Source organism: Sceloporus occidentalis, unplaced genomic scaffold (assembly GCF_023333645.1).
Source record: "Sceloporus occidentalis isolate IW3139 unplaced genomic scaffold, rSceOcc1.0.p SCAF_87, whole genome shotgun sequence".
NCBI lineage: Eukaryota > Metazoa > Chordata > Lepidosauria > Squamata > Phrynosomatidae > Sceloporus > Sceloporus occidentalis.
The window spans coordinates 612310-756488 of NW_028317067.1; the positions used below are offsets into that span (position 1 = coordinate 612310).

A 144179-nucleotide genomic window follows, 5' to 3' on the forward strand; every position below is an offset into this window, starting at 1 on the left:
CTTTGTCTGTTAATGTGAGTGTTCGCGTATGTTAGTGTGTCTAGTTGTATTAGTCTGAGTACCTGCGTGAGTTAGTGTAACATCCCTTACCGCAATCAGTCACTGGATCTGCCAATTGTTACATCTGCCGTCGCCGACAGGCACTTACCGGGGGAATCTATTTTGCATTTAAAAACTCAAGCCTTTACAGACAAAGTAAGACGAGCACCCTCCTTACAGGGTTCTATCTGCACCTCTCCACCTGTCCGTGTCTCTTCAGGCTATGAGTGATAATTTCATGTAAGGTCTCTGGCCTCACCCTTCAAGTGACATTTTGTACTTGACTGTCTTGCGGTCTTAAGGGTATATAGTACTGAGCGCTATTTTCAGGAACCAGGACAGGTCTAAATCCACCTGTCTGGAAGCTTACTGGCTATCAGGTTCCTGCAACGCTGGTCCTCCAAATGTTACACTATACGTGTTTTTGTCTAGGTGTTTGTGGCCTGGTCTGTGTTAGTGTGAGTGTCTGTGTGTGTTAGTGTAACATCCCTTACCGCAATCAGTCACTGGATCTGCCAATTGTTACATCTGCCGTCGCCGACAGGCACTCACCGGGGGAATCTATTTTGCATTTAAAAACTCAAGCCTTCCTTACAGGGTTCTATCTGCACCTCTCCACCTGTCCGTGACTCTTCAGGCTATGAGTGATAATTTCATGTAAGGTCTCTGGCCTCACCCTTCAAGTGATTCTTTGTCTCCGACTATCCTGCGGTCCTAAGGGTATATAGTACTGAGCGCTATTATCAGGAACCACAACAGGTAGAAATCCACCTGTCTGGAAGCTTACTGGCTATCAGGTTCCTGCAACGCTGGTCCTCCAAATGTTACACTATACGTGTTTGTGTCTGTGTGTTTGTGGCTTGGTCTGTGTTAGTGTGAGTGTCTGTGTGTGTTAGTGTAACATCCCTTTCCGCAATCAGTCTCTGGATTTGCCAATTGTTATGTCTGCCGTCGCCGACAGGCACTCACCGGGGGAATCTATTTTGCATTTAAAAACTCAAGCCTTCCTTACAGGGTTCTATCTGCACCTCTCCACCTGTCCGTGACTCTTCAGGCTATGAGTGATAATTTCATGTAAGGTCTCTGGCCTCACCCTTCAAGTGACATTTTGTACTTGACTGTATTGCGGTCTTAAGGGTATATAGTACTGAGCGCTATTATCAGGAACCACAACAGGTCAAGATCCACCTGTCTGGAAGCTTACGGGCTATCAGGTTCCTGCAACGCTGGTCCTCCAAATGTTACACTATACGTGTTTGTGTCTGTGTGTTAGTGGCTTGTTTTGTGTTAACTGCCCCATCCGTGATCAGTCACTTAATTGCTTTATCCGTCAAAAGTGTTCCAGGCAAAAACATATTAAGTTTATAATTGTAAAGTTGGGAAATCTTTCCTTAAGATAGACCCTTCTATGTGCATGGGGAGAAAACACTTGTTGACCATGGAGAAGATGGTCTGCTGCAACTCTCTACCTAAACTGAAATCCATACTGAAAAGAAAAATTATTTGCATACAATTCCAGTAATTTTCATCATATATTTTTTAAGCTCTATATCTATACATATTTTTGCTAGGTTGTAATAAACACGTAAATCAAGAGCCTTCAATTAATGCTTAGCAAAACTCACTTATTCCCTAAAATTTACTACAATTTTTAGCTCTTTCTGAGAAGAAAACTAAAAATGCATGAAAAAGCTGATTAATGTGGATAAAAAGGCCCCCCTTTTTTTAAAAGAATAAAGTTTTGAGACAATAAGTGGATTTTTGGCCACATTAAGCTTTTTCCTTTTTTTGGACATTAATCAGAGTTTTATGGAATTTGGCATCCTACACAGCAAAACTAAAAAATTACATTTGCAAATTTCATAACAGAGCTTCCTATCCCTTAATCTGCCAACATGTATTCTTTACAACATAATTTAAACATCCTAAATCATGCATTATATACTGCATATATGTGCAGTATATGTGCTGCATATATGTGCAGAACAAAATAAAAGTATAAAAATGATTACTTACACAGACTTTCACCAAACAGTCAAGAAATGCATCCAATCGAGATGGCTCCATAAAATTAATCAATCCTGTATACATTGGATGTGTTGGATATATGTGTATGTATGTTGCTGATTTGCATGTATGTCTGTAGCTGATTTGCGTGTGTGTTTGCTGCTGTTCGTTACATATGTTGTAGCTGTTTGTTATTTTCCGGTGACGTGTTGAGAGTCTGCATTATGACATCACTGCCTAGCATCACAATTCTAGCAGGGAGGGGAAGCTAATATGTAAACTGATTAATGTGGAAAAAGGGCTACATTTTGTATACAAAATTAAATGTAATTTTGGACATATCAAAACTTTTTTGAAAAATTATTCTGTTTTATGTATTTCGGAGACTCACCATCGCAATAATTTAAGTGTAGCTTAACACTAAAATCAAACATATTTCATTCAAATATAAATTATCTCCTGAGTTTCCACAATGCAAGTTACCAACTCCCAGCACATTCACAAATTGTCCAGTGAAACACAAAGCTTTTCCCTTAAATCATTGTCCAATACAAGAAAACACTTAGTGTCCAAAAAAATCACAATAAATGTCTTAAAAAGTCAAATATATATATATATATATATAATAGAAACATAACAATATGAAGCAAGGGAACAAAAAAAACAATAAAAACAGAAAGTAGGGGAGGCAGAAAAGGCATAACATAGAAATACAGTTAAAAATAAACTATAGAGAATAGACAGATTATCTCTAAAAATGTGAGACTTCCTACCAGACTTTCACCAAACAGTCAAGAAACGCATCCAATCGAGATGGCTCCATAAAATGAATCAATCCTGTATACTTTGCATGGAGTGTATGTATCATATATATAAAGAGTTAATTAGATTAACAGCTCTATGTACCTACTACTGGAAAAAAACATGACTCCATTAGAATACAGAGCTATAGAAGGAACCTTTTTATTAACTCTGTACCCCTCTCTGTTAAGTCACATTCCACTACAAAACGTATGTCTCTAGGGATATTAGTATGTGTATGTATGTATGTCTTCCAGGGTATGTTAGTGTTTCTGGGTATGTTGGCATGTGTGTGGATATTTTAGCATGTGCTTGTGTCTGGATATCTATGTGTTAATGTAGCTGTCCCTTCCGCGATCAGTGCATGGATCTACCATTTGTCACCTCTACCCTCACAACAAACACTCCCCTGAGGAGCTCTTTTGCATTTTATGAACTCAAGCCTTTACAGACAATGTAAGATAAGCTTTCTCCTTACCTGGTTCTACCTGCATCTCTCCTCAGCAAGAATGTCGTGTAAGGTCTCATGCCTCACCATTTAGGTGACTTGGTGTTTCTGAGTGTCTTGCGGTGTATATTAGTGAGCACTTTTACCAGGTACCACGCCGCTCGAAATCCACCTGTCGGGAAACCTACTGTCTATCCGGTTCCTACAACTCTGGTCCTCCAAGTGTTACATTAAGGATCTGTGTCTAGATGTTTGTGTCAGTGGCTTTGTCTGTTAATGTGAGTGTTCGCGTATGTTAGTGTGTCTAGTTGTATTAGTCTGAGTACCTGCGTGAGTTAGTGTAACATCCCTTACCGCAATCAGTCACTGGATCTGCCAATTGTTACATCTGCCGTCGCCGACAGGCACTTACCGGGGGAATCTATTTTGCATTTAAAAACTCAAGCCTTTACAGACAAAGTAAGACGAGCACCCTCCTTACAGGGTTCTATCTGCACCTCTCCACCTGTCCGTGTCTCTTCAGGCTATGAGTGATAATTTCATGTAAGGTCTCTGGCCTCACCCTTCAAGTGACATTTTGTACTTGACTGTCTTGCGGTCTTAAGGGTATATAGTACTGAGCGCTATTTTCAGGAACCAGGACAGGTCTAAATCCACCTGTCTGGAAGCTTACTGGCTATCAGGTTCCTGCAACGCTGGTCCTCCAAATGTTACACTATACGTGTTTTTGTCTAGGTGTTTGTGGCCTGGTCTGTGTTAGTGTGAGTGTCTGTGTGTGTTAGTGTAACATCCCTTACCGCAATCAGTCACTGGATCTGCCAATTGTTACATCTGCCGTCGCCGACAGGCACTCACCGGGGGAATCTATTTTGCATTTAAAAACTCAAGCCTTTACAGACAACGTAGTATGAGCTCCCTCCTTACAGGGTTCTATCTGCACCTCTCCACCTGTCCGTGTCTCTTCAGGCTATGAGTGATAATTTCATGTAAGGTCTCTGGCCTCACCCTTCAAGTGATTCTTTGTCTCCGACTATCCTGCGGTCCTAAGGGTATATAGTACTGAGCGCTATTATCAGGAACCACAACAGGTAGAAATCCACCTGTCTGGAAGCTTACTGGCTATCAGGTTCCTGCAACGCTGGTCCTCCAAATGTTACACTATACGTGTTTGTGTCTGTGTGTTTGTGGCTTGGTCTGTGTTAGTGTGAGTGTCTGTGTGTGTTAGTGTAACATCCCTTTCCGCAATCAGTCTCTGGATTTGCCAATTGTTATGTCTGCCGTCGCCGACAGGCACTCACCGGGGGAATCTATTTTGCATTTAAAAACTCAAGCCTTCCTTACAGGGTTCTATCTGCACCTCTCCACCTGTCCGTGACTCTTCAGGCTATGAGTGATAATTTCATGTAAGGTCTCTGGCCTCACCCTTCAAGTGACATTTTGTACTTGACTGTATTGCGGTCTTAAGGGTATATAGTACTGAGCGCTATTATCAGGAACCACAACAGGTCAAGATCCACCTGTCTGGAAGCTTACGGGCTATCAGGTTCCTGCAACGCTGGTCCTCCAAATGTTACACTATACGTGTTTGTGTCTGTGTGTTAGTGGCTTGTTTTGTGTTAACTGCCCCATCCGTGATCAGTCACTTAATTGCTTTATCCGTCAAAAGTGTTCCAGGCAAAAACATATTAAGTTTATAATTGTAAAGTTGGGAAATCTTTCCTTAAGATAGACCCTTCTATGTGCATGGGGAGAAAACACTTGTTGACCATGGAGAAGATGGTCTGCTGCAACTCTCTAAATAAACTGAAATCCATACCGAAAAGAAAAATTATTTGCATACAATTCCAGTAATTTTCATCATATATTTTTTAAGCTCTATATCTATACATATTTTTGCTAGGTTGTAATAAACACGTAAATCAAGAGCCTTCAATTAATGCTTAGCAAAACTCACTTATTCCCTAAAATTTACTACAATTTTTAGCTCTTTCTGAGAAGAAAACTAAAAATGCATGAAAAAGCTGATTAATGTGGATAAAAAGGCCCCCCTTTTTTAAAAGAATAAAGTTTAGAGACAATAAGTAGATTTTTGGCCACATTAAGCTTTTTCCTTTGTTTGGACATTAATCAGAGTTTTATGGAATTTGGCATCCTACACAGCAAAACTAAAAAATTACATTTGCAAATTTCATAACAGAGCTTCCTATCCCTTAATCTGCCAACATGTATTCTTTACAACATAATTTAAACATCCTAAATCATGCATTATATACATTTAAATACAGCATCAAAGCATATAGCTAATTGTCTGCGGCCAGGGCCGGCCCAAGGCAAAATGCCGCCTGGGGCGAATTTTAAAATGCCGCCCCCCCCCCCTTATTTACCCTTCCTCGCCGCCCCCCCCCCATTATCTACCCTCCCCCCCCCCCCTTGTACTTACCTTTCAGCAGTCCTGCGGCGAGTCTCCCTGTTCGGTCTCGGTGCCGGCTTGTAATGCTGAGCGCCGGAAATCTAGTTGAATAAATACCATTGGTCATTAGCAAAAGCAAACATTTTAAATATAAGACATTTTCTTGCCCTAATGGAAGACTAGAACTTAAATGAGAAGCTTTCAGTGAATTTTATCTAAAATTTTTAATTTGGTCCTATTGTCAATACCAAAAATATAGAAATTAAGTTTTGGGGATTGGAGGTTGGTTAGAATGCAAAATTATGACCCTCTAAACTACGTCACTTAATTGATAACATATGCTCCTAGCACTCAAGTTGTATTCAGGCCTAAAATGTGCAGAACAAAATAAAAGTATAAAAATGATTACTTACACAGACTTTCACCAAACAGTCAAGAAATGCATCCAATCGAGATGGCTCCATAAAATTCATCAATCCTGTATACATTGGATGTGTTGGATATATGTGTATGTATGTTGCTGATTTGCATGTATGTCTGTAGCTGATTTGCGTGTGTGTTTGCTGCTGTTCGTTACATATGTTGTAGCTGTTTGTTATTTTCCGGTGACGTGTTGAGAGTCTGCATTATGACATCACTGCCTAGCATCACAATTCTAGCAGGGAGGGGAAGCTAATATGTAAACTGATTAATGTGGAAAAAGGGCTACATTTTGTATACAAAATTAAATGTAATTTTGGACATATCAAAACTTTTTTGAAAAATTATTCTGTTTTATGTATTTCGGAGACTCACCATCGCAATAATTTAAGTGTAGCTTAACACTAAAATCACACATATTTCATTCAAATATAAATTATCTCCTGAGTTTCCACAATGCAAGTTACCAACTCCCAGCACATTCACAAATTGTCCAGTGAAACACAAAGCTTTTCCCTTAAATCATTGTCCAATACAAGAAAACACTTAGTGTCCAAAAAAAATCACAATAAATGTGTTAAAAAGTCAAATATATATATATATATATAATAGAAACATAACAATATGAAGCAAGGGAACAAAAAAACAATAAAAACAGAAAGCAGGGGAGGCAGAAAAGGCATAACATAGAAATACAGTTAAAAATAAACTATATAGAATAGACAGATTATCTCTAAAAATGTGAGACTTCCTACCAGACTTTCACCAAACAGTCAAGAAACGCATCCAATTGAGATGGCTCCATAAAATTAATCAATCCTGTATACTTTGCATGGAGTGTATGTATCATATATACATGTATATATATTGCTGATTTGCATGTATGTATGTTGCTGATTTGCGTGTGTGCTCGCTGCTGTTCGTTGCATGGTGTGTGAGAGATTACTGCTAGCTTACTGTTATTGAGAGTCTGCATTATGACATCACTGCCTGGCATCACAACTCTAGTAGGGAGGGGGAGTTAATGTTGAAGCTGATAAATGTGTAATTCAATGAATGTATTTTGGACATATTTTTCTAACACTAATCGGGTTTTTATGGAATTTGGCAGCGTACGCTGCAAAACTAAAACAAAGAACATTAGAAAATACCTTAACAGAGCTTTCTATCACGTAATGCACCAAAATCAGTTTTAACAACAATACGTTTATTTAATAACAGTAAGTCTAGCTACTCTATCCTGAATATTTCATGGATTTTGTGGCTCACTCTTTCAATAACATAAATGCAGCTTAACACTAAAGGGACATGGCTGCTAAGCAGGGAGAGGACTGGCTCCAACGGACCGTCACATCCATGCTGAGGCTGTCTCCGCAGAGGAAAAAGTGTCAGCAGGTCAAAGGCAGAGATCGTCCAGCGGAACCCTTCTGATCCAGGATCTGGAACAAAGCGGATCCCTTCTGGGTTACAGCACTGGAATGAGGGATAAGTGATTTGGTATGAGGGCAGCCGTACCAACTTTGTATTAGTGGATCACAATTCGTGTTGGGTTAAGGTTTTCTTACAGGGTTCCTGGTGGGCCCCCTGACCCGACCCAAATTACCGACCCAACATTCCCATCTAGAAACCCAAAATAAGAGGGACCCATCGAAAAGATGGCTAAAGCGGATTTCTAAACTAAATCTAAAGATGAGATGTAGAGTCTGTGTAGCGATAGGGCAAAGTTGGCTTTGAGGAGACTCAAACAGCTATTTATATGAAAAGAAGCAAAGCCGATTCTCTCTTACCCAAGAGCTGAAGACAGCGCGGGGTTAACTTTCATATTGCTTATCTCGCAGCCTCTGGAACCATGAATCACCATGAATTTGTAGCAGACGAATTTCTTACTATTCTTCCCTTTACAATTTGCGTGAGTGATTTGCATTACACATCACTCCATGTCTAATAGAGCAAATACGTGTTATTTTATTCTATTTAAACCTTGTTGTTCCTGCTTTGATTATCAGGACAAGGCTTTCAGACTTTTTTCAGTCTCACTCAGTTGCATTTTTACAAAACGGCTTATATAATTAAATCTTACTGAAAAACATATTTTTGTAACTATAATCATAATGATATGAATATCATGGCTGTGTAAATTGTTGGAGAAATAATAATAATAATAATAATAATACATTAATTATATGTTTTTGCAGGTAGGCTTTTACATATGGCCCGGAGCAGATAGGCGGCTATACCATGACGTTCACCAAACAGAAGATTCACCAGTAGAAAGATGTCAAAGGCGAAGATGTCATGGCCAGCTTTGCTTTTCTACTGTATACAAAAAGATTTATGTCATATATACAGTAGCGAGATTGAAAAAAAAAGAATTACTGTTCTTTAGATACTATTTGGTTTACTCTGCATAAGATATCATTTATATGCTTTAACCATAAAACCAATACATTCATAAAAGCAACATTTTAGTATATCTATGATACGATTAGAAAATGTTCTTTGTTGTAGCAACTGCTAACTACCAGAAGGAGGCAGTGTCTTTTAAGTTTATCTCTTTCGGACTGTAAGGACCGTAGTATACTTACTATATTTTTTTTTGTTTAATATTTTATATAGTGCCATTAGATTTAGCAGCGCAGTACAAATGGTACACAGGACATAACAATTAGTATATATATCATAACAACATGACATACAGAAACAATAGGTGAGGAGGGCCGTGATCAAATGAGCTTACAATCTAGAGGTGATTAATTATAAGAGTAGACATATGGATATATTATATATATTCAAGATCACTATGATAATAATCACACCTAAAATAAACTGCGGCCTTTCAGTATAGAATAAAGGATACCTGGGTAAATATGTAAGATGCAGATGTGTGCCAAAGATCTGTGAGATCTGTGTCAAATTAAACGGTATTAAAGCAACGCAATCATAAATGAACATTAGTTACTTAATGTAACTTAGTCTTAATCAGTGTCTGAAGCAAAGTGTTCTATATGGAACAATTTACATTGGAAGTAAGAGCAAGGAAGAATTAATGAGAGTAACATTATTCTTCTTTTTTTATTGATTGATTTACATAGCGCCTTCATATTCTGTAATGCCGTACAATGGGTAAACACATCATAACAAGTGATACATGAGACAAACATTAGAGTTACAATCTAGAAGGAGGTAATGTAGCTTTTACAAACACAACACTGGTACATAAACAAAAAAAACCATTGGTTTTTCAATAAAGTAATATAGACAGTCCTAATATGTTGACCCAACATAACGCAATTCATTTTTGCCTCAATTTTAGACCTTATCTCAAGTTACATCATGAAGGCTCTGTTTTACATCCTATCGACTTCTCGTTATGGTGTTTGAACCCACGTGAGCAGCCTCATTTATGTCTATAAGCTATATGAAATATATAATCCTGCAACATGCAGCATGCTTTAGATAACTGTACATTGTGCAGTTTAGTGGACAGTGCCACCTTTTGTATTCATGGTCATTTCTATAACAAATCGGTGTATCCAACATTAAGCCAGGAATATAACCCAATTTACAGCATTTATTTCAATGTAAGAATCAGACTGGCTTCCATCATTGTAGCTTTTATCACCTTTTCTTGGAATGTAAGATGCCTGTATCAGGGAGAAGAAATCCTCCCAAGCAAGGGTTGGACTTCCAAGCCTTGAGAGGGACATTTGGCTAAATGTCCCATAGGCCCAATGGTTTCACAGTCCTCATTTTTGCAGGAGAGTCTCGATTTCTGGGCACTGTGCCACTGTCCTGGGCATCTGCCCCACTCTCCTGCTTTTGAGGTCAGTTATGAGAACGAGCCGGTTGCAGGTATTTTCTGATCTCCTCTGACCCAAATCAACAGAGATCGCTGCTCTCTTGGAACTCTTACTTTGCCTGCTTACAACGCTAGTGTTGTGAGATGGCTGTGCTTAGAAGGTTGATGGGTGGCCATGGCTCCTGTCCCACCGACTTCCAGAATCTGCCTTGCACCTGCTTGCCTCCTGCCACGCTTCCAAACATAGGTGCTTTGGGCACCTAAAAATGTTTGGGGTATATGTCCATGGTGTTCACGTAAGGACAGTTTGCCTAACCCAGTGAGATTGAACATGTCTTGTGCCCTCCTAGGGAATGTACTTCAACCATGTCTCAGAATAAAGAACCTACCTAATCAATGCTATAATAGTATTTATTGTTTCCGAGCCGAGGATTATAAGTCTGTCTGTTATTTTTGTTCCCTCTGTGTTTAGGGTTATCACGATCCCAGCGCCAGCAAAGATTTGCACCTTCTGCTCCTCAATCCCCCTACTCCCCCACTTACTCGCTGACATTCCTGAGCGCTAAGATCGATAGATTACATCACAGAGCTGTTGGAAGACATTGATGCATTTTTTGGTCTATGGATGTACATCTGGTTTCCTAACGGTTTCCATCTGGACAGTTACTCTAACAAAGAGTAGGAGAGGGATTCTAATGAGACAGCAGAGATGACGTTTAATGTAAGGAACGTGCAATCACCCACTTCTGCCTAAAGTAAATCTGTCGCTTTTCCCAAATCCTGCACTTTACTGACCCATTGAAACATCAGCAGTTTTAAAAAGAAGAATTCTATATGTGTTGGAAACTTGCCCTATGAATATTCTATGTAGCTATATGCACTAAAGTAGAGGCAATGGGCGGAAATTTAGTCTATGAAATTTATACTCGTATATATTTCGTTGTATGCTAGTTTTGCCAAGTCAAGGGTGAAGCGCGTGGGCCACTCCAGGATTTTCTTCCGGGGTGTGTGTGTAAAATATCACCCCCAAATTCAAGCTATGTCTAGCTAACCTACTCTAACCAGCCCCCAGGATGTGAATAAATTGGCCGGTAAGGAGGGAGGTTTTCCATCAGCCTCATTGAGCCAGATAGCCCCAACAGGAGCAGAAGCTGCATTTACCCCTTCCAGCAGTGCACCTCCTAACCTTTTATATAGCCGAAAAAGGGATGCCTGGGAGGTATATCATGGTCGTCGGCAAACTCTGCTAATATTTCAGGTTCTATGGCACCAGCTAAATGTAGACTACTATTTATATTTACATGTATGCCTATGATTCCATTTAAGACAAGGACCACGAGTGTCCCCGACACATGTGCAACTTTATGAGGCTTACTTTATACTCTTTAGGTGAAACATCACTTGCAAATCACACACCGACATGACACTCGGCGAGTCTAACCCAAGTCTTTTCCTTTAACTCTCAACACTTTGCCTTTATTCTCCTCATTGTCTAGTCCCTTGGGCTGATGCGGAATTTCCTGCCACGCATGAGTGAAACCATATGTAAAATTTAAGAAATCTAGTTTCCAAAGACATCAGCACGGGGACTAAAGTCAAGCAAACTAAATGTGTTTTTAAAATGTTTTATTTCAATTATTAAGTGTTTGGCTGCGAAGGGCCCTTGACTTTGGCTCTGATAGACAGCATTGCCTTTGAGCTTCTAGGATCGATCCAGAAGGTGGCGCTTCTAGAGTAACATAGTACATAGTTCATAAGGTTGAAAAAAGACCAAAGTCCATCAAGTTCAACCTATATACATATTGTGTCCCTACTGTGTTGATCCAGAGGAAGGCAAAAAACCCTTATGAAGCAGATGCCAATTGCCCCATACCAGGGGGAAAATTCCTTCCCGACTCCAAATATGGCAATCAGAATAAATCCCTGGATCAACGTTCTGTCCCTATTAATCTAATATCCATAACTTGTAATATTATTGCTTTCAAGAAACACGTCCAGGCTCCTTTTGAACTCTTTTATTGAGTTTACCATCACCACTTCCTCTGGCAGAGAGTTCCATAATCTCACCGCTCTTACTGTAAAGAACCCCCGTCTGTGCTGGTGTAGAAACCTTCTTTCCTCCAGCCGTAGAGGATGTCCCCTTGTTATAGATACAGTCCTGGGTATAAATAGGTCCTGGGAGTGATCTCTGTACTGTCCCCTTATATATTTATACATAGTTATTAAGTCCCCCCTAAGCCGTCTTTTTTCCAAACTAAATAACCCCAATTCTGATAATCTTTCTGGGTACTGTAGTCCTCCCATTCCCCTTATTACTCTGGTTGCCCGTCTTTGAACCCTCTCCAGCTCCACTATATCTTTCTTGTACACTGGTGCCCAGTACTGTACACAGTATTCCATGTGTGGTCTGACTAGTGACTTGTACAGGGGTAGAATTATTTCCTTGTCGTGGGCATCTATGCCCCTTTTGATGCACCCCATGATTTTATTTGCCTTAGCAGCAGCTGCCTGACACTGGTCGCTACAGGTAAATTTACTGTTAACTAAAACTCCTAAGTCCTTTTCCATGTCAGTCGTCCCCAGTGTTTTCCCATTTAATACATATTCCCAGCCTGGATTTTTCTTCCCCATGTGCATAACCTTACATTTATCTGTGTTGAACCTCATCTGCCACATCCCAGCCCAAGCCTCCAACCTATGCAGATCCATTTGTAATCGTGCGCTGTCCTCTATTGTGTTAACCACGTTACAGAGCTTAGTATCGTCTGCAAAGATTGATACTTTACTATGCAATCCCTCTACAAGGTCATTAATAAATATATTAAAAAGAATAGGACCCAAAACTGACCCCTGTGGTACCCCACTAGCAACAGTCACCCACTCAGAGTATGTACCATTAATAACCACCCTCTGTTTCCTATCACTGAGCCAGTTACTTACCCACATACACACATTCTCCCCCAGCCCAAGCATTCTCATTTTATGTACGACCCTTTTATGTGGCACCGTATCAAATGCTTTGGAAAAATCAAGATATACGACATCCAGCGATTCACCCCGATCCAGTCTTGAGCTCACCTCCTCATAAAAGCTGATCAGGTTAGTTTGACAGGACCGATCCCTTGTAAACCCATGCTGATATGGAGTCATACACTTATTTTCATTGAGATACTCCAAAATAGCATCTCTTAGGAAACCCTCAAACAGTTTACACACAACAGAAGTTAAACTAACAGGCCTATAATTCCCCGGGTCACTTTTTGTCCCCTTTTTGAATATTGGCACAACATTTGCTATGCGCCAGTCCTGGGGAACAGACCCTGTCACTATAGAGTCCTTGAATATTAGAAATAGGGGTCTGTCTATTACATTACTTAACTCCCTTAGAACGCGGGGGTGAATGCCATCTGGACCTGGTGATTTGTCTATTTTGATTTTTTTAGGCGGCACTGCACTTCTTCCTGGGTTAGACAGGCGACATGTACTGGGGCATTTATCTCATCCTGCTGTATATTACCTGGCATTTCATTTTCCTCTGTGAATACAGCAGAGAAGAATATATTTAATAGATTAGCTTTTTCCTGATCCCCGTCTATAACTTCTCCCTCATTACTTTTTAAGGGGCCAACGCTTTCATTGTTAACCTTTTTACTATTTATATAGTTAAAGAACATTTTGGGGTTTGTTTTACTCTCTTTGGCAATGAGTTTTTCTGTCTCCAATTTTGCTGCTTTTATCTGATTTTTACATATTTTATTTTTTTCCCGATAGCTTTTTAGTGCTTCCTCACTGCCTTCCTGTTTTAGTAGCTTAAATGCCTTTTTTTTGCCATTTATTGCCCCCTTTACATTTTTATTTATCCACATTGGTTTTCTCTTGTTCCTGACTCTTTTATTCCCATACGGTATGTACCTTTCACAGTGAGAATTTAAGATATTCTTAAAAATCTCCCATTGAGCGTCTGTACTCTTGTTTTTGAGGACATTTTCCCAATTTACAGTGTTAAGGGCTTCTCTTAGTTGATCAAACTTTGCCCTCCTAAAGTGCATAGTTCTTGTGGCTCCTCTAAGAGTTCCCTTATTGAAGGACAAGTTATAATGCATCATATTGTGATCACTATTTCCTAGATGTCCCCTGACCTGCACATTAGTTACTCTGTCAGGTCTGTTGGTTAATATTAAGTCCAGTAGGGCGCCCCCTCTGGTCGGGTCCTGTACCATTTGGGACAGATAATTATCCTTACTTATAGTCAGAAACCGGTTTCCTTTATGAGATTCACAGGTCTCGGTTTCCCAGTTTATGTCGGGATAGTTAAAGTCCCCCATAATAACCACCTCATTGTGATTTGCTGCCTTGTTTATTTGCTTTAATAATTGATCTTCTGCTGCTTCCATTATATTTGGTGGCTTATAGCAAACCCCGATCAGTATTTTATTATTTTTCTTTCCATATATTTCTACCCATAATGACTCCACATTATCATTTCCCTCACATATATTCTCCCGCAGTGTGGCCTTTAGGCTGGACTTTACATAAAGGCAAACTCCTCCCCCTTTTCGTTTTTTCCGATCCTTCCTGAATAGACTATACCCCTGTATGTTAACCGCCCAGTCATAGCTATCATCCAACCATGTCTCTGTTATACCCACTATGTCATAATTTTCTTCAGACATTATTAACTCCAGTTCGTCAGTTTTATTGGTCAGACTTCTGGCATTAGTAAGCATACAATTTAGAGGTGTATGGTTTTTTTCCCTATGAAGCCTATCCCTATTAACTATTCTAACCCCTCCCTCTGCTCCACCCCCAGGTACATTTATAAGCCCCAGCTCTCTATCTACACTATCTTCCCCTTCTATATTGTAGTTTCCCTCCCCCCCTTTCCCTAGTTTAAACACTCCTCCACCCTTCTGACCATCTTCTCCCCAAGCACAGCTGCACCCTCCCCATTGAGGTGCAGCCCGTCCCTACCGTAGAGCCTGTATCCGACAGAGAAGTCGGCCCAGTTCTCCATGAACCCAAACCCCTCCTTCCTACACCAGCTTCTGAGCCACTTGTTTAGCTCCCTAATCTCCCGCTGCCTCTCTGGTGTGGCACGTGGTACAGGTAATATTTCAGAAAATACTACCTTGGAGGTCCTTGCCTTAAGCTTGCTACCTAAGTCCCTGAAATCATTTTTAAGGACACTCCGCCTCCCTCTCACTTTGTCATTGGTGCCAATGTGCACCATGACTGCTGGGTCTTCTCCAGCCCCTCCCAGTAATCTGTCAACCCGATCCGCGATGTGCCGAACTCGAGCGCCAGGCAGACAACACACTGTTCGGCGATCCCGGTCTTTGTGACAGATCGCCCTGTCTGTCCCCCTAATAATTGAGTCCCCCACTACCAGCACCTGTCTGGCCTGCCCTGCGCTCCTCCTTCCCTCCTTACTGGAGCAGACACCCCTCTGGTGGTCAGAGGCAGTGACTTGCTGCAGTACTGCTAACTCTGAACTAACATCCCCCTCATCTGCCAACCGGGCAAACTTGTTGGGGTGTGCTAGATCAGGACTAGCCTCCCTGGCGCTTTTCCCCCTACCCCGCCTTCTAACTGTAACCCAGCTAGCTGCCTGACTGTCCTGTACCTCCATCCCACTATCCTCCCCCACCTCTACCTGCGAGAGAGCTTGCTCAGTGAGCAGCAGACTCCTCTCCAAGTTGTCAATAGATCTCAGTGTTGCCAGTTGCTCCTCTAGACTCAGGATTTGTGCTTCCAAATGAGCAACCCGCACACATCTCGCACAGCAATATGCACCCTCGAAGCGCTGCTCAAGGATTGCATACATTGAGCAAGATGTACACCTGACCGCATTGTCAAACATGGAGGACATCTTGGCAATGGGGATAGCTCCAATAACTGGCAAAAACAGACAGTAAGGCGCAAAATATATATAAATATATTATATGCAATCACAAGGATTTATACTTTACCCTCCTTCTTGCTTTTTAACTCCTTCTTTGCTTGTAACTCCTCACTTAGAGATGTCACTTAGGAGATTCACCCCAGCTCAAGATTCGCTTGTGTGTCCAAGCTAAATGCAACTGCAAAAGCCAAGCAGAACTCACAGAGAAGGTTACTTAATTAGCAACACACCTGAAATAGCCCTTACCCTTTTTTTTTGCTTTTTTCAACAAAACTTTACACTGAACACAACACAAACAAACACAGTGCTCCCCCTTGCAATAGTAATGAATATACTCTCCTTCTTTGCTTGTAACTCCTCACTTAGAGATGTCACTTAGGAGATTCGCCCCAGGTCACTTAGGAGATTCGCCCCAAGAGTGTTTTGGGGCATTGAAGAGGAAGGTATTCACTGTGAACTTGGCTTTCCACTCATCTGCTGAGCTCCCTGTGGGGCTGACAGGAGTGCTGGCTTGGGATCGGTTCTGCCCCAGGCTGGAAGAGAATAGAATTGTATGGAATACAATGGAATAGTGGTAGATGAATGTAGAACTGTCACATTTCAAGATTATACCAGATCCCCAGTTCTTACACCTTTGTACAACAAACTTTTTTTCCCCCCAACCCATAACTAAGCGGCAATAAAGGTACATAGGAGACACCACCAGGCGCTGACCCACCAGGTATTTGCCCAGTGTGCCCAAAGTATGTTACCTAACGGGGCAAACAGTAGGTTTCCAGAGGCAATATTAACCAGGCGATCATGGAAAACAAAGTAACATTCCCTGTTCTGTCATACGGGGATTAAGTCCATTTTACTGATTCTTCAAAGATGGTGTGCTCTTCGTGTTTTTTATTCGCCACGTGAGGATAGAAACGAGTTGGTTTCCAAACACACTCTCAGAAAAGTAAAAAAACTTTCATACGCTTTCTCAAATAGCTATGAGCATTCAGGTTGCCAAGCAACCTCATAGCAACCGATATGAAAAAGTGAAACATTGATAAAAAGCTGAAGGCAATAGAATGTAAATAAAAAAACATACATATTTTTCTTTCATTTATAATTTGAAGGAAGGTTTTTGCAATCATTGTTTTGTTTATGACATGATTTGTAGATACACGATATTTTAAGGGGTGATTTGCTACTTGAATCTCCATGATTGGTCGGTGGCTTTTGGGCAAAAGTTCTAATGGTCCCTCTCAGCCTCCGTCATATAGCAACTACCCCTCCTCCAATTTTTTGCCAACTCCCTGCTGTCTCAGGTTTCCCATACATTGGTGGAGGACCTTATGTCGTTGGAAGGTTAATGTTAATGGGCACCCTAACACAAGGGAGTCTTTTGGTTGCTGCTTTGGGCTTATGGGGGCTTGGTTTGACCACAGCAAGCAACAAAGGGTCCTTCATAGGTTGTTGGTTACTGTGTTATGTTCATTCGCTATGTGAGCATAAAAACAGGGCATGCGGCTGCACATATCCAGCTGTTGCCCGCATTTACATCATCTAAAAGTGCCAGGGCCCCCTCTTCATCGCCGGTCCTGCCTCTAGGGATAGGAAAACCAAAGAAGTTCCTTGGTCAGCTCCATGGGCCTCCCACTTCTTCTATATGAATTAGGAGTGATAGATGACTACCTGCTCCGAGGGCAAGACATGAAGTGGCCAAGATACCACTCCACCCCACCAAGTGTTGAACTGTTGCCCTGGAGGTATGGTCATAGCTGGTGTTCCTTCTTTTTTTATGTATTATTTTTTTCATCAAATTGAATACAATTAAAATTTAGTCATCCACATTTGATGACTAAACACACATTATCGTGCCTAACCCAGTGCCAATGGTCCACTCAGAAGAAAATACTTTACATAGAATGTAAATGTAACTATTCCATTAACTTAGAGCATATATCTAGGTTGGCAATGTTCTGGAAGACACCATGTAACAGTGCACGAATAGTACAGGTTCTGAATCACCTATTTTTGGGTAACCTAGCAACATAGCTAAAAAAAAAAAAAGGGGGTGTTAATAAATATATATGTTAATATGGATGGGTAATGCTTTTTATATCCCTTGAGCATACATAATAAGACATTAAATGCTCACTTAAATATTTATTTAACAATCTTCACGATAAGCCACAAATGAACATCTAATTGCTTATTAGTTTCAGTTGCATAATTGCCGTAGAAGGTAATGATAATATTTTTATTGCGCTATAATTTGCCTTGTCAGTGAGCTGGTATTTTCATTCTTAAATACAATCAACAATACGTCATGTTAACGATTTGTTCGGCATATTAGAGGTTGCCATGCACCGCTGCCATCTTGAGACCGATAGTCTCTTAGATACCTACATGTAGCCAATGGCAGACCAGCATGTTTTAAATATCATGTTACGTGGCCTGCTAACATGTTACTGAATGGCTGAACGAATAAATACAAATTAAAAAAAAAATTATTCTGTAATTACCCATACTTGGGAACCCTTCGGGTTTGCCGCTTCTCCGGACCATGCCATCGGTTGCTATGGTGATAAGACCACTTACCAATGGCCTTGCTCATTAAATCTTTATAAAAACACATAGAATGCTATGGGAATAATGAACCAGTCTTGCCTCTGACAACTCCCCCTTGGCAAAATCATCCCTCTTTCAACATTTTAAATGTTGGACATTAAATCAACCCAGCATTTATCACTAATTTAATCTGGGGATAAGACAATCTCTCTATCTCCCTTCATCTCCCGCTTTTCGGGACCTCCGGGTGAGTTTCTACGTTCTCAAGGAAGGGGAGTGGTGTTTGGCCACGCCCACTCCCCGACAACTTTCCCCCTGCTTCCTACGCAGTTCCCTCATACTAAAGACTGTCTGAGGCTAGCCACGCCCCTATAAGGCAGCTAACCCTGCCCCTTCATGAAAAACTCAGCTAAAAGGGGAGAGCTCTGGGTAACCTACCCCGAGAAGTTCCGGGGTATACTTCTTTTAAAACATTTAGAAGAAAACCAATATATTTATTAATACAATTTAATATTTGTTTGCGGTTTATATACAATATGCGGTTTTATGGTCCTAAAGTGCAACAACTCATAGGGTTGAGATACTACGTGAATTTAAATTGGGTATTTTCAATCTAATTTAACATACCAATTCCACTCACTATAATTTATCTTTGCCCCCTTATTCCTTCTCCTCTCTCCATCCAACTTTCTACCTTTCTTTCATCCTCTCCCCTTCCCGTCCTTGCATGTAGTTAGCAATAATTACAGTCTTGAAAGGTCAATGCCAAACCCCGGTGTGATTCTTGCGTGTCACAAGCCCATCTGCGGGCAGCCTTTAACCTCTAATGCCACGCTGCTTAGCATTTCCTCCTCGGGGGGGCTCTGCACCAGGAGATATTACATTATGAGCCGGTTTGAGTCATGCAGAGCACTGCTTAGGTCTGATGAGCACTGCTGCAGTGTGTCGGATAACTAATGTTCTGTTTGCATAGACACAGCATTAGCAATTCTAATGGTTTTTAAATCGAGCTTTATTATTAAAGATGCTGTTCCACCTACTCTGCTGAATTCAAGACTTTTCTAACAACATTAAAAACACCATCCTTAGTACTGTTGGATGTCCAGACCCTTCATAGAAATAATTTAATCAAGTAAAGTTTTTCCGCGTTTTTAAAGGGCCCTTTCTGAACAATTTTGAGGCGCCACAAGGAGACAGAAACAAGGGGTTGCAGGGGCTGCCTGGACCCCTTGGGAGACGGGCTTCGTCACAGTTGCGACCTCTGCCCCACTGAATAAAGAATCAAATATAGAGTTTCTTAAAAGGAAAAAAATGGACAGAATGAGAAACTGAATAGTTCTTTCCTGACACCACATTCCACATTGTCATTGGCACACTGATGACATCATTAAGAAGTCATGGTTTTCACTAGGGCCATTATCAGAACCACGTCATTGTTGTCTCTGCTAGTCGATAGAATCTTTACGACGGACTATAAAATGGTTAACATTTGAAGAATCTCATGGGTCTGCTCATTCCATCAAAGCCGTATCATGTTGGTCAAATGGGTTAAAAACCTCCAAATCAGAACCAGAAACAAAGAGGAAGCCCTAGGCACAGATCCAAAACCAAGGGCTCTATCAAGACTGGTGGTCTGTTGGTGTAATATTATAAACTGGATTGTTTTATCTGGGTTTGTTCAGAGCATCTCACAGATTTTACCTACATACTTACATACATGTTACATATATGTGAAGAAGAACCTCCTGAGGGTCTCCACGACTGGATTCCAATAGGTTTCTCTGTGGGCGCATCACAAAAGAGGCCTCCTAAATGTTCCTGTCTGATTCTTGAATTCTACGTGGATTTATCCAGTCCTGACACCTCAACTGTAGCGAAGACACAACTTTCCTGTCCCAGGTTAAAGAGCACAAAGTGTAAGGGGTCCCCTTTATGCATTCTTCACTCGTACAAACATCTATACGTCCACATGTAGGCAGAACACGCTATCCTGTATGTTCAGCTCATAGCGCAGAGGGACAATTAGCTGTGATTGCCCCCCCGGAAACAGAAAGAGTTAAAGAGACATTAAAGAGATGCTCGGAGCAGCTTTCCGCCAGCCTCTGTTTCTGTCAGCGTGTGGGTGGGTGTATTTTTTTCTTTTCTCACACCCCTCGGTCCCCCCCATCTGCAATCATGTAGGAGTTGGCACGTTGTATAGTGTGAGCTCTGTGCCTTCTCCTGGAGATTAGTGTAGTCTAAAGATTTAAAGATATTGGGTGGCAACAACATGGCCATGGGGGAGTTGAATGGGTCCAATGGAGACACGAAGCCTTCCAATAGAAGGGGGGATGGTGGGGATAGTCTATGTCCAAAAATAAATTTTTATTGTATCATTTTCTTCCATTCTTACAATCATTTTTGATTACACTCCAAAGGAAATATCGTCCATCCTTCCTATTGACCTATCTGCCCTCTCGTTTCAGATAACAAGTCCTGTGTCTTAGACCATTGTTGCCCAACATTTATTTGCATTAGAAGATACAATCCACATCCAGAATTCAGACTGGATGGACACAGAAAGAGGGTTGGTAAAGAAGTTGTTATCCTTAGGTAGGCTGCATGCCACTATTTGGGGTTTTTATAACTCAGGCCTTCTACTCTATTACTCCATCCTGAAGGACACTTTGAGGGTATGAGGTATGTTTTACTGGGAAAGTGACATTTCTCCTCTGGGAACGCATGTAGGCAAGAGCTTCAAGCCATGAATATAGATGACTATTGAGGGACGTAGAGCATGTTCGTGCTTCCTTTTGAATGAGATGGATCATCGGGGGGGGTGGTGCAGGCAGGTAATGTCAGGTCGGGTCCAGGTTAGGGATCACTGTCTAGTTTCCGAATGTTATGGCAGAGACGGTCTCTATGAAAAGTGTTTAGCGCCTTTCACAATCTACGCATCATTATCTACCAAGGAAGCTGCCAGAGAAAATGCAATGAAAGGTCCCTACCGATGATCAAAGATGAATGTCCCCACCAAATAAATATTAAAAGAGCAGATCTGCCCAAAAGTGGAACCCATACATTTCCCTTCTGTTGTAGAGCCTTAGTGCGCTACCATTAGAGAAAGCAATACCAGGGAGCTGAAGTCTCTGTTTCGAAAGACATACATCATATGGTTATGACATCTTAACAAGGTTCAAATATTCCTTGGGTATCATGCAATGTGTAGGAGATGAACAGTAGAGACCTTATTGACCTCCTACAAAAACAGGTAGGAATGATTCAATACACATAGGAAGCTTCTTACATACCAGCTCCTCAGGCAGTCAGTTTTAGTACAACAGAATGGCTGAGAATCATAGGAGTCATAATCCACCAGAGCTGACCTACCATAGGATACCAATCTATGAGCGCCTGCTGCATTCTTTAAAAAAAAAAATCATAACATTTTAGCTCGGAATATATGATTTTGTAACAGCAGTTAAATATGTTTCATATCAAAGCTAAAGTACTTTAGCAGGGTGGTATATTTCTACTGCTATATGTTGTTTTGTTTTTTTTAAATAATAAGAATTTTTTTTGCACATGATCCCTCCTGGGGCACAAATAAAATGGTACATTTTCCTTGATTAACACATGAATAGCACTGAAACGTATACTGTAACCTAACCCGCGTTTAATTGTTTGTTGCCAGAAGCTCGAGAAACGTAGAGGAAATTAATGCAGCTGTCATGTCTAATAAGCATCTACAACAACCGCGCTGCTCTCCAAAGAACATTTTTTTCTCCTTTGTGTATTTGGTGAGATGAGAGGAAGGGCCAGCGAGAGGCTAACCACCGTCCTGCGTCAGCACCCCCCGAAAAGCAAATGAGCGAGGGCAAAGGAACCCCATGATCACTGGAGTTATACACGTTGCCCTTCCCCCAGCGCTGCTGTTAGTTCGTTCTCTCCCCTGCTTTCTATGCTCATGAAACCGTTACTTAGAGTGCCGCTTTCTTAAGTGACTTTCCATGATCTATCGCCCTTGTTGGAAGACGTTTGTGTTATATAATATACATATTGCCTGTACGAGGACATCAGCGTACCTGGGAACTTCCTGTTTGACCCGGAGTCTCCAGGTGAAGCCCTCCTTTCCTGGATCTCCGGGTCAGTTTTACTATCCACCCCCTTTCCCTATTTCCCGCCCAGTTCCCTCCCACTAAAGGTTTTTATGGGGGGATAGCCCCACCCCTACATGAAGATAGCCCCACCTCTTACAAAGCCACTCCCCCAGAAGTGGGATTGCTCTGGGTAGCATACCCTGGGAAGATCCCAGGTATGGACATCAGTAGCCAGGACATTTTAATAGGAGTGACATCATCTAAGGCGAGTCCTACTGATATTATCGAAGGCATTAAAAATAATAGAATCTGTCTCTATACTGGGTGCATATGCATAATAAGGTAGAAGATACATGGAACATCCTTCCAGTAGAAGTGGTAGATGTTACTATAAGACTATTTAAATATAAGAAAAAACCAAGGAGTCTACCAGAGTCTAGTAGGAGCTTCTTACGCTGTCTTGATGTCATTAATGCTGTCTCTTTTTTGATTGACAGATTTATCTCTGATCCATTGACACATCTTTGTACATACTATTACGAAGCGGAAATTAAAGGCGTTAAAGCTTTTTATTAAGACCTCTCCCTGCGGGACCTCTCCATAGACCTCGGCGCTGCTTTCACGACAACAAATAGACCACTGATGCAAATTTGTTAAAATGTAAATGATCTCTCAATTATATTAACAAAGCATAAGCGACGCATATAGACGGCGTGACGTATAGACGCAACGACAATTCGACAAGAACGCGGATTTAAAAGGATGCTTATTGAAGCCTTATCCAGGCGAAACGCGTTGCGTGATACCTCCGTGATATCTGCCTTACTATTTTTTATTTTTTAACGGATTTATGTATTTTATTTTAGTTTTTTTATTTCCTTATTTAATTTTATGGATATCTGCAGCGAAAGTCTTGGAGGCTGCCTGCTGCTGTAATATACCATTTTTTTGCATAATAAATATTAATTTAGAAAACTTTGCTTCTAATATTCCTGAACGTATAAGGGAGAGAGATCTGCAATACCATTTCTTTTTAACAGTATGCAGTAAAGTACAGTATTTATTATTATGTATTTTTTATTCATTGTACCTCTGCACTATAAATATATATAGGGTATATATACTGTATATATATATATATATTTTATTTTTTTTTCTTTGTGGAATACATCGCTATTTATACGGTATACACACCGATCAGCCATAACATTGCCAGCGCTGACAGGTGAAGGGAATAACACTGATAATCTCGTTATCATGGCTGCTGTCACTATGTGGGATATATTAGGCAGCAAGTGAACATTTTGTCCTCAAAGTTGATGGGTTGGAAGCAGGAAAAATGGGCAGCGTAAGGATCTGAGCGACTTTGACACGGGCGAAATTGTGATGGCGGGGCAACTGGGTCAGAGCATCTCCAAAACTGCAGCTCTTGTGGGGCGTCCCCGGTCTGCAGGGGTCAGTATCAAAAGTGGTCCAAGGAAGGAAAAGCGGTGACAGGGTCATGGGTGGCCAAGGCTCATTGATGCACGTGGGGTGAAGGCTGGCTGTGTGGTCAGATCCAACAGACGAGCGGCTGTAGCTCAAACAAAAGGTGTCAGAACACAGAGTGCATCGCAGTTTGTTGCATATGGGACCTCCGTAGGCGCAGACCAGTGAGGGTGCCCACGCTGACCCCTGTCCACTACCGAAAGAGCCTACAATGGGGACGTAAGGATAAGAACTGGACCACGGTTGCCTGGTGAATCACGTTTTCTTTTACATCACGTGAATGGCCGGCTGGAAAACACACGGTACCAGATGCACCATGGGAAGAAGGCAAGCCGGCAGAGTCAGTGTGATGCTTTGGGCAATGTTCTGCTGGGAAACCTTGAGTCCGGCCATTCATGTGGATGTTACTTTGACGCGGACCACCTACCTAAGCATTGTTGCAGACCACGTACACGCTTCCATGTATTCCCTGATGACATTGGCCTCTTTCAGCAGGATAATGCGTTCTGCCACAATACAAAAATGGTTCAGGAATGGTTTGAGGAACGCAACAATGAGTTCAAGGTGTTGACTTGGCCTCCAAATTCCCCAGATCTCAACCCAATTGAGCATCTATGGGATGTTCTGGACAAACAAGCCCTAACCATGGGGGCCGCACCTCGCAATTTACAGGACTTAAAGGATACCACAGCTCACCTGCAGGGGTCTACTGGAGTCCGTGCCTTGACGGGTCAGGGCAAAAGGGGGACTACACGATAGATACAGACACATTTGTATTGAAATACTTCAATATATTTCTTTATTTTTATTTATATGTATGAATAATTAAGACAAGGTGGTTCTACCCGCAAATCGACCATGCATTACCCCATGCATTATTACCCCAATGCATCATTACCCCTATGCATTATTATCCCAATACATCATTACCCCCATGCATTATCACCCCCATGCATTATTATCCCAATACATCATTACCCACCATGCATCATTACCCCCATGCATTATTATCCCAATACATCATTACCCACCATGCATTATTACCCCAATGCATTACTATCCCAACGCATCATTTCTCGCCCATGCATTATTACCCCAATTCCTCATTACTCTCCCATGCATTATTGCCCAATGCATTCTTACCCCAATCTATCCTCACTTCCCCATGCATCCTTACACCCTAATTTATCATTACCCAAATATATCATTATTCCCCAGTGTATTATTACCCCTGATCTATCCTTACCTCCCCAAATGCATTTAATACCTCCACGCATCATTACCCCATACATTCTTACCCCAAATGCATTGTCCTCCCAACGCACTTAATACCCCAGTGCATCATTACCCCCATGCATTATTGCCTCCAAGGCAATAATTACCTCCCCCAATCATTACCCTCCAAGGATCTAATCTTACCTTTTATTGTTCCGAATCCAAAAAGCCGGTGCAGCGGCAGATTCTGTCTTGGGGTGTATTTGGCCATAGCCACATGTCTGGAAAGCGCACAGGTGCCACATTACTGTAAATTTAATATAAATGGGTTTCTGCTGTTTCTATACACATTACTGAGGCTTTTGGTGCTGTAGAGCCCTGTGGTAACATTATAGCCAGCAAAACATTCTGAGCTCCTAGAAAAGAGGGGCATCAGGGGAGGAAAAAGGACTGAGCATTTAGGGCCAGGAAGTGACTGTCCTTCCTAAAGTGGGACACTTGGAAAGTATGTGTCTGGGTTGCTGAGGGGTGCTATTTAGGCCAGTGACATGAATGTGCTGCCCGGTAATAGGCTGCAGGACTCAGCCATCCGCAAAGCTCTAGCCACGTGCAGCTCGCCCCTGTCTACTATTTATTTTCTTTTTTTCCCCCGTGGCACGCCATTCACAAAGCATCATGGGAGTTGTAGTCCACAGCCACCAACTCATTCTCTACCCCCGCTGGTGTCATCTTTTGACAGCTATTTGGGGGCGGAGTACGGCTCTCCGCCTCTTAGACTTATGATTGGTTATAGTCTCCCAAGGCTCCCCACCATTGCTCAGCGATTGGCTGGGTTTTGGTAAGGCAGTGCGCGCCCCCGTTGGCCCCGGCTCCTCCCGCCTGTCAGTACGCAGTGACTCTGCAGCAGTCGCCGCGGTAGCAGTGTGCGCTCCGCCCCCGGCACCATGCCCGGCCGCCCAGCCTGAGCTAACCCCGCAGCACCGCTCTGCCGCAAGCCCCCTTCCCTTCACGGCGATGGAAGGGGGTGCTGGCCCGGGTCCCAACCCCGGCGGTCAGGAGTCCCCGAACCGAGCCGTGGAGTACCTGCTGGAGCTCAACAACATCATTGAGAGCCAGCAGAAGCTCCTGGAGACGCAGCGGCGCCGCATCGAGGAGCTGGAAGTACAGCTGGACCGGGTCAGCCAAGAGAACCGGGAGCTGAGAGAGAACCAGGCAGTCCGAGGGGACCGAGATCAGCACCGGCCTGATTACCGGGAACCTAGCGGAGGAGGCTGTGGGGGCTACGGGCATCACCATCACCCCCAGCACCATCATCACCACCCAGCGCCTCAGCAGCATCATCACAGGGCCGAGAACCAGCAGGGCTACCACGTCCAGGCTTACTCGACCCCACCTCACCATCACCGGGCACGGGACACCCGGGAGCGCTCTAACCGGGGAACCTCTCGCAGCTCCAGCCCAGGGGCCGGAGGGGGCCACAGTGCTACCAACAGCCCGGCCACCACCCTGCAGAGGAAGTGAGTATGTTCTGAATGACATACAGGTGACATGTGGGCAGGGACACCTGAAGCTCTTTGGTTGTTATGTCGTGATATAAGGCGATCGAATGCGATGGAGTTCAGTTGGGATATACTCCAATAGCTAAAACAAAACCTCTGAAATGGGGATGTTTGTGCATACTGGGGGTCTGCGACCAGTCTGTACTGGAATGCCTGGTCCATGTTATGTTTATGGGATACCTCGCCTATACCGGGGCATTTAACGGTGTGACCGGTCTATGTTCCAGTGCTTGATGGGGGTCCATCCTGTGTATGAGATGATCTGTCCGTCGGGGTATTTGGGGAGCACACGCTCTATACTGGTTGATGGGGGTCCATCCTGTATAAACGATGACCTGTCGTTGGGGTATTTAGGGAGCACACGTTCTATGTTGACAGACCCAGGTGAGATCTGTCACAGCCCACACAGATTTTGGCAGATTTCACGTTCTTGGCACTTCTTAAAGCCTCATAGAGCCGGTTCTGCACTCTCTGGCTCGGTAGGGTTAAAGGCGACTCGTCGTTTTGTATTTTAGCACTTTTTTTTGTTTTTTTTTGTTTTTTTGGTTTTTTTTAACCAAAAACCTGATTGCGTAAAAATTAAAAGGATTTGTGAAACCGATCCCTGAGTGAACTGTGCAGTTTATGAGGCTAAAGAACACGTTTTTATGACCGGTGTTCATGATCTTTGTGGCATTGATCTAATCGTGTGTTTAGAATGGCGTGATAAAAGTTAAGAGGTTATGTTGCTTTCGCATACCATAGCGGGACATCACCCGCTTCTGCCATTGGTCCGCCCCGTCCCTGCGGCACTCCGTGTGTCTTTAACAGGGAATGCCACAAGGCTGGCCATAACCCTAATGATAATAATAAAAAATGCTTTACCCTGCCCGACGGTAAGAACATTAACCCATTGCTCTCTGAGGGGGGGGCTGCATTGCACACCGTGGCACTGAAAGGGTTAATCAATACGCATACTGACTTATATCCGCTATTTTGACGTCGCTGGTTCTCCATATTGAACCCCCCCCCCTGCATTTAGCGATCATTCATAGTGACAAATTCGCGTTGCTCTTTGGGAGGCGGCGAGGGTCGGGGAGGAACGCATTACTCATTGCTGCATGCGGTGACGATGTGATGACTCGCTGTAGCAGAGAGGCTCTTGTGCATGCGTTGCTGTCGCACACCGCGGTCCTGATGCTGCGCTCTATAGTGATGGGATATACCGGCTTCCATCACATTGTTTATATCGGTTATGGTTTTTTTTGTTCCCTTTAAGGGGGGATTCCATTTACCCCAAAACATAATGCCCTGCAGTGGAACCCCCAGCATGGAGAATACATTCAAAGCCACCCATTATTCTTCCTCCAGGCCATCAATTAAGTAACCGGCCGTCCTCCATGGCTGCCCAAAACCATTGAATGGATGGCAGATGGAATCCATCACTAGTGTTCGGCTGTATTTGGCGTTCCGGCTTCTGCATGATGTCGGATCGTTAAATTAATCGGTTACGTTTAGTATTTCAAGCCGGCCCGGGGCTGCGGAGCGCAGCTGGGGATGAAGCCATGCAGTGGATCAGACTTGCCTGCGCTCCTACGTGTACAGGCCATAGTGCATGACTTAGGTGACCCGCGCCTTTCATCGCTTCGGAGGGACGTGGGCTGCAGCCGGGGTGTGGCAGCTTTGTGTTTGGAGGGGTTTTATTTTTGAGGATCTTTGTGAAGTCGGTACTGCTCCTGGGCTGCTTTGAACAGTCTGGGCCACTACCGGAAGCCTTTTTGTATGTATTTTAATAATAAATCAACACAAAGTGACTTTATTGACAAGGATTTGATGAAGCATTTGATCATGTCTGGATCCTTTCTGTGTTCCCATTATAGGCCCCCTATTCTATGTGGCCTCATTTTTGTATTGTATCTCAAGTATACTCCAATCTGCTATGTTAACGGCCCACCTGGCTGAGTGTCCTCATGGGCCAGATGATGCCGGTCCTCCCCTGACTGGCATCCCAGCTGTCGTGGACTACAACCCCCAGAATCCTCAGAACTTCCATAGCTGGAATATGAGGGACTGTCGAGGGGAATGACATCAGCCGGGATTCCCATATTCCTGTTTCCTTCTTAACCTTGGGGCTTGCCGTTCCTCCCTTTTATAACTCCAACACGCAGTTAATGATGCGGGGTAGAATTAGGGTGACGCTTCTCTATTTTAATTTGTTTTTGCCCCGGTTTTGAGAGAATATAATTCCACCCGAACACCATGAGAGTCAATGTTCCCTAAACCAAGCTGACAATTTATGTCATTTCCAGCTTTCCCTGCTAGACAATTGAAATAACCTGAATTCAGTGTAATTACGGGTCACGCCCTATACATATAACTTAAAATACGTCATTTTCGTAATATTCATTAAAATCATTAGTCTGCTAATGTGCTTTATGTTACCGTAATGATGTCAGCGCCCAATGAATATACTTTTTGGCCTGTTTCTGACATTTTTCAACTTCCTGATATTGTTATACATTGTGCAGGGCAAGCCCCGCGGAGTTCTGCTGCAGGAAGGGCTGTGCTGGCCCCGTGTGATGCACCTATGTACCCTACCTGGGAACTCGCAGGGATTGATCCAGCGCCTCCGGGTGAAGCCCTGCTTCCCTGGGTCTCCGGGTCGGTTTACTCTTTTCAGGCTGGGTGGGGCAGTGTCTTGCCACGCCCATTCCCCACCCAGTTCCCTCCCCTTCTGCCCACCAAAGGCTGTCTGGGGCGTTGCTTCACAAAGCCACCCCCCACCCAGGTCAGGAGGCATTATAATATTAAGGAAGCCTTTGCACGGGGCAGACATCATAGTGTACAAGTCTTGAATATTTTACCATCACTGTGCATTAAAGCCTTTGGGTGCTTTGGCTTCCTACAGAAGATTTAGATAAAAAGCAGATTATGTCACACAGCTCTCCCTCCAGGATCTCCTATATTAAGCTTTATATTGGAATTTATCATAAACAGTGTTTTTGGGAGAGGGTGGTAGAAAAGTGGAACAGCCTCCCATCAGAGGTGGTAGCAGCTAATACAGTAAGGGACACACGCATGGGCTTCTGAATCTAAGACAAGACTAGATAGGGACGGAAAGTTCTGTGTTTCAATAAATGTGTTTGATGACTCTCTGGATATTAAAGGGTTAACGTAACAGGTCGGCTAAAGGTTGGCGTCCTCCAAATGTGCTCTGAGATGATATGGAGGCGCTTGGCTTGCTGTCTCTGTCTGCTTTATTGCTGTCACCTCTCTGGCGCTCCGCCGTCACATCTCACTGCCCAAGTGTCAGTCAATGCCGTCTTCCGTGCCGTGGCAGAGAGGGTCTGCGTTCATTCAGACTTCGCCGGCTGTTGCCTCCTCTGTGCCCGCGCTGGCAGCAGCCGTGCCGTGAAATCCCCCTCGGACCAGTATTAGGCTTGTCATTCGGAATGACAAGTGTCGGAATTCTTCTGGCTGGTCTTGATTCGGGACAACGTCGTCCTGCGGCTGGAATCCCGAGACTTTAAATGTGTTAATCCAGCCATTGTACTCTCCGGCAGATTAAACCAGCGCTTGTGGCCCCCACAGGGACGAGACACGGATGCTGAGACGTAGGCTTTCATATACTGCCGTTATTCATCACTAATCAATTATATTGGATAGTCGTCTCCTTCTAATACAGATCAATGGTCCATCAACTATTAATAAGTTGCAGAGGATCATGGGAGTCGTAGTTCATTGCCAGGTGGTTACCTTGATGACAAAACATCTCACAGATGGACTGTAGGAATGGTGTTTGCAGCAAAACCGCCTTCTTCCTCTATGAGCTGGCATTTCTTCGTGCTGATTGGCTGCTTGAAGCTGTCAATCAGTAGCAGGAAAGCGCTCCCACTTAGATCAACGGGAGGACTTTACACATATGCGCTGGAGCTGATTGGAGGGAGTTCATCACGTGCACGCATCTCGTGCGGGGCATTTAGCTGGTGGGCAGGGGAAGGGGCAAATATATTTGGGGAGATTCTGCAGAGTCACCCCCCCCCAATACATTAGTTAAAGGGACCACATGGCAATTTAAAGGTACCACGCACTTACATGCTTAAAAGTGCATAGGAAGCCTGGAACATCGCTTTAAAGCCATGGAAGCTTACAAGGCCTTCACTCAATCCGTACCACTTCTTATAATGTAGAGTTTATTTCTAATTTAGACCGCATTTTCTTGAACTCAGTCCTAACGGATCCGTACTGTGACATTAATGGCTGGAGTTGGGATTTTTATCGCTGCTTCTCGTGGCTTTTTTGGATCATTCACGTTTTTTTTTCAGGCCAGATAAATTGTCATTTGTAGTCACTTCGTTTCGTTAAAGCTGTCGGATTAAGATCGCCTTCGTCGGTCTCGAAATCATGGACCTAACATGATCTGTGTGTCATAGATAGTGTTTCTTATTCCTGCTTTAGCCTGTAAACGTCTGTCTTAGTGGGACTTCATCACAAGTACCCTACGCACTCGGTGGCCAACAAACCGCAGAAGCCTGCCGAGTCCTTACCAAGTGGGCAGAATTCTGGATACGGATCAGTCTATAAGTAACGTCGGTGCCCTTCCCCTGCCATTGTGCATACGGACCCCCCCCCCCTCTGTTTGTCCCTCTCCCCTTTTATTCCTTCACACCCCCACACGTGTCCCGTCAGCCCTAACCCATCACTAAATTCCCTCTCCATCCCACGCAGGCTTCTTTCACTCCGGAGAAGTACTCCCGCTAGCGAGAGATTCACAATTTGTGCCGACAGACCCAGCCGTCGCAGAGATCTCCAGGTGCTGTATAGAACTGTCATGGCAACTGGCAATGCGGGGATGGAGCTGGCAACCGGTTACTGATCAGCCCTTCGCAAAACGAGGGGGGGGGGGTAAAGCGTACGAGCACAGTAGGGGTTAAAGGGCTGAATACGGAGATAAGAAATCAGTAGCCCCCAATGGGCCATGAAATAAAAAAAAAAATGTCACATGGCCGGATCGCCTGAGAGAGGATTCTATGAATGACGGCAGATAAGAAGGCCATAATCTAAGACTGAAGGATCAGAGGTTTAGATATCGTTTAAATATGTTCTACTTTTATAGAGGGTGTGGTAGATAAGTGGAACAGCCTCCAATCAGAAGTGGTAGAGGGTAATACAGTGAGGGAGTGTAAACATGCATGGGATAGGCATGCGGCTCCTGAAACTAAGACGAGACCAGCGAATGATTAAGGTTTGAGTCTTTACAGCGGGAGAAACGGGGAACTAGACGGGGGGCCGAATGGGGCCGATCTGCGCGTTCTTCATGCTGTGAAGATGCGAACCTTCGTCAGATTGCGTTTATGGAAAGTCTGGAAACCTAAGCTTGCCGTTGATCTTGAGACTCTGTTGGTTCCCCCGCCAGGCTTGAAGTATGTCGGCTGGCTGTACGGCATCGGGGCTGATCTTTAACCCAGCGGGAGCTGCCATGCCCTGGCGTTTTATTTTTAAGGTGTCGCTGTTTGCAGTCGGTGGGGATCGTGCGATTTTTCGGCACAGACCCCAGTAGTAGCGGCTCCCACCTGGTGATGTGTTGAAGCTGACTACTGAAGAGGTAATGTAGGTGGCTGCCCCTGCCCTGCTGCCCCTGCCCCTCTGCCCCACTTTTAGGGTTACGCCGGTTGGTTGTTGCCGGGATATACGGCGCTGATTCACTATATAGCGCCGGGTTATGGACGGACATCGTCGTGCTGGAGATCTTTCCTCCGTTACGTGTGCCGACCCTGCAGGATACTTTATCGACCAGGAGCAGCGCATGCACTGCATACATACCATGCGTATTCATTATCATACCTCCCAAGTGTCCCTGTTGAAGAAAGACAGTCCCTGATTGGGAGAGCATCGCAGTGTTCGACAGTCCTAAATCCACAATAATGTGTATAGAAACCCACAAAATGAAATAAAGTAAAATACCTGATATATAACGTTTTATGCTTTATAATGGGCAGGGCTGGTTGGGGTCCCAGGTGTGGGGTAAATCTTATTGGCGTGGCTGGGAGCGGCCCTTTCCGGCTCCATTCACTCATTTATGATCGGTGAAGCGATCTTCATTTGTTCTACTAATCGCTGAAGAAAAAAAAGTTGTGACCGTCCTTCTGAATTTCTGGACTCCAGCCTTTAGAAAATAAAATGATCATGTGCGTTCTCCATGAAGGGGCCGTTTAGGGCTCCGTCGGGGGCTTTCTGATAATCTGTGTTTAGTGGATCGTGGCTGGGTATCCGCGTGCCCGGGGCTTGCACTCGGGGTCAGGATTGATCTGTTGGCCCTTGCCCTTAACACCATTTTATGGAAGTCTAAATCCGCCATGTTGGGGGAGTGGCTTAGGCTGTCGGTGTGTCGGCCAGCGGCATAATTGCACTTGGCCATATACCATACCTCCCAACAGTCCTGTTTTTTCACAAGACTGTCCCGATTTACATCATTGTCACATGGTAGCTACTTAGATAAGTAGGAGGGTGATACCTATGCCCTCCATCCAATCGATTTCTGTGGTCATCGGTGTCGACGAGGGCGTTTCAGAGAGGGTGGGGACATCAGAAAACGGGGAGAAGTTCTGAATCGTAGGGGTCTCGCTCGATTGTGTGTTTAAGTTGTGCAGCGTTGAGTACGCAGAGTCTTGTAAACCCGTTCTCGTTTATGATGCCGCTGCGTTCCGGGGAGATCACGCGGGGAAACCTCCTCGTACCGGCCGTCTGGTGGGCACCATCTGTTTGTCGTGTTGGTGTGATTAGGCCGTGGGCACGGTCTGTGATCCGCGTGTGCTCAGGTGTGCGGCACGAGCTCACGTGGCGCAGAGAGGCTGCCGTACGACAGACTGATTCACAGAAATGCACAGGGGCAGCTTTCCTCGTGTAACTAGACCCAGCGTACAGCTGCCGAGAAGCTAGGTGGCCGACAAATGACACAAAAAACGTACCTGCCAACTTACCGCACACCGATCGACCAGGCTGGAGCGGCAGCTTCTCCTAAAAGTATTATTTTTTTTACAAGTTTAAGAATTTGCTTCAAAGTTACGTAACGCGACAATCCTGATTGGATGAATAATTTAATAGAAGTAACGCGGCGTAATCAATAATGGTCCAGCCTCTGCTGATGCCGGAATATTCTAACGTGACGTTCTGCTCAATAATCCGTTTGCGGGATGTATATTTTTGGTGTGTGTGTCCATAGCGGTGGCTGCAGATGTTCACTAAAGTGGTCTAGTGGAGGACGAGTCCTGCTAACGGTGTAATATGTAATTTTGATATGTAATTTTAATTAAGAATGAATAAACATTAAATTATATCTACCAGATATTTGCTGGTCTGGTGCCGATCAGAGGGAGGTTCGAAAAAACATTCCGAGGTCCTAAAAACGTCGGGGGATGGAAGACGGACAGAGGGATTTGGGTGCTAAGGAGACTTTCTCTCTGTCTTGTGAGGGAATGGTTTTGGGAGCGGCTAGCCATGTAGTGGGTGGGGATATCGTTAAATACTTGAGGAGTGGGTGGGTACTGGGCGTGGCTAAATGCCATTGCCTGCCCAAGAGAAGGAGAAGAGTGACCCGGAGTGCCGGGGAAGCAATGCTTCCACCAGAGACTCCAAGCGAAACCTTGAGAGTTCCCAGTAAGGCTTTTTATCCCACTTTTGGGGGTGGAGGGGGCCACTCGCTAATCTAGCCACGCTGTCAACTCGGGTGTCTCAATTTTGGGGGGTCTCAAAGACACACGAGCCGCAGTAATATTGAAATGGTTTATGAGAGATTAACGTGTACTCTTGCTAGCGCTGTCGCTCCGCCGCTGTCTCGTTGAGATTTCCGGGTGGTCCGCAGTGGTCCTGTCGCACACGTACAGAAAACGCACAAACCGCGGCTAAAGGAAAAATAACCACGAGAAGCCTGTTATTTAACATGTTTACCGGCTCTTTAAAAGGAACTTGGACACGTGAACCCCTGCTATGCGTGTTATCCTACTCTCCAGGGAAAAAAAAAAGGAGAAAATCCTGGAGTTTGGTGAAATTCAGCACATTCCAGGGCTCTGACTCAAATCTCCTCCTGCTTATTTTTCTGAGATTATTTACATGTTTAGCGAGCTGATTTTAGGCTCAGACCTGCAATAATCCCCTATTTGGCCCGCAGGTTATTAATCCATTTCTAGATCTCCTGGCGGGAACGAGGTTAAAACGGGGGAAGGGGTTTAATGCTATTCTATTTGCGTAAAATCAGTACCGAGATTTTTCCCCTCGATTGATTTCGATGTAGGGAATGTCCTGGAACCAGCAGGGCAAATGCAGTTAAAGGGCCACTCCAGCCGTCCCTTTAAATTGCATGGAGGGGATTCCGCAGACCACCTACCCGCTATGTTCCGTGCAGGACATGTGATCGTCCCGGGGGGGCGGGGGTGTCTAACATTAACCCCCTGAGCATACGGTTTTTTGGTGTGTTTTTTTAGGGACATTATACCGTCTCTTTAAAGCGAGCTCCACCCCACCCCCACACACCCAGTGTGTTTTGAAGCAGGCCTCGGACATCCTGGTTTGATTGTTTTTCCTCCCCTCCATCCTGTTCCGAGTAAGAGGCCTTGCTGTTCTGTGACGGCGCCGGCGTAAGATCAGATCTGCTTTATCGATGGCGGGAGGGAACGTCGCACCTCTCCCGTACCCTGCAGACTGCCAAGTGGTAATGAGTGATATTCACAAGGCTGGCACGTTGAACGGCTCCTTGCATCGCCGGTCTGCGTTTCTCTGCAGCGTTAATAAACTCCCGAAGTAAACAGGTGTTCTTGGCAGACGCCGCTGCCGCCGATCACGCGCTCCCACGTATACCAATAAAACATTGGCACGGGACTTGTTCGACAGAATTAAGTCTCACGGCGTAACCCACACAGAACGACCAACGTTACAAAGGTTATTGACTCATGTCGTGTAATGGAATTATAATTTTGGGGCAGAATGGTTGAACTTTTTATTATTATTATTATTATTATTTAGTTGAGTGCTGTCATCCTGAAGGACCTGTCCTCTCCTGTACATCTGCCCTGGAGTTGTCATGCCATGCATAGACTCCATTTTTAAATAGATACTTGCTGATGGCCACTTGGCCAGATCTCGGTCACGTCCACGTTGTCCATCCATGGAGTTGCCTTTTGCTCCGTCACTGCAAGGAGACCATGACGGCTAACGTTATACTGATTAGGACCATCGTTCCCTGCATGCCCTCCCACAAAATCCTAAAGAAATATTTATTTCGAGATGGTGTTTCATTGGTCAGGGTCAACTCATCCGCAAGTTAAAATAGATTTCTAAGAATCGGGTATTTAAACATGGGCTGATAGAACCTCATCTCACAAAAAATAAGTGTCTGAATGAAGGAGATAAAGAGCACATTAGGAAGGGGCACAGTAATAAATCAGCGAGCGCTGTCAGGGTCTCAGGTGCTCCTCAGGTTTTGTAGCCAGGCATGTAAAGAAAATGAGTTTTTTTGTAGGAGGTTGAGTTTCTTTAATCTGCATTTTTTAAAAGCCGGGAGAATAAGTATATTGAGTGGGAGAGGTTTGATGGAGGGTTCTTTCATGTCTCGAGACGCCCTGTAGGTATGATCAGTGGAACACTGGAGGACTTGTGAATGAGAGATTATTGTTGGTTCTTGACCCTGAGAAGTTGTCTCAGATCCCAGGCTTTGCGTTGGCCCGTCCCCTCCATTAACCTCAGCTTGAAGATCAGGATCTGTTCTCACCGGGAGCCCCCAGTGCGTCTCCACCGGGTCCCTGTCTGTAAATTGATAACAATGGGCCAAAATATCTTCGAGCGTCTGAAAATCTTGTGTTGATTGCGGTTCTTGACTGTTTACGTTGCAGTTTTCCGCCTAAAAGCATTTCCTTAGGTTTATGGTTGGTTTTTATTGTGGCCATAACTCATTTTGCTTTTGTGTAATCAAGCTTACTTGGCTCTCGCACAAATAACTTAAGTAAACTTTGCTCTGCTTTTTGGAAGGGAATACTGGTTGCCAAGATTGACCAAACAGAACGTGTTCAGTAGAGGTGCTTCAGACCAGGACTCCTAAGAACATGCATCGTTAACGCAAAGGAATTTGCACTTCTTTGTCGCTGACATAAACCGGAAACTTTACTGTAAAGTATTTTTGATGTATACGTTTGCAGTCATTTTACTTCTAGAATGTTTAGATCAAAACAGTTTGCACCACCTGCCACGATCCTACCGTTTCCGAAGCCGGGGGGGGGGGGAGCCGGATCCAGCGTACACTTATTGTGACAATCGTTAAGTTGCAGTTAACATTAACGATGACTTCGATCGTTGGAGATTGCGCTCTAGAATATGTAAACTTGGGAGATTACAGCTGGCCACGTTAACTAATTCCTGCGGTCGTGTGCACATGTAATGTGGGAAACCGCCATGGATGTAGTTGAATCACACGTGGTTCTATGTGCCATGTAACTTGTCTTGTGTGCGTGGACACGTGTGTGCCGTATTCTAGATTCTGTTTGGTATTCTCCTAGCCCTTTTCAGAGTGTTTGCCGCTCAGACGCTCTTGATCTAGTGAAGCAAGCGGTGGTTCACTCATGTATCACTCTGTCTAATACTCTGGGATACCTTTGCGGTACTTGTGTGTTATCCGCACCTATAACTCCAGCTTCACAGGTTCTTTCTACAACCTCAAACATACCCACATTTACATACACACTACCGCTCAGGAGATAGGGGTCGCTTGGCTGTTTTCATGGGAAAGCAAGGACATTTCTGGCTGTAACAAAATTGCAAAAAGAGTTTGTAGCGATCAATTAGCCTTTTAAACTTAAACTCTTACATCGAATACAGCGAATACATTGCCATTGGAACACAGGAGTGATGGGAGTGATAAAGGGCCATTGGAACACAGGAGTGATGGGACTGATAAAGGGCCATTGGAACACAGGAGTGATGGGATTGATAAAGGGCCATTGGAACACGGGAGTGATGGGAGTGATAAAGGGCCATTTGGGACACGGGAGTGATAAAGGGCCATTGGGACACGGGAGTGATAAAGGGCCATTGGGACACGGGAGTGATAAAGGGCCATTGGGACACGGGAGTGATGGGAGTGATAAAGGGCCATTGGAACACAGGGGTGATGGGAGTGATAAAGGGCCATTGGAACACGGGAGTGATGGGAGTGATAAAGGGCCATTGGAACACGGGAGTGATGGGAGTGATAAAGGGCCATTGGGACACGGGAGTGATGGGAGTGATAAAGGGCCATTGGAACACAGGAGTGATGGGAGTGATAAAGGGCCATTGGAACACGGGAGTGATGGGAGTGATAAAGGGCCATTGGGACACGGGAGTGATAAAGGGCCATTGGGACACAGGAGTGATGGGAGTGATAAAGGGCCATTGGAACACAGGGGTGATGGGAGTGGTAAAGGGCCATTGGAACACGGGAGTGATGGGAGTGATAAAGGGCCATTGGGACACGGGAGTGATAAAGGGCCATTGGGAACAGGAGTGATGGGAGTGATAAAGGGCCATTGGGACACAGGAGTGATGGGAGTGATAAAGGGCCATTGGAACACAGGAGTGATGGGAGTGATAAAGGGCCATTGGAACACGGGAGTGATAAAGGGCCATTGGGACACGGGAGTGATAAAGGGCCATTGGGACACAGGAGTGATGGGAGTGATAAAGGGCTATTGGGACACAGGAGTGATGGGAGTGATAAAGGGCCATTGAAACACAGGAGTGATGGGAGCGATAAAGGGCCATTGGGACACAGGCGCCGACAGCCCAATTCCATCTTATTCCTCCGTATGACCCTGAGCTTCCTATGATAATCTGTTCTTTTATTTAGTGTACGATGGAATATTTTTATTTAGAGCAGTTCTGGCCTTATTACCATGGTGACGAATGGAATGTTCTGCTGATTGGACCCCTCATTTGTTGTCGTAGTAATAAGAACACTTTTCATACTTTGGGCCTGAACTGGTCCGGTATTTATTGCCCCCCTATATGTTAGATGCCCCACACCCCTAGACGTTATTTGATAAATGTGTGTTTTTCAGTAACACGCGTGGATTTGGCTGCTGCGTTGGTTCTGAGCAGGAGCCGCGCGGTTTCCGGAGACCCGAGAACGTGGCCTCATGGCTTCCAGACTCGGCGTATGTCCGTTCCAGAGAGAAATCTCTCCTCTTCCTGAGCCGTCATCGGCCAGAAATATAGCTCGCTGACCGATAACTGCTCGAGTTCCAGCGAGGTGGAGATAATGCGCATTCCTCGTGGGCTTCCATGGCTCGCTTGCCTCGTTTCTGTGCCCCCCGCCGGTACAAAATGTGTAAATTCTTGTTTTGCTTTAATTTGAACTTTTAGTATGCATTCTTTACCTGCAAGGGAAGAACGCTTACCTACGGAAGGCATTCGAGCCCCGTTGGAGCCCCATAAAATCAATGGGAGAGCCTTCTGCGCATGTACACTCGTCTAGACTCCCTGGAAATATCACGGAAGATGCACAGAATGAACATGAAATACTTTCAATTTGAATGCAGAACACGATAATATAAATATGCGTATGATGGCTGGGACTTTACCGGCTACCTGGAGCCTTCCCTTCCGGGACACGGCCAGGGCTGCACACTGACGTCGGTGGGCGGTCCCGATGACGGCAGCGGGAAACACCCCCATTTAAAGGAAAAAATGGGCGGGGAGCGGGGCGTGTCAAGACCCCGCTCCCGCGACCCAGAGAACCGGAGGAGCAGCGCTCACCCGGCAATCTCCGTGTCAAACCATAATTTATATGCCAGCGGTAAAATCTAAATAGCCGCAGGTCCCCTGTTTTGTTGCTGGGGCTGTTATCATCATGGCAACATCGTAACATACAATGTTTTCACAAAAAAAGTTAATAATTGTTAAATGATTTAAAAAAACATTTAAGTCGGGCCAGTTACTAATGTTTTCAGGAAGAAGCCCGCTCCGGCGGAAAAAAGCCCCTTGGTGGTAGACTCTTTTTTTTATATTTTTTTTATTATTTTTATATTTGCCGGACACGTATGAATCTTTATTTTGGGTATAATTTCCATTTAAGGGATTGCGCTGCACGGGGGAAGCTTATTTCAGCGCAGCTCGTTGGAACGTGAGAGCAGAAGGTCTGGGAGGAATATGGTAATGTTTACTGGGGTTAAAGTCACGGAACGTATTAGCGGAGAAGAGTATTTAATAATAAACGCTGAACGCTTTAATCCCAGAGCTGCGCTGCCGGTACCCTGTTCTCTGTACCTGCATCACACTGGGTTTAACCTTTGCTGAGGCATACCTCCCAAGTGTCCCTGTGTAGGAAGGACTGTTCCTCTTTTGAACCCTAGTCCTTCTGCGCTTCTTTATGTTCCCCTGATGAAATCCCGGGAGGGATGTAACTGCACCACGGCTTACGCTAATGAGCCGCCAAAATAATTATCCTCAAATTGTTGCGCATGCGTTGCAGTGCGGATGGTTATCTATGGCAGAGGACCGATGCTGTGGAATTTGTATGGGAATAAATAATACCCACCCTTTCCCGGCGTATCTTTCAAATCGGGATTTGCTAAATAGATGTTTTCACAGCTGAATTAATATTTGGCAACCTTTGGACGTCTTTCCAAAAGGATAGAATATTTTTTAAGGAAGGGGCCCTGTTAATTATTATAATCAAAAAAACATTGCGTCATCATTTATTCCCCCGTAGACTTCAATAGAATGAGAAGACCCTGCGTCCTTAAAGTGTAGAGTTTGGAAACTATAGTGGATTCGTTATCCTATAGAACTTTATACTTTGGCTGAGCATTGATGATCTCCTGATGATCTTCATGCTGACGCACCAGCAGGGCTGTATTCTATAAAACAACAAAAGTATGGCACCTATACATGACCCTGGACCTTACCAGCCCGTTCATAAGCATTGCAAAGACTTTATATGAATTTTGAAGGGTATAGGTTAACTTATTAGTTCCCTTCTTGACAAAATGGTAATGGTGCTTTGGTTTCTACCCACGATGAGTGTCGTTGGCATTGCCACCAAGCCTTATTTCTTTGTAGTCCGTGGTAGCAGCCTTGCTCTTTACATACGCTTTGTGATGCCCGCTTCTTTGATAACATCGGCATTCAATGGCAGGTAAGTATCCTGTGTTATGCCTGTAAACGTGAATAAAGGTGACTTTTTGTTCCCCAATGCGTTTGTCTGCTGTCAAGTAATGGTCTTCATCAGAACCGTCTGGTTGCCAGAATTAAGGGAGCAGTAGAATGTTTGTGATGGATAATTAAAGGGTAATATTTGAAGATCCTTTACAAAGTTCCCAAAGGTGATCTTTGTGATTTGGGGGGGAACCCACAACAAATACCCTTCTTCATCCTCAAGGCCTCAAATCGGTGAATATCGAGGCTCCTGCACCAAAATATTACTGTGTTCGTGTACATCTGTGTATATCTATATGTAAAACACAGTACGTGACTGCAAGATATTTAGATGTTGCATAGTAGGGACCCTTTAACCGTCCCAGCTCTAGAGTAATGGTATTGCGTTGGTTACACCACTGACTCTGAAAGAGTTAATTTCACCTTGAGTAATATTTGCATAGATATACAGCGATCGCCTGGGGTATAAGGGGTTAAGGCTTGTTCCGTAGCCGTTAATTTGGTAAAAATCCTGCGCTCCTTTCGGACTTTCTGGAGTGCCAAGCAGTGACTCACCCGCTCCAGCATTTATTTATATCGCGCTGAGCTTACCGCTGCCGTTATCGGCACGTTTGCCAAGTACGAGCAAAGCGCCGGGAGGTCTGCACAACCTCCGGTGTCCACCGGCTAAAGCCGATTGCTGTGCGGTCACCTGCTAAGTGTGGATACGGCACCTCCGGGGCGTGAAGAAAATGAACACCGTGAATGTATTTATTGGTTTATGCTTAGAACACAAAGCAGAGAGTGAGAAAAAAAACCTTTGGTACTTATGATGGAAACAGGATGATCGGAGGTATGAACTGTACAGATAATTCTACATTCTAGAAGGAACATGTCTATGGAGAGCGGTTTAAATAGAGCACAAGCAGGGTTTATTTACCGTAGGGTGAGATGAAACCCCGGTGAGCGTCTACGAGAGGGTCCAAGCTGAGCCTTCGTGGTCGGCAGCTAAATTGAGATTTAAAAGTTGGGGTGTGTTATTTAGGCCTACATTTAAAGGTTGGTTGTCTATTTGGTACAGCTGTTTGGTCGGAGTTCTTTGCAGCAACGTTCATAATATTCTCCATAAATGTAAACTTGTCGCAGAAGAAATACTATTTTTATTTAATGAGAAGAGAGGCAACGGTTATCTATCTGTAATAAATGCATCCAACCATGATTGGAAGGTCACTGGACAAAAGACAGTTTGAGGATGACGCTAGTTGTAGTTCCACAAGATCTGCTGAGACATCTGTCCATCCTTAAGACTCAAATCCCTAGGAGGTCGGGATGTTTGGTGGGTATGAGGGTATCGCAGGGTTCTACAGCCCTAAAAATTGGGCGAGCCAGGTGGTCTTGTGGTGCCAGATCTCAGAAAAGGGTTGTCGGGCTATGCTAAGCTAGATTAGCCCAACACATAAGGAAAGTACACGTGTGTGCGTGTGTGTGTGAGGACCTCAAAATTAAGAGGAACATTCTGAGCTCTCAGCCGTCCGCTCTCGGCGAGGCCGGTGTTGGGCTTCAGCTCCAGTTGTACTAAACGCCATGATATATATATATATAAGGCGAATAAATGTATTTAAACTTGGCAGATACACTACATTCTTTTCTTGTGACTTAGATGCATAAACGGCTATCAATAGGATACAAAGTTACATAAAAGTTTTGCCAAAGCCCCGCCCCTAACCACACCCCATAAAGCAAAAGTGTCCTTTTTCGCTCAGTTGAAATGTAGGCACGTACCCAATCGTGTCCTCTCCTGAAGAGCACGATGACCCCGGCCATCTATTCATATTCATGCGTCGGGGTAAATATGTAAATGCCATGTTCTGGTTTATCGGTTATGAACCCGGTAGACGAGGTTTGTTTAGTGTTAAGCGGGTAAAATAACGGCTTTGCTGTACCGAGCAGATGCCTGCGCTGCCGGTGGGCTGCGGTCATTAGCGAACCTCGCTGGGCATCGTCTTCTCCCATCCGCTTTACCTGCGCCCTGCCTGTAAAGAGCAGATGTCCGGTGGCACCGCAGTAACCGGCAGCGCGATCGAGAAGCCTTCAGGAGATCTGGCAAAACGGGCATCTGTTCTGCTTCCACGCCAGCCTGTCTGTTCAAGAGCTTGGGAGGATGCCACAGGGCAGAAAGAGAACTCCTTGAGGAAAGTCACTCGCGCAGCCCTTCCAGTCCCTGTGTTTATAGAACGGAGCCATTCACTTGTAATTACCTCGGGTTTAACTGTTTGAATGCCAGGGGCTTTCAGCGGGTTGCTTATTCTCTAACACCTGGGTTTTAAAGCTGCCAGATACAGAAATGGATGAACGACTAAACAAACGCAGAGGCCGTTTGTACCCCTGCCTAATGCTCTTTAGTCTTATGGACGCCAGCTTTAGGCAAAACTGTTTGGGGGGGGGGCGCACATTAAAGAGGCAGCCGTACCCTCATCGTATGTTCACGGATCCGTGACGCACACACTGATCTGTACTATTTGAAGGAGAAATATAGATTGAGGAGTAAGCCCTGAGGCTCCTTCTTCACGCTAACCGCATGAGAACATGTTACACGGACCTACAGCGCAAAAGCGGACGAGCCATCTTTATCCCTTTAAGTGTGTAGCTTAGCCTCAATTATACCGTGTATGCGATTAAATATTTTAGGGACTATGAAAAATTATTGGTATTCTGCAATTGTGACAATTTGTAACAGACATTTATTTATTTATTTATTTTTTCAAATTTTTTTTAATGCGTATAAAAACATTAAATCGAAAAACAGTTACATATCAATATTTTACATTCTTATTTCCACCTGTGTGTGTGTGTATATATATATATATATATATATATATATATATATATATATATTTCCACCTGTGTATATATATATATATATATATATATAAGTGTAGAGGACTCTTAACATGTACAAACTGGTTAATAGTCTTTTTAATACATAATCTAAACGCGGGACCGTTAAGAACACGTGCCAGACATCACTATGGAGACCGGGGCAACTTAGCCGTAACAACGAAATACTCCGTTTTTTGATACTTTGGGTATGAAGCACAAACGACGCATTTTTTATTTTTTTTTGCAGAGCCGTAGCAGTTCTTTGTGAATCTTGAATTTAAATTGCTACCTTTTTTTTCGTTTTCCGACTTGACCTCCTTTGGAACTTTGTTGTGCACGGAACGAGTTCACGCGGTGATCCGCGAGGCTCTAGACCAAGAAATTATCTTGTAATTAAATAATTTCTCCTCCCCGAGAAACCAAATGTATTTGTTCTGGTAATGAGGCGGCTCGTCTCCGCTGGGCTTGGCATGTGCCACACCGAATGCCCTCTGTTAGTGTGAGTGATTAATTTACCACGGCTTTCAGCTCTACAGAATACCCCCTCCGGGGGAAAAAACAAAAAAAAAACGGTATTCCTATATTAGTTGTTTGCCTATCCGATGTGCCGCCGGTAACCAGGGCTGCTCGGAGACAGCCTCCATTAGGCTTGGTCTATGTGGCCCTTCTTGATGGGATTTGGGATCTCGCCTTCTGCACATACCATGGGAACGGTCATCGTAACGTCCTGTCCTCGGGATCTCCATAATTAATCCGCCCCGTTATGTTATCTCTACCTTGTTGTTAAGCTACCGCTTCTCCTTGGTGGCTTCCTTCGTAAAGGTGGGTGGATAGGCGCTCTAGGACGGGGGATTGACACCGATTCGCATAACATAAAATACTTCCTTTCCAAAAAAAATTCTCCAGAACGGAGAACATTGATCGACAAACCAAGAGCACACGCTATAGGGGGTCTTAAAAAAAAAAAAAAAGTAAGAGTTCTGACGATATGAATGAATGTATGTCTGTATATAAGAGTTGGAAAATGTATGCGGCGTTAAAGCCTTACAGAGCAGGTAATGACTCAGATCCACGTCTACAGGCGTATGCAGATACGGCTCCCACACTCTGATTCATTGCATGTTAATTTTTGACAGGAATGCAGAGCTCAACATTTGGCTAAACAGGTTTCATTAGAGGGGCCGGCGATCTCGATCGCTACCCGGATTCCTGTATGTACAGGCGGTTGGTGTCCTACCAGCAGGTAGTCACGGTGCAAGGCTGCACGCTCAGGTGAGGCCACTAGCGTAAGGTGGCCATTTAAAGCCTCATTCATCTCTGGTACTGGGGGGTCTATATGTCTATATGTTTCTTAGTACACATAGAGCGACGAGACATGACTGCCAATGATCATACCTGGCAACCGGAGCGCCCTCCTCGGGGGACGCGAGTAGGGGGCTCCACTGATGTTGCGGGTGGTCCCGCTGACGTCATTGGGTGGTGCTGCTGGCATCGCGGGACACTTTTAATGGGGAAACCGGTGGGGAGTGGGGCTTCCCGCGACCTGGAGTTTCCCCTTAGTGACCTTGGGAAGCGGCGTTGCCCAGGTATGCCGATGATTGTTGGTTCCGTATAATAATACTCACCAGGGTTTAAGGAAGAATTGGGGTACATGCAGTCAGCAGAGGTTGGGTTGTACAGCCCCAGAGTTGTAAATCATTTTATAACCTTGTGCCCAAAGCCTGACCACTTTTTATTGTGTTATGGTTTTATTTATCATTGAAATTCTAAATGTAACAAAGTTTTTTTTATTTTTTTGTTTGCTACTCTTAGACCTCCAACAAATTTTCGTCCTTGGCTTTCTTATATTTATATCCTTATAAGTATCGATATATTGTTATCGAGTGTACTCTCAGTGAAGAGATACTCTTAACAACACACAAGCCACTCACCCTCTAGTTTTTGACTATAGTTTTTTTTTTTTTGGTCCTTGCTCCACAATCCCCTACCCCTGCTCCCCATTAAAATATCACTTTGTCCCGTTGACCATACTATGTGAACTAAACAATACCCTGCGTGACTGCGTGTGTGTGTGTATGGTGTGTGTATAAGGTTAAATACCTAGAAAGAACACCCAATAGTGCTTACAATCTGGGGAAAAAGACTTGGAATAAGGGACTGGAAATCCTTGCATACAGATACTGTCCGCACCTTCCCAAAGATACAAGAGAGCAAAATGAATAATAAAAACTTTGTAATAAAGAAATTACCCTAGCTGCTGGAATTTGCGTCCTACTCTGGCCACCTCTTATTCTTTGTTTTATTATTAAATAACTCTTTGTATGGCAAAGAGTTTAAATTCAAATAAAAATGTAGGCCGAGTAGACCAAAAAGGGACTCGTCTTTCCCCAAATCCAATATCTCATGGCTGTGTACCCTGAACAAAGCAATAGTAAATGCAGAACGTATGTATTCGAAAAGCACCTTAACCCCTTAAGGACAATGGGCGGTCCCTAAACCCATTGAAAACAATGCATTTTGTCATTAAGGGGTTAAGGGTACACTATGGGGGCAGCCATCTTTATTTCTTTAACCTTAAGCATGGGTCATAACGTTTTCATTTTCTAAAAATGAAGTTCCTATAGAATAATGTGCTTATAAGCAGAGCCTATTGTTTTGTTCTGCATCATTTTTGTATATACTTACTTTATCAGATTACATGATCCGAACTGTTAAATAATTCAGTTTCCTTAGTAACCCACGGAGATCTAGCATTTCACGTAATCTCAAATACTCTACTCGTCATTAGTATGTGCAGACTCTGCGGAGTATTGGATCATTCTATTACAGGAAAGCATTTTATTATTACTTATTGATTTATGTAGCGCCATCATATTTCACTTGGATGTTCGATGGGTATTGGCTACCGCGCATGGGTACAGGAATTCCGGGCATCACCAAAACTGGTAAAGTTTGGAAATTTAATGTCAATCTCTCATCCGCTGCCTTTCTTCAGTGGATTAGCACATACAGACGATCCCGCACCAGGTCACGTATTACATGGGCAATGGTGTGCCATGCCACCATGTTCTCACCAAGCGATATCATTCGTATTGCGACCAACTGCAGGAGCATAAGTCGTGGTCAGGACTGTTGGCAGCTATGGCCTTCGCACTCTTTTATCGTCGCGCCTTGTGTGTCCAAACAGCCTGTCCCTGTGAGCCTTTCGAGTCCCGCTTTATACCCTGTTCAGATTGTGTTCCTATAGCATGTTTTGGCTTTGCAGAGAGCCTGTTTCAGACTCATGCTGGAGTCTCTTCCAGGCTGCTGCTCCCATCCTGTGAAGCTGCAGCCCTCTCCGGGAGTGCTGAACATATGAATATTTATGGATGTTATCACGCTGCAGGAGTGGGAGTTACTTGCCTGTCCTGACGCCCACACCTCTCTTCTCTGGGCACAGAGCTGCATGCCTGCTTGTGTATGAATATCTATTTATTTGCCGTGTGGATGATTCAAATCTCTCGACTGCTGGGCTTGGCGGTAGCCGGACGGGTCGCTTTTCTGTGCATCTTTAAAGAGACAGTCAACTGTACAAGCAGAACACAGTAAATAGATCTCACGCTTTGTTTCATGCTGGCATACAATCTTCATACCCAAAGCTGTACGTAAAAAAAAACATATTCCGCACCAACACAGCGTTACCCTTTCTTTTCCGTGGTTGCTTCCTCCATGTCACCCGTGACTATGGCGTTTATTGATGGATGGGTCCTCGTACACGCTCCAGAGCGGCTCCATCCTTGGAAACTGGTTGGCCCATTACATGGCTGCCAACGTTTGCCGGGCACAGCCATAGTGCTTATGTGCCAGCAGTTGTCCTGATTGTAGGACCGCCAGCGTCTTGGCGTGTGCAATGCCCCAATTTTTTTTTATAAATTAATAATAATAATAATAATAATAAAAAAAAAAAAATGTGTGTGTCTATGTATGTATGTATGTATGTATGTATGTATATATATATAATATAATAACAATTCCGCTCATTGACGTACCCATAAATATTGTCTTATTCCTCCAGGTATCCTGGAAAAGGGACACCACAATTCTGATAAAAAGTATGCCTTGGTCGTTGTCCCCCAGCTTTTTTTTAAAGGCTTTTATTCATGTCTGGAAATTTATGCCCTGATAATTATCCAAAAAGATGGATTAGAATACTGAATAAATAATGTTTTACCTCTATATGCTGATCCCTGAAAAGCTGGTCTCCATTAATATTCCTTATTTGTAGAGCTTAGCATACGGTATCTGATTTCATTTAAATCCATGGGTTTTTATTTGGTGTACTTTCCCTTTAAGACTAAATCTTGGGAACTTCCTGTACCGGAGGTTGCTGCGAGGCACGACAGGAAGTTAAGAGTGTGACAGGAAATGATCCCTCCAGCCTTCTGGAAACTGGCGATGCGATTTTAAATACGGAAAGCTGTCATCGTCTTTTCATTTAGTCTCGGGTGATTATTCGTAGTGACTTTTTAGTAACATATTTAACTTTTTTTATATTTTTATTCAAATGTATTTGCCCCCCCCATCTACATGGTTACTTGTTTTCCATATTGCGGTGACACATCTAGATATTTATCTTCCGTATTTTAGTGATATCTTTTTTTTATTTTATTTTTAAATTAAGTAAAAAGAAACTTTTTTTTTTTTCCATGCGCAATTAGACGGAATCTATAAAAACTTTTTGAATACAATAATATTTCACCCATACCTTGGCAGCAACATATACAGGTAAAATTCGATTGGACACAAAAAGTTGCCATAGAAGTAACATCGTCCAAAATTATCCAGTCAGAACCCAAAAAGTTGTTAGTGGGGAGATAAAAAAAAAGGGACCCCCTCGTGCCGGACAAGATGGAGGCCACTAGAGATGTCCGATGTGAATCTCATCAGATCCTCCCTATTACATATCTGTACTTCAGCCATGATTCACATTGGGTACAGATATAAATGTTTGCGTTTTCCCCTATGGCGCTGGGATATGGGATATAACTTGTGGTGTATGTTGACGTTTTCTCGCAGTGTGAGATGCTCCTCCTTTGTTTTGTCGTTTTTTTTAAGACGGTCAGACTACCGTATCTTACGTTATCCGCGGCTGTGGTTTAGCCAGTGGTAGTGAGTGTGAGTTGGGTTTGCCGGTGTTGTAGCATATGAATACCTGGGAACACTCTAGGTTTGCACCTGATACCCCAGCTCGCTATTTGGCGTTTTGGGGCAGCCTCGGATCTCTGTTTGGGGGGGAAGTGGTGTTTGCACATTGTAGAGCATGGCTAGACCTGGCTCTGTCCCCTCTAATCCTCCATAAGGAGCAGAAGATGGAGCATTTGAGGGCAACCAGACCTGAGAAGGTCCTACATATGAGAAGATATTTCACCTGTGACCGATACCCCAAGGGACTATTGGAAGCTGTTGACGTAACTGGTGGTCATACTGGATGCTCCTGATGGACTGCACTTTAAATTGTTGCTGTTTTAACAGATTAGCCTCTTAAAACCAGTTTGTGCGTGTGCCCCCGGACGGTGCGTGTGCCCCCGGACGGTGCGTGTGCCCCCGGACGGTGCGTGTGCCCCCGGACGGTGCGTGTGCCCCCGGACGGTGCGTGTGCCCCCGGACGGTGCGTGTGTTCGGTGATTTAATGCAGTTTTGTGATCCTCTTTTCCTTTCTTTCTGTTTCAGGTCAGGCGGGGAGAACTCGAGGACGGTGAGGTGAGTGCGCATCCTGCTGATCACGCTTTTCCTGCCTTAACCACGACCTTGTTGGACAGCAAACCTATCTAATGTGAACAGGAAGGGGAGGAGCTTAATGACTGGGGGGAGGGGTGGGCCCTTAATCAAACATAATATAGCAAATGTGGAATATTCTATCCCCAAGGCAGAAAAAGGTGCTTTAATGAAGTCTGTGCCATGGGGGTGCAATGTTGTATAAAGCCAAGGACCCTGTATAAATTATTGTTACATTTGAACAATATGCAGGGTACGGAAACACTGTTACTTTGCGAGGGCCGATACACCGTGTGCTTTCCACGCACGTCACCGGCTCCGTAGAATAGAGCTTTTGTGTATTACGTCTTCCTAGCACATTATCTCGGTGTTAAATTGGTCTTTTCAATAAAGCATAACTTTGCAAGGAGCTCAATTTAGACGAGACTTGTTAGTTTTGCGGTTATTCATAGCATAGCTTGGTGCCTTTTATATACTGGAGGAAAAAAAAAATAACATCTGGAAGTACGAAAGAAAATATATACGTCCAAATAGTGTGGTTTCCAAATACCATTCATTCTTTATACGGATTGAATGTATTTGCAAAGCATTGGCGTTCACGGGGTGGGGTGAGCGTGTGTGTATGTGTGTGCATAGGGGGGTACTTTTTAACCTTTTCAGCGCTGTATGCCGCTCCCTCTAGGGCTAAACCGTCTAAGCTCCCTTAGGTTAGACCCAGTGATTCAATCCATGCTGGGCGCCCAGGAACATGTGTGGGCCCCGATAATTATAAAAATGGCTGTCTCTGATGTAATTGTAGCTCTGATCTCAATACTGCTGTTCCATCGTCGGCCCCTGCCTTTAAGAAATTCTTTGGCTCGCTAATTTTGCTAACTCTTATCCCCACCCCCCCTTTCCACCGGAGATTTCATCATTACCCGTGTAACAATTCCAAATGTGGCTTTTTATTATTTTTGAAATAGTTTATTTTCAGAAGCGCGCACACAGAGGGGAAAAGTTACACAATGCAAAGGCTGTAATTGTTCCAATTATCCGATGGCTCACATTTAATTCAAAACCAGCATTCCTCAGGAAATTTCTTTTGCAGACCCAGCAAATAAAAAAAAAAAAAAACCTAAAAGGAACAACCGCACGTACCGAACACCAGAAGAATTTTGGATGTGTTGTTCCATTGTGTTTTTTGTTTTTTTTTGTCGTGGAGAATAGTCATTATTTTTATATAAATATATTTTTTTAAATCACGGGTTCTGTGTAATCCTCACGTGGGCTATAAATCACGGACCAAAAGCAACCATTGGCTGGCATTTAAATAGCTGTCTAATGGGGGGGGGCACATGAGTGTAAGGATAAGACTAATAATGGATGACAAAGGGAGGGTACGTCGTGAGTAAAGCGTGAATCACTCCTTTGGCAGCAGGAAGGAGCCGGGTACATTTCTACCCGATGACCAGGAGGTGGGAGGGTTTGCCAGTTGCTGATAATTATTGTGGCGATAGGCCCTCGCCTATCTACTCGCTGAAACGTCAGTTTAAGAATAGTGCACGTGACTCAGACAAAGTGACTCGGGTCGAGTATGAGAAGCCTGACAGGTGGCTGCAATGTCCCCGTCACTGTTAACCCATAATGGTTTGGGACGGTGGAGTAAAATAACAGGGAAGACGTTCAAAGTTGTTATTTGTAATCATAAGGCCTGTCTGTGTTCAATGCCTTTGGTTTTCATGTTCTGTTGTATCCTTCTCTTGTCCATTTTCACTACATCTAACACAACTGAAAACTTGACATTTTACCCTGTTCTACAATTATAGCGTGAACCTCATTTTAGCTGTACAGCACTACGGAATATGATGGCGCTGTATAAAACAATAAATAATATTAATAAAAATGTTGTAGGTGGCTTCCTGTTATATCCAGTATCCACAAATTGATCTTGGGTCTGCTACGGAGATCTATTCAGTTCGGTCATCAGTATAAGATGCCTATTACCTGACACATTATTGACCTTTATAAGGAAGCTTTGCCATAAACTGAGACCAGACTGTGACCTGATTGATTTTAAATGGACGGACAATTCTATATTCTATTAATGCAGATATATAGGTGGCTTTGGAAGCCCTTTATTTAAAGCTGAAATTACCAGTTAACTGAGTATTGCTGGTCCAGAATTTCCACCTAGCTCGGTTTCCAAGAGTAGCTCCTCCACAGACCAAGCACAGAACCCTGTATAGTTCTCCGCTGGCTGCGTAAATAACCTCTATACATGCTGTGCCTATAGAAATGGTCTGGAGATGTTACTTTTGTCACGTTCCTACAGACGGAGAGTTGGTTATCTTCCCAAGATGAAGCAGAGTATAACTCAGAAGCTAATTCTCCAGAACCGTGTCTATCAAAGGCTTATAGCGGTGGAATTGGCCCAACTCATGGTCTTTAGTGAACTTGAGACGTGGAGCCTTTATTGCGCATTCCACTGAAACCTTTATTAATTCCGTTCTGGGTCATTTTTCAGTCATACACCATGTTTTTCATCCGTGGTTGATATTTTATATTTGAATTCAGAAACACCCCGGATGGTGATTGTAACTGTCCGCCTCTATGTGTCCATCTGCTCATTGTGAGGTGTCATAGTCCTACCATGGATGAGGTGTCATAGTCCTTCCATGGATGAGGTGTCATAGTCCTACCATGGATGAGGTGTCCTAGTCCTTCCATGGATGAGGTTTCATAGTCCTATCATGGGGAAGGTGTCATGGTCCTACCATGGATGAGGTGTCATAGTCCTACCATGGGGAAGGTGTCATGGTCCTATGGTCTACCTGGTGTCTAACCTCTGTTCAGTATAGCGTCTGGCGGGGGTATATGGGTGTTGCCCCCCTGGTATCCTTTCGTTTGCCGGGTAGAAGCATATCTTTGGCAGTGCGTTGCTAGGAGAAGCGCTGTAGATAGATGTTGCTATGGAAGGAGAGACATTGATGCCAGGAGATGAGGTGGGAGTTTGTGATATTTTCTTACACCTTCAGATAACGGAGCTCTGGAGCTTCTTTACCGCCTCTGCCATTTTGGTGTGTTTTATAGACTATTTGGTATGACATTAGGAACATTCTACATTCTAACCAAACACAAATTAAGAATGATATTGCTGGATGGGGGGCAGGTATGTTCCAGCTGAACTGTATTTTGGGTTTTATTTAGTAGTAAGCTTGATATTTGTTTTGGAATTGGAGGAAAGTGATATTTTTAGCATGGCCCTAGGTCTAACCCAGGACATCTCTTCTAGAAGCCGCTCATCACCTGCCATTAACTTCTGTGGGGATATGGAGTTATAGGACGTGTGACACCAGGTATGAGATACTGTAGGGGCTTTGCTGTCTAGGCACAGAGCTCTGTAGTAAATGGGCTGGTTATAAGATCAGATCTCAGATCTCCCCAAATCATCCATTGAGCAGCTGTGCTCAGTGGAGTTTGAGTGCCCTGTATGGTGATCTGCCTTCAGCCCTGACCACTCACCCGAAGCCTAGGTCTGCCAGAGGTATACTGGAAAGTGTAATTATGGAAGTGCACACCAAGGGGAAATGAGGAGGTCTGAACAGAACATGTTGTGCAATTTGATAAAGATATGGAGACATCAGTATTTTTTCTAGACAACATAAGTATAAAAACATTCTACTACATTTTGCTTTATACCTAATAATAATTGTAAAGCTCAATTGGGCAGGACCCTCATCATCTTCTGTAGGTCTCAATGTTCTTGTCCATTTTGTATATTGTGAATTTCACTCCCCTCTTTACCAGACCTGGTGTGGTTGGCTACCCACATGGTGCCATTTGTCCACGCCAGTGGTCCCTTAGCCTATGGGTTCACTGAGTTCTGAGGTCCAACCCGACTGAGCTCCCCCTGAAAGAAAGATTGTCCTCTTAAGTGATGTGGGGATCACCAGGCCAACTAATCGTTGAATTGGGAAAAAATGTGATGGGGAATTAGGTTAGTTTTCTGTGTTTTATGGATAAGTTGATTAATTTGCTTATCTTGGTTTTTTTTCTACTGATGTTATTTCCTTTCGTCCATGAATACACAAAAAAATAAGTGCTTACCGCTGCCTGACTCTGCACTCGAATTTCCCTTGTTGCCTCGTGTGGCTTAGATCAAGTATGGTGACCTTGACAATGTCAGTTGAACTCCGTTTTGAATCTGGATCCTATGATGATTTAGTGGATTTTTAGCAAGAAGGAATATTTAAACTTTGCTTCGCTTTCAAAAAATAAGTTAAAATAAGAAACTTAAATGAGATTGAACTACAATTCTCTTTTATTTGTGTGTTTTAATTAAATGCCCTCTTAAAGAGAAATAACAAAGTATACTCTTCAGGGTGGGAAGTCTCCCCCTCTACCAAATTAATTATGAGTTATGCCAAATGTCCCTGTTTAGAAGAGACAGTCCCTCTTAGGAGCACAAGTTATTTTATAGGAGCTAAGAATGTTTGCTGGGTATGAGAGTGTGACCAGGTTCTATAGTCCCAAACAGTAATGTGTATAGAAACAGCTGTAAATGTATATTTAAATGAATGAATAAAAAATGTACATTAAAATATTCTTCTACATGCAATGGGTAATGCCTTGCCTTCTAGCCACACCTCTAACCGCACCCCTTAACCCCTTAATGACAAAGCCCGTACATGCATTGTTTTCAATGGGTTTAGGAACCGCCCATTGTCCTTAAGGGGTTAAAATAAGTGTCCCTCATTAGCCAATTGAAATTTTGGAAGGTATATAATTTACAATATAGGACAATGCCTATGACTTTAGCAACCCATATCGCCAACGGAGTGCCACTCGGTGTCCCTAAGGCAACAGCTTCCCACAGAATTCCATTAGTTCGTATGATGTGTACGTGAAAAGGTGTACGTATCACAGGGGGACCTATGGGTTTTTCACGCAGCCTGGAGGTTACACGAAAGCCTTTGGGGACCGTTAAATGGGCCGCACTGAAATAACCCCCCATCCCTGGCCATGTCCCTGGTGCATCAGCCAAGCGTCACCAATCTATATTCATCTTTGGCTTTTTCTATGATTAATGTATAACCTTCATAGTATGTCAGTACTGCCAGTAATTTATCTAGGATTTTCTGTACCCAGTCACTGAACCCATATACCCTATATACCCTATAGAAGGCATCAGACTCCTTCATTATCTGCCCCCCCACCCATTTTTTTTCCGCAAGTTGATTGTTAAAACACTAAACTGTAACAAATTCAGTGTTACTAGTTACAAGTGACATCATTTTCTGTAACTGCGTATCCCAAGAGTTAGGCTGTCCCAAGTGTCATTAAAGAAAGCCAAGGTCCTGAGCTGCTGGGATGGCCGGTGTAGTTGGAACCGAGGGGTTAAACGGGAGAGCGGCGGCAGTTCCGCCGAAGTGTATCGGCAGGCGTTCACCGCGTCGGTTTCCCTGGTATACGTGTAGATAATGCGTCAGCCTGCAGACCGTGCATTCCTCTGCAGTACGGCTACAGAGCTGCATGTGCCGTCAGCCTCTCAAACGCTCAATCTGCCAGCAGGACGGCTTGACCCACGCACTCGACCTTCTCAATTAGATGACGAATGGCTGTGCCCCACTGCGCGGCGATGGCAGCACGGTGTCTGCTGTCACTCTCGTTCTCTTATATGCAGCCCCCTCCAGAGCTGACGTCCCCGACCGATGGTGCGCCTCGCTTTGTGGTCGTGGCACACCATGGTGACCACAACTTTCTCCCAGGGACATTGGGGATATGATGGAATGCTGCGAATAAGGGGTTAAAAGACAACTGTATCCCACTTCCATATTCCACTGCTGTTCAGCCCCATGGTTGCCGTGGAGACTAGAACTGGTAAACTGTACAAGAAAAAAAAAAAAAAAAAGGTTCCGTTTTCCAAAATAGTCCCTCCTTCCTCCTCCTCCTCCATCCCGTGTTAATTGCGGGGCGTGAGTCACTCTGCAGCTGTACCCGTGATGCTGTTAAGACCATGGTCTGTGCTTCCCCCTTTGCATGTGGAAGCCTAGGACCCCTCAGGTTGCTTTTAAAGCGACCGTGATCGGCTTTTCTTTATGTGCCGAATAAATACAGTTCTTTGGTATGTGAGAGCTGTGCGGCGCCCGAGGCTATGCATTTTGTTTGTGATGTTAGAAGAGCAGAGTTGTTACTTTGACTGTGGATGTAGTCATTATAGCATTAGGATCCCAGTAGAGTAGACTGGACAGGCAACAGTTGAAAGTAAGACCCTGGTAACCTGGGCAGTATGCGTGATGACATCACGGGCAAAGGGCATATGGAGTGCCCTGGTAGTCTGGGCAGTATTCCTGATATCACTGTGGGCAAAGGGGACATGGAATGCCTTGGTAGCCTGAGCAGTATGCCTGATGGTCAGCGTGGGCATACATTTCATCTTAATATTCATCATAAACTTCAACGTACACGATGCATAAGTTATCTTTTTGGCTACTCTCCGGTGTTTAGCGGTGTTTATGGTGGCCCTTAACAGTTGTGTTTAATCATTAGTTTGCTACTATGTTTCTATTCTATGATAATGTTACAACGTCAGAAATCCTTTTATATCCTTTTCTTGGACCAACAATGTGTGGTATGTTGTGGTTAGACGTTGCACTTACCCGGTAAAAGCCTCATCACGTGCAGCCAGAGCTATGTTATAATGTATCAGCTGCATATTACCCCGCTTTTAATTCAAGTTCAAATATTTAAAGGGTTGTGAATATATAAATAAAAATCACACGTGTGAAGGTAGCGGGGTATCTGAGATGGGTGTGAGAACATCACATGTCGCACGTCATCTTACAGGGACCCTCCTGCCATCATATGCACTTTAATGCATACAATAGTTGCACTTTTTAACTCACTAATGTGGTCTGTTTTGCGAATGCATGGGCAGGGGTGGATTCTGTACACATCTCGCTCCGCGTGATACGCTCACTTACAGCGCCATCAGACCCCTGTTGCCATGTGTGGAAAGTGCTGCCATTCACCTCAATGGGAGCACTTTCCTGCCGCGGACTGGTTCAAGCAGCCAATCAGTGGCAAGAATAACCGGACCATGGACAAGGAGGACAGTCTCTTCTGTGCCAGGTGTTTTTTTTGTTTTAGAAAAATGGATATGAAGGTACCCACAGAACGTTAGGGTTACTTTAATATGCATAGTATGGGTACATTAAACTGTCCCTTTAAGGTTTAACATTAGCCTGATTACCCATTGATGCTTTTTTTTTTGTTTCTATTAGTAAACCAGTATTAAGCCCGTCATCGCCTCCTGTCTTCAATTCAGGGACTACAAACCTCAACGATTCCCAATAACCTGATGAGGGACGGTTTTGCTTTAGGGGAATGGAGAATAATTTGTTTTACTTATACAATTCAATTTATGGACACATCCTGCCGTTTGCGTACGCGTTATTGTGAGTTTTAGGGCCGTAGAACCCTGTGATACCCTCAAACATTCCGAGCTCCTAGAAAAGAGGGGCATCGGGAAGAAAGAGGGACACAGGGATTTGGATCTCAGAGGGACTGTCTCTTGTAAAGAGGGACTGTCTCTTGTAAAGAGGGACACATGGGAGGTGAAGGGTTAGCAATTAGTAAAAGTGGTGGAATGCAAAACAGTAGCGCTAACCGTTGTGCTGCAATTAATGTTGTTTAAAGGGACACTCCGGCTGTCAAACGCTTCCGTGCCGGCACACGGGCCCATGCCAAGGAACTGACTTCTGTCACCGAGCCCAGCAAGTCGTTCCTGTTAAAGAAATATTGCCCGGTGTAAAGCCCAGGTATTTTAAGCACTGATTTACTACTCCTGTACGCCTCGTAATGTTTATATGCCATCGGTTTATTTTCTGCCGGGGTGTCCCCTTAAAGCGGAGAAGCAGCAGTCGGTACTGTAATCTGTCACATCACATTGGTATGCTTTCCTCTTCGTGCGTAATAGAATGACAGGACATTTATTCTCATCACTGAATAAAGAATGAGTGTAAATAATGTATAATCAACAAAAGCTCACATGCTGCCGATAAAACGAAAGGCATCAGCTCCAAAAACCACACCGCCAGGCAGTTCATTCCCAGATCCAGCATTTTATAGCCCACTACCGAACCAAACAGGTCAAAATGACCCCAATATGGATTAGAAACCCACTAAGGGGGCAGCCAATTTAACCGCCTGTTCTCATGATCTGTATTAGTCCTCCCCATAAGGTTTTTTTTTTTTTGTTTTTTTTTTTTTTTTTTTTTCTTTTCTTCACTGGTACAATGTGAAAATGCCCAGTCGGTTATAGGTAGATGGCGCCACACACTCAGCGGCAGGTCGGTGGCTGCAGTGTGCAGCCGAAGGCTAGATATGCCCAGCTGGCCTTAAAGTGCCAGTGCCGCCCCTTCAGCGCCAGTCTGGCCCTGCTCTTAGCTAAATACTTAAAGAACAATGTCGCTGTTTGGAGAACAAAAAATACATACAAGCTTGTTTCAGTAGATTATGTTAAAAACTGTGCAAGTGACGGTTCCCTTTAAGTAAGCCAAGTTAAGCGGTTGATTTGCAGTAACTCAGGTATTCAGCAGAAATCATTTAGCTGCCAACCTTAGGCCTGGGAGTTGAAGATTTGCAATCGGCGTCTTGTCAGTTGCCAAGAAATGTCAGCTTTTTTTGGTAACCGTGATTTTGACAGTCCTAAAAATATTCATTGTACTGAAATCAATAAATGTAGATCAGTTTTGACATATGATCATTTTCTTTCCTCTAATTGTAATGTCTCTCTGCATTGTCATGCTTCTCTGCACACTCGGCAATCGGATACTGGTAAATTTGCCTTCTCTCCAAATACAGTCGTAAAAGATAGTGTGTACATACAGGAGAAGGCACTCTGTAGATTGTCCTTTACATTTTATTAGTCTTCTTTTTTAGAAGCAAGTAGACCTCTTTAGCCTGTTCAATTGTTACGTGGTATGATCCATGTTGGATGGTTTGATTCAGCATGGTTTGGTCCAGCATGGTATGATCCATCTTGGATGGTTTGATTCAGCATGGTTTGGTCCAGCATGGTATGATCCATCTTGGATGGTTTGATTCAGCATGGTTTGGTCCATCCTGTATGGTTTGGTCCAGCATGGTTTGGTCCATCCTGTATGGTTTGGTCCAGCATGGTATGATCCAGCCTGGATCTTTAAAATATATTGCTCTTTTGATATTGACCCTCTGTCGCCCTCTGTGATGTTATCTGGAACTGCATATTTAAGTCAAGGAGTTGTCTTCTGATGCTTGGACTGTTAAACATCTAAGCAATTTGCCCACTTTGGGACTAATTTTTCCAGGATTAAATAATTAGAGCAGGACAGGGCTTGCTGCTGAACCAGTAAGTTGGTAGATAGTATATTATGAATATTATGAATGTGTTTGCAGAATGTGTGTGCAGATGTTCCATGTGATCTTCCTATACTTTCAAAAGCTTATAATGTTCAAAACTGCTGGGCTCACAAGTATAATTCCCTCTCTAGAGAACATTAAGATTAGTCACATGCATTTTCACCTTTTAAAAAGTACTAAAAAAAATATCTATAAATCACTGCAAAGTATATATTTTGGGGATAAATGTAGGAATATGTGCTGTGTGGGCGCCCCCTTGTGGACCCAGGTGGTCATACAGGGAGAATATGCAATACATTTGAATAAGGCTTTGTTGTAAAGTAATAACACTTGTTACTTAATAGTTGATGGTTAATTGATCATGTCAATAAACCATGTAATCCTTACCAAAGTTAAACATATAATTATATTGCTCAGCCTTCCGTGACATCCTCAAAAGAAGGTCCAGAGGTCCCATTTCCAGCAAACCTCTGCTCCAGTAACTTAAGTACTTCTTAAAAACACTTATATTCTGCACCAAAGCTCCCTCATGGAATTTAGATGGATGCACATCGCCATAATATTTTGATGGTTTATGTAAAGCTGAATACAGATTAGGTATGGACCTTCTGGCTTGGGAAAAAGGGTCGTGTGGACCTTACAAAATCGTTTATCTCATAAAAGTCATTTTTGTTGCATTTTCTCCACTACCTACTCATTTATTTACTTTTTATTCACTAAGCACCTCTACAAACACTCACAGCCACAACACGAATATGATTTTATGGATTCAGGCCATGAACAACCGTGAATTTCCGCTTGAGTGAAAAAAACACCAAAAGACGGTGATAACTTCGATCCTGAAGGACCTGGTGAGTCTACAGATCTTGAAGACTCGCCGGGGGTCCTTGCTTTTATGGGTTAACATTCTCAGCCGTAGCAAATTCTGGCTGCAAATGAATGTTCTTCACACTGGCAGTGAAGAGGCTGTTTTTTGGCTATATATTTATGTAGACAGACAACCCTTTCGTTTGCCACAACGTAAGATGCCTACAGAGAAGACCTATGCAAATCTGACACAGACTTGCAACATGTTGTATTAATGTACCTCTGAATGTATTGATTGTGCCCCTTACAATTGAGAAAGGATAACCTACATTTTCCTGCTTAAGGAAGAGGTGTCCGACCTTGTGGCCGCTCTTTCTCATATGTGGTTGGGCTGCTGCGTTAAGACAAATTTGGTTGGTAGCTTAGGTTCTTTGAACGCCTGTAATATACCATGGAGATCTCGGTTAGTCATGCACTCGGCTGTTTGTGTGATGCTGAAGGGCATTGTAAGGATGGTGTGCTTAGTGGGGCCAGTTGAGCCACCATAGGACTCTTCTGCCCTCCATGTGTGTGGAGCCTCTTAGAGCTTTGCATGCAGTGGCTGCTGTGGTTCACGGTAAGCGTATGGAGGTTGACTGGTTTAAGGTGGAGGGTTGGAGATCAGGTGGATTTCTTTGGAGTGATATGCATCTCTTCCATGGTATTCTGCATGTCCGTGGCTTAGGGTCTTTAAAAGCCAAGAACTTCCACTGCTTCATACCGACAACCTCCTCCCTGGTGCCAACAACTTCAGTGCTGCCCCAAGCCTGCTCTCCTTATCTCAACTTCACAAAGTATGTGCTCCTCCATGCATCACCCTCCATCACCCATTGCTCCTGCCTCCCCTTCCTTTCCCCTCTGTCTTCGCTTTCTGCCCCTACCCTCCATCTTTTCCCTTTCTGTTGTGTTATGGAGTGGTGCAGACTGCACGCTTGTTGGCTGTTGTGCGGGTTGCTGTAATGTGTGCCTGTGGGGTGACTGCGCATGTGCACGCTCACTCTGATTTTTTTGAAAGGCGAAATATCTGTTAATGGTATTTGTAATCTTGATCCATCCATTACAAATATATATTCTGTTGCAAGATTTCCCTTCTCCTTTTTTGTGCCTTTTTTTTTGTTTTATTTATTTTTTTCTTAAAGAGGGCGCAGGTACCCTTTTTTCTAAGTATGTGCCAGTTACTCATTATATTTTTCTTATTTTTAAGTATTATTATCTCTGAGAGGCACGTGGCTTGACACGTGTCATATGAGAGGTGCCCCCAAGTTATAGCGGGGTTCCTTAAATATCTGATCATTCTAGGTAGTCTAACATTCTTCACGTGATTGATAGATGGATGGATCAGGGCCCTGCCAGTTATAGTTCATCCGCTTCTGTTGTTTTCTATAGGTACCGCACATAAGAAATGTTGGGGGTTTATTTCCTGTCCTTGATTACCCACATCCCTCGTTGTCCAATAATTTTGACCGCCGGGTGGGTTAGGGATGACGGTGCTCCCGGCAGGCACTGTCCTCTGTCGCTCGTCCAGAATAATGTAACAGAGAGGCAGCCATCTGTCGCACCAGGGTTCCCTTCCATCTGTTAGACGGCTCATCCTGTCCCTGCAGTAAAATTTAAGGGGTTTGCTGGTCTGAGCTGTGTGTGTGCCTCTTATCTGGGCCCGTCTCCCGTCTTGGAATCAACGCTGTCACTGTTGTCTTGTGTTTGAGTTCTGTCTTTTTTCTTGACTCTGTGTTTTTTTTCTTTTTTTTCTCTCTCCCTCCCCAACTTTCCCCCCTCACCCACTTGTCTTCCCTCTCTCTCTTTCACTCACCATCTTTTTCTACCCCCACCCAACTCTTTCTTTCTTGCCCACCTTACCCCACTCTATCTCCTGCCATTTCTCTCCCTCCATTCCCCCTCTCTCTGTACCCTGTAGGTCTTCCTCGTCTCACACTCTCCACCAGTACTGCTGCCCCGCTCAGTCGCAGCTCTGCATGCAGCTAGCTCCCCCCGTCAGGCACACTGACTGCAGGTAAGAGCTAGTGCGGCAGCCTCCACACTGCCCTCCCACCCCTAGAAACTGGTTCCGTGGGTATCCCCTACAGACCAGAGCCCATTGCTTGCTCCATCACTAAAACCACATCTCTTTCCACCCGACACCCACCAGAATTCTTCACTCCTGTTCCCTCATTGATCTTTCTGTGACGTAAGCTTGATTGCATTGTGTATTGCATCATCAACTGTTCTTTTAAGTGCATTTATTGCGCCAGACCTAGAGTCATAAGAACCCCGCCATTCAAAATGTCCTCTCCATAGTCATACTAATTATCCCTCTTTCCCCAACGGCAAATCCAAGGCGATAGGGACCCAGTCATTTCTTGTTGACGGAACACTTTTTGAGTATTCTATTTAGAACCTTTGGGATATAGCTCTTTTTGGGGGGGCTCTTCGGAGTGTCAGGTTGACCTCTAGAAGAATTAAAATGTCTGCCTCTAAAATTCCATAAATATTTTTCAAGACCTAGTCCAAAGTGCACTCAACTATATTATCATCACAGACATGCCAATTGTATGTTATTGATTTAATGTCAGTAAGAGACTTTTTAACTAAAAATGGCCGACCGAATTACAAAACTGATTATATTTCTGCTCGCATCGCCCTATTCATATCCACAATAAGAAAATTCACGACGATTATGGACAACATAATTTTGTCTTTACAGAGTGTACAGCAGCCGCTGTATTTTTCGTGCACGCTGTTTGGACTGTACCTCGGTGTACAATTATGTATCCAAATTCACAGTTATGTTTTAGAACTGTTTACTTTTCGTATTGCGGTTTTCGGGTGCTAATATAGGAGGCAAACATGGAAAAGAGGTTTGCTTTACCAATGTCTTTTTTTTTTTTTTGTATTTTTAAATCAAAGTAGAGTTTTTCCCAATTGCACAAGAGTCTTGAGCTGGTTGTGATATTAAAAAGTCGAGAGGCCAAACAACATTCAAGTTGTGCATCCCCTGATTTGACCTACCCACCAGGCAGCTCAGATCTTTTATTTTTTAGCTCATATTATCCTTTACCCGGTCTTCTCTCCTCTTCCTTTCTTCTTTTGGTCCATTTCATTCATCACATGAACATCTCTGTTCACCACACTTTCTTGTTATATTATTGTCCCTCCACTCCTCATTATGTCTCCATGTGTCGTTGATCACTTGACACCGATTCACCCCTTGCATATTTTCCTTCCCACTCTCTGCTGCCCGTCTGTCTCTCTCCAGGGGTGATGATGAGGAGGAAGAGGTTGTCCATCAGTTTTGCTGCCCTGCCTCTGAGTGCAGCAGTCCGTCCTCCAGGTAACATGGAGAGACGCCCGGCCCTGCCCCCGGACTCCTACCATTCTGCCATCTCCCCCCTTCCTGTTCTGTGGACCACAGGTCACTTTCGAGGGTTGGCCACCCCGTCCCCTGAAGGGGGTGTTCATCTGAGGACAGTGTGACTGAGTATGGACCTTTGTACTTCAGCATGGATGCAGCACTGATGCCTTCCTGCAGGGGGAGCTACATGCTGAGTGACAACTCCCTTCATTGTCCGACCTCTTTGTGCCTCCTGCTTCGACACACCAACACAGTGAAGAGATAGCCGCTAATCTCTGTATACCGATGCGCACAGACACTGATACACGCCACCCAGCGTTCTTTCTGTCATGGTCCTTGGAACTGGGACTGATGAGACCGTGGACAGATCTTAAACCCCATCACTCTTCTCTCAGGGGGGCTGCAAGTAGCTCATCCTGCTGTGATACCAAATGGTGTGACGTGTACTTTGTGACCCCCCCCCCAAAAAAAACTTTCCCTTGTGTTGCAGAGTTCTGCTTCTCTGCCTATTTCCTATGCAGTAACATGGGGGAGGCTGCCTGCAGACCAAGCCTTGTGTGCATGAATCTCCAGCAACCCAAAAGCCCATCTCCAAACCCCTGTCTGTGGACCCTTCAGTTGCCATTCAGTCTGTGTGACATCTTCCATCGCCTGGTCCGCGTGATCCCTCTATCAGTTATGGCCACTTGTGTGACCTCCCAAGTTTCAATGTTTGTCTTTGTGGCCTCCTGACACTTCCCCCAGTCTCTGTCATCCTCATGTCTGTGACATCTGTCTCTCTGTCCACCGAACTTACATCCTCACGGTCATTTTCGCTTACGCCCCTGTGTCTCTTTCCCTCTGTGTCCCGCTTAGCTCCTGTTGGCTTGCGCGTCCCCTGACACAGCTTTCACGCTCTCCCAGGCCCCAATGCTCTTTCTTTGGATACCCAAGGCTCCTTCTACCCTTCCCCCCCCCTATACAAGTTCCGATCTGTAAATAGTTCTTTATGATACTCTGTCTCCTCTCTAAAGAGTAATTTAAAATAAAAGTTTACGATCTGACCCAGACTGAATAAAGAAACCTGAAAGCTGGCTGAGCATACTTTGATTTGATTTAATCTGTGGGTCCCGGTGTTTGTGTGCAGGAGCGGAAGCGACCTTTACATTTCGAGCGTGCCTAGAGAAAGTTCCGCGTTCTCGCCACTAGGTGTCCCTGCGCACCGCTCCTCCCGGCCTCAAGAGGTTTTCTTTATGATCAGGTGTTTTTTATTTAGCTTTTTAATGTATACGTTTGGGTGGATTCCAAATGGGCGCAACGTGACCACCATTGGCTTTTGTAGGTCTGCCCTCTGTAGCGGTTCTCCATTAATTGTGTTAGTGCTGAGGTTATTGGGTTTGGGGCAAAAGTATATATATTAGTATATATATATATATGGTATGCTATTCTTTTGCGGACATCTGTTAAGGGTTCATCAATGCTATGATCACACCACCAAGCACGAACAAGAATAGAAAAGATGGAAACATTGGGCAGTCCTACAAAATGGAATTTCTCATTTACTCCTCCAATTGTTATCAAATGCGAACCAAACATGTAGTGACGGAATAAGCTCAAACAATGAAAAAACAACATATGAAACATTGCGATCAAACACTCTATATTCAAAGCAAGTGATATGAAAAGTGCTTTGGGTACATTCCTCGCAGCCATCGCTGCCGAAATAACCGGCTTGGTGTATAATGCTACTGAATGGTATGACCCAAAAGAGGGGCGCTCTCGTATTTAACTACATGGGTAGTATGTGTGCTGAAACAGGGACAGGTTATTGAAACTTTATTATAGTCGCTGGTTCTTGAAAATCATTCCAATTTATTCAAATGTGTTTTATGGAATGTATATTTTTTTTTTTCTTTTTCAAGGAGAAATATTAGCTGTTCTTGAGGCTCACACTACTGATGTTTGAAGATTGTTGGCATGCCTTGGAACTCACAGGGTTTGACCCTGAAGTCGGGGTTTTTGCCCCAATCTTAGGGTCTCATGGTGAAGGGCCATTTGGTCAACACATTTCATAGAAATAGAATCATCACGAGGGGCTATTAAAGGGTGGATAATTTCAGAGTCTAAGGGTCAGCTTATATAGAAAGTTCCCAGGTATGGTTGTTGGGTAAAACAGTTACGTCCATCACGATCAATACACATTCTGTATTAGTCAGGAATGCGAAGTGTATTACGCTTATTTTTGGTTTTAAGTATGTGCAGTGTGGTAACATTATGTGTGAACCGGGACCCCCTCTGCAATACCCACCTAGTATACCTTACAGAGCGGGTGGTAGATGGATGGCCTCCCAGCAGAAGTGGTAGAGGCTAAAAGGTTGGGGGGATTTAAGCATACATTGGATAGGCATATGGCTCCTGGATCTAAGACAGGGGATATCATGGCTTTCTGGTGGGATAGTCCCAAGAGGCGTGCAGAGGGTTTGGGAGGTTATTCCATAGGGGCCTTGGTTTGTCACATGTTTAAAAGGTCACCTCGTTGACGTTGTATGATAACGGCCCAGAGAGAGCTACATTTCCGTTACTGTCGGAGCTGCGATCGGCACCAACGAGTTTACTTCTTTCTCTTGGAGTGGCATGGCGGGTGACATCTATTTAAAACACAAAAATCCACTTCAGTTGGAATCACAAGTAAGATCCACCAAAAAAACCTTAAATCACAGAAAGGGGGAGCCCTATGCCCACCCAGAGCTCTCCTTTACCTGAGTATTAGTGTGCCCGTGTGTGTTATGTGTAACATGTAGGTGTGATGTAGGTACTCCGTAACCAGCCTGGGGTGCGGTAGGGCTTTATCTCCATCAGCTCTCTAAAACCATTACATAACCGCTAAGGGTAGGCACTCCATCTAGCCCCGCTCTGTTCTGTTAATTCCCTATCTGCAGTTGCCATAGAAACGGTGTGAGAACTGACAGCTTGAAACATTCTGAAACTTTAGGTGCTTCGGAATGCCAAAAAAGAGGAGAGGAGGGGGGGGTATATTCTTGCTGCTCTTCTAATCATATCCGAGACCATTGGATTGGAAGGGATTAGATGGGACAGGGATTTAAAGTAATGCATCAAACGTATGCACGGGATCAAACCGATTAGCATTTACAATCATTTCATCATTTTTTTTTAAATGTAGATGGCTATTGACTGCAATTTATCGTCCAACACCAATTCGTCCAATTTAACCTCATACACCGGGGGGGGGCTGATGACCCTGTCCCCTTTTACGTCCCAGTTGATGGGACCTGGCGCTCGCACAACACTTGCGTTTATTGATTCTTGAATAAACATTTTTGTGTATATTTTGTGTCCCAATATCGGCGCTGATCAGAGAACCCTGGTTGTATTTCTATGAAATCATCTGAGGTCTTGCGCCAGACGATCCCTGTTTTGTTATATAATCCCCAGCTTTCCGAGGTACATGTCATTCGTCTTTTGCCGCAGTTACGACTTACAGTCTCATTAAAGATTTACCCTTTAAGTGCCAGCCGTGCCATGTCGTACGCTGCTGCCAACTAAACCATTTTCCTTCCAGATGGCTTCCCAGAGCGTTTTAAAGAACACAAATTTGTAAGACAAATTTTCCTCTGTTATCCCCCTTTCTTTACTTCCTTCCTCTGTAGAGATGAGAAGGGATTTGTTTCGTTAGGCGGAAGCCTTTCTTTTTTTTGTTAAGGAGTTAAGATGTATTCCCCGTGTAGAACCCAGGAGCGGTGCACAAATTAGACTGCGTACCCGCAGGCTTTGTTTTTTGATTAATGGTTTGGCGGAATAATTCCCAGGCCATTTAATTGCTTCCTTTTGAGAAGCCACGGCTTGCTAATAAGGCAGAGGAGCTGATAACATTCCAAATTATTTAAAAATGGTGCGTGGAATAACCACACGGGCTCCTTCATTTACTTTAATTAAAGCAGAAGCGGAATGGTTAAAGGTTTGCTTCCCAATAAGGATAGTGGAAGAGTAAAATATTCTCTTGCATTACATGGTACAATAAATCTCCATTTTTTTCCAGCCGATCCTTATTTTCAAAAATATTTTGATAAAGAATCTTAAAATTGTGTTTTCCTGGTGAGTCCATACTGATACATTCACAAGGTGGTCCTGGCACTTTAAGGCCGACGGCCGCCCAATGACATACAGTAGGTGTGGGCGACAGATGGACATGTAGCGTCCCGACGGGCATATCCAGCCGCCGGCCGCACGCTGGGGCGAGAGGGACCGATGGGCAGCCTGGGCCTGGCTGTATTTGTGTAATCCCACCAAGCCTCTGTATTAGAAACGCTGATAAATTATTTCCAATGACATGACCCATATATATATAAATCTCTGTTCATATATATATATCTATTAATGTTGCTTAGTAAGGAATTTAAACAAAATGTATTCACACAATTTACTTTGCACTCATATCCAGAAAACATTCTGAGCTCCTGGGAAAGAGACACGCAAGGATTTGGGTCTGAAACAGGTATTTACACTCTTAAAGAAAGAGGGGCATAGGGGGAGAGGTATCGGGATCAGGGGTGAGCCTAGGGTACAATATCTTTTCACCCCCCCATCCATTACTGAAACACACGCACACTCACTCGAATACCCAATCACTCTAGCACCATACACTTACACATATACACGCATTATGTTTATTATTTATTAAAATGAATGGTAATTAGTTAATTAAACAAAAAAGTTCAGTTTAATTAATTTGTTAATCATTCTGAATGGTTATATCATGTGATGTTTGGCGGCAAAGATATGATGTAGAATGTAGATGAGCTTCTCTGGTGGCCATGATGGTTTGGGCACGGACCCAAAGAACTTGGAGGTCTTCTCTCTGAATGGCAGACAGGTGAGTGAATGGGATCCAAATGTATTACCGAATCAGTGATGCCTTTAATTAAATACATTATAAATGAAATAGGACTCAGTGACATATTCACTAAACCAGGAATGTGCAGGTCGGCTTTATGCATTATAAAGGGCCAACCCATAGAAACATAGAATTTGATGGCAGATAAGAACCATTCGGCCTGATGTAGAGACTCCGATCTTAATCATTCCTTGATCTTGTCTTAGATGCGTTTAAATTCCCCCACTGTATTATCCTCTACTGAGAGGGTGGTAGATAAATGGAACATCCTTCCATCAGAAGCAGTGAAGTAAAACTTCCTTGCGTTCCATCTAAATCTCTGACCCCCTTGTTTTAGATTATGACCTCTTGTTCTAACATTTCTCCTCCTTCTCCAATGATATAACATAGAGTGGCACACTAATAGTTAAATAGTGTCATATGAGGTCCAGTGCCCAGTTTATGGAATGGAGCAAATACCCCCACCTGTGCCCAACGGTAATCCAGCAAAAAAGGGTTTATTAAAAAAATAGAACTTTATTGACAACCAATGGATAAAACATCTAAAAAAAAAAATAAATAAGGCGACTTCCATTCAATAAAGAAAGGAATCACATGAGGCAGAAGAGCGGAAACAGCCTATGGGCCCCTCTCTATCTCTCTATTCCAGTGAGGACCTGAAACGGCCGTCTTATGGATCCTGTAACTAATGTGCAATATTAGAAATGGCGCTCGTTCCCGTTCTTCCGGTTACCGACTGTAGCACTAAATGCCAGGAGGGCAGAGACCTGTTCTCCGGTACGCTGTCCTTTGTGTTGTGCATTGGGTTTAGTTATTAGTAGCCACACGAACCGATGACTGTTGTGATCTCTGTGCTCAGTCGGTGACACGGTCTCCTCCCTGGGTATTTGATTTATTGTCTGTCGGACACGCCGTGCATTACCTGGATGCTTCCTCCTCCATGCATTCATTACTATTTTTAACCGCCTGACTTTTTTTTATTGCACAAAAACATTGTTAATGACACCAGTCACCCAAAGGAATGCAATTAGATGCACGTTCTGGGTGTACCGGATATGACGCCTACTCACTCACCACAGTGTACTCCAAAGTACAGCAGGTTATGCTCATAACAAGAACGCTATGGTCCTTCATCCCTTGCTAGCTGGATGAAGACACCTGAGAAGTTTGCATGTCCACCCTGGAAGCGCTAATCGCTTGCTCGTTTCGCAGAGACGTGTTTAGCGCACAGCCGTGCCGGGTAAGCTACTGCTCCTTTTGTAAGCGGAGGGAAGCCGGAAAGCGTTCTGTTTGTGGGCGAGCTGGTTATTTGGGAAGCAGTCGGAAAGTATTTACGGGTTACTGGAGTACGAAACTTGGTTTGAAAGGAGGAACCACACTCGATGGGTATGAAGCGTGTTGGTGTGTCTTACATACTGGCGTGTGTGTTTGGATGTTGTCGCGTGATGATGGAGATTTTATTGGTATTTAGTGACATTGTAGCTGGAAGAAGGAGTGGAGGTAACTGTGGGCATTATAAATGGTAAGGTATATAAGAAGACATTCAGCAGAAGGCGGCACCTTTTATTTGGTCAACATAGAAAAAAACATGTACCAATACGTTTTTTAGGACCTCCGAGGTCTCGGTATTCATGAGGTTTAAGAACTTGCATGGAGAATAGAGGAGCTGTCAGGATGAAGGCCAGGTCTCTGCTGTAAATGTCCTTTTCCACTCCATGAAAAAAAAACATTTTTGTTATCTTGTTTGTTAATTCCTTTAAAACAGATTTAAATAAACTTTTGAGGGCTTATAGCAACAACCTGTCACGGCCTCATTTTTGTGTCATTTGACAATTTAAGTCTTCCCATCAAAATATGAAGGCGACCTTGAAAAAAAAATGATTGTTTCTAAGAAGGGTTTGGGCTTTCAGTAGTAGGGATTATTCTTCTAATGCAGGATTCTGATACAAAAGTGTTACATTCGCAGTGCTTGCACGTAGCTCTTCTCAGCTATGACACCCATGACCTATAACAGGCATCATGGATGGTCCTCCAGGTGATGTTGGACCACAGCTTCTGTAGTATCCACCATCTGCTTGCTGCATGTAATGCGTTGCCATCTGCAGGCTTTGAGGACCTGGAAAACCTGCAGTTTTGGCTTCTGGAGAAAAGTAACGGAAGGACATTTGGGAGTCAGTGGTGCGGTGGATGCGTGTGACCATGAGCTGTGACACCTCCGGGATAACACAATGCTGCTTTGTTCCAGCGTGGAATGGAAGAGATGTATCAATGTGACGGGTCGGGGATGTGTCGATGCGCAGGCAGCTGAGTGTCACGTTGAGCTTCTCATGGGCGCAGTGAGCTGTCGAAGCCCCGAGCGGCTGTGACACATCTCCGCACATCAGACTGCTCACGTTTTGCGCTGCATCTGTTTATCTGCTTTGAGCTCAGCACTCCTTGTATCTGTGCCGTACACCGACCATCACACCTCCTTACTTCACTCATCCAGCGGGGGTTCTGTCCATAGTCCCAATTTACCCCAAACCCCCGTTGAAGCCAGTTCCGTCTAAACCTTGTCCGAATTCCCGCTCGGGGCATCATGTTTCCCAAACTAATAATAATCCCCAACTCCCGAGGTTCTGCCTCTCCGTCCTGGGTTGGGGCGGAATAGGTCACCTTTCAGCAGATGCTGCCCCCTTCCCCTCCTCCCCGTGCTGGCTGCTGTTTGTGTTTTCAGCAGGAGATGCAGGTCTCAGCTGGTGGCAGTGTGACAGCCTCCAGGAAAGGAGAGCAGGGTAGGGCCGGAGAACAGGAAGAGCCGGCAGAGCACACGGCGGTCTGACGTTCACATGGAGGCATTATGGTGGGGCTGTACACGTTTCTCAGTAGCTGTCAGTGCAGCTGTCGCTTCCTATGGCTCTTTCTGCGCCGCCTGCATGCACGGTAAAGACCCTGTGACCTCTGCGCCTGTCCTGCCTGCCTGCCTGCCTGCCTGTGTGTTGCAGCTCCCTCCTTTTACTCTCTTGATCCTCTACCCTTCTCCACCTTTCTCTCTCTTCCCCTCTAGATTGTTTCTCTCTACCCCTTCAATCTCTCCGCGCTCTCCCCTGACTCATCTCGTGTCCTCCGTCCCTCTGTATTGTGACGCTCCTCTTCACACCCTACCCCTCCAGCCCCACGCAGTCTCTCTCTCCCCCTCTCCTCTCTTCTTTATCATGTAAGGGTCTTGGCTTTGAAGCTGCGTAATGATGCAGGCTTTGACATACAACCAGTCCTCCTATTAATAGGCCTGCTGTCTCCTGGGGCTGGCAGGGGCTCTGCCAGGAAAGCGGTACACAGCAGGGATATGCCGCAAGGAACTGGATGTTGTGTCTATGTGTAAACAGAATGTCGTGCGCTCCACAACCAGTATGAAGCGGGGGATTGTTCAGGGTGTAGGTGGAAGGCTTGGCTGATCCTCCCTTTTGGTTTTGTGCTGCTTGTGTTCCTGGTTCTGTTAGGGTAATGTAACGAGGGGTAGTGTGTGTGTTTGTGTGCGAATGTTCAGTTCCTGACGGAGCCCGTGCGTGGCGGCAGAGATGTGATCATTCAGCTCGTAATGATGCATTCTGGTCATCGATGGAGTATGGAGCGGCCATATGTCACAACTAGTTAAGCTGCCAGAATGAGCTTGTTAAGAGCCCAGAATACAGCGTGGGAGGAATGATTGACCGGGTAAAGGGATCATTCCTCCAGAAAAGGATAACTAATGGGGAGCGCTTCATAAGGGGATGATAAATTGCACTCTATTATATTTACTGGATATTTATATATAGATTTATATACATATATTATCTAAATCTAGAGGGTTAGATGCATAGATGTAATGGAAGGACGTTTTACTTTACTGAGAATGTGGTAGATAGGTGGCACAGCCTCCCAGTAGAAGTGGTAGAGGCTAATACAGTGAGGATCTCTACCTGTAATCCCTAGAATGCTTCTGTACCTTCTTTGACTTCAGAGTAGGACCGTTTTTAGAAACACTTGATATCTACTTTTCTCTACAGTACACACAGTTGCCATTCTTCAGTCTCCATGACAATGGGTATTCTAAACCCTTCATGTCTATTCTTCCTCCTCTTTCACTCCTCCTTCTCTAGGCGCCATGGCAACCCTATTCATCCCCATGGCAACTGCCTCCTCGACTGACTGAGATTTTGCTAAAAGGATGCTGCCCCGGCTGACCCCCTCCCTCTCGGCGGGTGCACATTAGGGCTGCGTGGTGCGGGGGATTGGGTTTATTACAGCTGCTGATCATCCCCCCTCCGCTGGCACGGTCTTACAGTCTGCGCCACAGCCTCTGTGTCACATCTCGTCACCGCCGCGGGCCGCCATGCCAAATGTCAGCCTGTGCTGGGATGGCCAAGAGTCATTCCACTGCAGGGGGTATCAGTAAAGGTTAAACGCCCTGTTATAAATTATACTTCTTTATTCCACTTCAGGGACAGATTAGGGACAGATTAGCTGAATAGTAGTTTTTCTCCATCATCTTTTTAACCGTATGTTTTCTGCATCGCATGCCAAGGTTGGTTCCTGGCTGCGTGTCACACCTGTGTCCCCAGGTATCAGACACCAAATGAATAGTTTGCTTTGGTTCGGTCTTGTCCTTTTCCCATTGCCCACCCTCCCCCCTTCTCTGGGCTGTCATGGTCTGCTCCGCCCCCCACTTTGGGCTGCTGTCACCACTGTGCACGGTTCAGAGGCGGCAGTGCCGCCGATCGGTGAGGAGGGAACATCTGTGTCGTGGCTGGAAGCGAGCGGGTCAGTACGCAGAAGATCCGGGCGGCCGAGGCAAAGACCCCGCTTCTCCCCCCCCCCCCCCCCCCCGGCAGTATGTGGTGTCTGCACTGTGCGTCCGACCGGACCCCCAGGATTCTGCAGCATGGGCTCTGGTATGAAATTGCATCTGCGGTGTTGTTTGTTTACAGTCCTGCCTTATCTAATGATGCGCGACCCTCGACACATCCAGCCAAATACACACCGTGTGGCTGTTTACGCAGATTTATTGGGGGGGTCGCGTCCACATTTAACTACACAACTCGTTAACATTTTTCTTTCTGTATAGTATCTCTCTCCTCTGGGAATTAACCCTCTGGGTTCCCGGGGCTCCTGTGGAATATTATCCAAAATCAGCTTGTACCCGCGGGGCGACCGTCCATCCATAACCAGATGTGAAGTTTACTGATGCGTGCGGAGGTGGGATCCACTTTTACTGTTGGGGGCACAAACTGGTATAAAGCGTTGGTTCAATCCTGTGTGGCACAGAGATGCTGCGTTGTTAACGTGTGTATGGTGTGTATGGTGTGTATGTGTGTGTTAGTGTGAGCGTGAAATAATGTGGGGTTTTTTGGGAAGCTTGAGGTGGGGCAGGAAGCCAGGTTTCAGAGGGTAAACTGCAACTCCTGTGATCCCACTTCTTACCAGAGGATCGTAGGCATTGTAGTTCAGCTCAAATGAGTGTATTGGTATTGAGTTTGAGTATGTAGGTTGGCTGAGGATCTTGAGTATTGCAGTTGAAGAGCTCTAGAAGGAAACATAGTTTATTAGTTTAGGCTGGCTGAGGATCATGTGAGTTAGTATATGTGCTGTGATTCTATTGGCTGCCAGCCCCGGTTCTACAAGGACTTCCCTCTCTGCAAACCAGATGAAAGGGTTAAATTCCCCGCATCTCTCCCCATCACTAATGCATTGGCCCTCGGGGATTGCTCGTTAAACACACACATTTAGCATCTCGAGAATTTCCTCCCTGTCTTTATCGGCCACTGATTGCTTATTTCCTGTTGCTCGTGAATTGACTTTAATAAATACATCTTTTTTTTTTTTTTTTAACCATTTGTGACCTCGTTTAAGTCGTTTCGGTTTAAAGGGCATAAAGCCACTGATCACCTACTCTCCTGTTGACTTGGTGTGATGGGAGTGGGAGTTCACCTGGAGTGCAAACCTTTCTATACCGGGGTCCATCTGATATTTCTGCTTTAGTATGAACTCCTGTGACCTCTGTCACCTTTTACATTTCCTACTTTCTTGGAACAGCAGCCTTAACCCTTTAAGTGTCTGAACACAATTAGCAAGCCTCATCAGAACCCTTTGGGTGGCGGAAACACTTAATTTTTATATCCGTCGATGTAAAAGGGACCAGTATAAAACCCATTGATACATTTCCAGCTGCTTTTCGGAATGCCAATCCAGAACCCCCCTGCCATGGCGCTGGCATTTGTCGGTGCGCGCCGGCTGCCAGGCATCTGCTTCTGTTTTCTATTGCGCTGGGATTGTTTGGGTTGGGGAAGTGGCTTCTCCGCTTCGTTTTCCGTAAGTACCCCTGTTTACTGCCGCCTGTGAGTAATGTGCCTGGCGTCTGACCCTGCGCCTGTAAAAGGGAACGACCGAGGCATAGCCTTCTAACCTATCGACTACAACTCCTATCATCCTCACAGCCAAATGCTCGCTTGGCCATTCTGTTCTGCGCTGATGAGCACCGGCACGTGACGTTAGACATACTCATGCGTTCCACAAGGTTACTTTTCACACGGCCTTTTCGTATTTCGTGAAATGTTTACCTGGAAGAACACACTGACATTTGTTTCTTTTGCAAGCGTGTTTTGCTTATTCTGACGGGAATCGGTAAAAGAAAGCTGCACCCCCTGCCCTCTGTAAATCATGCGCAAGAGGTCTGCTAATGATCCAAAACCCGTAACCTTTGTCCCAAGACGCAGCCCAACCGGGGCAAGGAGTTACATATTCATCCAAGGGCTGACTGCTCTACATCTTCTGCATTGTGTAAGCGGGGGGGGGGGACGGGGGGGGACGCGGGGAATTTGTTCTGCAGAAGAATGAGGATTTTAGATTTATAACTTTTCTTACTATGGAATATGACTTACCCCCCAGCGCTGTATACAGTAATAACCCCCAGCGCTGTATACAGTAATATAACCCCCAGCGCTGTATACAGTAATATAACCCCCCAGCGCTGTATACAGTAATATAACCCCCAGCGCTGTATACAGTAATATAACCCCCCAGCGCTGTATACAGTAATAACCCCCAGCGCTGTATACAGTAATATAACCCCCCAGCGCTGTATACAGTAATATAACCCCCAGCACTGTATACAGTAACCCCCATCGCTGTATACAGTAATATAACCCCCCAGCGCTGTATACAGTAATATAACCTCCCAGCGCTGTATACAGTAATATAACCCCCAGCACTGTATACAGTAACCCCCATCGCTGTATACAGTAATATAACCCCCAGCGCTGTATACAGTAGTAACCCCCAGCGCTGTATACAGTTATAACCCCCCAGCGCTGTATACAGTAATAACCCCCAGCGCTGTATACAGTAATATAACCCCCAGCGCTGTATACAGTAATATAAACCCCAGCGCTGTATACAGTAATATAACCCCCAGCGCTGTATACAGTAATAACCCCCAGCGCTGTATACAGTAATATAACCCCCCAGCGCTGTATACAGTAATATAACCCCCAGCGCTGTATACAGTAATATAACCCCCAGCGCTGTATACAGTAATATAACCCCCCAGCGCTGTATACAGTAATAACCCCCAGCACTGTATACAGTAATATAACCCCCAGCGCTGTATACAGTAATATAACCCCCAGCGCTGTATACAGTAATATAACCCCCCAGCACTGTATGCAGTAATAACCCCCAGTGCTGTATACAGTAATATAACCCCCAGCGCTGTATACAGTAATATACCCCCCAGCGCTGTATACAGAAATGTCAGTCAGTATTGACAAAAAACTGATTTTATCTTATTTTCTTCCAAAAAACTCCCTTCATCTGCAGCCCTGGAAGCCGCCATTGTTGTCAGTCATGTGATATTTTGTGGAAGTTTCATTGCTCAAACACGACACTGAGCTGACGCTTTATGGCAGTGCTAATGAAGTCCGCTATAGACTTTCATTAATCCGAGTGTCGTACTGGGTGAGTAAGGCCGAGCCGTTCCATTGTTCCCCACCGGCAGCATGATACGGAGTAAAAGTGTTTGTCTTGTAGATTTGGCTCAGATAACGGAACTGGAACACAAACAAATGCTTAACATGCAGCTGTCTGCAAACATACTACGTGAAAACAGAACTATTTTCATAATATTTTGAAAAAGTATTTTAAATCTGATACTAGTAATAAAACATTTGCTGGGAGCTCCCCTTTAGAGACTTTCCCTGGGTCGTAGATGTCGCGTACTAACGTCATTTACCTGGAAGGCGGCGGCGGATCTGGGGTCAAATATTTCAGATGCTGAAAATTCCATAGATTGTGACTTTCATTATTAAACATATTTCTGACAATAACCCTTCAGCCCATCCACCCTGCACATTTTTATCTGATATATATATATATATATATAACAAATGTATATATGGTATGTATTTCACCCTAAGCTTGTCTGTGTGTTGAGCCAGACCATAATATGACATCATAGTCATTCAGCCCTTTGCTGATGAAAAGCAGACACATTGTTCCGTTAATCCAGTCCCTCCATCAGTTTTTTTCCATACGTATTTCACAGCATTGTGTGTGTATATATATATATATGTGTGTGTGTGTGTGTGTGTATATATATATATATATGTGTGTGTGTGTGTGTGTGTATATATATATATATATATATATATATATATATATGTGTGTGTGTGTGTGTGTATATATATGTGTGTGTGTGTGTGTGTATATATATATATATATACTGAAATCGCAATCATTGGAATAATTTTTGCAGAGATACCCTTGGAGGTAGGATTCCTGCATTAACCCTTAATTTCTCACCAGTCTGAATTTAATGTATAGCCGTACGTGTTTATGATAATGTCATTGTATAAGGTTACAGTGTACAGGATATTCATCTGACCCAGGGGGCATCAGGCTGTGCGCTGCCTGAGGATGATAGGCATTGCCCAACACCTTGCCTTGCCCCAGGTTGGAATAATGCCGTTTAAGTTTGTGTGGGTGGGTTAATGTTACCGCCCCCCCCCCATGTGGGAATACCTCGAAACACCAGGGGCAGCGCCTGAGGCCGGGGCGCAGTATGATAGCGTGTGTGTGTGAATAACACGCGGCGGGCTGCGATGTTCTAGCTGGGGCTTGATGTATGGGGGGGCTGCATCTGTGTTCCAACCTTTGGCATTCGGTCCTCGCAGCCTCGCCTCCTTTCTGAAAATATTGCAGCTATAAATACTTTCCCATCTCCTTGGATTTCATTGGCCGCTCGCAGGCTCCTACGCAGATCCGGGTGATGTCAGGGAGCTTTAAAGGAGGGGGTTCTAGGAAAAAGGGGGCGATATAAGGGATAGAAGACAATCCGTCCAGTTATAAGAACGGCAAAGATAATATATATATTATATAGCCATATTTGAAGCCAATCTAACAGTATATATATTATATATTATATATTATATATGCTGTTGGGTTGGCTTCAAATTGCCGTATAGGTTTTTTATTGAGCAGTTACAGTAAGTAACAATATTATTGCATAGGTTCATTATGCAACAATGTATAGTTATAAACATCTGACAGCAGATAACCAGCTGTTCAACCCACTTAGCCAACCTGCTCTAAGACATCAAATGCTTGCTGGTTATCTTCCTCTTGCATTCTTAGATCCCCTCCCGTTATCTCTACCACCTCTGCTGGGAGGCTATACTACATATCCACCACCTCCTCAATGGCGACATAAGCTGCCATTAATCTTGAGGCCGAGTAATACGTGATGAGGCCTTAATTAAACCAATTGATCGATTGATGTTACTTTTATTTATTCATTTAGAAAATGTTTTAGAATACGTTGAGATTGCTCTCGTTCTATACCATATAGAATATATAAGTGTCTCGAATCCTGATCATAGACAAAAAAAATGGTTTCATTTTGGCCTCTAGATTGTTGGGGGCTGTAATGTATCCCTGAGAATGTAGCCACGTGACTCGGGCACCCAAAGAGCCCTTGGGCGCCCGGCCCGGCCCTCCTTTGCCGTCGTATGGTAATGACATTGGTGACATTGCTAGCAAGCGAAGGGTGTAGTTCTGTTGGTGTTTACCCTGAGCTGTCTACGTTAACAGCACTGATTGACTGTCGTCTCTCGTGTTCTCGGCGATAGAAAACAGGTTTGTACAGTTCGGTAACAGATTAGCGAGGAATTCCGGAGTTTTACATTAGAAGGGACGTGGAATTTAAAGGGCCGCCGCAGATAAGAGACCCGGTCTGCCCTGTCCGCCCGCTTCGCCTGCTCCCCCCCACCCGGTGACCGAACCGGAGAGACGTCTTCCAAGCGTAGCGTCCCCGAATTACTCTTAAATGTCAGATTTCTTGGAAGAGGCGTCTCTCTCTCTCTCTCCTCTACGGCACGCAAAGGGTCAAGAAAACACTCGTTTTATTTTGTTGTGAAGCACATTCACCCTGCAGCCACGACTAAATACGTGTCACGCGGTACGGCATGTTCACTGGGGAAGAAGAACGCAGAAAAATCGAAATTATGGGGGAAGAGAATCATTTCAGCTACTGTATTTTTTTTTTTATTTTTTTTTTAAGAAAAAAAAACATTTTGGGGGGAAAAAAGTTAATTCACAAACAATTTGGAATTTTAGAATTCCAGATTTCCGTTACCCCCGTCGGAGAAGCTCTTTATTTCACGTGATATAGAAATCCTCGCCGTACCATGACTGTGCTCTGAATATTAGAGGTTTTTGGGGCTTAATAAATTCAGGGATTATATGAAACTTGACTATAAAATTAAGAATTTTCCCTATTTTTGGATCATTTGGATTTGGTTATGAAGTTGTTTGCTTCAGGTTTTTTTCAACGGAAACCCCAAAATAATATTTTGTATTCATAACCTGAAAATCGAATTACTAATATGTTTCAAGCGCCCGTTGTACTGCGCTGCGGAATATGTTGGCGCTATGCAACACCATAAGTAATAAGCCTGCAGATATGCGCCGTTTTAAATGGATCCCCGGAGGTCCAAAGATCGCTCGGACGCAGCCGTAGTTGAAATATTTTTAAGAAATCACGGGCTTAGCCTAGCGGTTCCGGTTTTGCTTTGTGTCAGAGGCACAAAAGAATAAAGCTTAATTATAGGAACGAGGGAGGGCTGAATGGAGAGGGAGGAGGAGCGGTGCTAGGTGTTTTTCCTGGAGCTCCTTAGAGATGGTTTTTTGGATCGCCGTCACAAACGGCCGCCGCAGCCTCCTGATGTCTTCTCAGCCGGCCTCGCTTCCCGGCGATCTGTGAGCTTTTCCTGACCAACTCCTGGCGGACATCCTGAAGGACGATGAGGAAGAAGAGAGGGGACAAGGCTCCCCGTCTCCCGGCCCGCGCCGCTCTTTACGTGTGAGTTTAGTATTCAGGGTGCAGGGGCATCGAATGGATCTGGTCCCATATTTTAGCCTCGGTGAGCTTTTCCCATAAGGTCGTCGTGTTCCGCGAGCTGCGTTTGGTGAATGAGTCCCCTACGGAGATCTTCAGCACTAATCCCGCTTGCAGCAACACCTTGTTTACTGCACTCTGAACACACCCTGAATCGTGCAAACGCTTGTGAAAACAGATGAAAGACACCGACACTCACACACCTATAAACACGCACTCGTGTCGTGGCACGGAGTCGCTGCGGCTCCCCGGGTGGGATGGCCGTGGGCTCTTTGCACATGGAAGCTTTGGGCGGCGAGGACCGCGGGGGTCATGTAGCACATAAACCGGCAGAGGTGGGCTCCGCGGACAGAGCTGCGGCTACGCTGAGGGCATTTAGAGTCTGCGAACAGTGAAACTGGCCGGGGCAATTCTTTCGGTGAGGAAGGAGGCATTTTCTGTAGAAGGGGCTACTGTATGCAGTCAGCAGGAAAAACCGGGCACGCAGGTTCTGTGGGGGTCCACAACCAGCGGGGCTAGTGTGTGTCGCAGAATGTCGGGGGCATGCAGCCCTGTTCATACAGATGCTTGCAGGGAGTAGTAAGGGGGTTGTTTGATTCTGCATTTATTTGGGAGTTCATGTTCTGTGGTGGGGCATGGATAGTTTTGGTGGCACAGCGTAGATGTCACGGCGGTGGAACTGATACCGAGGTTTCCCTGGTGTGGAGGCACAGCGGGTACGCTGGATCCAAGTGTGCGAGAATGGTTTGCAGCTTTCTCCAGGTGGGGTAACTGGGGGGGGGGGGGTATGCTGGTGGGGACGCTGGGAGGGTATCTACACTGCACTGGTTGGTGTGCAGGTGAGGAGACTGGGAGTGTGCAGGCTGTGCGTGTGGGGGGTAGGGTAGGTATGTAGATGGTGGAAAAGTAGGGACGGTGTGTGTGTAAATCTATATGTATATGTGTGTGTATCTATATGTGTGTGTATCTATATGTATATGTGTGTGTATGTATATGTGTGTGTATCTATATGTATATGTGTGTGTATCTATATGTATATGTGTGTGTATGTATATGTGTGTGTATCTATATGTATATGTGTGTATATCTATATGTATATGTGTGTGTATCTATATGTATATGTGTGTATATCTATATGTATATGTGTGTGTATGTATATGTGTGTGTATGTATATGTGTGTGTATCTATATGTGTGTGTATCTATATGTGTGTGTATCTATATGTATATGTGTGTATATCTATATGTATATGTGTGTATATCTATATGTATATGTGTGTGTATCTATATGTATATGTGTGTGTATCTATATGTATATGTGTGTGTATCTATATGTATATGTGTGTGTATCTATATGTATATGTGTGTGTATGTATATGTGTGTATCTATATGTATATGTGTGTATATCTATATGTATATGTGTGTGTATCTATATGTATATGTGTGTATCTATATGTATATGTGTGTATATCTATATGTATATGTGTGTGTATCTATATGTATATGTGTGTGTATCTATATGTATATGTGTGTGTATCTATATGTATATGTGTGTGTATGTATATGTGTGTGTATGTATATGTGTGTGTATCTATATGTATATGTGTGTGTATATGTATATGTGTGTGTATCTATATGTATATGTGTGTGTATCTATATGTATATGTGTGTATATCTATATGTATATGTGTGTGTATCTATATGTATATGTGTGTGTATCTATATGTATATGTGTGTATATCTATATGTATATGTGTGTATATCTATATGTATATGTGTGTGTATCTATATGTATATGTGTGTGTATCTATATGTATATGTGTGTGTATCTATATGTATATGTGTGTGTATCTATATGTATATGTGTGTATATCTATATGTATATGTGTGTATATCTATATGTATATGTGTGTGTATCTATATGTATATGTGTGTGTATCTATATGTATATGTGTGTGTATCTATATGTATATGTGTGTGTATGTATATATATATGTATGCAGAAGTGGTGAGGCGAGGTAGTAAGCAGGGAGGGTATTTAGGCTCTGTGAATGGGGAGGCATAGAGGTTATGTGGGCTTCACGTGCTGGGGGGGTAGGTAGACTCCGCAGGCAGGGGCGCTGGGAGATTATGTAGAGATGACTACCGGAGGTAAATCCATAGAGGAGGTGTAAGGAAGCCCAAGCGCAGGCAGATTACTGAAACACGTAATCCCGCGCCACCGAACTCGTTGCCTGGAGATGTGCGGAGTAGAGGAGCGGGGGTGAAGGGATCTGCGTGTTCTGTAATATTGTGTCCATTTCAGGTCACAACCCCCCCCGTCATCTTTTCCGATGTCCCCCTAAATGGATCTCATAGGTTTCAAACTGAATCTGTTATATCCTGATGTGGCACTAAAGGAGTTAACTTTTGTTCTCTACACATTGTGATCTTGCTATGTGTATTAAGTCGCCATTTTCCATTATCGGTCCCCCCGTTTCTGTCTTGGCTCTGCTCGCTGAGCCCCCGAGTGCCCCCAGATCTCTCCATCCTTTTCCCGAGCATTGGGTCGGTAGCTCAGAGCGCCTGAAATCGGATGTGGAGCTCGGGTTATGCTTCAGGTGAGCTGGATAGGAACCGTCTGCTTCCATGTTGCTTCCGAGTTCCCACCAAGTTCTCTTGACGGCCTAATGGCTAATGAAGCCGATGGGAATCTTTGCTACATTTGAGAACTCTGTCTGTCTGTCTGTCCTGTGCTCATCCGTCAAGGTTTTCTCGTCCTGGGTGCCATGTTACTTTACTCTGTTTTACCCCCGTCCTCCCTCCCTGCCCCTGGTTATCAACCTGTTTGTCTCTTTAGTGTTGAAGGTGGAGACTCGTTGGGTAGTGAATCTGGAACCATCGTGGACAGCCCCGGTCAGCAGCCTCCGTACCGCGGAGAGGTGAAGAGCGATCACTACGACCTGCCCTCTCCGACGCGCCACCCATCGCACCCGGGCCTCCAGTGGAGCCAAAGGGCCAGGCTACAGCCCGCCAGCGTAGCCCTCCGCAAGCAGGAGGAGGAGGAGAACAAGCGGTCCAAAGCCTTGTCCGACAGCTATGAGCTATCGACAGACCTGCAGGACAAGAAGGTACCGTCTGCGTTAGGCTTTGTATGTTCTGAGGATCGGTGTGCGTCATTTCTGTGTGACTGGCAATATAACTTTCTTGGCTACTTAACATGGACCTCATGCTTCACTTCACTTTACCTGCTATGGGGCTTTCCTTGCCACCCGGTTGGTATTTGCCAGCACATAAGTGCAGTCTCATGATGTTTTTTACAGGTTGAAATGCTGGAGAGGAAGTATGGGGGTTATTTCCTCAGCCGAAGAGCAGCTCGCACCATCCAGACCGCGTTCAGGCAGTATCGCATGAACAAGAACTTCGAACGGCTCCGCAGCTCCGCTTCCGAGAGCCGCATGTCTCGCCGAATCATCTTATCCAACATGCGCATGCAGTACTCCTTTGAAGAGTACGACAAGAGTCACAACACCCCGTATTTTCAAGGCAAACCGGTATCTTTGGACGAAGGGGTGTCGGTGTGCCGCGGCCAGGGGGAGCGGGGTCTTCAATATGGAGGCTCGTGCAGCGGCGTTGATGGGGATTCTATCAACACTTCAGGGGAATTTTGCAACGAGATAACTGAACTGGAGGATTCCTTTTCCAAGCAGGTGAGATGTGATAAACGTTGCCGTCCAAGACGCCAAATTTAAAAGCCGCCCTTAAAATAAAATCGATTTTTGGGGACTACGGACAGGGTAGATACATGTAGTATTATTTGTAAATTTGCATTGATTGCTGCTCGTCGAGTAGCGGAGTTCCTAATAGTTAATTAAGGGCACTCTAGCCATTGATGGTTTCCTTGCCCTTGCAAATCCATGGGGGGGATTTGAAGGAATCCCCCCTATACATTTGCCTCTTTCCCCGCCCCCCCCAGCTCCTAGGCTTGCAGAACTTGTGTTCGGCCAAACACATCTCCTGCTTGCCGTAGCGCATGCGCGCTAGAAGTACCACCACGCAGCTCCAGCGCTGACTCGGAACACAGTTCCATGTGGTCTAACAAGGACCTGGTGCGCATGCGCAGAAAGAGCCCCCCGTTCATTTCAGTGGGGTTCGTTTCTGCAATTGATTAGCTTCTTCAAGCAGCCAGAAGTGGAGAAAATTGGGACCACGGAGGGAAAGGTACGTAAGTAACTTTTTTTTTTCCGAAAGCAGGTAAAGAATGCATGTTAAATACATTTTAAAGGGTCTGCCTGTCCGTTTACATGCTGTGAATGCTTTGGATCCCCTTTAAATCTGTTCAGTGTTCAGTTAAATCCACAATTTATTCTGCAAACCTGTGAAAAGAACCTTTCAGGCCTTCAAGGAGCAGGTAAAGTATGTTTGGCCAGCTACGCCGTGGTTTTACCCAAACTATGGAGCTGAAAGAATAAAATCCACGCCTTGGAGTCTCATTCCTCACGCGGTGTATTTCAGTCAAGCGCCAACGCCGCATATTTAGGTTTCCTTTGCTATAGTAACCGTGTAGGAGCTCTCCTGGAGGCCATTCCATAAGTCCTGATATTACGGCTAAGCTGTACTTCCTCATATTTTCCCTGGGCTACCCTCCTCACCAATGACTGATTCCTATTGTCTGCCTCCGACATATTCTCTTTTCTGTCCAGTCTCTTTGTGTAATGTACCTTCCTGATGGCGCGGGGTCATCCATGCCCCTTAAAGGAACAGTGGACCTGCAGACACAGTAGCTAAATCATGTTCTAGAACAGGGAGCCTCCTTCCAGACATCACATAGATATGTCTATCTTTAAGCGAGTAATGACATTCCAGTACAAATCCCCCAAAGACCCCCAAACTGAGACACCCAACTGTTTGTAGAAGCTGGTATGTTGTGCCTCCAAAGGGTTGGTTGGTTTTAAGAAGAATGGTGTCCGCAGGAGATGCCACCTTGGTGGAAGCATAAAGCCGTTCAAACGATAAAACGGTTTATTTCGCTGCAGGATGATGTCCGTCCGTCTGTCCGTTTTCAGCACATACATGTTCAATGCGTTGCTCACGATTTTTCTAACGATGAGTATGTATTAATACCTCCAACGTATGCAATAACGAGGCATACCTCTATCACTGTGTGTCCGAAATGTTTGATTACTTACTAACGAGAAATTATTGTTTAATAACTGCCGTGATATTATGCATGTGTGTATTTAATGTACATGGAGACCAAAGGCTACCACAAACTGCTTAATCCACGGTTCTCCCGGCAGGCAGAGGGTCACACGGATTAAGTAGACCTGCAACGTTTTTAGTCGCCCCTCATTGAGTTATCTGAGCTTTGTTTTACTCCCCACAAGGCGTTCCGCAGAACGGAACACAATTACTGCCGGCGACCTTCCCGACCAGCTCCGTTGTCATTGCCGTGTCTCCTGAACCAGTGGCTCTGGAAATGAGTTACTTTGGCCCACCTGGTCTTCAGAACATCAGAAGGTTTTCCTTAATAGTGCTTCCCAGGCACCTACTATTCTTTAGTCTTTGTCCCCAATCGTTCCATCACCACCCGTGCTTCCGGTAGCTCTCAGAACTTTTTTTTAAATTTGTGGTTCTTTGTAACTTTCATCCTTCCCTTGCTTTCTCCAGGTGAAATCTTTGGCCGAGTCGATAGATGATGCCCTAAGCTGCAGATCCATGCACTGCTCCGAACCAAGAGACGATAAGGGACCACTGGAAAAAGGGGAGAGCAAGGAACAACATGGTGACAGCACCGCCACTTCCTTTAGTGATGTCACACTTTACATGGACGAGGGTGTCCCTGTGTCACCCATATCTCTTGATCGTCCTCCGAGCTCTGACCAGGACACTCCTCAGGGAATCGGCTCCCGGCAGGAGTACTGGGCCACCTCGTCCTCAAGGGAGGACAGTCGGGAGAACGGTAGCAGACGTAGCACCCCTTGCATGGAGTGTAGAGACTTTCGCATGAGGGGAGCGCACCTTCCATTGCTCACTATTGAACCACCCAGTGATAGTTCTGTGGACTTAAGTGACCGCTCAGACCGAGGGTCTCTGAACAGACAGGTTGTATACGAGCAGGAGAACTGCAGCCCACATGGGACTCTCAAACAGGCACCGCACAAAGGACCTGCTCGCTCGCCACATCCGCACCGCCATTATCACCCCGAACCTCCCCCTCCGCCGCCGGACACTGTCAGCGGGAACAACGGCACCGCCGTCGGAGTTGGAGGCGGCATGGGAACTATACGCCATTTACACCACGGGAAGCAGCAAGAGCTTGGGGAAAACTCCGACGGAGACAACGAGAGTCTGAACAGCACCACCAACTCCAACGAGACCATCAACTGCAGCTCGGGCTCTTCGTCCCGCGACAGCCTCCGGGAGCCCCCCAACACTTTGTGCAAGCAAACATACCAAAGGGAGACCAGGCACAGCTGGGACTCCCCTGCATTCAACAACGATGTGGTGCAGCGGCGGCAGTATCGCATCGGCCTCAACCTCTTTAACAAGTAGGTGCCAGAGAGGGTTCCATTTCCCAGAATCCTCTTCTCTCTAGAACACATTCTTTGTATTAAATAAATAGGAGGTGAGTGAGGGGTTGTGACCTTTGCGTATGGGTCAGGTTTAGGTTGGGAGACACGCACCCTACAATATCCTTTAATAAAAACTGATTTTTTTGGGGGGGGGTTGAGTGACTTAGCCTCCAGAATGCGATCGCGAGTACCCTAAAGAACGCATAGCGGAGAGCGAGTAGTTATAAGAATAGCAGGGCCTACCGCAGAGCGTGATTCATGCATGTGCGTCACTGGTTTAATGGCATAGCAGGACTCGCACGTGCGCTTCTGTAATAACAGAATAGATTGAGATGTAACAATTGTATCCGTGTTGAAGTGTGACTCTTTGTGACTCTCTGTGACTGTTGGTGGGCTTATCCAACCGGCTCAGGCAGCGGGGGATCTGTCTTATTGTGAAGAACATTAATAGGTACAAAAACCATTAAAACCATATCGAACATTGGCCTGTATATTGCCTATCTTAAACAATTTCCCAGCATGCACCTGCCCCCCCTCTTCCAGATTGACTGATTCTTTTGTGTCATTTTAAACCTTTTGTGGCCGCTTTTTGATGTGATGACTGCATCTTAAAGGGTGCGGGTATAATTATGCCCGAAAATATTTAAATAGTGGTTTTAACACTTGATATTTTTTGTTTACTAGTGATTAATGACTTTTATTATATTCTATTTTTCATCAGCGTAGTGGACGTGCTTGGACTGGCCATCTGCCCGGTGGGCTGCTGGCCGGTGGTGCCCCATACTCACCGGGCTTCTCCAGCTATAACCCACACTTGCTGCATTTGGGAGCCACTGGCCTTAAAGTGCTTGGAGGGTGGTAGACGGTAGGGGGTGGTTGATAGGTGGCCTCCACGCAGAAGTGGTGGAGGTTAATACAGAGAGGGGATTTAAACATGCGTGGGACAGGCATAAAGCTTTCCTGAATCTAAGACGAGACCAATGCTGGATTAAGGTTTGAGTCTTTAAAACCCGGAGAAACGGGCAGACTAGATGGGGGGGGGGGCAAATAGGTCTTATTTGCTCTCATATTCTGTTTCTATAAGGAATCCCAGGTTTTTAAATGGCTTTTGCTGGCTATCAGGTGGGCCCTTGGGTCTCAGGCCTTGCAATCAATATTTAGGATCCCCATGATGAAGCTGATGCATGTATTAAGCAGACATGTCCCTTACTTCCATAGTAGGTATCAAATTAGTCTTCATCGTATCCCTGAAAAATGTAAGCTAGCTTTATGGCTAGCTTGCTTTTATAATGTGTCTGTCCTGGAGTAATGTAAATGAGTTTTAAACACAACAGATCCACCATAAACCTGTCAATAAATATTGATTGATTCTCCGCGAGGAGATCCCTTAAAACATTCACAGCCAACGACGTCTGAAAATTGGGATCGAGCACCAACATGTCATACGTGTGCTACTGGTTAGGAAAGAGGGAACCTAAAAACGGGCTGCTGCAGATGTAAGCCTATGGTCGGGTAACGGTTTTGGGGGTTATGCAGATTCTTGTGTGCTATCGCCCCCTTCTGGACAAGCAGTAACATTTTCTTGACTGCACCCTATGTGTAAATGAGGAGCTGTTGTCTGGCGCCATCTACTGGTAGAAAAAGGTTTTACATCTCATTGCACTTTGATGTTTTCTATACAGCAGGCATGTGCACAAGGACCAAAATGATTAGAATTTAAAGTTTATTTCGTTTTTGGACAACGAATTTCATAAAGTTGTTTGTTTTTTTTTTCGTTCTGAAACAAAATTTGTTTTTCTCTCTTTAAAAAAAATATACACGTAGCTTATAAACTGTTACATGTTACAATGAAAATGTGGAGCTTTCGTTTTTGTTAAATTCATTCGGCATCATCATCGTTTTAGTGTCAATGCACAAATTTGCCAGATTTGCTTAAAATTACAATTTGTATGAATGGGAATACACAAGTCTAGAAGCAAAATGCTTTACTGGGTGATTGCTCTTATGGTGGTTCATATTGGTGCAGATCTAGAACATAAGCATTGAATTATTTGTATTATTATAATTTTTACATACAAATTAACTTTTTGTCCAAGTACCTAGTATACCTTTTACTTAATTAAAGGCTATTCGATACACGCGGTGCATCTCTGTGCCATCCAAGGTCACGCATTTAGTGATTTCCCTTTATTTCTGTGAAATCTACCCATTGGCCTCACATCTAGATTTTTTTGGGGACTTTTCATATATATTACGTTGGTTCTATGTAAATAATACTCAACTTCATAACCCCAACATTTCAGGTGTGCAAATTGGGTCACCAGTGGTGGTTGGGGGTTCACCGGTTTATGGGCATGCAGCAGTACAGACCCCTCTATTCTTGCTATTACTGCTCACTGAGTTGGTCAGGGAGATCAGAGTTTCTCCCCAAGACCCCCACTTCCCGCAAAAGTAGGTCAGGTTTGGACAGTGAAAACTGGGGTATTTGGAAGGCAAGTCCACCATCTGTGTATACATATGAGATTTGCCATCTTAACTTCCAGGTCGTGGGACCTGATTGTTCCTTCACCTACGCTAACTTACTGTCCCTCTCTGATGGCATCAAATTGGGATGAGAATGGGCACAAATGGCTCGATGTGCAAGGTCTAATTCCCTGAGATAAAATAGTCCCTTTTGTTTTAACCAGATATCTACAAAGTGATTCCAGTGAAAATATACCCTTAATGGAGTTGTGCTAAAGTTGAGGTTTAGTAAATAGGCTCAATATTATGGACTTTGCGGGAATGAGACCAGAAGCCCACATTCAAAGCTGAGTGTAATTATTTATAATGTTGATTCCCCTTGGGCATAGGAACAGAGAAAGGACTCGCATTGTCAGAACGTTTACAAGTATCACATTTGAGGAGAGCCTAATGGTGCCTGAGTAATGACGTTTAAAGTTGGGTTCGCCTCGGGGAACGGCTGTGTGAGTCGGTGGAAGATAGCGGTCGGATGGAGCTGGGTACTCGGGCCAAGGGTAAACTATGAGCCAGTGCAAAACTGTACTCGGTTTTAACAGCTCGGGTTTTACGTCTAGTAAACGTTGCACGGCTTAGAGGTAAAGAGAGAGGTGGGATGTGATGGAAACAAATACTTTAAAATGCCATTACACACCAGCCCATACATACACAACCACCCATACACACTGCCTTTACACACACACCTGCCCATAAACACATGACTACCCATACAGACTGCCTCTACAAACACCTGCCCATAAACACACACATACACACCCCTGCCTTTGCACACACACATACACATACCAGCTTACAAACACGCAAATACTTACACTGCTCTTACACATACACTGCCCTTACGCCGCTTTCTCCCCATCTGTTGCCTTTCTCATCTTTCATCCTCCATCCTGTGGTGGGAGCGCGAGGTCTGTCATTTCGGGCCTCCGCTTTAGTGCTTCCTCATCACATCAGTTATACCTCCAACTTAGGTGATCCAGACCACAGATGTTTGCCGTGACGGTGCAACATACGAAGGACTAATAAAATATCCATTATTAAAACAAAATTAAGACATCCTTCTCACGTTCTCATAGTCCTCAGTTTGCTTCTTACTTTAAAAAAAAATAAATAAAGGTGCTTAATACGCAGAACATGGTACAGCAACGAGCAGCAGATCTGTCGGGGTTCCGTCCACCCTTTCTTAACTTTTTCATCTCCCTTTTACCTGCAGGAAGCCGGAAAAGGGAATCCAGTACTTGATAGAGAGGGGCTTCTTGTCCGATACACCCGTCGGAGTAGCACATTTCATCCTGGAAAGAAAAGGCCTGAGCCGGCAGATGATCGGAGAGTTCCTGGGAAACCGGCAGAAACAATTTAACCGTGATGTGCTTGAGTAAGGAAGCCTGCGCTCTTGTCAGTGAGTGTGAGATATGTTGGTGTGAGCTGGATGGTTGCGTGAGACAGCAGGGAACGTGTAGAATGAGAAGTACTCTTGTTTGTGTCGGACACCGGAGAGCATTTAATAATAAGAGGCCTATGTTTTGTATGCACTGGACATGATAGAATGTACTAGAATGAGTTGATCACTCTTTCTGTGTAGGGAGGATATGGAATATCTGAGAATGATGGGACCTTCACTCTTGAATGTCTGATATGATACAGAATGTGTGACATCTAGGATCTTGCATGCTCCTACATATTGGAGAATATAGAATGTTCAGGAATAAGGGGACCCACACACTTGTATGGGATGTGCAAGAATGAGGGACCCACACACTTGTATGGGATGTGTGAGAATGAGGGACTTACACGCTCATTTCCGGAGCAGGGGGTTCTGGTGTGAGAAGGCTTGGATCCTGTGTTAGTGGGCATTATGTACTGGTGTGAGGCCAATGAGAAGATGACAATAAGTGGTCCTACACAGATGAGGAGAGCTGTATTAACTAACCCCCATGGTACATCAGGATGGAATAAATCAACTCCTTTGTTTCGTTTGCCAGTTGTTTTACCTTAGCGTTCAATAGGGGATCCCTGCAGCTGTTAATATGAGTGACTGTGAGCATAGGTGTTTTATATATTGTTTCTGTGCATTGATGTTTTTCCTTTCTTTCTTCATAGCTGCGTGGTAGATGAGATGGATTTCTCAAACATGGATCTCGATGATGCCCTGCGGAAATTCCAGGCTCACATACGTGTTCAGGGGGAGGCACAGAAAGTAGAGCGGCTCATCGAAGCCTTCAGGTGACTCCGTCGCTCCCTTGATTTCTGGAATCCCGTGTCCTTTTTACTTTACCGACTGATACTTTTTACATTTCATACACATAGAAGAGTTCTCATTCACTCCTTCTTCATCAATTCCATGCCTGCCTTTAAATCTAAAGTTTGAATAAATTGAATAAAGTCTCCTTTGCTAGGCGAGCTCATGACCGTTGTTCCCTGACTCTGTACATGTTGTGTTTTGTTTTTTAGCCAGCGTTACTGCGTGTGTAATCCGGCGCTGGTTCGGCAGTTCCGTAACCCAGACACGATCTTTATACTGGCTTTCGCCATCATCCTGTTAAATACAGATATGTACAGCCCGAGCGTCAAAGCCGAGCGCAAGATGAAACTAGACGATTTTATAAAAAATCTCAGAGGTGAGGGTGCTCAATATCTGTATATATATGTATATGTATGTATGTATATATATTATAATCTTTGCTCTTGTGTCCTTTGTCCGTTGACTTTTTGTTCTTATGGTCTGGTTTGATTTATAGGGGTTGATAATGGGGAAGACATCCCCAGGGACCTGCTGGTAGGCATATACCAAAGGATTCAGGGTCGGGAACTTAGAACGAATGACGACCACGTGTCTCAGGTGCAAGCTGTAGAAAGGATGATTGTCGGGAAGAAACCGGTCCTCTCGCTTCCACATCGACGCCTTGTTTGCTGCTGTCAACTCTACGAGGTTCCTGACCCTAATCGGCCGCAGAGGATGGGACTACACCAGCGGGAGGTCTTCCTCTTCAATGATTTGTTAGTGGTGCGTATCCTGGCGTCCAGTTTCGGGTTAGGAGCCGATTGTATGTTTGCAAAAAGGCCGTGCGTAATACTTTTGATAATCTACAGGTAACAAAGATTTTTCAGAAGAAGAAGATCCTCGTAACCTACAGCTTCCGGCAGTCCTTCCCGCTGGTGGACATGCAGATGCAGCTCTTCCAGAACACATGTGCGTTCCCAATGCCTTTTCTCGTTAACTCAGGTTTGAGGGCTGCTTAGGGCTTGCGTTCCACAAGACACTCAAGTCTTATCCAGTACGATGGAGTAACTGTCATAGAGGCACATATCAGTGGCTTTCCTAGATCTTATTTCCATTGGTATTGGGCGAGATGTGCTAATAATTTAAGAAGCACCACAGTCAGGGCCGGCCCTACAATGGAGCCGAGTGGGGCAATTGCCCCAGGCGGCACTTTTGAAGGGGCCTGCACTTTGCCGCCCCAAGCGCTTTTTTTTTTTTTTTTTTGAAGCGGAGGAGAGAGAGGGGCGCCGAGTAGTTTTCGCTTACCCGCTCGGCGCCCCTCTCTCTCCTCTGCGAGCCCCCTAGCTCGGTCTCGGTGCCGGCTTGTAATGCTGAGCGCCGGAAGTGACGTCAATTTCTGGCGCTCAGCATTACAAGCCGGCACCATGGCAGAGCAGGGAGACTCGCCGCAGGACTGTCTAAAGGTAAGTACAAAGGGGGGGGTGTAGGGTAGATAATAGGGAGGGAGGGTAGATAATGGCGTCGGCGAAGTTTAAAATGCTGTCCCCCCCCCTCGGCGGGGCGGGGCGGCATTTTAAACTTCGCCCCAGGCGGCATTAAGTCTTGGGCCAGCCCTGACCACAGTTGGGCTAATAAGTTACCACTTCTTGCCTTCGATGGGTATGATAGAATTAGGTGGATTGATGGGAGGTAAACCTTAAGAACCTGTGGGCTCTTGGTACAAGTGTCACAGAAATTGAACTAAACCCTTTGACTAAAAACAGGCCTTGCCTAAGCTGCCTTTAACCGCATTTTGTATAAAATCACAGATTACCAGCATGGCATCAAACTGCTCTCAGCCGCTCCTGGTGGAGAGAGGAAAGTTTTGATCATTTTCAACGCTCCCAGCTTGCAAGACCGATTGAGGTTTACCAGCGACCTCCGAGAGTCCATCGCAGAGGTGCAGGAGATGGAAAAATACAGAGTGGAATGTGAGTGAAAGGACTTTGTTTAATGTGTTTCGGCGCTCTGATTACGCACGATCTGTCTGATATTCCCCGCTTCTCCCTGTCTTAGCGGAACTGGAAAAGCAAAAAGGTGTAATGCGTCCCAACACCTCCCCTGGCCCGGGGATGAAGGAAGCGGTGAATGGGACCCTGGGCCGGCCGAGCCTCGATGACACCTACGCTCTTGGAGAAGGGTTAAAGAGAAGTGCTTTGAGCAGCTCGCTGAGAGATCTTTCTGATGTTGGTGAGTTTACCTTTCTCCTCTCCCCAGTCCTCCCCGACCATAAACATGTTCTGTACAACGCTTGCTATATTCATCTGTCCCATTTACGTGTCAAACATGTAACACAACATATAAATAGGTCTGGTTAGGGTCATTTTTAAAAAATGGTATTTAATTTGGGGAGCCCCTGACCTTACGGTCTATTGTGACCCTAAAAAGGCAGCTTATTGAAGGAAAATGGTTTTATTTCCCATGTGTTGGGAACGGGGGGGGGGGGTATAAGTTTGTAGGCTAAGCAGAGTCTTCTACCGATAAACAAATCATCGCATGAAAGAGGAAAATAATTTTTTCTTGGAGCAGATTGCTCGTGATGTAAGCTGTGTGTCGGTAAACATCTTTGTCAAGCACTTGTGAGCACAATAAAATAATAAGTATTTTCCTCAGGGGGATCCGACTACGGCTCAGTGACGGGCTTAAAAAGATATAGCATGAAAAACAATAAATATGATTAAATGAAAAAAAAAAGATATAGCGCCCCCTTCTGGTTATTCAGCAGTATAGCACCAGCCGCAGCTCTACATGCAGAGACTCAGTTCTGTGAATTTGGGCAAATAAATGCCCTGTGCTCTTCACTTTATTTTTTTGTCTGCATCTATTTCACCCATTTTTTTTTCTGTCTTTTATTTCTCACACAATTTCTTCACCGTTAATATGTTTCTCAGTTCTGTGTATACGCATGTCTTTGCGTCTTTGCATCCTTCAGTCCATTTTTTTCCTCCGGTGGTCCCAGACCTTTTTTTGGCTATTCGTGTTTCTTCCCCATTTCCTTCCATTTTCTGTCCCTTAATGCTTGCTTGTCACTAACTTGGTGCTTAGGTAAGCGAGGGCGTCGTAACAGCGCTGGATCTCTGGACAGCACCATTGAAGTAAGTGTTGGGGTTGCGTATGCATGCGTTTACCCCTTAATGCTTTCCAGACTTTGCACGCGTAGCAGCTGTGTTATGTGTTTACTAAACGTTCTCCTTCTTGGGCTCTGCTAGCTTCTGTAGTTGGCAGAAGATGACTTGTGACAGTTGTTTGCATGCCTAATTCTTTATGTGCAGCCAAGTGGGAGTGACAATGTATTTGTAACCCCTTTGTTACTCAAACTTCTAAAGGGTTAAAATGCAGAAACACTTACCATGTTTTACATTCTCTTCTACCAGGGGTCTATCATTAGCAGCCCGCGTCCTCACCAGCGGCTTCCAGTTCCACCACCTCCACCGGCTGAGGAATACAAGGCTCCCAGACCAGCCTCCAACTCTTCCTCCTTTCTTGGGTCTCTGTTTGGAAGCAAGAGAGGAAAAGGCAACTTCCAGAACATGCCACCCTCCTCTTTGCCTCCTCATCCACACACTCCTCCGGCAATGTCCGACGGCCAGTCCAAAATCCAGGCGCTGCATGCCCAGTACTGCCACAGCCAAGGGGTTCTTGCCCAAGCCCCGCCACCTTACCACTCCCAGCCCCCAGCTTCAGCACCTCCTCAGCAGCCTCCTCTTCCACCGTCTCACCGCTACCACGTGCCACCTTCCTCGGCGCAGTTCACACTGCAGCGTCCTGGCCAGCAGAAGAGGCCACCGGTAGGAGGGCCGCCAATGACCCCTAGCTCTCCTCATCCACAATATACCCTGCACGGCAGGCACACCACCAACCAGCCCCAGTCGCCTTTACCCATGTACGGCTCTGTTCCTCAACACGCCATGACACACACCTACCCTCAGCACATGCACCAGTCCCAACACTCCATGCAGAAGCAGCCACCAAAACACTTCGTGTTCAGCCACCACCCTTCCGCCATGCCCCAACAGCCACAGCGGCCCTCACAGCCCCAGTACGGTCAGCCGCACAACCAGTCCCCATGCTCTCCCATCTCCCCAATCCCACCCCATCCATCCTACCCACCTCTTCCTCCTCCATCCCCACACACACCACACACCCCTCTCACTCCACATTCACCTCTTCCCCCAACGTCTCCATTACCCCAGCACTCCTCTCACCATCCCATGGGGACGAACACAGCTCCTGGGAACCCCAAACAAAAGCCAATCAACAGAATCAGCACAGTGGTATGAAAGGCAAGCAATTCCCCCCCCTTGGGGGCAGGCGATCATAACAGCGGGGGCCAGCTGTGATGGGGTGAACAGCAAGCACGTGGGGAAACACAAACAAATGGTATCCCCTGCTGGTTCCTCTTACATGGCACCTCCAGGAAAGACGATGAACTAAAAGGGAGACTTTGCCGGACCTCTGAAGACCAAGATCCATCACGGCTAAAGTAACCGCTGCTGTCTCTCCTTTCCTACTTTGCATGGAAATGCACTTTGCATTGGCCGACATCTCTTTTTTGAGGCACTAAATTCACACCCAAAGGCCCGGAGCAGTCTTTGACGTATAGCATTACCACGGGACAATTTTTTGGGCTCTCGTTTGGGGGGGGGGGCAGCTGTTGTAAGGTGATTGTTTTTTAATATTTCTCAGTAGGTTTATTTACCCGGTCACCCCACGATATGTATGGGTTCTGTCCGTAGAGGGAGTGCATGTGCTTACGGTGATTCTCAAACACGTTGGGTGAAGCCAACTCTGATGCTGCTATTGGGGGTCTGTGAGGATGACGATTGGCTCAGGAACAGGACGGGTGAAACGCGTTTACCCAGAACCATGCAAGGCCACGAGGCTTCAACGACTACGCTGAAGTCCTTTATCTTATTTTTTACCCCAACAGGTGCCATCCATGCATTGTTTCCAATGGGGATTTGCATTTTATGTTGTAAATGGACTGGCGTTACTTTGATTTGTTTTTTGTTTTTTTACCCAGGTTCCCCAATATATTTAAGATCCAGGGTATAAACCACTGAAGATATGCAGGGATGGACCTCCTCACCTGCAACAGTGTTGCAAATATGTGTACATATATTAAAGAAGTTGTCAATATGATGAGGAGCGCTTTACGCTCCTTATCCCTTCCAGCACAAAGAGCAGTCTGCTTTCTTTAGCGATATAGAGAGATCTATATATATAAATATATAGAGAGAAACTTCTATATTAATATATATATCTATATAAATTGTATAATCCCTTGTTGTAGGTAGCACGCCTGCCTCTATTGTATGTCTTATATGGAAGAAAACTATTAAAAAAAACCTTAGAATGCAAGCTGAACGTATACTCAGCTTATCCCTCGAGACAATCACTGACACTATGCGATAAACGGATCGAAACCAGTGTTTTTAAGACTTTTTATTGTTCCTCTTTCGTGTCGATACCATGTAAAACAGCCATATTTTAACGGATCCGTGTCTGTTTACATACATCCTCGCTTTGGCTGTCGAAGCCTATGAAAAGTACAAGCCCGTTTTCCTTGAATGTATACGTTGATGTTGCTTGCTTTTGGTGATACTTGGAATTATTATTATTTATTATATAATATTCCGTAGCGCTGTACAATGAGTAGACAGGACAAAACAAGTAGTATGTAATATAAGAAGCTGACTTACAGAACAACGGGTGAGGAGTGAATGAATGAATGAATGAATAAAGGAAGGAAAGAGATGGAGCACTGGCATCACTTTAGGGAGTGCATCGGTAACTTGGCCCTACTAGCAGGAGGCTTCTATGCACCCTAGGTGAACCCGCCATCTGGTGATCTATCAAGGAGGTCTGTGCTTCATGCCCGTCTGTGCATTTCCATGGACTGCAATGTATGACATCATTGCAAGAAACGGAACAAAAGAGGTCTGTTGTGACAAAGAACTCCCTGTTCCTCAAGGGACCACCACTGATATCTGCTCCCTGAATACCCCTCACCCTGTGCACGGAGGTAAGGGAGTAGGGGGGTAACTTGTGGTAGGTCCTAAAGTATTCAGACCCTGCCTCCCCCCCCCCCCTTTGTTGTATAATTATAATCATTGTTATTGCTTTTAGTTATTGCTTTTTTCCTTCTAGATAAAAAATGTAATTAAAAAAAATGGGCTAAATTAGTTAAATGCTTTTGGTTTCTAAAAACCAAAAGATTTGTGCGTAAATTATATTTATATACTTTTTGGGGGGTTTTTAGCCACTGGCAAAGTGTGAAACCAGGCCTTCTACTAAATGTCCGAGACACGGATGTAATAGAGTAAAGAAATGAAAAGTATCACAAATTGTCAGATTTTGTTTAGTATTTCTCTGTTCAGTGCATAGACCTACAAAGTATATTTTAAAAAAAAACAAACCTCACGATTCACAGAATACCTGTAGATATATGAACTGTATATATATATATATATATACAGTTCATATATATATGAACTGCTTGTAGAAGATGATTTTTCTAGGTTTAAGGGGTCAGGGATTTTCGGGACTTGGAAGCAGTTAGTTGTGCATGTTTTTACCTAGGCAGGTAAAATTGGCTCTCGGATACCTAATAAACTTCAGATAGGGCCTCGCAGGACACTTAATCTCTTAAAAGTATCACCAACTGCAACCAATTTTGGGAAACGGTGGCCCTTACCATAGTACTGGGCAATGCTGGCTCCAGCTGCATTTGGGCTAAAACTGGCATCACCATAGAGAATGGTCAAGGTGAATACCATTTAAGTGTGCAACAAAGTCACAAATCCATCTTCCCGCTCCTCCTCGTTCTCACCATTGGCACCAATATGGATGAGAAGGTCCACTCCACTTCAGGCTACTATTGGTGATGTGAGTAACAGTCCTAATGTAGTATTAAAACTGCCCAGTCTAATGGCTAACCACGTCTGTTTGCTTTCAGTGCTGGCTCTCTCTATCCATTTAAGCATTTGCACTTTGCCTAAAGCACTCCATGTTGGCTTCTAACTCGATGCTCAGGAGGTTATATTAGATGGAGGGTATTAATGGAAACCTAATCGGAGGCTTGTGTTCCTCACTGTATGTCTTCCTCCAGAATGTGAAGTTGTGATGGAGCCCAGTGTAGTGTTAGGTTAAACCCAGCCACCTGAACCAAACAGAACAGTCTCCCGGTTAAATACCCTTTTGTGTCCCAGGATCGTAAAAATACGCAAGGCAAAAAGAAACGCTATATGTATGATTACGGAATTTAATAATTCAGGGAAAGCAAACCTCCAGACGGCTCTCCAAATGCACCATGTTGCTGCCTATTGATGTTTATTATTATACAGGGTGATTCTCCACCGGTCTGACCTCTTTCCTCTGCTCTGATCATGAATGGGGTCATTTGATCTTCCATGGCTTAGATGACATTAGATAAGACCACACGGTAATTTTACGCATACTGATGAATTGTGAACGGCCTGTGAAGCAGACCGAGCAGATGCCCAAACCGAGTTTAATAGCGGTTAGTGACGTTCCATGTGAGGTGGAAAAGAATCTATGAAGGACCATCTCTCGTGTGTTTCTAATGTGAGAAGAACCAAGCGGCGGACCCACCTTAGGCAGACCATTTCCAGGGTTCTCCACCTGCATGGACTTGCCTTCTAACATAGAAATGAACGACCGCTCACTGGACCATATCAATCTAGGAAGCCACCAAGTTTGCTTTAGTGGTAGGGTTAGCCCCGTAAAGTCCCCCCCCCCGTGTACTTTATAGTTTGCTGTATAGTGACTAATATAGGTTACTCAATAATTCTAAGCCACATACGCTTTGGCAAATAATTAGGTGAGTTCGGGCTTAGTTCGCATTCTGAACCACACACACTCCACCAAATAATTAAGTGACTAGGCTTAGTTCGCTTTCTGAACCCTGAACACTCCGCCAAATAGTTTAATGTTGCCGGTAAACTTGCACTTACAGAGTTTCTGTTCCTCAATGTGAATGTGGCTCAATGCTAAATAATCTATTTATTTTTCGGGGGTGGGGGGTGGGGGTTGCAATGGAGTCTTTCAAACCCCAACCCTATAGGTGCCAAAGGATCATAACATTGTGGGACCCTTTGGCAAAGATAGGACCCCTAGCTGTATATTGTTCAAGGAAACGGATCCACGTTTAGTATCCTATTCTATATATTCCCTGTGCAGGTATACGTTTTTGTTTTATTATCATTATTTTTTTTCCCGTTTAATTGCTTCTGCCCCTTTCTGTATGCTCCCAGCATGTTCGTGGTGTGCTGCTTGCAAGCACAGCACTGCTGTACAGACCTGGATGTGTGTATAGAATATATATGATAAATATTTCCTATGGAATGGTTATCCAGCCTGTGCTGCGTTTGGGGGGGGGGGATTTGTTAAAGTAAGGGTTAATTCTTTGTGGGACAGGTATCTTGTCCTTAATTTTATTTGGTCATTATGTTTTTGTCTGTTTTTATGCCCTGTTCTGGGCTGTTTAATTTTTGTGTTGGGTGGGTATGGTTGAGGGGGGGTGGGATGGGAAAACTGAAGTCCTATGAAGTATATATGAAATCCAAATGTATATAGTGTGTATATTTAATGCTTCAGAAATTGAAAAAAAGTCTGTTACTAGTGTGTACTCAACCGTGTCCTGTTTTATTTGGCCCTGGGATGTTGATGTCCACATGTACATCATATTGGACTATGATTGATGGCGGCTTCAAGAATTGGTTAAACCAACTATCCACGGTACACCTGCCAAGCGTCCTCTTCAGGACGGACCGTCTGTCTTTGAGACCCAAATTCCTCTGTCCCTCTTTCCTCCCCAATGTCCCTCTTGTCTAGGAGGGTGTGAAGGTTAGTTTGCGCCGATAAATTCAGCTGTTTTAAGCAAAAAAATACATTTAGTTAGTCAAAATGACCTTAGGAGCTAGCTATCCATTACAAACTTACATACAAAAGTTAGGGCCCAGACACACTTCTAACACCCATTAAAGCAAACATGCCCCCTTTTTGGCCATTTGATATGTTGGGAGGTATGATACCACACCGGTTATCTATTAAAAAGTTTCAAAAAGTGCTGGGGAGACCACAATTGACATCAATTTAAAATGTACCGCGTTGTCGCAGAGCGCTGTCCGTGGAAATGGGAGTTGGGATCTGGAAAGTCTGTTGGAATGAAAGGTGGCAGCCATGGATTTATTTTATGGCTTTTTATAAAAGTCTATAATAACATCACCAGAGCCTGCGAGCGCAAATAAAACTTAAGCCATCCTAGGGAAAAAAATAAATAAAGATAATGGCTTTGTGTACCTGGCTGCTTTATTCAAACTGCCTCTAGCTTGTGTTTTTTGTTTGCCAATCGGTGTAATTGCTTTGGAGATATTTAGTTTAAAAATTAACGTCTTGAAAGGTGAGATCAGCTGCAGCCTGTGGCAGAATCGGGGTTATCCGATCGATTTTCTACCCCACACAGATAAAGGCAACCAAAACCAGCGCTCGAGACGACCTGGTGCTTTGGGGTATGTTAAACCAACGGGGGGGGGGAATAACTCAAGGAGGAGGAATAATCAAATAGATTATTGGAACAGGAAATTAAGATTGTAGGATTTGGGGAAAAGTGACATTTTGGATATGGAGGGCCGCGGACCAGCCTCTAAGAAAAGTCTCATTTTGTCTGGTTTTTGTTTAAATGAACGTAAAGGTGGGGCTACTTGTACAGCCCTTATCTTGCACACCCAGCACACAAGCCTCTGTTACGAGCCCTGCTTCGCCAGAATGCAAGTCAACAGATTCTCTTCCTAAACGCAAGGAGCAGCCGTAAAACTCGACAAGCCCAGCCTGTCAATGCAATTTAGCAAATGGCACAGAATTAGTATACTGAGACTGATCCTCTCCGGGGACTCTACAGAAGACCTGTAAGAACAAGAACTACTTGGCCAGAGAACGAACGTCAACTTCTCCTCAATCAGCGGCGGGCGTTGAGAGGTCCGGGTTATCCTGGCTTAAGCACAGATAATGCGTTCAAAATGTTGATTGATTCAATATATCTTACATCTATTTTTTTTGGTTTTTCGATCAGTAGAACCGTTTTGGAGACATTTTGTGGGAAAAGTAAGAGAATATTTTTATGGGAGATTTATGGCTCAAATACCGAATCAAATGCCTGATATTGTCCTGTTATTCTCATAATGAGGGGAGCAGTGATCCTAAAATTGTATTTAAATTGTGTGGGTTTATATATCTGGGCATAACTATCATCTGCTCTTTAGCAGGTCTTAAAATTAGGTAAATACAACCTCAGATGAACAACACATGATCTATTACACGTGTCATGATTTATTCAATAAAAATAAAGCCAGAATGGAGAAGCCATATGTGAAAAACTAAGTACACCTTATGGTTCAACAGCTTGTAGAACCACTTTTAGCAGCAATAACATGAAGTTACAATTTCCTGTGTGACTTTATCAGTTTCTCACTACGTGGAGGAATTTTGGCCGACGATTTTTTTTTTACAAGGTGGCTTCAGTTCATTGAGGTTTGCTCACAGCATTTCAATCGGGTTGAGGTCTGGAACCTTGACTTTATCCTCACCCTACTGCATAGCGTGTCGGTAAAAGTCAAAACCCCTCAATTAAAGCAGATTTTCCTCTTTTCACAGGTATTTTAAACTGCAAAATGTGATGTTTCATCGAAGCTGCTTCTCCTTTCAGTCCTCGTGCAATGAGCATGGTGCATCTTACCACAAGCTTCATCTTCATGTTTTCCAGTTAGGACTTGAGTGATTGACAGTTGTGTGATTATAGTGGCCACGATGGGTGCTGCGATATGACCCAAATTCATAGGACTCCAGCGTCTCTCCTTCCATCTCCATCCCAATGCTGAGGTTTACTCACACTCACCAAGATTCCTGGGCTGATTAAAAAAATGGACAGAGAATCTTGGGTCAAAAAAGGGGACTGGAGGTGAGAATATGGGTGCTACACAAGAAACGGGAGCCATTAGAGGTAACAATATGACCCTTCCTATATATTGACCTCCATGTAATGGGTGAGGCAGATGCCACAAGTGGGCATAGGGCCAAGAATTTGTTGATACACAAAGCACGTCTCATAGACGCACAATATATTGAGGAATAACATTAGTTTGGATGAATTTGCACACTACATTTGGAAAGGTCTGTCGGTTTTCCTATATTTTGTAGTTCAGTGTATTAAACAGGAGTGTTCTGCAGAGCGACGCAAGGAAACCCAGAGCCTCTGGATCTGCCTACCGCTTTCTCCTTCAGCTGACGATGCGGAGAAGCTTAAGGCTCCGCTGGTTGCAGGACAAAGTTCCAGCAACTTGGCCTAAGCCTGGGGCACCAGGTCCATAGGTACATCAGACCACTTCCCACCCCAAAAAACTGGGGGGGGGGCAGATCACCCTCTTGGCGTTCTGATGCCGATGGGCTGGTTACAAAGGTGATGTCCCCAACCGGGCCATTTACTACATCAAGCCAGCACAGTCTCCATAGACGTCATACCCCGGTGTCCCGCACAGAGGAGAGGGTGGCTTTTGCCCTAGGTCGGGTGAATCCATTACTACATATGTAACTGCGACCCGGCCCCGGGTCAATCTCCAACCTAACAATGCTCCTGCTATCAAATAGTCCCACGTCGTGGTATTATTTACCATGCATTTTGATTTCAATGGTTATTCCGTTACAATAAATGATATATCTTGTTTTGTAAATTTATTGTCGCTCATTACTGCATAAATACTTAGAGTCTGAATAAATTTTTTTAAGGGTGGGGTGAGGAAAAGGTTACATAACATCGGGACATGACACTTATACTTGGCTTCCACGAGCTAAAAATCACGTTTATCCTCGGAATTAAATTGACGCGTCTGCTCTGTTAAAATGTTTACCCATCGCAGCGCCTTACGTGCATGAAATTAGGTGATATAACAGAAGTCTAACCTGCTGGACGGGTTTTTTCTCTTTTAACGAAGAGTCCTGAAAGGGTGTTTTGGTTTCAGAGCTCCTTACTACTAAATGCATGGAGAGCCCAGGAGGAATACAGAAGTAAAAGGAACGAGCACAATACGGACAGGCGGTCAACAATGGCCGACTAAATCCATAAAGTCACGTTCTTTATTCGAGAATCATTTAAATATGCAGACGGACCAAACATGGGGGGGCACAGGTCTGGAAACTTGTTAGTGCCGTACACACACGGAAGCAAGTAGAAGCAGTGTGGTCCGGTTTCTAATCATTTTTAAACATTCTGCCCATGGGACACATAAATTCTCCCGGGTTCGGGTTAGGGGTTGATTTTCTGAAAACCAGGTCACTCGGAGCTGTCACTCAGCATTTCGTAGGATTATCTTCTGCACGTATTCACTGATGGCCCATGTTTCTGAAGCCTGGTACATGCAAATCCATCCGTATGAATCTCTAGCTGGGCGACGGAATATTGCAGGCTGTGTCTAAAGGTCCCAGGTAGCTGCCCCACTGTCCTGCTTTTGCGGGGAGTGGAGATTTAGCTTCTGATTTCCCCCGACCAGCCAAGGGAGCTGCAAAAATGTATGGAAGTCTGTGCTGATGCCCTACCTCTTGCTACATCCCCCAACATAGGGGTGCCATATTAGCCACCTTAAATGTTGGGGTATGTTGTCCTCCATGCTCCCTTGCCTTTGGCAGCATATTCTGATGTCGGCCTAGGGGTCAGGATTGGGGAGGTGGCCACCCTATTGGGTGACCTTGCTGTCGGTGCACCGCTGCTCATTGGGCCATCTGTGGGTATCAGAGATCTCCCTTGTAACTGGCCAACTTACACTAGATGATGTATGTGCTTAACCAGCGCAGCCTCCACAGCATCTGTTCCATTGAAGGTCCTGAGGCAGAGCATCAGTAGGTATAGGTACATCGGTAAGTACGTCTTGGAGATGCTTCCCTGGGTCATGCCTAGTACAATGACCCCCCTCCCCCCAAAAAATACACCACTGCTTACTATAAACCACTGGGTTGGATTAAACATGGTTGAATGGTATTAATGCAGTCAAACCCCCCCCCATTTCTGGGGGTTTCTTTCTGACTTTCATGGTATTATAATTTACACAGCTTGCGACCATCTACTTGCCTTTATCTACAATACGCTATTCAGCCACTCTGCCACAAATCTAAATCTCTCTAAATATTGATTATTTGGTGGCTTTGGACCCCGCGTAGCCCCAGGAGCTGAAGTAGTCAGAAATTCTGCGGCTGATTTGATAATGCAGCCCCCCTACACTCGCCTTATTTGAAATAATAGACTGGAAGGGAAGTGTGGGTTGCGTTCTAAATTTCACACAATGCTGAACATAATGCGTGCACAAAGGCCCCGTCTGACTACGGTATTTCTCTATTTGAATCTAGAAAACAAAAGCATCACAGAGGCTATTTTTAGAGACGAATCAAGAAGGCTATTTTCTGCTCCATTGAACTCATACAAATTTTTTTCGGCTGCTTCCTCTCTCTAAAACACTACGCACCACGTTTAGTAACCCTTTCTTCAGCCATAAGGGACGCTTGCTCCAGTAACTCTATACGAGGCCCATCTGTGCATCAGATATTTCTGTCTTTCATTTTATCCCCTTAAGGACCAAGTTTTTTCTGTTTAGTTTTTTTACACTTTTGCTATGTCGTCGTTGTTGATCTCCCTCTCACTCATTTAGAGTACCTGCAGGGGTTTCAAAATGGGTAAAAATGAAAAAACAAATGTAAAAATGAAAAAACAAATACAATCAATGTATTCCATCAAGGTTAAATACAGCACTATTTCACGTGCAAATTTGACCATGTTTTGGCCATTAACTACTGGTACTTAAACGGTGTCGTGACACTGGTTCCTGCTCACATTGTAGAGTCTGGACTTAGAACAAGGAGGACCATTGTTTTGAGATCGGTGTAGAATGTAATTTTTTTACAAAGGGGTTATGGGTAGCATGGGAATTGGTATACCTCTAAAGTCTCAAGTGTCCCACTTTAGAAGGGACAGTCCATCTCTTCTCCATTAAAGTCCATCTTTTCTCAGTATGAGGGTATCACAGTGTTTTACAGCCCTAAAAGTCACAATAATATATGTGTCACAGTGATAAGCATGGATTCCCAAGACACAATCAAATAAAGATTAAATAACATTCACCATTAACGGTATACAAAATGGGATCTTCCCATAGCAACATGCTGTTAAAGAGCCATTGTTTAGGAGGGACCCAAATCCCTCTTTCAGCCAATAGTTGCTGGGTGTGAGTGTTTCTCACCCTTATATTACCCCTACAGAAGCAGCGGGGTATCTTTAAATTAAAGTGGAAACACCCACATTATTTGGCTACATGCCTTTTTCTGTTACGCATATAGATACAAATAGGTCACAATGTCACCCCAGCCGCTCCTGTAAGACATCCCTTTAAAATGTTGGGATGCAAAAGAATATGATGTCATGGAAACAGATATGATAACAGAACATATACCATTATATTGGAGAGCATGAAACACATAGCTCCCTGGTATGTTGTTTTTGACACCTATTCTCCCTTATTAAAAAATAAAGTAATAATAATAAAGCATTAGACTTCTACATGGAATGTAGGGAAAATGTCTATCCTAATATGTTCAGTCTCCACCTTAGCAAATAAAACATTTAAGAAGACATGAGTTAAATGCCCCATCTATGCAGATTATTCTCTCTATTTCAACTGCTACAAATTCTTGGCTGTTGTCCCTTTAAACCATGTTTCCCAACGTGCATTCCATACTTCCGGGTTCGAGTTCCCTGACGTCATAGCGGAGGTATTCCCCCTCCCTTTACATTCCCACTTCCTGTGTGGTCGCGCCTGCGCAGCTGGTCCCTTTAAACGTGCGATTGGACGGGAAAATAAAGTCCGGCATCTAACCGTGTAGCCTGTGTTTGGTATGTATATCCTTCCGCTAAAGGAACTCTTTGACGTGCTGTGATACACAAGACCTGCTTTTGGGCGCAACTCTCCATTGCCTCTCGGTTATCCGACTCCAACCGGCACCCCTTCAACCCTGCAGTGACCAGAAGCGCAACCTGGGCGACAGGGAGTCGGGGAAAGGGCGGGGTCACCGGTGGGGGCGCGGAAGGAGAACGGTAATGGGATTTCAAGATGGCGGCTGCGTAGACTGAGGGGAGAATCGACTCTGAAGGAGGAAAACAACAATAATAAGACAGCTAGATACTCGTTCCTAATCCTGTATCCGTGCTCGGGTACAAGGCGGAGTAGTAGGTGTGTGGAGAGCCCGTGTAGTTATCCTCTTACCTCACAGCTGCACGGTCATACATCAGCCTGAAATTAGTTAACTTAAGGGTTAATGCGGTGGGTGAGGGGGCTCTGCCATGTTATACTTAATGAACAACCCGGCGCTGTCAGTAATGACACATATATCATTTACTGCCATGTATGGGGAGCTGGGTAATGTATAGTATATATGTATTTCATATATATATATATATATATATATATGTAGTTCATAGGGCTGTGTGCCATTAAAGTAATATGGCCGATTTAACTGTATACTTATGCCGTGTAACCGCGCAGCCTGCAGTCCTTTCTATTGACGGGGGTTCTGTACTAATCACGTATGTGCGTGTTCGCAGAGTAGGGGCCATAGGTGGTATTGTAAGGATCGTGGGTCACATGACAGCGCTGTTACGTTCACGTGGATGGATGCGCAGAACCTATACATGTATACTTTAAAAATGAGTCTGCGTTTGTGTATCTGTATATTGGTTCTATACGATTAAGCGATCCTTAACCAATGCTGTATTTACGGCCCATATGGGGAAAGTGGTTATATATCGCTGTCGGGCACCACCCGTAGGCCGCCTGGCACAGAATGGGTTAAGAAAGAATGCCTGCTCTCTAAGGATACAGTGGGACTGCGGTATTTGTTGCCACTGACTGATACTATTAACGAAGGGCATATAATCAAAACGATTGTATTGAATTGGAAGAGAAGCTTCTTGTTTTAACTGATCTGAGACCTACTTTGTTTATTAGGCAGGACAAAGAGACTCGTTCCCAGGACGCCGATGACATCTCAACGTCGGGGGTCCGGGGCTAATATTACCCTCATATTGGGCGAGTGTGGCGGCCTGCGGCGGGCCTGATACTCCAGTGATCCGTACCTTCTCATCACACCCTCTGGTGCTATTGGCTTGAAGGATAATGCTGTGATCCCGGCCCTCACTCCTCCCTGTGGATTTACAATACATGGTTTTTGTAACCGGTGACTCACAATAGGATATGGAGTCTGAAGATTTCATTCCTCCCCCAGAATGTCCTGTTTTTGAGCCAACATGGGAAGAGTTTGCCGACCCTTTGGGGTATATCGCTAGGATTAGGCCTATTGCAGAGAAATCGGGTATATGTAAAATCCGCCCGCCTGTGGTGAGTATGACCCGTTACCTTCGCTTCACCAACCTTCCTTCTCAAATGACTAAGTGGTCACGGAATTGTCCGTATAGTTATTATGTATCTTTTTTTATTATTATTTCCGTGAGAACCTACTGAGTCTGGCAGGTCTCCCGGCTTACAGAGCATCGTCTGTACTTAAAACCTTGTGTTTGGAATAAGGGAGAAGCGAGTTTCGTCACTCCGAGCAACATGGCTGCATTTTCCTCACCCACACAGTGTAACACATGGCCCTGCTTTCCATATGACCTAAATGCTTTATTTAATACTTTTTTTCTTTTTTTTTTTTTCTTCTGGAAACCTCCTTCATGCCCGGTTAGGCTTTGATTTGACTACTGTGCATATTACCTAGGTAGTTAATACCCGATAGCCACGTCGGGCTTCCTAGATCCAACCGAGTCTTAAGGCAGTGGTGTGATATAAAGCTGAGGCAGGCCGGTAACAGAGATTTAAAGGGCACGCAATTGCGTAATCACATATGTAAGATGCCCGAAGTCCTCTTTTGTTCTCCTTATCCTTTGACCCTAGAAGAGCAGCACGTTTAAGGAGCTGGTTGTAATAAGAGGCCAACCCCACCCTTCTGTTAATAGCCGCACTCTCCTACAATGTACGACATGGCTGCTGAGCGAGAGCCTTTGTCTACAGAGCAGCAGGAGGGAAAAGGCCGGAAACTGCGGGCATTACATGGCCGGTGACCTAGGCAAAGGGTCACTATGTGTTACTATGTACCGGCAGCGACTGTCTCAACGCACGGCAGTGTGTGGCTTGGTGGTGTGTTTTAAGGCACCTGTGCTGATTGGGATTTCCCTTATCACACTGTCCAGGGTGCGGGGTCCCACTGTGTCCATTTAAAAGCCAGTGGCCCGCCTCATAGATGGATAGATTGCTCTGATCTACATCTCCTTAAGTCTAACTTTCTAGAAGTCCCAAAGTAAAACATGAGATTTTGACGGCCACAATCCTGGCTAATTTTGATATGTATCTATGTGTGTGTATAACATATATATATATGTATTATATAAAAATATAATCTCTCTAAACAAAAAACTTTAGCAACAGTTAATATTCTGATCGTGCATTTCTTTTCTTTTCATGTGTTTAGAGTATTTTTGCTTCCCTCAAGGCCTTGAGGTGTTCGCCTTGGTTTGGTTCTGCTGCACCCGTTTAAATTGCACACTTTTCTGATAATTACATAAGTTGTCCGGCCGTTTACGGATGTATCTTTTGTCTGAAACATTAGCACCGGTGTTTTGAGGTGCTTCACGTTCATTCTTGCTGTGAAAGGCTGGTAATTATGTAGGCCCGGGTAATAGCCGAAGAGTTTCATTTCATTTTACAGGACTCGATGGGGTTTTGCGACCCTACACCGTAAACTTCTATACGCGTGTATTGCTTGGTGTGCTACGTACGTTGCTGTACAGGTTATAACAGGCTGCGGCTGCGTTAACCCTCGCATGAGTTCAAGCCGCTCCCACTGATGGGATAGCCCTGAACTGTCCATTATCCAGTCCATCGCTTCTCACGTAGGCAGTGAAATTCTGAGCGCTGTACTCAGCGGTCTGTCCTTGCGTGACACTCTGGGCCAAGCCCTGCTCGCTTTCTCAAGCCGTCCACTAGGGCATTTTTTTTTTTGTACCTCCTGTAGCTCAGCAGAGGGGTTTTTGCGTGTAAGGGATACTTTTTTTCTTGAACTAAAACTCTGTTAAGCTAATGTTTCCCTTCAGAACCCCCTAGAGATGCTCTTACTAGCGCCATACATCACCATTCATCCCACCTATGCGTAATCAAGCTTTGACTTTCTCTACAGAAGTATTATGTGGTAGGGTAAGTCTTCGACCCAACAGATATATCTGTCCTCTAGGGACGGCTAAGATATTCTATCATAGTGAAAAGCGCTTGCAGGAAACAATATTCCGGCGTTTTTTAGTTAGTCGCGTTCAGTAGGACAATCCTAGGTGCTTCGTGACAGGGCTGGGCAAGTTGGTGTGGAAGTTAAAAGCTAGACGGGCAAATCTGGGAACCAGCTTTATCATTTTAGGAGCCATCAAGATGAATATGAAACAAGACAAAACAAGTTCTGAAACAACGCTAAAAGTTAATCTCTTAAACTTTGCCTGAACCTTTACGGCCCTTCTGGACTTCATCTCGCCTTCACCTTCCAGGATCTCTCTGCTACATGAAGCCACATTTGTGTTTGTCTTTTGTTGGGCAGATTGCTGCTTTCTGTGTTTATTATCCGCATGTATTTTTCCTGGTTTGTCTTCCTGTACTCCGTGAATATCCTTCCCCCCTTTGCCATTGAGTGTAAAGCTAGGCGTGGTGCTTCAATGCCAAACATCTTATATTTCTTCAAAAGAGCTCTGAATCACAGGATACTCGTTAATGCTGGTGACAAACAATATCATTACGGGTGATCATGCAGTCGCTTGTGTCATAGCTTTTGGTTCCAAATACTGCCGTTAATTAAGTAGAGAAGAGAAACTTGTTGCCGTATCCTGCTTCGGTCACTTTTTCCAAATACCGGGTTTCACAGACCTAAACCTGTTAGGATGAGCATTATTACTCCTCTCCCCATGATGGAACCTGGTTCTTTCAGACCTTTCGAGCATGGAGACGAGAGATTGTAGTGCAACTCATAGAATGTAACCTTTTTATTGTAGCGAGACCATTGCTTTCCATAAGGCCACTTTACAAACTTGGTAACCGAATCACTTGTTATAAATGCACCATATTTCACAGATGCAGGACAAGTATGTGACGTGCTTTAAGATGCGACCTCTGCCTGCGTCCGGGGACTGTAGTAAAATGCTTTAGGTTGTGTGTCCTAAGACTTCATTTTTAACTCTGCCTTTAACGTTTTCTCGTTCGGGCTTTCTGTGACTTCTGTACGTAATTTGACATCTTTGTCTTGCAGGACTGGCAGCCACCATTCGCTGTAGAAGTTGACAACTTCCACTTTACCCCACGTATCCAGAGGCTTAATGAATTGGAGGTAAATATACGCTCGTTTTGAGGAGAAGCTGGAGAGTGTATGGAGAGAACGTAACCATTTTCTGCCGGCTGAGCTAAATACATGGAATTGGTGGTTGGGGGTGGGGGGGGCAACAGCCATACGACAGGCAGGTTTCTAGTAGCGAGGCCAGTCATAACCATAGCCACGTTTGGAGAGCTCAGCTAAAAATGGAGGTGTACCAAGTTTTTGTAAATGCCAACCTTTACAGATGCATTACTGTACACGTCATTATTTTCTTCTCAAGGAGAAATGTGTTTTCCCATGGGACTTCCCTTTTAAATAGAAAATCTATTTTTAAATGTTTTAGTGCTTTCGGTTTTAGATCATCATTTTCTGATTTCAGTAGTCCTTCCAAACCTTACTACGGTGGTTCTGTACGATGGAGCTTTATACTATTGCGGGGCCCAAGCTCAATTCAGCCGTCTAACACAAAGCATTGCCCACCTGGTTCTTGAATTACTAATATCGTCATGTTTCCTAATCATGAGTGTGGCACAAAAGTCTTCTACTCACGTTGTGTATTTCAATTAAAAATCACTCGGCTCAAAACAGTTTCTCACTTATTTTAAGGGCACTTTTTGGAGTGCTGCCCTAGTAAGTGAAAAAAGCAAAAACATTCTGCCCTCTTTGCAATTACTTTTTATTTTCTGTTTCTGTGCTGTTTCATGGGGGGATTTGCAGTTGTCATTTCTGAGGACGGCACAGTGGGGTACGTTGTCCTGCTGTCTGCTCCTGGCATCTGCAGGAAAAACGTAGCGATGATCAAATTCCTTAATCCCACCAATAGTGACCTCGAGAAACCGTGATGGAAAGTCAAGTGGTGGAGCAACTCCTTTCGTGTCCGTTTTTTATTTTTCCTGATATTCATAAACTCTCTCTTCTTGCTAATGCACTCACAGGCAGAAACCAGAGTTAAGTTAAATTACTTGGACCAAATTGCTAAATTCTGGGAGATCCAGGGATCCTCTCTGAAAATCCCAAATGTGGAACGCAGAATCTTGGACCTCTACAGCCTCAGCAAGGTTAGTGAATCTGTTTTATTGCTGGGCTAGTCTGCTCGCTACATTCCCAACGTTGGTGGTCTTCACCCTTACATCAGATAGGTTTTTGCATGAAATCAGGTTGGTTAAACACTGCATGCAAGATAATATTTACAAGACACACCTTAATCAACTGTATTAACGGCATAAAGGAGACACGGTCTACTAAACGTGACTGCATACAGTTATCTAAAGCATAATGCTTAACACAAGATGGTGAAGCATAACGGGATTGGGCATTTTACAGAGTATGGCCGTAACTCCTCGCAGTATCTAAATAATAAGAAATATGAACAATGAGAGCATTTACGCTTGAGTTAAGAACGTCTGCTGTAATCCTTATAAACACTATTATCTGCTACTTTTTGTAGTAAGCGCTAGAAATTGGTATTACAAGCTGTGCAAACTATGTATAGTGGCTGAGGACAACCCTTATGGAAGATTACTGCTTGGGGTGTTTAGTACTTCATCTGACTTTCATTAATTGACCCCGTTTTTATTCCCCCCCCCCATTAAGATCGTCCAGGATGAAGGAGGTTATGAGCTGATCTGCAGAGAGCGGAGATGGGCCCGTGTGGCACAACGTATGGGGTACCCCTCAGGGAAAAATCTTGGCTCGTTATTACGTTCACATTATGAACGCGTCATCTACCCTTTCCATATGTATCAGTCAGGAGCTAACCTGGTGGTAAGACAGGAATGTGTGTAGGTGGATGACTTATAGGTACCTCATTCGTTAACTAGGTCTGGGTGTTTAGTTATGGTCATTTGTTTGTTTTAGGACTACGGAGAAAGACCACGCTATGACAATGAAGAGAAAGATAAAGAGTATAAACCACACAGTATCCCTCTGAGGCAGTCTGTACAACCATCAAAAATCACCAGCTACGGGCGGCGTGCAAAACGCCTTACCCAAGAGGTGAGACCCCTCCTCGATTTCTAGTTTCTCCCCTGCTTTTTTGATTCCTGAGGCCGCTCTAGCGGGTGAAACTTCCATCAGACCTATGACGATTTTGGCCCTGATGCTGTGTGGTTACTTTCTGGCAGGATGGTGTGTTAAGGAGGCTACAGGGCCGCTTGCACCATGACAAATCTCACACCATCTTTCCATGTTCTTGTCCTTTCATGCAGGACCCTGACAGCTCAGATCCTGCCTCTCTCAGCTCTCCTCAGCCCCCCGAAACATCACCATCCTGGGTATACATAACAGTCTTCTGTGTTTTTGTTACTCCTTGCCCTATAACACCCTACTTTGTGTGTCTCATCATCTAACCTTTAAATCAGGGTAAAATAGTTTTTTCTAGAGAGTAGATTGCCACATGTCTTTCTGATGTCTGTATTATATTTCTCCTGGGGCTTTGTGTTGGAATCCTCATTCTCCTTTTTTACATAAGTGTTTTCCTGCTATATTTGATCATATTCCCAACTGCAAGTGCTTATTATTGAGGTTTTGGTGTCCCTTTGGAAATCCAGACTGTGTGTGTATGTGTGTGCGTGTATACAGAGAATGTTTTTTTTTTTCTATTTATTAAAATTACTCAACCTTTCCTTGCAACAAACCATTAGCCGGAGCCCACTGAAGAAGACATTGAAAAGAACCCAGAGCTGAAGAAACTTCAGATCTATGGCGCAGGACCTAAAATGATGGGTTTAGGACTGATGGCAAAAGATAAGAATCTGCGCAAGAAAGGTAACTAGCTAGTCTTGCAAACTGTAGGAACGGAGATCATGAGTTAAAGGGGCCGTTTTTTATTTTCCTTGTAAGTCTAAGCTTGAGAAGCATGTGTAGGAATTGGCCAGATTGAGTGATTACCCAGAAAGCATTTGTTTCAATTGGAAAGCTTAAGCGTCTTCTACAAGCGATTTTTGGAGCCTGAAATATTATGCTTTAAGTCTGTTATTCCTTCGCTTGCTTCAGAGAATGATGTCCCAGAATGCCCACCAACGCTAGTAGTTAAAGAAGAAGTTGGAGTGGATGGACGAGGAGAGCCAGGGGAAGTCCACATAAAGAGGGAGCGCTCCATCAGCCCTGAGCCCTGTACCAAGATGACCATGAGATTGCGCAGGAATAACAGCAGTGCTCAGTTTGTAAGTCGTGTGTGTGTGTGTATATATGTGTGTGATATATATATATATATATATATATATATATATATATTATAGTGTGGGTATGTATATAATTAACTTAATCCAGCAAGTTAATCAATGACCTATCATCACTTACTGTCGGCATCCTCTTTTAGGTGGACTCCTACGTTTGTCGGATATGTTCCCGTGGTGATGATGACGACCGTTTGTTGCTATGTGATGGCTGTGATGATAATTACCATACATTCTGCCTCCTACCTCCTCTCCCTGAACCTCCAAAGGGTATCTGGCACTGCCCCAAGTGTATCATAGCAGTAAGTTTCAACTCTTACGGAGACACCAGCATTTTAAATAAAATGATTTGTGAAGGTTTTGCGAGTACTTGACTCTACATTCTGTGTTCTAACAGGAGTGTAAGCGTCCCCCTGAAGCCTTTGGATTTGAGCAAGCAACGCGAGAGTACACTTTGCAGAGCTTCGGCGAGATGGCAGACTCTTTTAAGGCAGATTACTTCAACATGCCAGTGCATGTGAGTTTTACTGTCTCAACTGTGTTACAAATGAGCATTTATTCTCTCTGATGTCCTAATTTATCTTTGTGGTAATGAGGAATGTTCCTGTTCTGTGACATCTTTACATTGTTGGCCATTTCTCTTGCTCTAGATGGTACCTACTGAGCTTGTAGAGAAGGAGTTCTGGAGGTTGGTCAATAGTATAGAGGAGGACGTCACGGTGCAATATGGTGCTGATATTCACTCCAAGGAGTTTGGCAGCGGCTTCCCTATGCTGGACGGAAAAACCGAACTTACTCCCGATGAGAAGGTGAGTTTTTTTTGTTTGTTCCCCCCCCCCCCCTATATACAAATCTCATTATGCGTTTGCCGTCACTCAATTATCCCTTATTCCTTAGGCATATGCCACCTGTGGCTGGAATCTGAATGTGATGCCGGTGCTAGAACAGTCTGTGTTGTGTCACATCAATGCTGACATATCCGGCATGAAGGTCCCCTGGCTATATGTCGGTATGGTGTTCTCTGCTTTCTGTTGGCATATTGAGGACCACTGGAGCTATTCTATCAACTACCTCCACTGGTGAGTGTCCGCCTATGTGTAACATTCTGTAGGCTAAAATAAAAAAAAAAATCTACATTGGTTTGGCTTTTCTAATGGATGCGTCCTCATTGTCTCCATATGTTCAGGGGTGAGCCAAAGACATGGTATGGGGTGCCATCGTCTGCAGCAGAACAGCTCGAAGAGGTGATGAAAAAATTGACTCCAGAGTTGTTTGAGAGCCAGCCAGACCTCCTCCATCAGCTGGTTACTCTCATGAACCCAAATACCCTCATGTCACACGGGGTGCCGGTTAGTACTCTTTACTCTTACTCATTTTATTGATTTAGTTCCTGGTTTAGTCCTTGCATATTATTCCATCTATTTGTTTCTCCAGTGGTATTCATACTAAAGGCTTTGTTTGTTCTCAGGTGGTGCGGACTAATCAGTGTGCTGGGGAGTTTGTAATTACGTTTCCACGGGCGTATCACAGTGGCTTTAACCAGGGTTACAACTTTGCAGAGGCAGTCAACTTCTGTACTGCTGACTGGGTAAGTCCGTTCCCGGCCCCTTAGAACTGGTCTCCTGATATGTGAATCGATTGAGAAGAAACAGCAGATCTCTGTATATCTGCACCCTGCCATAAACTATACTTACATTTTCCCCACTTTCTATGTTCTGTGTTTATAACCGATAAAACCGACTTGATGCACACATTACTAGGTGTTTGATTTGACTATTTTCATCTTCGGAAAATTGCGATGCTCCCGCATTGTAGCCAATACTGTATTCCTTCTACATCTCCAGCTTCCTGCAGGCAGAAAGTGCATTGAACATTACCGACGGCTGAGGCGGTACTGCGTGTTCTCACATGAGGAACTTATTTGCAAGATGGCGGCCTGTCCCGAAAGACTCGACATGAGCTTGGCTGCTGCTGTTTACAAAGAGATGTTTCTGCTGGTGCAGGAGGAGCGGAGGCTGCGCAAAGCGCTACTAGAGCGAGGAGTAACTGAAGCAGAGAGAGAGGCCTTCGAGCTTCTTCCAGACGATGAACGCCAATGCCAGAAGTGCAAAACGACATGCTTTCTATCCGCGCTGGCGTGTTATGACTGTCCCCAGGGCCTTGTGTGCTTATCCCACATTGAGGACTTATGCCAATGCCCACCAGCTCGCCAGTATCTCAGGTTAGTGAGAACGTCACCTAATGTAAGATGCGTGCTGTGCTCTTCAGTTCTTAGGATAACCAACAAAGTTCTTTCTTCAGGTATCGTTACACATTGGACGAGCTGCCAGCCATGTTACTAAAGCTCAAAGGCCGTGCTGAGTCTTTTGACACATGGGCTGGCAAAGTGCGGAGAGCGTTGGACGTGGAAGACGGCAGTAAGATAGGTGAGTCCTAAACCGATTTATACCTTGTTAAGACTTGAAAAGGAGGATCTAATTAGCTTTCCTTGGTAAACTCCCACAAAAAACAAACAAACAAACCCTTTTCTACTCCATAATAGACATATCCTTATTATAAAGATACATTATGGGACTCTATATGTGTCTTGACTGCTCCTGCAGTGTGTAGTAGTAATTGACCGACACTTCAGCGCTGTCTTCTAAAACTGGATGGGATCACTTACTCTGATCTCATTTTAAAAACTTTTGTTACATTTATTAAAAGTTCCTGTTGCTTTTCCAAGCCGCAAGCTAACGCCATTGGTGAGCACCTACACCCGAATTAGCTTTTGGATTAGGAAGCATGTTGGGTTTTCTCAAACTTTTGTCTCCAGATTTTATATTTTCTAACAATGTGTGCGCGTCTGTCATCTTTCCTCATTTTAATCCAGTAACACTTGTCCTTCCAGAACTCGAGGAGCTCCGTACTTTGGGTGCTGAGGCAGCAGAGAAGAAATTCACAGAGAACGAGCTACTTCAGCAGTTAAAAAGTACAATCAGAGAGGCCGAAGCGTGTATTAAGGAAGCAGAGCAAGCTCTAATCAGATCCAAGCCAGAAAGGTATGCGTCGTCCATGTGTGCGACGTGGTTCTTGTAAACTGATGCATCTCATGTAATATTATATTTTATATTATAATAATGTCGTGTCATTCAGTGACGTTAATGCATATGTGCTCAAAATCCAGGCAACACCAAGGTAAACCTTGCTGCAACTGCCCCCTGTCCCTGCACAGAAAAGCATAAGTCTACAGGGAGGTTGTGCCATTGATGAATTGAATTAGTAGGTGTTGTAATTCTGCCAGGCCCCAAAAGATTTGGTGAAATAATTATCCCTCGTGAGGAATCCGGCTTAACTAATTGGGGTTTCCTTTTCTAATGCTGGGATTGCTTTGTTCTGTTACTATTGGTGATTGTAGCGCTTATTCTCTGTCACTCTTTATTACCCAGTTTTAATTCTGTTTGCATCCGTTTCTTTTCTTTTTAGGAGCAGTGAAGCTGTAATCCCTCTTGGGCGTTTACAGAAACTCGTACAGCGTATGCATTCTCTGCCTTGTTTCCTCAAACAATTGTCGCCTCTTGAGGTAATCAGCAGGTCTTACTTTGTATTTCTGTTGAGAGCTTCTGCTCTGATCCATTTCTTATACCTGCATTTTTCTATCCTCCGACCCCTTAGGACCTGCTGGAACAGGCAGAGACCTTTCAGGAAGCGGCACAGAAGTGTTTGCAGTCTTTTCCAGAGAGCACCGCTCAGCTGCAGGAGATTCTAGAGCAGTCCCAAGAACTTGGCGTTGGGCTTCCTGAAGCTGAACAACTGCAAAGGCAACTACGTCAGGGCGACTGGCTGGCCAGCGTACAGGCTGCGCTCGGCGTAGGCAGGCGTTGCACGCTTCAGGAGATGCGGTCGCTTCTTCAAGACTCCACGGAGGTGGCAGAGAGTCCGGCAGTGGAGAAGGCACGCGCTGAACTCCAGGAACTCATCTCTATAGCCCTGCGGTGGGAAGAGAAGGCTCAGATGTGTCTTGAAGCCAGGTATATTCTTTTTATCAGTTTTTTTTTTTTCTTTTCTTCAGTGCTGTGTTTTATACTTGTCCTCATCCAATTTTAATTCCCCTTGCTCCTGCAGACAGAAGCATCCTCCTGCCACCTTAGAGGCCATCATTAAAGAGGCAGAGAACATACCCGTGCAGCTCCCCAATACTCTGAGCTTGAAGGAAGCTCTGTGCAAAGCTAGGGCTTGGAGTGCTGATGTAGAAGAAATACAGGTGAGAAGCCTTTTCAGACACGGTCATGGTCTTGTGCCAGGTGTGAGCACCCATTGGCAGGGATGTGGACCTTGTGCAGTCCTACATGTAGGCATCTCAACTTGCTACACTGACAGCTGAAGAACTGGCTGCTTTTCCTCCTTCTTTTCTGTCTTTAAAAATGTCTAAGTATAGTGGTTGGAAACTAATCTGTATTGAAGGAACACATAACAATTTTGTAAAGTTCACACTATGACTTGTTTCTCTGTTCAGAGTGGAGATCACTATCCCTGCCTGGATGACCTAGAAGGGTTGGTGGCTGTTGGCAGGGATCTCCCTGTGAAGATGGAGGAGCTGCATCAGCTGGAAGTCCAAGTTGCTGCTGCTCATTCGTGGAGGGAAAAGGCAGCAAAGACTTTCCTAAAGAAAAATTCCTGTTACTCCTTACTTGAGGTACCGTCTCCCCTCAACTGTGTGCTCCTTATGGCTCCTTCCTTCCTCTCAAGCCAGTCTTTGCCATCAGATCTCATGCTTGCATCTGTTGGGAGCATGATTGAAAGCTGGTGTCTGTGAAATGTCCGCTTATTGATTAAGCAGCTCTTCATGAGCTCCGGTGCAGATGCTCTTGTAGTTACCCAAACAATAAAATATTGAGGTCTCTTACCCCAGCGTCTGCAAAAACTATGACCTTGTCATCAGCCTGTGAGTTTTTCCCACACCGCTCATCTCTTGTTTGACTTTCTGCCGTCGATTGCTTTGCAGGTGCTATGTCCAAGTGCAGATGTTTCTTCTGATGCAGGCAAGAGGTCACAGTGGAGAAAGGAGAAGGAGCAAGTCCTCTACCGGTCCGACATTGAGAGCTTGGGCCTGACCGCACAGGATCTGCGGGACCCCGGCTGTATTGTGAGTGACGTCCTTGTTACATGCGTGTCTGAAGGAGTGTAGTGCTATCTCACCCTGGGACTGAATTTTCCTTGCTCTCCCTTCCAGGTTCTGGCGTTTAAGGAGGGTGAACATAAGGAGAAGGCTGGGATTCTGAGACTTCGTGCAATGAATCCCTCCCTGGAAAGAGGATTTGTGTGTGTTTGTGGGGAGCCTCCAGGGGAGCTCATGTTACGCTGTGATCTTTGCCAGGACTTATTCCACGGGCTTTGTGTTCCCGGCCCTAGACTTTCATCTCACCGTGGTGCGCACTCCTCCCCATCTTTGGCCTGGTGGGAGTGGGACGCTCGCTTCCTTTGCCCTCTGTGCGTCCGATCGCGGCGCCCTCGACTGCAGACTATTCTTTCTTTGCTGGTGGCTCTTCAGAAATTACCTGTGCGCCTACCAGAGGGGGAAGCCTTGCAATGCTTAACTGAACGGGCAATGAGCTGGCAGGACCGTGCGCGAAGGGTTTTGGCGACGCCAGAAATCTCCTCGGCAATCACAACGCTAGCGGAGCGGAGACAGAAGATACAGCACTGTAAAGACCCACAAGCACTGAGAGAGACTTCGCAGAACGAGCAGAACCCAGTATGTAATTTTTGTTTCTCGGCACAAGCCTTGGCTTGTCGTATTGTATAGGTGCAGCTTCTCTTTCTGGATGTACAGTCGTGTAGGTTGGTGCAGACCGTTGCGTTGCTGGTGTGTTCTCGAAAAGGTCTGTGATTTCTGCTTGTCTTGGGCCTGTCAATCCCCGCTGTTAAGAAAGGGACATAGGCATGAAGGGGGACAAAATATCTCAGGGTAGCAGAGGGTCGCGTGGTTCACACAAATGCCCTGTTCGTTGCCGGGGACCAATATTGGGGAAGATGCATGGCTCAAAACAGAGCGATTCTCTGGGCCACATAGTGCTATAAATGCACCTGCTGGTTATTAGGTGGTAGTGCACCTACCAAAAATAGTTATTTGCCCCTGCAGAGATGGAGGATGGGCAGGTTAGTAGAAGAATCCATGCATTGTAAATGTAAACATCCTCCGACACGCAGTGTCTGTGACCTCATCTTCCTCCTGTAATCGGTGGAGAGAATATGAACGGCGTTTTAAGGTCTCGATGTCTGTCTGTCTGTCTCTTCTTACACACTTCTAATGACCGCTCTTGTGGAGCCGTTCTTCCCGCCACGTTGGCTTACATCCCACAGTCCCAGCTTCTGACCCGCAACGGGGATCGCATTACACAAGTGAAGACGGCTGATCCTGTTACCCCGAGATTAGATTGCTGTGGGAGGCAGTCACTGTCTGGGATAATGTGGAAGATGGAAAATATAGCTTTCTGTTGATGAGTAGAGTATAAAAGCCGCTTCCTGTATGTGCTGCGTTAGCCAAACAGCCCTGCTAATAATACACGTTCCCAACATCGGGCCAGATTCATGCCCTATTTAACCACATCTGGCCCAAATTGGCTAAAATGTTTTTGGTTTTTTTGTAATGTGGGTGTGTTTGGTTTCTTATATATATAGAATTATATATATTTTGTGGGTTGAGGCAGCGTCACAAATCGGCTTTAATGATGTAGAAAACCAGGTAAATCAGGGCGCTGGTTGGGTTTGAAAAGGTATAAGCAAAAGAGAATGGATTGCATTATAACATATTATATGATAAAAAGATCGTCTGTGAATATATCTTTTTTTTTTTTTTTTTTAATTTAGAATTATCTGTAGATAAATCACTAATTTAATTCCTGTCTCTTATGAGCCTGTGTTGCTGGGAATAAGCCAGTGAATGCTTTTGTTTTCTCCATCTCTAAAAGCAATCGTTATTATAAATGCTCCGTACATGTAGCTGATGAATATATTTGTTTCTTGGCAGGTGCCACACGAAAACGGAGACTCTCACTCTGAGAATGGCACATGCGCGATGCCGGGTAATATATCGCTCACGTACCCCCCCAGCTGATCTGTGGATGTGTTGTCTGTATGTAACTAATGCTTCTGATCTCCTCACAGATTTAGATGCGATGACTGCCTTGCTTCCCCGCCTCGATAAGTCCGCAGTCATGGAGTTGTCTCTGGGTTCCAGGGCGCTGCTGGAAGATCTGATGCTGGAAGGCGATCTGCTGGAGGTGACCCTTGAAGAAGAGACAAGCATATGGAGACTACTGCAAGCATCGCAGCATCTGAACATGGAGCGGCTGCGTACTTTGATCGAGGTAATCCTTATGCTACAAGAATTCCGTCAGTCATTCCTTGAAACATTTGGTGACGTCCCACTAAGCCTTCGTTAGCTTGAATACAAGAGCCTATTACGTGTCTTTAGGGAATTAATTTCTCTGTGGATTTAATTTTCCTGTAATAGGGTCTTTGTGAAGTTCCACGTAGTAACCGATTAATACACAAGGTCTCAATGGCTGCCTAGGCCAGCAAAAATTATGTGTTTGTCCCTGTCTCCCAGCTCTTGGCGTACTAAGTGCCTCAACTCTGCGGCTTAGCTGATATTGTAGTATTTTGTTTGAGATGGATGTCACCGGCTAGCGTTGCCACGGTAATTTGCCTACATGTTAATGTTGTATCAAATCTCGGCATTCTAATGTCCTGATTTTTCCATCAGATTGAACGGTGTGAACGGAGAGCGTCTCGACTGAAGGGCAAAGACCAGGAAAAGCGTAAGAAGCGGAGGAGTGAGCGCAGCGAGGGGTATCCTCCTCCGCAGACCCCCAAGGAGGAAATGGGACCAAAGAGAAGCCGCAGTGACATCCGAGCGCGTGAGCCTTCCACGGACGGCGAGCCCCTGAGAAAAGCAGCGAGTGAAACAAGTCAGAATGGAGGAGAGGTGAGAAGAGGAAAGAATCGGGGGTCCCCACGATGTGCTCGCCGTCGCTTTAGTAACTTGGAATGTGTTGATGGCGATCTGTGAAGCTGAGCTAAAATTTGCATGGGGGGGGGGATTTGCATGTTTTTTTTGTTTTAGGTATATATTTTTTTGTTAGCATTGCTGCCTATTAACCATCACTTTTTTGGGGGTTTCCATCGTATTGATATATCCTCCAAATAAATGCATCTAAAAATCTAAATTATGCTACTTTGTAGGGAAATGCGTAACGCGCGTACTGTGAGAGTAACCAGTATTTCTCCCTCTGATAAAATGTAACAAACTGCCTGCCTGCTGTCGGGGAGCTCTCGGCCGTCTTGGCTGTCACTTCTGATTCTAACCGGGTGGCTTCTTGGAACACAAGCTGTCTGCATGCTGATGAAACAGTCCCTCTCTCCCCCCCCCTTATTGCTAGTTTGACGTGTTTGACTGGTTTCACTGTGTTATGACCACTAAACCCCCCTGTATAATAGGGGCTGATGTGGGAAGAGCTTGAACATTGTCTCACTGGTTTAACTCTGCCTTTTGCAAGGCCATAAAGGAATGAATTGAAATATTAACCTCCTTGGAAAATATGTGCGTCGGTCCATTTAAAATCCAAGTGCAATAAAAGAAATCCAGTAACTATATATCCTGTTCTCTTACGTATCAGACGCTTAATTTTGTGTCTGTGTATATATTGTCCGATACTGGGCAGTTATTCTAACAGATACTACCATTTTAACCCCCTTAAGGACAATGGGTTGTCCTTAAACCCATTAAAAACAATGCATTGTGAGCCCGTACATGTACGGCCTGTGTCATGAAGGGGTATTGCTGCAGGATCTTTCCATGGCAGAAAATGCGTAGGATATCCTGATATATGATTTGGAAACATTAATTTGCCGCAGCCAGCGTATAAATATACTGAGAAGCGGACTCCTTGGAGTGAATAAATGAGCTTAATGGGGAAAAACGGGAAGCTTTCCGCCAGTTCTTGAGAAGCCGTGCTAAGTGACCCAATGTCATAGGCAATGGATGAATTATCGTCACCAGAGAGTCTGGTGTCAGACAACTTCAGTCATGGCAGGAGCTTTAACCATCTGCGTTCTGATGTAAGCACAATGTCAAAAAACGACCAGTTTTTCCAACTAAAATAGAAAGGAACGAGGGAGTTTTTTTAAATTTATTTACAAAGGTATTCTACTTGGCAACATATTTTGATAAAAGTAGAAATGGGGCAAGGTCATCTTATAATGTACAATAGGGAGTATAATAGTAGTTTCAGGGAGGGACATTAAAATGTTTCCATGAATGGAACACTCCATGTTTTCGAAGACTCTAAAGCCAGAGGTGACCGTCCCTTTCAATATATTCAGAGGCGAAGCTGTGAAGGGTGTACAGAACTAGCAGAGGAGCGTTCCTGCGTAGACCGCTGTCCCCAGAAGTGGTGTAATAAACGGAAACACATTTACCAGTCAGAGGCAACAGTGTGGATGCAATCCTTTGTAGTTCAGATACTAGAGACACGCGGCTGCTTCACTCCAAACACTTAATGTTTCTGTATGTGGAGAGGTGTGGGATTGGGCTCCTCGGCAGACTGTGTAGGTAGTTGGATTCTGACACACCGTCACTGTCATTTCATTCTCTCTCTCCCTCTCTCTAGAAGTGCTTGTGACATTCAGCTGGATAACCTGACACTATGCCGGGACGATGCCCTCCCCTCTGGACATGCGCTCGAGGAGTATCTTGCTGAAGTATTGTAAGAGGACACAGGAGGTGAAACCTGGCGCCCCTCTCCCTCTTACCCAGCGTTATCTGCTCTATTTAACTCCTTTCTTTCATGGAAGACGTGGAGAACACCTCTGGGGGCTGCGTGGAAGCTGGTGCTGCCTACTTGTGACTGCAGGTCCCTGACAGATGGCTCTTTGGGCTGGGAGGGGGGAGACTGAACTTCTCTTCCGCATCGAAAGTCAAGCAAATAACTCCCGCTGGAAGAGAGACCGCATACCCGTTCACCCAGGCAAGTTTTCTTTATACACCTTGAAAGAAGCAGCCTCATCGCTAAATGCCCTACACCATGGGAGAGGACCCTAAGCATGGATGTATAGGCTCTCCGTGTACACACAGGACTGAAGCCACACCTCCTACATGTATGATACCAGCATCGGGTGTCATGGTGCCACATTGGATGAGGAGGCTCCTTTTTGTCACGAGGGAACCCGGATCAATGGTTTTGGTGGGACACATTCACTTTTTATTTATTCCCTTCTCATTGTGAACTCTCACTAACGGCCCCGATTCCCTCTCTGTTCTTTAATTTACGCAGGTTCCATGGCTGTCTGCACTTGGCAGCCCCTGCTACGTATGTTCACTTTGTCCAAAACACTTTGTTTAAAATATTTCTAGAAAATGTTAAAAAAAAGAAAAAAAATTCCCTTTCGCTCCGTTCTGGAGGGGTATCTTTTCTGAAATGTAGAAATAAAAGTTAGAGGTTTTTTGGAAGCTCTCTTGCTGCTGTGTTGTATCCCTTCTACACGTTACATACATCACACATGTAAAGGCCGTTTATAACCGTTAAACATTGACAGGAACCGTTAGCGTAATAATTTATTATAGTAATTAAACGCCCTGTTTTGTGGAATTCATGACAGTTGGGAGAAATTTGTAAACTCTGCAACATAGAGAACTTTATTTAGAGAATAAACAGAATTATACAGAACAAAATTTACACTAAACCAAATCACATCAAGCCGTGTCTAAACCAAAAAGATGGTTATATACATTTTTGGTGATAGTTTCCCTTTAATGTCTAACTACTACTCCCAAAATTACCTTTTTGGTCCAGGGCAACGCCAAAGGGAACCTTTTCTGAGAAGCCAAACCACACAATGAACGCATATAGACAATGGCTAGAAAAATGACTTCATGTCCACATGTAACGATCCATAGCGTTATACGGTGAGTGCAATGGGCTCAGTCTCACTGTAACACCGCTTCCTCCTGCGCGGATAGCGCTGGAATAATCACAGCCACATGTTCCATTGTGCTTGTGGAGACAACGCAAATACACGAAAAATGAGAAGAGAAAAAAAAAAAAGCAAAAGCTCCGCGGGGTCACATCCAAAAAGCTTCCGCGAAAGGGCGCTCCTGCGTCAGCAGATTCCTGGCATCTCCAGTGTTATGATAAATACGTCACGCACACACCGTCTCTACACACACACAGTCCTCTACACCATTCATCTCTGGAATGTCTCGCTATGACACTAGAACAGCTCCCGTGGTCTTCTGGTGGCAGAGGATCATGGGAGACGTAGTTCGGCAGCTCACCTATCCCTTTACTACATCTAATTACCCGTCTCCCCAACACGCAGCCTCTTGTGTCAGAGTTGGGCAGCTTGCCTGGAGTCCCTGCTGACTGGCCCACTCCATCTGCTTGGCCGGGGCTTAATACTGTCATTTCCTGTCAGTCTGTGGCCCTGCGGGCCGTGGCCTCTGTCTTCGTGGCGGTGGACACTGTGGTGGCAGAGGCACTTGCGTGGGTAGAGTTGTCATTTTTTCCAGTAAGCCAAGAGGCAGGACATTGAGCCTTATCTTCCCCCGGGAGCGCCGGTAGCCATTTTCCGTACCCAAACACGTGTAGACTCCTGCATCGTTCAGTTGTATAGAACGTAGAACCGCTCCCCCCTCTATCACAGGAAGCTGCACCTGAGGATTGCATGTTATTTACTAAGGTTAAAAATGTTTCTTGTTAACACATTTTGTAGCATTCAAGTACAGAGCGAGAAGTAGAAGGGTTTACGACGGGGATCTCCTACACAGTCCTCATGGTCCATTAACCTACCAGATACTTAGAATTACTTAACATACCACCAGTGGCGACTCTAGAAACAATATATAAGGGGGGCATTAATAATTTTCCACCATTAAATCATACCACCGAAAAAACATACATACATTATATATATATATATATAGCCGAAAGTAATGTGCTATGGAATGATACTTTGTTATTGGACAATACAATACTTGATCATTCAACATGGGAAGCCTGAAGCCACAATTTAGTACGACTAATCCTTGAAATCCTTTAAACAACACAATACCTTAACTTTTCCACTACATGATTTCAGGGCCTAATATTAGACCCTGCTGCCGATAGCAGGTATAGATCAACACACTTGTGATCTCAGCACTGAAGGTATATATCAAATAAACAGAATCAGACATACAAATCCTGTATTTGCAGGTATACAATAATAATATATGAAACGTAGCATTGCAGGTATAGATCAAATAAATACATGGAAACAGCACTGCAGGTATTAATCAACTGAACAAGGCATACAAACCCTGTATTTGCAGGTATACATAAATAACGTATGGAAACATAGCATAGCAGATATGGATCTACAGAATAACACAGAAACCCAGCTTTGCAGGTACAGATCAATTGGAATTCACATAAAAATACGGCATTAAAGGTATATTTAAAAACCCCTAAATTACAGGCATAGATCACAGGTTGCACACCCCAGCCACGCTGCCCACATAGAACCTGGTCAGCACCCAGATAACACACATAAGATTTGCCATCTTTGTCCCCAAATAGCCCAGCACGAGTCAACTTTGTCCCCAAACAGCCTGGCCTGTGCCATCTTTGTCCCATAAACACCCTGCCTGTCCCCAAGGCTCAAACATCCTGCTAGTGCCTTCTTTGCCCTTCCACAATTATACATCTATGATACACACAATCACATTAACTCATGCTCTCCCTCATTCAGACAATTCAACCACATATTGTGACATGCTCTCCCTCATTCAGACAATGCATCTCACTCATTCACACTTTACTTCAATTCAATATTCTTACTACCCTCTTTCTCACTATGTACCCCTTCTCCCTCCCTCATCTCTTTCTACCCCCCTCCCTCCCTCATCTTTCTACCCCCCCTCCCTCCCTCATCTCTTTCTACCCCCCCTCATCTCTTTCTAGCCCCACTCCCTCCCTCATCTCTTTCTACCCCCACTCCCTCCCTCATCTCTTTTTACCCCCACTCCCTCCCTTATCTTTTTCTAAACCCTCTCACTCCTCTTTCTCTACTCACTATCTACCCTCTCCCCCTTTGTAGTTCACTCACCTTTAAGTCCTGCGGCCGGAGAACGAGGCTTCCGTCTTCCTGCTCTGCCGCGGCACGCGCTGCTTCACTGCTGGGCGCCGGATAGAACGTCATATACCGGCGCTCAGCATGAAATACAGGCACTGCGACAGAAGTAGAGACCTCGTGGAGGAGACTGAGGGGGGCCGAGCGGTTGCTAGGCACCTCTCTCTCCTCCGCGTTAAAAAAAAACAACGAAAAAAACAAAAACGTTTGAGGCTGCCCGGGACTTAAAGTCCCATTGCGGGACTGTCCTGGGCAATCCGTTGGGTGGTTCCAAATTCGGGTGTGTGTGTGGGGGGGAAATAACCTAGGGGGGGCAATTGCCCCCCTGTAGCGATGCCACTGAATACCACTAAAGAACTGTATTTTGTACCTGCCATTGAAATGGTGGATTAGACATATTAAACTGTAAAAGGCAGGGTTAGATGATGAGGATCTGTATTATCTGTGGTCTGACGCACCTCTCTCCGATGCTGGGAGCCCTCTCTCTGCAGGAGCCAGGTAACGCTCTCGAGTGGGGAATGGGTGTCACACTGAAGGAACACGCTTCCCCCCTCCACCCCGATCTGCAGCCGTTCAGAGACCCCTCGGTCCACTGCAAAGAGAAATCAGAGCTTTATGCCCCGCGTTCCACCTCCGCATACCCCGGACACACCGCTTCACACGTACCTTTGGTGTTATACCCTCGGCATTGTCTGAGGGGGTCTCCGTTTTTTACATCTTGCCGACGACTTCTCCTGCTAATAGAAGATGAATTTAATTTTACAGGACTGCATCATGAATTGATAAAAATCTATGTTTTCATGCATTTTCTGTGCTCCCTATATTACAGTGGACATTTAGGGACAGTACCGCTTAGGATCCAGCGTTTGCACAAATCTAAAGATGAACCATGAGGGACACATGAATGACAAACGCATATTAAAGTACTCTTCATGCGATTCATGCCACCGATTAGCTGCTTCAAGCAACCAATCAGTGGCAGGGAAGTGCTCCCACTGAAACCAATGGGAGAACATTTGTCGCAGCGTTCCCCAAGCCGGTGAAATTAGCTGAGGACAGGTAAATGAAGATGAGGGAATTCTGTAGCGTTTCCCAGGCATTTGCAAAAGGTACTTGACGGAAATTTAAAGGGTCCTCACAGCCATCGTATGCAGAGAGGACCCTTTAGGTTTATGCTGCATTATGGAATTCCCTCTAATGGAGAGACGGTCAAACTTCTTTCTAGAAGCGCATACTATAAATGTATTAAAAAACTGTCATCAGTCCCTTTAATGATCAGAGTGTAAAACTAGGACACTAATCTCAATCAATGCTGTTTGGGGGTGAGGGGGTATCCAGCAGGGCACATTACCTTGTGGGTGATGGGGTGTATCGGGCACAGGCTTTTCCATCCCAAGCACAATACGGATCTCGGGCCAGGCAACAATCGGCACATGAGTCTCCGTAACCAGAACAGCGATGAAGAGACAGCTGCGTGAGCCCCGCATCGGAAGAGACATACAGCTGGTGCTACAAACAGGAAGACAGCGGAGAGACTGCATTTTTATAATGTATACAGCAGGGTGCTTTATAACGAGTATTACACATAATAACAGATTTAATCAGAAACAGGCAACATGGACGGCACGTTTACACGAACTAACGAATCTTTAACAGACCTCCAAGGCAAACCAACTTAACAAAACAGCATCATCGATGCAGATGTCCACCGATCAAATTGTTCTCAATAAAAAAATGTCACTTCCTGCATCAAGAATGTCACAATTACTCCCAAAGAGGCTCGTTTCATTCCATGCATCAAAGTCTGTGAGGCTTCACATTTTTATATTGACAAAAAGCTGTACGAGAAGAGGAAAGAGGTATCCACCGATGGCGGCTCGGATCGGGGCAAACTGGTGTTATCTTCAGCCAACTTGTTCTCACAAGGCTAATGAAAGGCTAATGAAAGGCTAATTTTTTTGTAATGAAAGAACGTCACGTGACTCACCCGCTTTGAAGAAATTCTGAGGTTTTTGATAGGAGAAGGTACCTGCGCCAAAGAGATTGTAAATTATTAATGGGTTTTTTTAGGCCAATGCAAACAAGCACAGCAGCTATATTTGTCTTTAAAACAGCTTTCTTTTTGTACTTATTTATTGAATTCCATCATATCCTGCACAGATGTACAACGTGGAACGTCATGCGTAGGAACCAATAATATCATTTATAGGTCACATGATCACCAATTTATCTACTTTACAATCACAGGGAGAAGAGAAAACAAAGTATAATAAACCTAAAATCAGTAAGATGAAGGAACCGGCAGAAAGTCCACTAACCGGCGCACTATGCTGTAAAGGGGTAGACCAAGACATTTATGCCAATTATAGGGAATTACTAAAGGACAAACAAACAGAACATCCCAGCGTACTGTACACTTAATAAATTACCCCGTTCTAAATAAATAATGTGTCTGTCGTGTCCAACGGGCTGCTCTGATTTGAAGATTTGGGGCCAGAGCTAGAAGCAATTTCTGTGTCTTAATCGCAGATCCACATATAACCATCCGGGAAGTACAGTAATGCAGCACTTACACCGGGGCTGTATTCTTTCTCTGCTCTGTTTCACCAGACTTTGTTATGCACATAGAACAGCACTGCCCAAGCCACTGTAAGCGAAATTATTTGGATTATTATAATTATTCGAGTTTGGGCTGAATAGTGCCTGCATTCCCTTGTCTATTATATATCTGTAAACACAGAGATGTTCCTAGTAAGCCGTAGACCCCTCTTACCCTGAAGACCTCCACTTCCTCCAGAACGAGTCCCTCCGTCTCATTGTCTCCCTTGGGCAGAATCATCACCTTTTGTACAGTACCGCGATCTAACGAATTGAAGAGGAATTATTATTATCTGCACATCTTGCAGCCCCCTCTTATATGGCAAGATGCAGGATGTGTGATATAAGTTTTATATTAATATAATTCTGAATTACGAGAAAATAACTGGGTGGCAATATGATTGGCATAGCTTGTCTCACCTGTGCCCAGGAACAGAACGGTATATTCGCCATCGGCAGCGGGCACCCTGTCCACAGCAATGCTGGTGTAGGTGTATGAGGCGTCTGAGAGAACGAGCAGGGGTCTGCGGTTGACGGGGTACACGGAGCTGTACATCAGAGGGTGCGTGCGCACAAACCTCAGCACATCTTCCCCAAAGTGCTTACTGGAGCGAATCCCAGGCACGGAGAATCCGCCTGCACACTGCAACACCAAGGGCAAAATGAGACACGAAAGAGTGGAACGGAGAAGCAGGAATGTTTCCGCGGACGGGTCATTTCTTCCTTTATCTAAAGCAGGTGGGGTCTGATCAATAAATAGTAGATTGCTACACAAGTCAGGGGTTTTAAATAAGGAATCCTACCTTTTCTAGCAGAACATGCTCAGATTTGCTTTTTTATCGTGTTAGTAGAAACACAGCTGAGTTCTATAAGACGTCAGCGTAGCTATTAGCTGAATTTAAGTTTGACGGTAGATCTGGTATGAAACGTATATCTTCAAGACAAAAGCACGGTACAAGATGGACAGCTCCCTATGAGCTCAAACCCATCCATTTTATTAACACAGCAGCCCCCCGATAACCCTGAACTGGGAGGATCAATGTTACACCAGTTAAGTAGATGTCTTTAGTGAATATGGAAGGTGATAAATGTTTTTGCTATAGGTTCCACGTTGGGGAGAACTCTATTGCTTAATATATATCCAGCACGCCCTTTGTCTTTGGAACCTTTGATCCGTCTTCCCCTGTATGTGATTCAGGGAGGTTTATTGCATGGCTCACCGCTCCGGGTCGGGGATAAGGTGTTTTCCCCGTATACGCAGTCATCTGGTACCCATGTCCCTCCTTGTGAGCGAACGGCCCATTAAACACAGCACGGACGTCAGCAAGAGAGTAAACACAGACGGCAGAGCCCCGGAACACTGAACTAAGAGACAGACACAGAGACAGATACATTAGGGACAGCGAGCGGACACACAGCAGGGCCACAGAGAAGAAACAGACAACGGGGGGACAGAGAAACAGCAACATCAAGAATACAAACTACCAAAACCACACAAACTCATACACAAGGTGAGGGCAAATTACAGACAGCAGATAGAAAGAAGGCCATTCATACGACCACCACTTGCACACGGGAAGACAGACGTGTTTACAGAGAACACACAGAGGGTACACACAGGTGGCTTATGGATTCCGCTCTCACCCCAACGTAGTGAAGACTCCGTATATCAACGGGTTGTGTTTATCTTGAGTCGGCCGGATGAAAATATCACCTACACAAAAGACACGGTATAAGAAAGGTTAAATCTACCACATTCTTTTAGATCGTAAGCTCCTAAGAACAGGGCCCTCATCTCCATCTGCACCAGTATGTGTTGACACGTTATTGTCATATCTTATTGTTACAGGTTATCCCTTCCCCTATTTTATTAGAGCCAAGAAATAACTTCCTAAAGGAAAACGCTATTTACTTCTTTTAATAATCTGAAGGATACATCTTTTTCCATGCTGGCTTCTTTTATGAATTGTATTTTAAAGAGTTTTTTAATTTACAGGCCGACACAGGAGACGTTTTCCTATCTGAAGCGACAAATAGGCTTCTTATCACAATCGCCCCATATTTACAGGATACCCAATCTCCCACCAACGTAAGATTTTATCACGCCGTGGGGTCCCTAAATAGGTAGAGCTGTGAGAGAAACGGAGATATGATGAAAAAGAACAGCCTGGAGACATATCGGTTAATACCAGACACTTTCCCGCAAATCTAACGTTATTCAAGTACAATAGGATACGCGCCATGCGGGCAACTCATCAGGAGGTGGAAAGATACAGATTGAAGTCTGTTCGTTTAAAGCACCGACTCTCAACCCAATCTTTAAGGCACACCAACAGTGCAAGATTTAGTAATTCCCGCATTCTATTCTAATAAGGAGATTCATAAAACCTGGACCGTTGGTGTTCCTCGAGGACTGGGTTGGGAACCACTGGTCTATGAAGCAAATCATCCTTAAACTTGGTAAATTGACCTTGTAGCATTTCGTCGCCCAGACCGTACCAACGAGAAAGGCAGGTTCCGCTGCGGTGTGATTGGACATACTCACGCAACTGGTCAAACGACGTCTCAACCCCGTCTTGGCCAATGACAGAACAGACAAGACGAGCCTTCAGAAAAGAGGTCCACTTCCCCACCAGGGATCGTAGACCGCCCTCATCATTCTGCAATAGAAAAAAGAACCAAAGTATTGCTCTGTTCAGGAGGAGTAGGAACGGAGCGAGCAACACATTAGCGATAGTACATGCAGAGCTTCAGCAGACTTAAGGCGTGTGTCTAAATGATATAATCATGATCATGTAATATAGAAATATTCCTATTTATCAAGAGAGTCTTTCCAAAGCCCCTGGAGGTGGTAAATCTCCTCTTAAATCTGCCCCATTAGATCATCTCCACCCAGCGCTTTTTAATGTCCTACCAACAAAGCATTTTAGGACTGTTGAAATCATTTGTCCAGGGGGCTCCTTTAAGTGGCTGGAATGTAAATTTCACATTAGGGAAACATTAAATGTTTAATATAACCACACTTTGCCAATGTACAGCGTTACAGAACATAGTGTAAGCAAAATGCAGATGCCATGATGAGTTTGATGATTGCCTTTTAGTGACCTTCTACCCCTATGTTGGGCCAAATCGCAATGAAGAAGTCTGAGTCAACAACACTCACTGGATGAGAATACATTAATATTAAAAAGATTCTTCTTAAAGCCTGTAAAGGTTCTGGAAAAAAGATTACAACCATTTAAACGTCACTCCTGTTCAGAATAGAAGCAAAGCGTACGTTATTTGGGTATTAGAGATTCAGCTTCATCATCCACACTCCAGCATTGAGAAGTGGTGTCGAACAATGAAGCCTCAGATACGTTCCCTGTCCATACAGCCCACGTCCCACCCGACACGCGGTTAATCTCTCTGTAAATCGCATTGCGTATCCCATTACAAACCGCATCGGTTCTCACCAAGCAGACCCGGGCGATACGAGACAACATGGCCGGACCGTTCTCGCCCTCGAGGCTCCTCTCACGGAATAAGACGTACAGCTTGTCATCCTCTTTGAAGCTGCTCTCTGACACCACCAGCGACCCCACAAACAATGGTTCTGAGGAAAATAAAAAGTGCCATTGACTGAAACTGTGATGGATGTGAATGTACCCTGCCCATGAGAAAATAGATTCCGAGGCACAAATGTGCTTTCTTTAAAGCCTGGATTATTTATATAGATTTATGATCCTGGATTTAAAGCTAGCGGCGACCAGAGAGTTTCCTCTGGGCAAACCGGGACGGACAGAGGAATATTACTCGCAATTACTAAGAAACATTATTAATGGGAACTTTAAGCGCCAGTAAAGAACTGGACAGAATAAGACAGTTTGATAAATAGGGGTTCCTTTGAAGTTGTACATTACCATTCAGCCAGCGAGAGTCGTACTGCTCGCTGCGGATCGGAGGTTTGTGTCCCATCGTGCGGAAAAGAGCGGAGTCGGTCCCCATGTAATCTACTTGCACTCCGGCATACAATACCCCATCTGTGGGACACAAAAAGAAACTTTTATCCATGAAGCACAGATAATCATCAGTGAAACAAATAAGAAAACATACAAAATACAAAAAGTATGTTAAATAGAATATAGTGTTCAACGCAGATGTGCCAAACGCCCGTTCATAATCCGTCATCTCGAGGGCTCACCTATCATTACTGCCATGTTTTCTTGTTTGGGATCATATGGACTTCTCCCTTTTCCTGACTCCAGGGATCCTGAGACTATTCGGAAAACGTAATCCTTAAAAAAATATAAATAAAAAAAATCATGCGATACCAAGATTTATGAAGGCCGAGAAACATCTAGAACTTGAAAATCAGATCTTCTCTGTAAAACCTTGCTTAAAAATGACAATAATAAAGTACTGATACTGGGAGGTAAATGATCTTTAATTCTAAATATATTTAAACCCGAGACGGGGCTAGCGAATGACTATGAGCCACCTGGCCATATAGAGAGCCTTTTCTCTAATATATGGCAGCAGCCCCCCACATGCCTTACCTCGGACCTCCAACCCCTGTAGACCAGGGCACACTGCGGCTGGTAAGCTCCTGTTCCACAGGCATACAGGTGGGTCCGGTTCAACGGCTGAATGACGCGCATGTAATTATAGCATTCATCCTGTGGTCAAAGAGATGCACATTAAGAGACAACATTAAGAGAGCGACAACAGGCTGAGTGTATATTTGGGGATATTAGAGATGTGTGGAAGAAGTGTTTATTTCTCCTAGCTTTTTTTAATACAGGCAGCTAGCGAAAGAAACTTTGTATGAGGTGAGCAGGTTCAAGAAAAAAGTCACACTATAGCGGAGACTCGTAACAACAATTCTAATAAGTTGCCGGGCAGCAGTTATTTGAAATCCGTCTGTACGTCCCAGTTAAAGGGAAATTCTTTGAAAGACAGACAGACCGGTATACTCACAGCACGACCCCTTCCAGCCATGAGACATTCTTTGTGACGATTCAGGGGAGCCGGCCAATGGATCTGACAGAAACAAAACACGAGAACGTTGAGCAGAGATTGTTAAGGCTACAAGTTATGCCTGCAGGTTTTTAATATTTAACAAAGGCCCTACAGTAGCCGTGAAATATGTGTGACACGTTCACGGTATTAGCGGCTCTGTGCGTTACACGTTCACGGTATTAGCGGCTCTGTGCGTTACACGTTCACGGTATTAGCGGCTCTGTGCGTTACACGTTCACGGTATTAGCGGCTCTGTGCGTTACACGTTCACGGTATTAGCGGCTCTGTGCGTTACACGTTCACGGTATTAGCGGCTCTGTGCGTGACACGTTCACGGTATTAGCGGCTCTGTGCGTGACACGTTCACGGTATTAGCGGCTCTGTGCGTGACACGTTCACGGTATTAGCGGCTCTGTGCGTTACACGTTCACGGTATTAGCGGCTCTGTGCGTTACATGTTCACGGTATTAGCGGCTCTGAGCGTTACATGTTCACGGTATTCCCCACGAATGCGCCTTATCTCATAGATCTTTGTATTCCCGTGGGGTCACCTGGGCTTACAATCAAAGGCTCACGGTTGATGTTTCCCAGGTCTAGTGACAGCAGGTAGTCTCGGCTTCCAACATACATCCGGTCCTGATCCTGGTCTAGGAGGAGAATCCGATAATCGCTGGTGTTGAAGCCGAAGCTAAAAGATCGAGCGGAGCGCGACTCCATGAGGTCTGAAGAAGGACGAGAGAGAAGCAGAGCGTGAGCCAACCAAGAAGGTAAAAGGACGGTACACAATATAGTTACACGACATGGTTTCCACTCACATATAATCACACACTATGGCAGAGAATAGAAATGGCTACGAAAGAACCGAAAGCCTTTTAACCGGCTTTAAACGAGGCTCCAAAAAAAAAAAAAAAAAAAAAAAAAAATCTAATTTTTTTTTTCTTGATGTTTTGCCTTAAATCTGTTCCAACAGGACGTTCAGAAAGCACCGATGAGACATATTATTAGCTTTAGTTACAATGAATATTTATATTTTAGGCAGTACAGACAGACCGTGCCCTTGAACCGGCAGCACAGGAAGGATCCGAATATCCTCCGGTACAAACGGAATAAACTTAGGACGCGTCCGATGTACGTCGTGCACAGCAGTCCAAGAGTAATTCCCATTATAATATAATATTCATATTATATGACTTCCTCGCTAGCAACAGAATTAAAGTACAAGACAATAAAAAATATAGCTTTAGTTTGGCCCCAGAAAATATAGAATCCCAATTTGTTTTTATAGAACACAAAATTAAATCATACTAAATGTTTCTAGTTCATCCCCCACATGGCCAACACGTATGTATAAGATCACGTAGAAGCCACATTAATCCCATAAACCGTAATAAATGCGTTAGTTTATTGACAAAGCACCCATGCCAACATTCTGCGGGGCAGAAACATATGTCTAAACCCGTAACGTTAATTAGTTATACTATACAGCTTAAGAAGGGAGCTGCTGAAACAAGCTTATTGTATATTTTATTATTATTATATATGTAGATATAAGCATATGTGGTATGTGTATCTGTCTTGGTAAGAAGAAGGTCTGTGGTTATGATCTATAACGTCTCATTCCATACTAATGCGAAAACAGAAGTGTATTTAAGAGCGATAAATATTTTTCAGGAAAGAATGGACCCAAATAACAGAAATTAACAGACACCACCACTCCCACCACTCCCACACATGGGACATGGGAGGAAAATCTGAGCTAGGTGGACGGCTATAACCCAAAGGGGCGAAATACGCGCTCGCTAGATGAACGGCTATAACTCATTGAAGCAGCTACTGGAAGCCAAGAGGGATCGGGGCGTGATTTGGCACTTGGCTCGGAAAAGCTCTTTCATATTCGGCAGTAAGGACAGATACAGATTCTTTTAGCTTTAAGCTATAATGAATCTTTCACGTCTCGATGGGAACTAATCTCCAACGCAAACAACCCCGAGGACGGCTATTTATCCGCCAGCAGTGTATTGAGAGTAGAGATGGAGGGTGGGTGACTCCGGCTCCGCTCGCGTGTAGCCCGGCTAGTTAGAGACCGATGAACGGACAGTTTGGGAAATAATTAGAAGATATGTATGGTGAGGAAGGAGAGGTTATTCCAGATGTAACTATGCACATCACAGAAGAACATCTGGAAAGAACTCATCCTTTACTCACCATGTTTAGTAGGTAACACATTAGGGGTCCCCACGGCGCCAACATCGCTCTAAGAACGCGCCATCACCAGCTTTCCCCTTCAACCCATCACAGGCCAACCATACCAAGACCATATACAGACTTAATCACCGATCACAGAAAACGATATATATTAAAACGCGTAGATATATTTAGAAAAATGGGATGAAACCTTATATCTTGGAAAATTACTCTTTACATAAACGTATCGGCTTGTCGTAGTCCGTCAATTCTAGTTCCGTCAGACCCTCTAGATCAGGGGTGGGCAATTAATTTTCCCATGGGGCCACATGAGAAATTGGAATGGTTTTAGAGGGCCAGACCTCTACAAACTACAAACTCCGAAGCCTTGTCCATTTTGTTAACTTATGTGCTGTTTAATAAAGTTATTCAAGCCTACGTCATTGGTAGAGGTGCTTGAATAAGTAAGGCCTGAATAACTATTAGCACAGCACAGAAGTGAACAAAATGAACAAGGCTTCGGAGTGCATACCGTATTTTTCGCTCTATAAGACGCACCTGCTGATAAGACGCACCTAGATTTTAGAGGAGAAAAAAAAGGAAAAAATATTTTGAGCTAAAAAATGGGCTAAAATATTTATTACAATAACTGAATAAGCTATGAACACAGTAAGACACACGCAGACACAGTAAGACACACAGACACAGTGAGACACACACAGACACAGTGAGACACACACAGACACAGTAAGACACACACAGACACAGTGAGACACACACAGACACAGTGAGACACACACAGACACAGTAAGACACACACAGACACAGTGAGACACACACAGACACAGTAAGACACACACAGACACAGTGAGACACACACAGACACAGTAAGACACACACAGACACAGTGAGACACACACAGACACAGTAAGACACACACAGACACAGTAAGACACACACAGACACAGTGAGACACACACAGACACAGTAAGATACACACACACACAGTAAGACACACACACAGTAAGACCTCCCTCCCTAACCCCCCTTCTCAGTATCTCCCCTCTAACTCCCTAACCCCCCTTCTCAGTATCTCCCCTCTAACTCCCTAACCCCCCCTTCTCAGTATCTCCCCTCTAACTCCCTAACCCCCCCTTCTCAGTATCTCCCCTCTAACTCCCTAACCCCCCCTTCTCAGGATCTCCCCCCCCGCCCCGGTCACTTACCTTAAACTCCTGTGTTGGAAGCGTGAGGCGTTTGTCTCGGGTGCCGGCGCTTCACTGCTGATCGCCGGCGTCTGACGTCATATGCCGGCGCCCAGCGTAAAGCGCCGGCACCCGAGACAAACGCTTCCAACACAGGAGTTTAAGGTAAGTGACCGGGGCGGGGGGGACACCGGACTCATTGGTGAGTCACCAGGACACTCTTTGCGGGCCGGTCCGAGCTATTCAGCGGGCCGGATGTGGCCCGCGGGCCGTGCTTTGCCCAGGTCTGCTCTAGATATATCCATTGAATGAAGCACTGCAGAAATCGCTGCCACTAATAATAATAATAATTAATAAATAATTTCCCTTGTGAATTATTAGTAAGAAAATCAAAACAATGCCAGGAGAATCCAAGCAAATGAAGATACTACAAAACGTATATAATGTGTAAATTGCACGCATTTTAACCCACTTTTGTAGCAAATCCACTTGATTTTCCATACTTATGAGGTCAGGACACAAAGTGTGAAGTTGCTATGGTAACAACCTTGGAACGCGGCCATATTGGCAAATGTTACAACAGAAGGTTGAGGCCAAGTGTGATCGCTGAGTCTGAGTGCGAGTGCAAAGCCGACACATTTTGTGAGGCATCCGTACCCTAAGGCGTGCGGCACGCCACTCGTAATTACAATACACGACAGGAACGACGTTGCTTTCCGCGGCTACCTGGGGGGGAAAAACGTACACAGGAAATTTAACAACACGCAGACACCAAAACGAAAGGCTTCTGCTATAAAGCTAACAAAAAGAATCATATTATACCACGAGCCTCGTTTAGTTACAGAGGCCCATTCAACAAAGAAAGTATCGGAGATTCAGCAAATGGTGCAGCGAAGGAGCTTTCAGAGGTCAGTAATAAATAACTATATATATTTTTATTTAAAAATAAAACAGTAATGATTGTGGGATTTGTACAACAGGAGGGATTCTCTTTGCTCTTCTGTGGTTGACAGATATCCAGAAAGCAGTATCTGTGAAGCATTAGTGTCCCCCCCCCCCAAAGGACACGCGGCTAAAAGAAAAAAGAAAACCTATAGAAAAAAACAAGGTTTTATTTTTCAGCAATATGCAGTTTCTTGTACCGGTGGCAGAAGCGGTATCCGGATACTTAAAGAAGAAATCGATTGGTTGGGATTTAGGACCGGTTGTCGTATTATTACAGATTTATATAGCGCCATCGTATTCCGCAGCTCCTCGCATAACAATTTTAAACGTACGGAAACAAAAAGGTGAGGAAGACGACGTTCCAACGAGCTTACGATTCAGGACAAGGTCGGGAGATTAAAACCATCTTCATGCATGCAAGCAGGTGAAGACAACCCTGCATCAGCACGGGTCAGAGAGCACCGACCATCCTTTCTAAAAAGGTAGGATAGATCCGAGGCGAGTGGAACGCGATAATAGAGACCGTCGTCCGGCAGCTCTACTATCACGACGTCCCCACTAGAGGTCTCCAGGCTCCAGAACATGTCGTAGGGAGGGAAAGCACACGTTTCTTGCGGTCACGCATCTCGCAGCCGCCAACGTGCGGTTAATCAGCTTTTAACTAAGTTTGATATTACTTTGGATCGTAAACCCGGGTGACGTGGCCAAGTGATCCACCGTGATGATGTCATTGTTCCCCCCCCCCCCCCCTTTTCTTGCAATCATCTTGTGGCTATGGAGGATATGGGCCTTCTTCCAAAGTCCCAGCTTGGAAGTTTCCGTTTCTAGCTTAACAACCTTCCGTTGACTCGTGTTTGCTGCGGTGGGAAGGCTCCTTTCATAAACAGAAGTCCGTCTGAGCCATTGTACCGTAACGCGAACGTGAAAGCGGAACAGCGAGAAAAGCCCTTTGTACAGAGCAGTTCTCGCTACGCACTTCGCTAGCTGGCGTTCCACGGGCAAAAGATCCCGAAAGATACCGGTTGGGGTGTAACAGACATTTTAATGGGTAATCGAGACAGTCCTGTGGGGTTAAATATTATAGTTAAATAGTTAAAAGGTATTCGGAGAGGTAGGCTGTGAATGGACTATTTCAGCTTCGCCAGCCACTTCCTACCAAAGATGTGACAAAAAGGACAATGGAAACCCATTTGGTGACACATTTCAAGTCGACAAATTGTCAGCAGCTTTTAATCTATTCTTCCGGCTCTTCGAGAGGCCAGCGTAAGACATACGGGACCCCGACAATAGACCAGGCAGCGGACAAAACCCGCATTTACATTTAATTACATATAATCCATTAAATGTCAATATCACCACCGGGGCAGATGGGGCATTAGAAGCGATAAAGGGGGTGTGTAGCCGATATCCCATGTCAATCGTTGTCCGATCACAGATTGCACCCCCCAATCTATTTAAGTAGGGGGGCTTGTGAGGACCAATATTCAAGAATGGATTCTAACGAGCAATTAACCGACCGTAAAGTTTCCCTGTTAATCTCGTATCTTTATGTTGATTAAAACACATTCCCTTGGCCAGTCGGAGTCTCTTATTGTGTTGGGAAGATATTCCACGGCTGCCTCGCTGACTCTAAAGGTTTTATACCCTTGTATTATCTCTAATCCTTCTACTCTAATTTGAGAGCATGACCTCTCGTTGGGTTATATCTGGTCGGAATGCGCTTCCCCTCTTGTGTCAAAGAGATATCCTTAATGTATTTGAAAAATATGATACGCTGTCTCCTCTTTCACTTCTTTTGCTCTTAGCCAGAGACGGGAAACCCCGGCGCAACAATACACAATAACGTCCCGAAGTCCTTTCTTTCAGCCTTTACTAAGTACCATTGTAGCAAGCCCTCCCTGAAAAGACTAATTTATTTAAGTGGTCTCCGGAAGAGAAAACGGCACTCTAGAGGGGGTCTTCCACTGATCTGTAAAGCGGCACCGTACGCTCTCGCTGCCTACACTTCTAACGCTCCCCGTAAAACTATAAATACATTAATCGCTGCCGCCGCACGGGAAAGGTTGACGTTTATGTAACGGTCTCGCAGGAACAGAAGCAATCACAAAGACCCCATGTCGAGGAGGCTGGCCTTCCCGGGCGAGCGGAGCCCCAGGACTGCTGGTAAACTATAGGAATGGCTCAATGAGCCCAAGTGCCTGCGGTTTAATAGAGCAGAATATAAAGCGGAGAGATAAAGGGGGGGGGGGGCACTCAGAACCGGCAGACTGGAAATAGAGCTATCTGAATCCTTCAAACCATAGAGCTGTCAGTCTCCAAGGACGGGCAGCGGTGAGGCGCGTGGAGACAAGCTCACAAAAATCACTACTTTTCCATTTAAATGTCATTTTTCGCCTGGCCCAGAATCCACTGACGTCTACGAGACAGCTTCTGGTAAAAATAAAATCAATGGGCCGGTCCCCGAACGGATGACCGCGTGTGACTCCCGCGCGATCAGCCGTCAGGTTCAGACACAATATCATCTGAGCAGATAGATGGTATAGATACGTTCCCTATAGACGGGTACGCTTCCCAGACGTATATTCCTTTAGTTGAACGTCGCAAAGCCCCCTGGAGTGCTACGGTACACCCCTTGGAATATATGGCAGGAAGACCCCAATAGCACTATCAGGACCCTCGATTACCTTCAGCAAATGACTTTGTAGATCAAAGTAGACAAACAGCATTGACCCAGTGGACGGTACTGCAAATGGGCATGATGGACGAGCTTTTAGAGACTTTATCCCGTGTGGGAACAAACTATTATATTACGCACAGTCAAGACAGCGGGCTGCTCAACTCTCTGGCACGCAAAAGTGGTTAAAAAAAAAAGCCAGATTAGACAACTTCATATACACATGGAGCTGTCTACCAAAAATGATTTCACTCGATCTATTCACGGGTGATCCCGAAGAGGCTTCTAGTGATAACAGCGGCATTTAGCCGACTATTGGAACACAGCACCGTTCTGAGACCTCAACCCGTCTCATCTATTATCCCTTAAAGTGAACGACATGTTTTAAGAAGTCTGTAAAAATATGTTTTGTTGAGCGTTAAACACAGTAACAAAATTTAGCACTAAAGAAACCTCCTTTATCTGCAGACCTGGAGGCGGCCATTGCCGTCAGTCATGTGACATTTTGGGTGACTTTTCCTGCTCAAGCCCCGCACTGAGCCGACTCTTTACTGCAATGCTAATGAAGTCCTGGTTATCCAACAAAATCCCTTCCGCCACCGACCTTCATTATTCAGAATCCTTGTTTGCCGCGGGCAAAGAAGTCGGGGTATTTGCCAAGTAGATTAGGGTTAGATAGCACAGCTAGAACCCGTGCAGCTATGCAGCAATCCCAAAGAATTATAACATGCAAAAACTACAACTGTTTTAAAACACAATACTTAAAAAAAAAAAACAAAAAAAAAAAACTTATTGTGATAATAGTAAAAAAATGTTAGCGTTTCCCCTTTAAGTAACAAGAAAAAACATTTTTATATAAGATCACACACATGTTCAGAGCTTTCTCTCAATGGGCGATATTCACTTTCCTTAATGCAACCAGGCCTGAGAGTCTAAATATCATTCGGTTTATTTATGGATTATGGATCCTCGTCTTGGTTTTACTCCAGACAGGATTCCCGGCCGCCGCAGTTTCTTGAACCGAGTGCTTTGCTTTGAAATACTGTAACTCGAATCACCCCCCCCCCCCCAGCCCTACCACAAATTCCCGATGCAGTCGAACGCTCCTCGATATCTGGCACGACGTGCGGCGCAATCCCACGGCCCTTATCTTTGCAGTCTATGGAATTTATCATCTATAAGAAACATTATGAGGGGTTTTTTTTTGTTTTGTTTTTTTATTGACGGCCCCTTGGGGATGAGGTAAGCTAAAGATTTAAACAGAAAATACTCAGGAAATGGCTCATTCTGTAGCAAATTGCAGAACAGTACAAGTTGCATAAAGTGCATTTTTTTCCCCCAAGAGAATTTACTGCTTTTAAAATAGAATATAAAATGGGCAGACGGGATCGGCTGGACGGTTCTTATCTGCTGTCATATTCTCTGTTTCTGTGGCCAGAACTATATGTATACGGTATTTAAATATTTAAAGGGACTGGACAGGTACCCATTGTGGATACAATTCTGTTCAGGAGCCATACAGTCCAAGGGGATATAACTCTTAATAGTTTTCAGGATGCCTGTGCGGCACAAACTAGCTGTTTGGTTTTTTTGCCGTTTAAACACAAGCAGCCTCAGGGGTCACTTTAAGACAAGTAGCAGGTAAGCCCTCCGTTATCCTGGGCAAGCTTTTATTGTAATTATTTATTTTACTTAACCCCATTCTTACAAGTTATTTTCTTTCTGTATTTTAGCATCAATCCGATCTCTCAGGCTTAGTCCCCGCTATATTAGCTCGCATTCCGGACGTTCTGCCCCAAAAAAGTTATAAGTATATTGGGTTTATAAGCAGCATATCACTTAATAACCTAGAATGGGACACTTAAATAATGATCTAAAAATCAGGTAGGACAGGGATTGTACGTTGACGGTGGTGGCACTGGTTGGTGACCGCCGACGTACAAGTTCACAGGCTATGCCGCCTGTGATATATGTCCTGACACGCGAGATATGCTGGGAATTATAGACGGACACGGAGGGTGTCCCCGGGCCTGCCCCCCGTGGAGACATGCACCGCACACGCAGTGACGCGAGGGATAAAGGCCCAGCTGTCACAGATAGAGGGGCTCAGGGCTCCCTATTAATAGGCTCCCACGTCTGTGGTGAGGTAACACGGTATTTTTGGGATGCGCTCGTCGGATACGGCCTACATCAATAACCCGACCCCTCCACCCAGCTTTGTTCTTCGCAGAATCCTTTTTTTGAATGCACAGGAGCAGCCGAGGCGGCTTAGTCCTCTATCACCCACCAGTCAACCTTTCAATGTGCCCCTGTGTTAAAGGATTAGAGCTCATCCGACCCTTGGCTTTATTTTACATTACTGATAGCCCTCGGCTGATGCCAAATAAGCTCCCCTGAGTCTTTAGCGACGGTACAGGGAGCGTAATGCATGAACCGACTGCTCCTCCAAAAAGCAGGCAGTTTCCTAGGATTTCTTCTTCATTCCAGCGTGTCGCCCCCCCGCCACATGTTCTTTATTTCTGACCTTTGCTGCCTATCGCGATTAGGCTGGTGGGGGTATATAAATAAACCGTGGTATGCAGCCAAAACCTGTACACAATTGTGACAATAAGGGTGTGTAGTTCTCTTGCATGCGCTTGTTTATGGAGGGATAGGTGTTAAACAACCTCCTTTGTTCACTGGCCGTTAATAATGTCAATAAATGGAAGGCTACCAAAAATTCCCCCTAAATTCCATTAGGAGGAAACTTAAGAAGACAATTGTCACCCTTGTGCGACCTTTCAGGGTTAGAGGTCAAATATACAGAAAACCACAAACTAATCTCTTCCCCTTAGCGACCCTTAAGCAGCGGAGGTCACAGACCCCCACAAGACCCTTTATGACATGCAATAAGAGGTATAGTAGAATGTAGCGCGTCCGTAGGGCTGATATCTTAGTGGTTCTCGGGTATCCATCCTAAACTTTGATTTTTGACACACATTAGAGAAATCCACGAAACTCAACAAAATTAAACCCTCCAAGCCAGAACGGTCGCTGTAGAATCCTACAGCTCATCAGGTTAACACATAACACATAACCACAAACCTATAAGAAACAGAAA

At 44.6% G+C, this 144179-nt stretch overlaps 3 protein-coding genes across 3 annotated transcripts in view; 2 read left to right on the top strand and 1 right to left on the bottom strand.

Moving 5' to 3' along the window:
• Positions 1-26169: 26169 nt before the first annotated feature.
• Positions 26170-94972, top strand: LOC149284850 (IQ motif and SEC7 domain-containing protein 2-like). The gene is made up of 16 exons (XM_089496022.1): positions 26170-26672; positions 49443-49472; positions 61630-61725; positions 82201-82471; positions 82664-83050; positions 85011-85574; positions 85659-85891; positions 89646-89807; positions 90533-90655; positions 90884-91050; positions 91171-91436; positions 91523-91622; positions 92462-92623; positions 92709-92882; positions 93738-93787; positions 94067-94972. Exons 1-16 carry the CDS (start codon positions 26170-26172, stop codon positions 94970-94972), a joined length of 4194 nt encoding a protein of 1397 aa, XP_089352148.1.
• A 12027-nt stretch (positions 94973-106999) lies between these two features.
• Positions 107000-121373, top strand: LOC149284851 (lysine-specific demethylase 5C-like). Its single transcript, XM_089496023.1, has 26 exons — positions 107000-107143; positions 110082-110159; positions 111080-111202; positions 111738-111908; positions 112002-112139; positions 112352-112417; positions 112787-112910; positions 113139-113308; positions 113464-113622; positions 113718-113837; positions 113971-114129; positions 114218-114399; positions 114507-114669; positions 114789-114908; positions 115165-115541; positions 115622-115746; positions 116211-116361; positions 116786-116882; positions 116975-117330; positions 117425-117563; positions 117816-117995; positions 118305-118445; positions 118533-119054; positions 120330-120384; positions 120467-120669; positions 121068-121373. The coding sequence occupies exons 1-26, from the start codon at positions 107000-107002 to the stop codon at positions 121371-121373; spliced, it is 4569 nt and encodes a 1522-aa protein (XP_089352149.1).
• A 3390-nt stretch (positions 121374-124763) lies between these two features.
• The window catches only part of LOC149284852 (semaphorin-3F-like), a 19886-nt gene continuing 470 nt past the window's right edge, over positions 124764-144179 (bottom strand). The window contains exons 2-17 of the mRNA XM_089496024.1: positions 134633-134793; positions 134030-134092; positions 133609-133728; positions 133254-133347; positions 132973-133092; positions 132526-132665; positions 131616-131730; positions 130715-130784; positions 130291-130435; positions 129491-129713; positions 129246-129334; positions 128460-128501; positions 127824-127981; positions 127139-127206; positions 126931-127064; positions 124764-125015 (exon numbers count right to left, since the gene is read on the bottom strand). Coding sequence (XP_089352150.1) covers positions 124764-125015; positions 126931-127064; positions 127139-127206; positions 127824-127981; positions 128460-128501; positions 129246-129334; positions 129491-129713; positions 130291-130435; positions 130715-130784; positions 131616-131730; positions 132526-132665; positions 132973-133092; positions 133254-133347; positions 133609-133728; positions 134030-134092; positions 134633-134788 — 1989 coding nt within the window. The 5' untranslated portion in view covers positions 134789-134793. The remainder of the gene's footprint in view (positions 125016-126930; positions 127065-127138; positions 127207-127823; positions 127982-128459; positions 128502-129245; positions 129335-129490; positions 129714-130290; positions 130436-130714; positions 130785-131615; positions 131731-132525; positions 132666-132972; positions 133093-133253; positions 133348-133608; positions 133729-134029; positions 134093-134632; positions 134794-144179) is intronic.

Coding starts and splice junctions, on each gene's coding strand:
- LOC149284851 (XM_089496023.1), top strand. CDS start 107,000: ATGGAGTCTGAAGATTTCATTCCTCCCCCAGAATGTCCTGTTTTTGAG. Junction 107,144..110,081: donor GTAAAATCCGCCCGCCTGTG/GTGAGTATGACC, acceptor TTTGTCTTGCAG/GACTGGCAGCCACCATTCGC. Junction 118,446..118,532: donor TGCGGGACCCCGGCTGTATT/GTGAGTGACGTC, acceptor TCTCCCTTCCAG/GTTCTGGCGTTTAAGGAGGG.
- LOC149284850 (XM_089496022.1), top strand. CDS start 26,170: ATGGAAGGGGGTGCTGGCCCGGGTCCCAACCCCGGCGGTCAGGAGTCC. Junction 49,473..61,629: donor GAGAACTCGAGGACGGTGAG/GTGAGTGCGCAT, acceptor TGTACCCTGTAG/GTCTTCCTCGTCTCACACTC. Junction 85,892..89,645: donor GGCCTCAACCTCTTTAACAA/GTAGGTGCCAGA, acceptor TTTTACCTGCAG/GAAGCCGGAAAAGGGAATCC.